The sequence below is a fragment of the Canis aureus genome, chromosome 5, assembly GCF_053574225.1.
Source record: "Canis aureus isolate CA01 chromosome 5, VMU_Caureus_v.1.0, whole genome shotgun sequence".
In the NCBI taxonomy this organism is placed as follows: domain Eukaryota; kingdom Metazoa; phylum Chordata; class Mammalia; order Carnivora; family Canidae; genus Canis; species Canis aureus.
Genome location: NC_135615.1, coordinates 31,295,378 through 31,438,429, shown reverse-complemented (window position 1 = coordinate 31,438,429; position 143,052 = coordinate 31,295,378). Strand labels below are relative to the sequence as shown.

At 46.0% G+C, this 143,052-nt stretch overlaps 3 protein-coding genes, 2 long non-coding RNA genes and 1 pseudogene across 14 annotated transcripts; 3 read left to right on the top strand and 3 right to left on the bottom strand.

Moving 5' to 3' along the window:
* Positions 1-42,520: 42,520 nt before the first annotated feature.
* LOC144313907 (malignant T-cell-amplified sequence 1-like) lies at positions 42,521-43,414 on the bottom strand. The gene has a single exon (XM_077897332.1). The coding sequence runs from the start codon at positions 43,288-43,290 to the stop codon at positions 42,745-42,747; it is 546 nt and encodes a 181-aa protein (XP_077753458.1). The 5' UTR covers positions 43,291-43,414; the 3' UTR covers positions 42,521-42,744.
* A 50-nt stretch (positions 43,415-43,464) lies between these two features.
* On the top strand, positions 43,465-47,881 carry LOC144313909 (uncharacterized). Of its 4 annotated transcripts, none has more exons than XR_013379558.1 (6): positions 43,465-43,686; positions 44,007-44,123; positions 44,451-44,799; positions 44,883-44,968; positions 45,288-45,524; positions 45,958-47,881. It is a non-coding gene; the product is annotated as an uncharacterized LOC144313909 (long non-coding RNA). The 4 variants fall into 4 exon arrangements; XR_013379555.1 differs by having other exon boundaries at positions 43,472-43,686; positions 43,985-44,138; positions 44,699-44,799; XR_013379557.1 differs by having other exon boundaries at positions 43,472-43,711; positions 44,007-44,138; positions 44,699-44,799.
* Positions 47,882-50,069: 2,188 nt separating this feature from the next.
* AKR1E2 (aldo-keto reductase family 1 member E2) lies at positions 50,070-62,578 on the top strand. The gene is made up of 10 exons (XM_077897331.1): positions 50,070-50,168; positions 53,328-53,495; positions 55,369-55,485; positions 55,641-55,718; positions 57,099-57,221; positions 58,568-58,665; positions 60,293-60,365; positions 60,818-60,902; positions 61,862-61,943; positions 62,201-62,578. Exons 1-10 carry the CDS (start codon positions 50,130-50,132, stop codon positions 62,241-62,243), a joined length of 906 nt encoding a protein of 301 aa, XP_077753457.1. The 5' UTR covers positions 50,070-50,129; the 3' UTR covers positions 62,244-62,578.
* Positions 62,579-65,590: 3,012 nt separating this feature from the next.
* LOC144313905 (estradiol 17 beta-dehydrogenase 5-like) lies at positions 65,591-95,663 on the bottom strand. 5 transcript variants are annotated; one of them, XM_077897328.1, is made up of 12 exons: positions 95,451-95,663; positions 94,867-95,023; positions 91,087-91,147; positions 82,282-82,404; positions 80,449-80,616; positions 76,578-76,694; positions 75,804-75,881; positions 74,434-74,556; positions 72,622-72,731; positions 71,537-71,702; positions 71,017-71,099; positions 65,591-67,179 (listed from the first exon to the last, which is right to left on the bottom strand). In XM_077897328.1, the coding sequence occupies exons 4-12, from the start codon at positions 82,366-82,368 to the stop codon at positions 67,137-67,139; spliced, it is 975 nt and encodes a 324-aa protein (XP_077753454.1). In that variant the 5' UTR covers positions 82,369-82,404; positions 91,087-91,147; positions 94,867-95,023; positions 95,451-95,663; the 3' UTR covers positions 65,591-67,136. The 5 variants fall into 5 exon arrangements, with proteins under 5 accessions (XP_077753454.1, XP_077753453.1, XP_077753452.1 ...); XM_077897327.1 differs by lacking the exon at positions 94,867-95,023; XM_077897326.1 differs by lacking the exons at positions 94,867-95,023; positions 95,451-95,663 and adding an exon at positions 91,666-92,255.
* A 302-nt stretch (positions 95,664-95,965) lies between these two features.
* On the top strand, positions 95,966-126,125 carry LOC144313904 (uncharacterized). 3 transcript variants are annotated; one of them, XR_013379552.1, is made up of 4 exons: positions 95,966-96,648; positions 100,670-100,803; positions 100,924-101,122; positions 101,235-101,788. It is a non-coding gene; the product is annotated as an uncharacterized LOC144313904 (long non-coding RNA). The 3 variants fall into 3 exon arrangements; XR_013379554.1 differs by lacking the exons at positions 100,924-101,122; positions 101,235-101,788 and adding an exon at positions 121,139-126,125 and having other exon boundaries at positions 95,969-96,648; XR_013379553.1 differs by lacking the exons at positions 100,924-101,122; positions 101,235-101,788 and adding an exon at positions 101,802-103,005 and having other exon boundaries at positions 95,970-96,648.
* Positions 105,333-128,738, bottom strand: LOC144313903 (aldo-keto reductase family 1 member C8-like; annotated as a pseudogene).
* Between the last annotated feature and the right edge of the window lie 14,314 nt (positions 128,739-143,052).

Genomic DNA, 143,052 nt, shown 5'->3' with positions numbered 1-143,052 from the left:
ATGGGCAACGACAAAGAAACAGGAATTGGGCTGCCATCAGACATGCCACCTGCTACCTACAGTGTAGAAGACAATGGCATAATATCCTTAAAAATCACTTTCCCATTAATTCTACGTTGGAGGAGATTAAAGACGTGTGAAACCGTGTAAGTTTTCGAACAACGTACCTGCCTCATATGCCCCTGCTCAGGTTGAGGGTGGTGTCAATCAGGTAACAGGGTAAGTGGAGAAAGAGGAAAGTCTGAAATCTCTAAGGCAGAGGAGCCCATCAAGGGGGAAGGGACTGAAGAGGACAGATGGGGATGAATCGGACACACAGGGTACAGGGGTCAGATGAGCGGACAAGACCCCCGCTGCGGGCAGGACATCCCGAGAACACACTGCAGAGCAGTGGAGGGTGGCCGTAACAGGGAGATTTTGGTGAGAAAAAGAAATCCATGCTTTTGGCCTTGAGGAGATAGTTCCCAGTAAGAGGGAGTTTTACCACTTTATCGGAGCATTTAAAGAAAATACTTAGGAGTATATGGAAAATTAAGCAAATGGTAAAAAAAATCAAAATGAAAGAACAATAAAAAATTCCAAAACAAGCAAAAATCATTTAACAAGAAAGTAGAGGCCCTTTTTTTCTTTCTTTCTTTTTTCTTTCTTTCTTTCTTTCTTTCTTTCTTTCTTTTTTTTTTTTTTTTTTTTTTTTAGCTAAGCAGTGGACGGCAGCTACATAGTCCCAGTATTACAGACACTGGCCAGTTATTTAGCTCAGAATGGTGACATAGTAGGTGGAATTCATGGAAGAGAGGAACAGAGGGCTGTGAAAAATAGCACTTTTTTTTTGTATTTTTTTGGAAAATACAGAGGAGGCTAATAAGAATAAACACTTGGAAAATTATAAGCTGTTGCCTTTCGGTGAATGTGCCCAGGGTGGTGAGATGTAGCTGAAAGGTCACCCCCGTTTGTCACAAGTCTTGTGTTAAAATCTGATCTTTAAAAAGCGTGTGCTTCACCTTGATGAGGATTTACTATAAATTTCACTCTTTGAATTCAGAACACAGAGACACAAGGAAGCCTAGTTGCTTCATGATATTTTAGGCATCAAAAATACTTTCCTTACAAAATATCAACTTTTCAATACAAAGATCAATAAACCCATGTTTGCTGTTTGACCTTGTTTTGCAGAACTGCAATATGAATACTGAGCATGGAGAATGATTTCCAAAGGATTTCTCTATGGAAAAATATAGTCTGAGACTTTGTTCCTCTTAGCAAGTCCATAGAATTGGCTCCAGATTCTTATGGACCTCTTGAAAGCTGATATGGAAAAACATCCAGGAAAATGCAAGGATATGCTGCTCCAGGTATCTGATGATAGAAAAATCATCCTTGTAGGTTTCAATCAATAATTAAACAGACGTGACTCTCTTTGAGAAGGCCAAAGCGGTGTCAATCTTCTTACTCAAGAATCTTGTGAATCCTTAGAAGAAGGACTATGTATGAAGGCAATTTTGGGGTTAATAACATTAGTGTTAGATAATAGGTGTGCGGTTAGACCTACTAGCAGTTTTTAAGCATTGAGGACAAAGTCAGTTGAAGTAGTGATGTCTTGAAGGCATCTCATTTCCCAATATGAGAGGGTTTTGGTCTGTGCTTTTTGTTGTTGCCATACAAGCTTATGACCATCGTCAACAATATATAAAATTTTATGCCAGCCTTTAACATTTTTTGCAATTAGGCCCTTTTCGCTTAAAAATCATCCCCAGGAGCTGAGTGAAGAGTGTCATGATGGAGTCCCAGAATGCCAAGCTCAAGACTGTGGGGAGCAGGGTACCTGTGAACCCGGGAAGGGGCGCTTGATACTTGCTGAGAAAAACACGGGCACTGCTCAGGGGCTTGCTCCTGTGCAGACACGACACCCGGCTACGGCCGTTACGTCCTACAAGGCAGGTGGGAAAAGCAACAGTCAAATGACAAAAACACTGGGCCGCATGTCCAATGGGCCATGGAGTGCAGGTCCTGGTAGACAAGCCCGGGGCTGGCAAATGGGGAACCTGTGAATCAGGAGAAAATATTCTGAATCTCCCCCAGTTTCCTTTTCACAGTCATTTAACAAGACCTTCTGATGTCCCGTGCTCTCTCCTATATACAGACTCAAGGTCCTCAGGCCCTCCCGGAACCTTCTCCACAGACAGTCTCAACCGTTTATACATGATTTTGACGTTCACTGTATCTGACAATTTCCCCCAAAGCGTTTGCATGGATAACCTAGGGCCATAAGGCAAGAGGCCTTGATGCCCGAGCCTGAAATACCGGCTTCCAAAAACGAGCAGAACATTGAGGCAGAGAGGAAAAGATGCAGAGAACACTGGCAGTTTGTCTGTGAAATCCTAACTGTGTGTGCTCCTGGCAGTGAGCAGCCCTAACTGAAGTTGTCGACAGAGAAATTCTAACCGTGGTAGGTGGTTCAGAGGACTGCACACAGCCTGACGTGGTGCCTTGTTAGCCAGAGGAGAATTAGGTGTGTGCGCTTAACCTTTGACATTCTAAATCAACCTGTAAAAGAAATACATCCTTTTTTAGTAATCTGTTTGACACATAACTGTAATCTGTTTATCACACAGCCCAGCTGATTGTGCCTTCACAAGGCAGCCCTTGAAATATTTGAGAACAGCTGTAATGTTTCAACGCTTCCTTCACGAGTTTTCTGCTGAACCGGATAAACATCACAAGGTCTTTTAACCATGAGTCATGTAAAATATGGTTCAGTACCTCCATTGTTCTGAAGATGTTCCCGTGGGCATTTACTGCTTGGCCATGATCCTACGTAAAGTTGTGTTCTTTTCAAGGTAAATGAGAAGTTTGGGAGGAAACTTACCCGAGAAACCGATGGCTAGCTTCCAGTCTCAGCTTCGACACATAAAGAACTTAGAAGCTACCACTCCCATTTTTACAACAAGGAAAAATCTAGACAAACTGAGAACAAATTGTTTTCTTGGGCCACTCAGAGAACCGAGGCTGCAGGGCCACCTGCCATCTTGCAATCTGGCAGGATCCAGAGGGCCACAGCCTCTGCTAATCTGGACCAGAAGCTTCCAGAGCCATAAATAGAGAGTGCCACTTAAATTATAACTTTCATGAATTGCTGAGAGGTGGGTGTGGAATAGTAAGAGGTCTCAGTGCTGGGGATGGGGGCCCACACTTTCCTGGCCATGCCTGAAGGTAACCCAGAAGATTCTCGTGGTAAAGATCCCAGAAAGATAGCCTTGTGGTTCTGGCAAGGAGAGAGGAAAAGTGGTCCGAGTGAACCCAGAACCTTCCCTTTACCAAAGGCCCACCCTTCTGGAGAAAAGACTTAGCTAGCCTCCTCAACCTCAGCTGGGGGAAGGTCTTTCTTCCACTCCAGCCCATCTAACATTTATATCTCACTCAAGGGGGTAACACAGAAACATGGTCAGGAGGTAAGGCATTGAGGAAACAGATGGGGAGCTCTACAGCCAAGAAAGGGAGAAAGGGGTCAGGGGAAGAAGAGCAATTCCACGGGAGAAACGCTCATACAGGTCACAGCACAGATATGAAGCCCAAGGGATTTTCAGGGCAGTGAAACTATTCTGGACAAGACATGTTATACTGCTGCATACATGTCATTATGCTTTCGTCAAAACCCATAAACTTTATAGCACAAAGAATAATCTATGCAATTTAAATCTATGTTTAAAATAAACCAACAGCTCGGGATGGAATGCAGAATGCGACCGAAAAGTCTAACTGAATTACACGTGCAAGAAAACATCTCATTGAATGAGGAGGAAAGAGAGGCTGATCTAAGTGACTTTTAAAGTGGGTGTTGGTCTGTAAGACTAGAGCCAACAGAAACTGAGCATAAGTCCCATAGTGTAGCCGATAAAGCTAAGCACGGGTGCCTTCCCGCTGGGAAAACCTCTATACATGCAAAGTTGAATTGAGCAGTCAAGTAAACGGATGGTAGATAGTAGGAGCCAGGTTCTCGTTTTGGGAGTGAGAGGTTAGAGAGAAGCAAGGGAAAAGTCTCGAAGTGATGCACGTGATAATTTGAGTTGCAGACAGAAGTATAAACTCATATTCGACTTGATATAGATACACATGTTTGCACAGAAAAATATTATAGATATATGCCTATACGTGGGCTAGTATACGTTCTGCCAAGTGAGAAAGCCACGAAGCAGTGACTCCCGCCAATGGCAACATATACACCTCACCCCAGATCTCAACTTCTGACCCCATTCTCCAGGAAAAAGAACGAGGCTCCTCAAAGAAATGGCCACTTCCAGGCCCGGTTCAGGAACTACACAAGATGAGCCTGAGGCATCTTTGCAGTGTCAAGAAGTAGAGAAATTAAACTAACACTAGTAATAGCAACAACCTCACAAGGAGAGGGGTATGTCGAAAGGACGCGGGAGCACCTGAGAGAGTTCCCAGTGGCCGTAGCTGGTACTGTGTGAGCAATGAAATGAACTCCCGTTGGATTATAACCCAAAATATAAAAAGAAATATCCATGAATCTCTGCTAATAGGAATCATCAAACGAATAAACTAATACATGAGGGAGAATAGGCAAATGGCCCATGCATGAGTATTTCTAATCATTTATGTAGATGCTCTGCCCTGAGAGTCAGAGCCTAACTCCCACTTCTTGGGTGTGAGCTGAATGTGGTGAGTTCCCTCCCAAAGAGGTCAGTATGCAAAGGTAGACAAAGAGAGTAACTCTGTAGCAGAGAATCCTGAAAACCTCTGTCAGCCGGGTGACCAGAGTTAACACCACCGGTGACAAGTTATTGTCAACAATGAATTGTTATAGACCTTGGTATGTGATGTGATGGAAATGGCACTTTGCCCCCAAGCTCAGACTCCCAGAAACTCATAACCCCGCTGCCATCGCAAGAGAGAAACATCAGACAAATCCCACTGGAAGCAGCTCCTACAAAATACCTAACCAGTCCTCCTGGAAACTGTCAATATTTGTCAAAAATAATTGAAGTCGAGGAAACCGTCATGGCATAAAGGAGCCTAAAGAGACATGACGACTAAACGTGAGGTAATATTCTGGAAAGAATGATGGAACAGGGAAAAAATTAGGCAGGAACTACCAAAATTTGAATTTAGGGTAAGCTGTTGTTTATAGCATGTTAATGTCATTTGTTAATTGTGACGAATATTCCACAGTAAGGTAAGATGCTACCAGTAGGGATAACTGGGTGTGGGGTATAATGGGGGTCCCTTCCATCTTCACGATGTTTCTATCAATCTAAAACTACTCCGAAAGTAAAAGTTTATTTTTTAAAAAAAACTAACGTCTGTTTTTTTTTAAATATGTACACATTTATTTGGTTTTGCATGTTAGTCATTTGACGTTTAATATATGCAAATACTTTGTGGGAGGCAGTCATGGAACATTAAAAATCACCAACTCATAGTTTTTCAGCGAGATAATATATTAACGTTTATTTGAGCCACATCTCTTGATTTTGTCAGATTAGACAAGAACTCATGATCCAGATATATATATTTCCTTTCTTTTAAAGATTTTAATTGGGGCCCCTGGGTGGCTCAGTTGGTTGAGCATCTCGCTTCAGCTTAGGTTATGATCTATCCCTCCCTCTGCCTGTTGCTTCCCCTGATTGTGCTCTTTCTCTCTGTTAATCTTAAAAAATATTTTCTTTGTTTATTTGAGAGGAAGGGTGCATGAGCAGGGGAGGCGCAGGGGGAGAAGCAGACTCCTCGCTGAGCAGGAAGCCAGATGCCGGGCTGGACCCCAGGAGCCTGAGATTATAACCTGAGCCGAAGGCAGACACTCAACCGATTGAGCCACCCAGGCATCCCAAAATATGTATTTCTAAAATTAAATCCCAATAACTCAGATGAAACTTAAGTTGGATCCCTAACAGATCTTATTCTAGCCTTTTCCAGTATGGTTTTATGTGATTTTATATGATTCATCTTTAGAATGAGTAGCTTAAGGGACTTCTCCTATTCTCTATTGTAAGATTTTTTTTCTTTTTTTTAAGCTTTTCTTGACTAAAGGCCGGCTCTTGGATGTCTCAGGATTTTGTGCCTCTATTCCCCATTCTATAAATAAGGATAACAATAGAATTGATATTTAGCAAACAGTATATTCTAAAAAAATCTATGAGAGACATTTGCTACAAAGCATTCAAATAATGAGTGAATGTATAGTTTGACTGTAAGAATATTGCTTTTAAAATAACCCATTTGAGTCTAGCAACCAGGAGAAAGGTCAGTGCACCAGTAACAACAACAACCAAAAAAAAAGTATAGAGATAATAGCTAGGAGTTTAGTTTTCTAAATGTCTTAGCATTTGAGTTTTAGCCTGGCATGAACGTTACTATTACAATTGAATGTGTACGTCTTCCACTGATCTTATTTGATGCTAAAGGTAAAAGCAAATGGCTAGGAATATACTTAACATTCCAAATCTCCACTGTAAATCTTCTTCAATAAATACAAACTGTCATATTTTCTTCCACCCAACAGAGCAAAATAAAAAAGAAGTAACCTGAGTAATTTAAAGATGTTCTTTTCCTCTTAATTTATATTTCAACATTATTTTTCTCTCTCTCTCTCTTTTTATCCATGATAATAGTTTAAAGTTAGGAATCCTTTCTGAGCTAAATAATATAAGATTAAGCCAATGTTGAGAATGGAAAGCAGACAAAGGATTTTAATTTAGCTGGCTAATTCATCATATTTTGAGAAACTATAACTACCGTTATTACCTACCTAGATGTATCACTAGTTTTTAAAATTGGAATTATACATTCAAACAAAATAAAAATACTCTGTTTACATGTGTGTATTCTATACTTTGTTTACCAAAGTGTGGTCCATGGATCAACATCATGTGGAGCCTTCTGGGAATGCACAGTCCTATTCCCTACCTGAGATCTACTGATTCAGAATTTCCATTTAACAAGATTTCCAGGTGATGTTCATGCACATTATATCCTGTACAACTATTAATATTAGGAAAATGTTTTCACCAGAATGTGCTGTGCAAAATTCAGGTTCATTTTTGAATTTGCTGCGAACTTTTTTGTTGTTTATCTGTTGTATGTCCTCCTTCCAAAATGTGAATGCAATGTAAGTGCTTAGCAGCTAAAGGCAAACGTGTCTTTCAAGATGAGAGTTCGCTTTCATCTTCCAATAAAATAGCTTCAAATGAAGCAGCGTCCCCTCCACGCCATCTTCCTCCTGGGATCTACTTTCTCTACCAGCGTTTCAAAGGTCAGCAGCTACTAACTCAGCTAACAGAAACAGTGTTGGTCTCATGTCTGGTTCTGACACACTGCAGGTTGATTCTTCTGGCTTTTATCAGTCAGAAGGGACAAAGTTATTCATATACTATGGTAACAAACAACCCCTAACCTGAAAGGCTTAAAATAGCAAGGCTTATCTCTCATTCACCTGTGTGGGTGTGGATATGGGTATGGGTGTCATCCATTTTTTTTTCTTTAATGGATAGTGCTTTTGGTGCCATATGTTGAGATTTGTGACCAAACTGAAGGTCAAGTAGATTTTGTCCAAATTTGTTATCTCAGACTCTGGGAAGTCAAAAATCCAAAATAGTTCTCCCTGAGCTAAACTCAGGTCAACAGGGCTGTGTCTCTTGCTGAAGATTTTAACAAGGATGCATACCCTTGTCTTTCCAGTTCTAGAAGCTGCCTGCCTTCCATGGCTCATGGCCCCTTCCTGTGTCTTCAAATACAGTATCAGGGCGTCTTCAAATTTGACTCCACCCTTCCCTTTTGTCTCCTTCCTCTACTTTATATTTTTAAGATTTTATTTATTTACTAGAGAGGGGGGCAGAGAGAGAGCACAAGTGGAGGATGGAAGGACAGAGGGAGAAGCAGACCCCCGCTGCAGGGAGCCTGACACAGGGCTCAATCCTAGAACCCTGGGATCATGACCTGAGCTGAAGACAGATGCTTAACCTACTGAGCCATCCAGGCGCCCCACCCTCTTCTACTTTAAAGGATCCTGGTAGTTACATTGTACAATCTAGGAGAATCGCCTTATTTTAAGGCCAACTAGCAATCTTTTTTCATCTGCAACCTTAACTTCCCCTTACCAAGTAACATAGCATATTAGCAGGTTCTGGGGATTTAGATGTGGATGTCTTTGAGGGACGAGGGAAGCATTACACTGCATCCCACATCCCCATTATGAAAAAGAACAGATTGTCCTAACAACTCAGAGTCAAGTTAAACCACATCGATATATCACAAAACACAAAGAGTTCTCAATAAAGCCAGAGACTAATTTTTCTAACATGGTTTCCACTATATGTGAAAAGTACACTTGTTTCCAACTGTCTCGGGAGATTGAAATCAACTAGCATGTAGACTTTTAGACCAATGTTTCTCCAGGTGAGCTAGTCATGAAAATATCCGAGGTACTTGTTAAAACTATAGACTCTGAGGCTCCACATTCCAGACGCTCAGGGCGAGAGATGTAGGAATCACCATTTCACAAACAAACACCATGTTTATGAGTCAACTGGAGAGAACAGAGGACTCTGTGAAAGACATGGAAGCTTTTCAAAATAAATTTCTGACAATTAGGGAAGGAAGCCTTGCACCTGCAGATCCGATTCTGCATGATGGGTGGCAGCCAAAACACTGGTTAGTCAGACACTGGTGTGTTTGTCAGGACTGCAAATACTTGCCTCTCACGTGATAGAACAACTGGCTTTAACAACAGGTATGTGTGGTCCCAGGGCAGGACAATTTTCACAACCAAAGGCAGTTTTAAGGTAAAGCTGACTACTCATTGAGCTCTTACGTGATGTGAGCCCATCTTCAAATGAGGTATGAGCATTAGCACCCCTGGTCTCCTAAGAACAAAGTGAGATGAACGCTGGTACTATCCCCATTGTACGTATGAAAAAACATAGGGATGTAGAGACTACACTCTTTCTCAAAGTCACACATCCTCTAAGGCATACAGACAAGATTCCACCCCAGGAAATGTATTCCAGAGCCCAGGACCGGAAGCCTGCTCATGTATATACAGCCTCTGAGCAAAGGCCATGTAAGGTTTCAGAGTTTCAAACTAAACCAGACTTCTATCTAAAACTTTACTTACCAGTCTATTGATTTAGGAAGACACAGAGTGAAGACAATAGAACATCAAGAAATGGCTGCCAGGGGCTCCTGAGTGGCTCAGTCTGTTAAGCGTCAGGCTCTTGGTTTTTGGCTCAGGTCATGATCTCATGATTGTGGAATCGACCCCCACATTGGGCTCTGTGCTCAGTGCAGAGTCGGCTTTAGATTCTCTCTTCCTCTTCTTCTCATTCACTCTCTCTCTCTCTGTCTCAAATAAATAAAATCTTAAAAAAAAAAAAAGAAGGGGGAACCCTGGGTGGCGCAGCGGTTTAGCGCCTGCCTTTGGCCCAGGGCGCGATCCTGGAGACCCAGGATCGAATCCCATGTCGGGCTCCCGGTGCATGCAGCCTGCTTCTCCCTCTGCCTGTGTCTCTGCCTCTCTATCTGTGTGTGTGACTATCATAAATAAATAAAAATTAAAAAAATTTTTTTTAAATAAAAAAATAAAAAAAGAAGGAAAAAAGAAAAGAAAGAAAGAAAGAAAGAAAGAAAGAAAGAAAGAAAGAAAGAAGAAAGAAAGAAAGAGGCCGCCAAACATTCCTTTTAAAAATTCCATCATCCTTAGGCCAAACTGGGAGACCTCCAATTAAAGCCAAATCATCAAGTATCAAACATGATTTGATACTTAGGGAGGTAGGGAGGTATTACAGAAATACCAGGCATTAAGCTTATGCAAACCAAACATGAGCTTGCAAATTATCCAGTATCGGTTCTTAAAAACACAGCAATTTTGAAATTATTCTACATTTCTCATATGAAATTATTCTACATTTCTCATACGTAGCCACATGAGCTTTTATTTTAAAAATCTATAAAAATACTGAAATACTGAAATGGAGAACAACTGGCCCGAGAACAGTTTGCAGTCTGCTCTTACTTGTCCTAGATACGCAGACGGTATCAGAGACTATTACAATTACCAGAACATGCCAGGCCATCTTACTCATGTGGACTCACAGTCTGGACACAGGGGCCAGGGAGCAGAGGAGCCTGGCCCGTAGAGCACGGAATGATTGCTAGCACTGAATGTCCCCTCCCAGATCCAGAAAGGACAGGATCGAGATGCGGAAGGAATGGGAGATGTTACAGTGGGAGCAAAAGTGTCTTATGCAAACTTCGGTCAAAATGCGCCTCTCTGAGCTGGGCATATGCTACATGCGTGGTCCCTCCAGCATTTTACATCTGTGACATATTCCAAGATTGTGTGATCTCGACTCGGCCTTTGTCCTGTATTTCTCACCCAATCCCCAAATTACCACACACATTATAAAGTTCAGACACCAATCATGTTTTCCTCTCACTTCCCTCCTCTGTCCCTCCTTCCCTCCTTCCTTCCATAAATGTTTTCTCCCCCTTTATTTCCTCTGCATTTTAGTTTGGGGAGTTTCACTCATATATCTTCAAGTTGAGTGAGTCTCTCTCCAACCACATCTACTCTGCTAAGGAACCCATCAAATGGTTTCCCCTCCCAGCTTGCCTCATCCATCTCCACTTGCATGTTGCCACTTTTTCCCAATGCATTAATCACAATTCCTTTAAATAATTCCAAAATCTGTGTCAAATTGAAGTGATGACATCATCAGATACTTCTGTTATCTTTCCAGATTGCACATTTTCTCACCTTTTATTGTGCCTTTTGATTTTGTTTTTTTGTTTTTGTTTTTTTTTTTTTTTTTCATTGAAAGCCAGACATGACCTACTGCTTGATAAGAACCAGAGGTAGAGACCCTTCATGTGACATCCAGGCTGTGTTTGACATTTATTGCAGCTGAACATGCCAGAGGCTTTAAAACTTTCCAGTACCATCTCCCGTGACATCGCTGGGGCTTCTCTAAGAGTTCTTCCTTAGAGCCTGAGTCCCACAGCTCTCCCCAATATAAGCTACTGTCATTACACGTGGTGGTGGGACTCAGGAGACAAGAGGTACTCTAGTACCACGTGATGAAGTCACACTGTCTCTGTGAGCCTGTGTCCCTGGGCTGCGACCTTACGGTACTGGCCTCTCCATTAGGTCAGAGCCCCGAGAAGCCACTGTTATTGAGGATAGGTGGGAGGTAGAGAATTACCCCATTAATCCATGTCTGATTTCAGTAAAGAGTTAACAAATGATTTTTATATAATTCTAAAAAACAAAACTATCCAACGACCCTAACGAGATTTCCAAAACAATTATTTTGAAGGTAAATGAATGGAACTCAGGTGTAGAGAGGATTTGAAGCCAGCAGATAAAAAGGCATGAAAGATGGTCTTCAAAGTTCACCGTTTCTGAAATACAAGGCAAAATAATTTGTATTTTGACATTGAGCTCCAGTAAGGGAGCTTATGCATGTAAATATGCGTGTGTATTTTAGAAACCCTTATTAAGATTTTAATTTGCTGTCAAGGGCAACTTGTCATATGAAGAGGAAACTATTTTATGATTCATTTGCCAAGTGTGACTGTACAGCTGAGATTAATTTAATCTGAGCCTTCGTGCATTGGTATTCTAAAGGAATCTGAAGCAGAGGAAAGTACTTGGTTTTGTTTTACTTTCATAAGGAAGGAAATGTTTTTTCTGCGCTCTGTGTTGGTGATTACAACGGCTGGTGGATTAAATGGTTTTGTAGTTAAACACAAATATGGATTAGGAGTGAAAGCCATTGCCAAGATGTATGTTGTCCCGCAGGTGTTTGCTCGAACGACACCCGGTCTCGAAAGGGGGAGGCCGGACCATTTACCCCGGAAAAGAAATGTTTACCTCAAGCAGCAATTGACATTTCTAGCTTCTTGCATGAATGTCAAGCACCATTTCAAACAACTTTTCCACCCCAGCCCGCTTCGTGGGCCTAGGGCCCCAGGCCAACATCAGATGGGTAAACCCTGGTTGGTGGCTTACCTTCACGTCCCAGAAACTCCTCCTCGTGGTGGTAAACACCATCCCCACATTCGTAAGGAGCCAGGTGTGCTCAGAGCTGCAGGGAGCCACGGGGACTGTAGGAGCAGGGAAGGGCTGCGGTGTGGACGGGCCCCTTGGTTCTGCAGTCACTGAGTGAGTTCCAAGCCATCCCACTGAAACCACGAGCTCTCTGGACCAGGCACCATCCAGAGTCTCCAGCATCAACACTGACCTCTGACCCATGAGTGCACTGCCTCACTGCCATGCACCAGCTCACTGCTGCTGCTGAGGGCCCTGACCTCTGACCCCTGAGTGCACTGTCTCACTGCCGTGCACCGCTGCTGCTGAGGATACAGCTCAAGAGACAGCGGCCACCACGCACTGCCCAGCTCTTCCCACCCACTGCACTCGCTGCCTTCTCCTTCTCCTGCCCCCACTGGCACATCACCTGCCACCAGGGCAAACCACAGGCCTCAGCCTCACCCTCTCCTCCACTCCAGTGATGGTAAGTTCCACAGCACCTCTCACCTTAACCACTACACCAATGGCTCCAGAAAGTCTCCGCCCTCATCTCCCCACCCGCCCCCTTCCCCTGTCCCCACACCGAGTCTGCGGAGTCAGACTGTGCACATGCATGCGCACACACAGCTGTTCACCAATAACTATAATTATTATTACTGACAGTCTCTCACTTGCCAGACAGTCCATGAACGCTTTACCCTAGACAGCTCCTGCTGCGCTCGGGTTATTTACATTTAGATTACATTTCAGCATCACCATTATATGGACATACATCCTGACTCCTCTCAGATGCAGGCCTCTGAAAGGTAGCAATTGTGACTTACTGTATATAATAGGCCCAGAACAAATACAATACGTATTTTTGAGCCTCTACGATAATCCAGAAGAGGACAACTGAGAAGACCCACAGGACAATACGTAGTAAATGCTGCATTTCCTGCAGTGACTGGGTGATACGGTTGCTCACAGGAGTGAATGGGTGGACTTTACAGGAGCAGCAAACCTGGTGGCAGGCAGGGTGAGCCCATCTTGGGATCTTATTCACGGGGCTAGAGACTCTGGTGTCCTGGAAACTAGTGCAGCGAGCATAACAGCCACCAACCTCAGCTCAGAGTCAGAACAGTGATATACCTGTGATTACTTATCTAGAATATACAAATAATTCTTACAACTCGATGAAACAAAGACAAGCAAGCCACTAAGACATGGGCGAAGGGCTTGAGTAGTGAATGGCCAATAAGTACATGAAAAAGATGCTCAGGGCCCTTCGTAACCAGAAACGTGCAAGTTAAAATCATAATTAGATGTCATTTTGTAGCCAATATAATGTCTGAAATAAAAAAAGTCAAACACTATCCCGTGTTGCTGAGGACGTAACGCTACTGAGTAGCTCGTACAGTGCTGCTGGGAATTTAAAATTATGGCCCAGCAATTCCACACATAGGTGTCTAAACCCAAAAGAAATAAAATGTACTTCTGGGGAAAAAACTTGTATATGGCAAGACTTGGAATAACCCCAACCTGAAAACAGCCCAGTGATCTATCTATTGGCAAATGGATGAAGAGATGGCAGCGTACTCGTGCCATCGAGCGCTAGTGAGCAAAGAAGGAGCAGGTGACACAAACTCACACCAACATGGATCAACGACAAACACATGCGGAGAAATGTAAGGGGGGGCACTGTGTGAGCTGCTCTGTTCTGCCTCCACGGCTCCCCTGACCTGAGCTGTGGGGACAGAGAGAGGAGAGTGGCTACCCCAAGTGGAGATAGAGAAAGCTCTGGTAAAGTGGGGATAATGCTCGGGGTGCTGTGCACCCACAACATGTCTGTTTCCATATATTGTGTGTACGTAGGAGACCTCGTAATGTTGGCAAACATGGAATAAAACACCACGTTGTGTTCTATTCCGCTCCAAGGGAAAACGTCAAGCTTGCTCAATTTTTCTTTTTTTTTTTTAAGATTTCATTTATTTATTCACGAGAGACACACAGAGAGAGGCAGAGACACAGGCAGAGGGAGAAGCAGGCTCCATGCAGGGGAACCCGATGTGGGACTTGATCCTGGGACCCCAGGATCACGCCCTGGGCAAAAGGGAGACGCTCAACCACTGAGCCCCGCCCCCCCCCAAGGCGTCCCTTGCTCAATTTTTCTGAGACATTTTCTGAACAATGAGCCCACCCTGCCCTACATGCTGAGCTTCAGACATGTGGCCATGAGGGATGATCAAAGGTATTTGCAGAACCCGTCCCCTGGTGTGCGCCCATCTATGATGGAACGGAATTCATAAATGCACTGAAACTCAAGCTTTCCTGCCTTGGGGCTCCTATTGACAAGGCAGCAACTCTTGAAAAGGCCACAGGAAATAAAATGTCCTGTCCAGACACCGCTAAAACTTTGAGAACATGGTAGCTTCAGAGTAGACTGACCATTTGCTCGTATGTCTAACGTTTGCCAAGTGGTCGATTAACCGCATATTATTGTAAGGAAGCCGGAGAACCTCTACGTAAGGCACACAGAGCTTTCTATGAAAACGTGTATCCAACAAGTACTTTTAATTACAAAGAGGATCACAGTGGAGCCTGGGATTGCATGTGTTTTAAGGACCCACAGAAAACTAGATGCTAGAGATACCTGCTAGTTTTCCTCCAAGCTCACCTAGAGAATCCGTGACGTAACTTGGCAAATGTATGTGTGCGGTAAGAAAAAAAATGCTGCTATTGGAGTAAATGAGACTTGGTTATATCAGAATGTTCATGGAACGTTCAAATACTCAAGTGAATAAAACTGTCTATAGACGGCAATCTATTTTTTTAGCTTTCAACAGATTATTTATTTTTATTTTTCATGGTTTTTTTTTAATTGGAGTTTGATTTGACAACATATACCATAACCCCCCAGTGCTCATCCCGTCAAGTGCCTCCCTCAGTGCCCGTCATCCAGTCGCCCTGTCCCCCCGCCCACCTCCCCTTCCACAACCTTGTTCGTTTCCCAGAGTTAGGAGTCTAACGAGGATAATCTTTTGTTTCCGCAGAGACACAGATGAATAAATGATGGTTCGCAGGGATTTTGTTCACTTACGCACTCCAGTTTTCTAAACCTAAAAATGCCTTGGGCGAAGCGAAAGAGAAGCCGCCTGTCATGGTGCTGCCACAAGCAAACACCAAGAGCCTATTACTTCGAATGCTGCTCAGCATATGGGCTGTAAAGTTTTTAAAAGGCGGTGGCCTTGAAAGGATTCTCCTACGTTGCCAAGCCGGCTCTCCAGGTTAGGCCTGGGGGTCAGCCTTTCCCTGCAAGAGAGGGTTCCCACGGGTCAGGGGGCCGGGCGCACTGGGCTCTCCAGGGCCTGGCCTCCTCTGTGCTTCCATCTCTGCTGGGCACTTGGCTCCTCTCCAGTGTCCCTCGGCCACTCTGGTGCCCCAGCCACGTGAGCCACCTGAATGTCCCTTCTGCTCTCCACCCCCGCCCCCCAGCTCCTCTCCTGCTTCCTCCTGCCCTGCAGTCCCAGGAGTGGTGGGCTCCTGACCCCAAGTCCCCTGTTTAACTCCCCCAGGCCAGGTTCTGAGGGTCTCTTTCCTAGAGCCCCCTTCTGAGCCGTGCGGATGCATGACCCCCGGGCCCTCGCAGGGACAGGGACAAAGCAAACACACAGTCTTGTCACATCAGCCAACCAGTGAAGGTGGTAGGGCAGCTCGTTGGTGTTCATTCTGCACCTCCACTTGTTCTGGAAGGTGATAGAAGCCTTTCTGGGGCCCAGGGTTTGTCCTCCTCCCGTCGGGGCTCCCTGTCCCCCATGTGCTCCCCTTTGTGCAGCGCGCTCGGCTGGCTCCGCAGGGCTCCTTGCACGGGGGATGCCACAGTTCATGCAAAACCTAATGAAAACATTGCTCCATCCTGGGTGAAGTGCCTTCGGTGCCAAAGAGAAGGGATTTTCAACTGTAACCGTGCTGTCACGCGCCTCTGTTCCCTTAGACAATTCCAATTAAGCCTCATGGCCTCAGTCCCCCGTTTGTAAAATGAGGGACTGAACACCATGATCGCAGGGGTCCCTAGGAGTGTGCATTCGCAGATGAGACAGCCAAGGCCGCCCTAGCCTATAGTTGGGAAATACATGATGCAACGCAGGGTTTGAATGTCTTGTGCCATCCAGAAATTCAATCTCATGAATCAATTATATTAGCAAATGTGACAACATAAGAAGACATAAAGCCTGCAGGTCGCAAATTGAATTGGCTAACGCTAAAAGGGAAAGTTATCGACCCACACAACTAAAAGGTGAGAGGAATTCCAAGGTTCAGGGCAGCCTCTCTGGGGCTGGCCGGTGCTCACCCCCCACTCCCCATGCCCAGTCTGACTTCTCCTCAGTAGCAGGATCTGCGGCCCCCCTCCAAGCCTGCAGCCCCAATCATCAGATAAAGTCCTAAGCATCATTCTGATGGGGACTTAATGGGACTGATTGCTCAGATCCCTAAAAACAATCCATTTGCCCCCCGCCACCCCCGCCCCAAGGCTGGAGGCAGGAGGCTGGGATGCCTAGCTGCTCCTGGGACACACTGAATTCGAGGGTTGTGGAAATCCTCGAACAGAAATCTGGGTGCTTTTATGAAAAAGAGAATTAGAGCGTAAGAAGGCCCCAAAGAGAGTGTCACTCCAGGTAAGCCCTGGAGAGCTATTTCTTTCAAAGTGGAGGGCTAGCAGGTGTGCAATGACGGCCCACAGAGCTGCGCCTCAATTCCTGACGCCTGTCTTCAGAGTCACAGGCCCACCTACGGCTGAAGGCGGATTTTCCACATCGCTGCCCCACTATTCCTTCAACTCAGCGGGTCCAAGAAAGAGCGCGCCCTGTGGCCTGTAGGCACTGGGGCGGAAGGCTCGGCTCGGTCCCTGTGGCAGGTCCTTCTCTCGGTGGCTGGGATTTTTTTTTTTAATAAATTTATTTTTTATTGGTGTTCAATTTGCCAACATACAGAATAACACCCAGTGCTCATCCCGTCAAGTGCCCCCCTCAGTGCCCATCACCCATTCACCCCCACCCGCCGCCCTCCTCCCCTTCCACCACCCCTAGTTTGTTTCCCAGAGTTAGGAGTCTTTATGTTCTGTCTCCCTTTCTGACATTTCCCACACATTTCTTCTCCCTTCCCTTCTATTCCCTTTCACTATTATTTATATTCCCCAAATGAATGAGACTATATAATGTCTGTCCTTCTCCAATTGACTTATATCACTCAGCATAATACCCTCCAGTTCCATCCAAGTTGAAGCAAATGGTGGGTATTTGTCATTTCTAATGGCTGAGGAATATTCTATTGTATACATGGACTACAGCTTCTTTATCCATTCATCTTTTGATGGACACCGAGGCTCCTTCCACAGTTTGGCTATTGTGGACATTGCTGCTAGAAACATCGGGGTGCAGGTGTCCCGGCGTTTCATTGCATCTGCATCTTTGGAGTAAATCCCCAGCAGTGCGATTGCTGGGTCGTAGGGCAGGTCTATTTTTAACTCTTTGAGGAACCTCCACACAGTTTTCCAGAGTGGCTGCACCAGTTCACATTCCCACCAACAGTGTAAGAGGGTTCCCTTTTCTCCGCATCCTCTCCAACATTTGTTGTTTCCTGCCTTGTTAATTTTCCCCATTCTCACTGGTGTGAGGTGGTATCTCATTGTGGTTTTGATTTGTATTTCCCTGATGGCAAGTGATGCAGAGCATTTTCTCATGTGCATGTTGGCCATGTCTATGTCTTCCTCTGGGAGATTTCTCTTCATGTCTTTTGCCCATTTCATGATTGGGTTGTTTGTTTCTTTGGTATTGAGTTTAATAAGTTCTTTATAGATCTTGGAAACTAGCCCTTTATCTGATACGTCATTTGCAAATATCTTCTCCCATTCTGTAGGTTGTCTTTTAGTTTTGTTGACTGTATCCTTTGCTGTGCAAAAGCTTCTTATCTTGATGAAGTCCCAATAGTTCATTTTTGCTCTTGTTTCTTTTGCCTTCGTAGATGTATCTTGCAAGAAGTTACTGTGGCTGAGTTCAAAAAGGGTGTTGCCTGTGTTCTCCTCTAGGATTTTGATGGACTCTTGTCTCACATTTAGATCTTTCATCCATTTTGAGTTTATCTTTGTGTATGGTGAAAGAGAGTGGTCTAGTTTCATTCTTCTGCATGTGGATGTCCAATTTTCCCAGCACCATTTATTGAAGAGACTGTCTTTCTTCCAATGGATAGTCTTTCCTCCTTTATCGAATATTAGTTGACCATAAAGTTCAGGGTCCACTTCTGGGTTCTCTATTCTGTTCCATTGATCTATGTGTCTGTTTTTGTGCCAGGACCACACTGTCTTGATGACCACAGCTTTGTAGTACAACCTGAAATCTGGCATTGTGATGTCCCCAGATATGGTTTTCTTTTTTAAAATTCCCCTGGCTATTCGGGGTCTTTTCTGATTCCACACAAATCTTAAAATAATTTGTTCTAACTCTCTGAAGAAAGTCCATGGTATTTTGATAGGGATTGCATTAAACGTGTAAATTGCCCTGGGTAACATTGACATTTTCACAATATTAATTCTGCCAATCCATGAGCATGGAATATTTTTCCATCTCTTTGTGTCTTCCTCAATTTCTTTCAGAAGTGTTCTATAGTTTTTAGGGTATAGATCCTTTACATCTTTGGTGAGGTTTATTCCTAGGCATCTTATGCTTTGGGGTGCAATTGTAAATGGGATTGACTCCTTAATTTCTCTTTCTTCAGTCTCATTGTTAGTGTATAGAAATGCCATTGATTTCTGAGCATTGATTTTGTATCCTGCCATGCTACCGAATTGCTGTATGAGTTCTAGCAATCTTGGGGTGGAGGCTTTTGGGTTTTCTATGTAGAGTATCATGTCATCGGCGAAGAGGGAGAGTTTGACTTCTTCTTTGCCAATTTGAATGTCTTTCATTTCTTTTTGTTGTCTGATTGCTGAGGCTAGGACTTCCAGTACTATGTTGAATAGCAGTGGTGAGAGTGGACATCCCTGTCTTGTTCCTGATCTTAGGGGAAAGGCTCCCAGTGCTTCCCCATTGAGAATGATATTTGCTGTGGGCTTTTCGTAGATGGCTTTTAAGATGTCGAGGAATGTTCCCTCTATCCCTACACTCTGAAGAGTTTTGATCAGGAATGGATGCTGTATTTTGTCAAATGCTTTCTCTGCATCTAATGAGAGGATCATATGGTTCTTGGTTTTTCTCTTGCTGATATGATGAATCACATTGATTGTTTTATGAGTGTTGAACCAGCCTTGTGTCCCGGGGATAAATCCTACTTGGTCATGTAGAACTGTGGAACAGATCAACAAAACCAGGAGTTGGTTCTTTGAAAGAATTAATAAGATACATAAACCATTAGCCAGCCTTATTAAAAAGAAGAGAGAGAAGACTCAAATTAATAAAATCATGAATGAGAAAGGAGAGATCACTACCAACACCAAGGAAATACAAACGATTTTAAAAACATATTATGAACAGCTATACGCCAATAAATTAGGCAATCTAGAAGAAATGGACGCATTCCTGGAAAGCCACAAACTACCAAAACTGGAACAGGAAGAAATAGAAAACCTGAACAGGCCAATAACCAGGGAGGAAATTGAAGCAGTCATCAAAAACCTCCCAAGACACAAAAGTCCAGGGCCAGATGGCTTCCCAGGGGAATTCTATCAAACGTTTAAAGAAGAAACCATACCTATTCTCCTAAAGCTGTTTGGAAAGATAGAAAGAGATGGAGTACTTCCAAATTCATTCTATGAGGCCAGCGTCACCTTAATTCCAAAACCAGACAAAGACCCCAGCAAAAAGGAGAATTACAGACCAATATTCCTGATGAACATGGATGCAAAAATTCTCAACAAGATACTAGCCAATAGGATCCAACAGTACATGAAGAAAATTATTCACCATGGCTGGGATTTAGAACCCTGAGATTGACTTGGATTTCCCTGTTTGTGCTCAGTCCACACTCTCGCGAGGACCAAGTTCTATGGTTCTGCCTTCCGCCTGGAAACCCGCAAACAAGTCTCAGGCAAGGTTCAGACAAGTCAAATGTCTTCATCTGTCTTTCTCTAGGAAACATCCATCATGAGGGTGGAATCTTAGAACCTACTCCAGTGATATGACGTCCTCTAGAACCTACTCTAGAACCTACTCTAGTAGGTTCTCTAGAACCTACTCCAGTGATATGACCTCCAGTGATAATACAGTTTATTTTCTTTTTTTTTTTTTTGATAATACAGTTTCAATGATGATGATGTTGGTCATGAAAGCAAACTCCTCCATTTCTGCTAGCTTTTTTCCATCCTACATCCCCAGAGTTCTTCTCCCCAGATGGCTGGCTACACATTGAGATCATCTCAATTACATCCCAAGTTCTCCAGAGGAATGTAGTAACTTTACACTTTATGGCCCATGAGAACTAAGAAGGCCAAGTTCAAGTGGCCATTCTTCACTGTTCAAGGATCTTTTATTAGTTTCTTTTTCCAGCTCATAATGTCTATGATAGTAAGCTAAGCTCTAAACTGTAAGTAACCAAAACAGAAATTCAAAATTTTCCAAACACAAGTTTCAAAAATGCAAAAACAAGATCTGAGGACAGGAAATCGGATCTTTTTTAAACAACAATTTCTTCTCCAGCTATCTGAATGAAAGTCAAGAGGAAATAGCCTGAATAAAATTGTGTTTTGAACATTATGATTAGCTACTCTATTAGCTTCCTAGGGCTGCAGTGACAAATTACCACAAACATAGCTCACAATGACAAAAACATATTCTCTAACAATTTGGGGGAGCCCAGAAGTCCAAAATCAAGGTGTCAGAAGGATGGGGTCCTTCTGGACGCTCTGAGGGAAGGTCTGGTCCATGCGTGTCCCCTAGTTTCCGGTGACTCAACAAAGCATGGCTTTCCTTGGCTTGTGGCTGCAACACTCCAATCTGTGCTTATGGACTTACCCTCTGTCTGTGTGTCTCCTCTTCCTCCTACAAGACACACGTCATTGGATTTAGGAACCTTTCTAATACATGGTGATTTCACCTTCAGATCCTTCCCATAATCACATCTGCAAAGACCGTATTGCAAGTTCACATTCTGAGGTTCCCTGTGGACTTACCTTGTAGGGGCCACCATCCTAGAAAATCGTAAACAGATTTTTCTAAGTAAAATAGCCTTGGTTTTCATAAAGAGAGAAAAAGTAACTTCAGGGAAAATCACAAATAGATTGTACTTATATAATCAGAATGAAAAGAGGAGAAATAAAAATATCTAATTGTGATAAATTCTGTTTAATGTTTTGCATATATATTATAATATATATAATAATATAATATATATATAATAACTGCTCTTTAACTTAATTTTTTTTTACTTACCCTACTGTACATGATGAAATTCTACTTAGGAGGAAATAGCCTGAATAAAATTCTCAAGACTAGTAGACTTTCTTACTTCTGTAGCTATATACATGCAAACACATGCATGTATAAATAAAAAATGCCAGTTAGCCACAAGAATCTAAGTTTGGGGTTTAAAAGTAATCCCCACCTGGGATGGCAACACTGAATCTAGAAAGAAGACCCTCTCTAGCGTTGATAACTGAAGTGACTTCATAACCCTATAGATTTGTGTTGAGAACTAGCTCAGTTAGTGATGTTCTGTGTTGGATTTCGTACTGGATTTGAGGCCTCCCAGATCCATCAGGAAGGATGTGTCATTCTACTCTCCTAGGCTGGATTTCAGCAGATACCTCACTGTGGAAGCTCATGCTGAGGAGCACCTGGTTTACCGGACGATTGAGGCACACCACCTTCACGAGATCATTCTATTACTCAAGCAACAGTTTATTTATAGAAGCTAGAGTTTCTGTAGATGTCTAATGTTTATAAGCAATGTACTTTCTCCATAAAAAGTACATGGCTGCTTGTCCTTTTGGTGGGTTTGGAAACTCACTGAGTAGTGAATTGTGGTAAATACCATAATCTCTTTGTCATTTAATTGTGAATACTGTATGCTCACGAAAGCTACTGCTGGAGTTTGGTTTATTTGGTGGTTAAGAATCAGGGTTTAAAGTTACTCACTCACCTTTTCCCATTCAAGAGCTGAAAGGGTTGAGGTGGATAAGAAGGTAAAGCACCTTTTACACTCACGATCCTCTAGAATATACCAGGTACCAGAGAGATGTTGGACTTCTCACTCACTCATGTGCTTTCTCAATTTTCCTCTTCCTACACCCACTGATGACAGACAGGTCAGAACCTTTTAGTATTTGTACCAGGGGGGAGGACGAGGGGTTCTGAAGTCAGATCTTACCTAACTAGTCAGTAACCTGAAGCTCAGAATAAGAAAGAAAGAAGACTAAATAAGTGACATAGGCAGAAAGAGTACTTACCAGAACAATAAAAGATTTTCTAGCTCAACAAATGCATTAAGAACGTATTTTGAAAAAAAAAACAAAAACAAAAACAAAAAACTAAAGTCAACCCAAAAGCATTATCTTTATACTATAGGATAAAATGATAAAACTAGGAAAAAAAGATACTCAAATATACGGTTGACTAGAACATTGAAGAAAAATGAGCAAATACACATAAAAATATTAGTTTCAAATTCTGAAACTACAAGTTTGTCACCAGAAGTATACACCGAGAGACAGCCTGGTGCATGAAATGCTCCATAAACCAGTACCTCTCAGTGTCTTGAGTTACTACATCTATCATCTCAGGGATATTACCAGTATTATTTCTGTTTTAACGGCCAATTAATAAAATGTTTGCACCATTTAAAAATACATGGAATATAAGACTCTTAACTCCAGGAAGCCAACTGAAGTTTGCTGGAAGGGAGAGAGTGGGGAGTGGGGTAAGTGGATGATGAACATTAAGGAGGGCACGTGATGAGATGAGCACTGGGTGTTACATGCAACGGACGAATTGTTGAACTGTACCTCTGAAACTAATGATGTACTATATTTGGCTAATTTAATTTAAATTAAAAAAGGAAACACTGACTACAAAAAAAATACATGGAATATATTTACATGTAATCGATGTGGTTCACACACACACACACACACACACACACACAAAGCTACAAGACTGTATGTAGCTTGGGATTACATTTACTTCTATTTACCGGTAATGAAACCAAAGTTCACATGAGAGCATATGACTTGAGCTAAGAAGTGTCAAAGCCTCAGTTCCAACAGTTGACAGTAAATTTTGTGGGTTTGTCATAGTACCAGTAAGAATGCTGTTGCCACCCAACTAAACCACATTTTCTGGCAGCCTGTGTCGTAGGAAATATTTGAATCCCCATTTGTCCAACTTGTTTGTCTGTCTCTCAATTGATTCCCAGTGCAGAGTAAGAATGAGAAAATGTTGAGTGTCACCACACAGAACAAGTGTGAGGTTGGGCATCTCAACATAGGAACTCCAAGAAATGAGCTAATACTCAGGTATTACATGAATGTCGATCTCCAAGTTACTCAGATGCCCTCTGGACTTGTTATATTATTGATTGATACAGATTTTTAAAAAAACAATTGCGTGCTAGACTTTATACTATTTTGGGAGATCTCTTTACAGCCTCTAAGTACTTGGATCATTTTATTTGACTCTTATAACAAATAAAATTTGTTGAGGTTGGCAACGCTGCTCTATTTTATCCTCAAGTTCGTGGACTCTAACATAGGTGATTTGACCAATTTTGCACAATGAGTTAATGAAGAACCAGGCTGAGATACTGTATTTTTCAAACATCCACCACATTACAGCTAACCCTCTGTTCTCTATCACCCACCCTGTTTTCTTCTGAGTTAAAATCATCAGTTTATTTCCCTTAAACAACAGAGTTCCTCTACAGTTTGCCTACCATGCAGGGAGGGGCAGTCAATACTAAGGTCTGCTTCCCTTCTGGGAATCTCCTTACCCTACTATGGAATCCATTTGTTTGAGTATTTACCCATTTAATCAATATTAATTGAGAACCCAGTATGTTATAGGTGAAAACAAGTTTTCATGGATTATACAAACATATGCACAGACAGCCTCTGTGTAAATGGAGCTGCAGAGCAGTGGTACCTGGGACGAGAGGAGTGCACAGGGGGCGTCAGCTCAGACACAAAATAGGAAAGTCTGCAGGATCCAATATGCAGTTAATGCAGAAGGAGGACTATGAGTTCTCCGTGCAGAGTCAGGGAGTCTGTTCCACGCCGAGAAAACAGAAATTAAACCCAAAGGCAGGGACGTCATGGAGCTCCGTGAAGTCACTTACACACTCAGGTCCTCCCGGCGATATTATTAAAATAGTGTTCAGGGCAAGGGTTCTTACTTTGTGTTATATAATCTTCTCCGTGACAGCGTGACAAGGCCTATTAGATTCCTCAAAAAATTATTTTAAGTGCAAATCATAAAATATAGAAGACTACAAGGGACACAATGTATGAATAGAGTTACCAAATTATGAACTACAAAAACAAGGCGTTTTGTGAAATTGTAGTAGTGTTATGGGCTGGATGTCAGTGTTCACGCCCACTCTGCCCCCACCAACAAAATTCATCCATTGAAGCTTTAACCCCCAGTCTGTCTATATTTGGGGTATAGAAGTAACTAAGGTTAAATGAGGTCATAGGGTGGACGGTGGAGCCCTGATTCCATAGGACTAGTGTCCTTACAGGGAGACACATCAGAGCGCTGGCTCATTTTCTCCTGCTCTCTCTCTCTCTCTCTCTCTCTCTCTGCATGTACTTACCAAGGAAAGTCCCCTCGAGCACAGAAGCAAGAAAGCAACCATCTGTGAGCCAGGAAGAGAGGCGTCACCAAAAGCCACATGAGCTACACCCTGTTCTGGGACCTCCAGCCTCCCGAGCTGGGGAAGAGCCCTCAAGTCTGTGCTATTTTGTTATGGTCGCTGGAGCACAGTATCCACGCAGTAGTGTCTATGTGTCCCTAGAAGATAGCCAATACACAGTCCAGGAAAGGACCCACTAGCACCATCACCTGCAGTGGCGATGAGCATGGACAAGGTGCTCGTTCTCAGATGTCACTGCTTACCATGGTAAAGCACGAAGCCATCCACGGTCACCATTGGTGACTGGGACAGAGGTGTCGTTGATGCCATTGTGGGCTTTTTCTAAATCCTACACACAGGAAGTGGTTAAGTGTCTGGGAAGTTTGTGAAAAGAAAATTATAACCGTTTTTCCACAACTGGTTCATGGAAATCTAGGGTAAGCACCTGTGCCCTGGAGACCTGTCCTAATTGGCAGTTTGGAGGCCAGGTCACAGCCATGTCCACGTCCCACGTTGGGAGGGACAAGAAAGCCCAGAGCAGTGAGCTGTGATGTTAGTCATTCCTGCCCCATCCTGGCAGCCTGCACACAGGACGGGGATGAAAGGACCCTGGGGAACGTGGTCTGTGCCTGAGGAGCCACGTACGTGCCCAGTAAAGCTTACCTGCCCGTGGAGCATGGCCAACCCGACATGAACTCTCGGGGCGCCCCTTCATCCATCACGGGGAGGAGGGATGGGAGTCTTGAAGCTTTTCTTGCAGGTTCTCCTTGCTTCTTACCCACACTGCCTGCCCTCCCCACGGGCTCCGCATACCACAGGGAAATTCAGCTTTTCCTAAGATGATGTGTAACCAGAAGACCCCAGTATTGTCTACACACAGAGCCTGGGTCTCTACTAGTCTTAATGTTCAAATAACCCAGAGAATCATTGAAATGAATTAAAGGATTAAAGATAATTGTGCTGTAATGTGACCATCTATCCATCCATCCACCTTATCTATCATCTATCAATCTCTACCTATCTCTATCTCTGGTCTACCTATCTCGGTCTATACCAATCTACCTGTCTCTATCTCTATCTACCTATCTCTACCTATCTCTGTCTATACTTATCTACCTATCTATCAATCATCTATCTATCATCTATCTATCTCTACCTATCTCTATCTACCTGTCTATACCTATCTACCTATATCTATCTATCTATCTATCTATCTATCTATCTATCTATCTATCTATCATCTATCTATCTGTCTCCCACACACAGAAAGGCGGCAGGTAGCATCTGAATCTTCTCACTACATTACTGCTCCATGAAACCACAGTAAGAGCGCTGGGCGGGGAGGGGCAGGGCAGTGGGGACATGAAAGGTCGGTTTTGTACATGTTGCACCTAATGTCCCTGGTGGGACTATCCGAGGGCCACTCCAGCTGGCAGGAGGACATACTGTGAATTTATTAAAGAGAGATCTGGGCCAAAGGGACAAATACTAGAACTATCATCCTGGAGTTCATCCCAGAAGGTCTGGGAGAGGACAGGCTTTCCAAGGAGTGTACGGAATGAGAAGGGGACAAATGTTAGGACTAGCTCTGAGGAGCATCAACACTAAAAAGAGGGAATCTGGGGAGAGCTTGCTCAGATTTGGGCAGAGAAATAGTAGGTCAAACACAATAAGGGCTGAACATTGCCAGTGTATCTAAGGAGGTCATTGTTTTGAGAACTGAAAGGCAGGTGAGAGATGGAATTTTATGTTTGGGCTTTCTATCTTTTTAATTTTATATATTTATTTGAGAGAGAAAGAGAGAGAGCACGAGCAGGGTCGGGGGAGGGACAGAAGCAGAGGGAGAAGCAGACTCTCCGCTGAGCAGGGAGCCCAAGGACCACCCCAGGACCCTGAGATCATGACTTTAGCTGAAGGCAGATGTTTAAACCAACTGAGCCACCCAGGTGCCCCTTAGTCTTTCCATTTAAAACAAGTATTTTGAACAAGCCGATCACAACAGTGCATGAAAGACAGATTGCTTCTTTTGAGGGGGGAGGAGGATGAAATTAGGAAAGGAAATGTAATAAACAGATTTAGATGATTAGTTGGAAGAAATAACAGAAAGCCTTATTTTGTTCATTTTCAAAATTCATCTGAAGTCATTGGCTTAATTGATGCATTCATTTATTCTTACATTAATTCATCTAATAACTATTAGTTAATTCCTATTATGAAATGGAAATTAAAACATGTAGGCAAGTCTTTTTTGGTTGCAACGAACAAAACCCCATTGTTCTAGTAGAAGCAAAAAATTCTGGGGTGATTTTAAAGGTTTGAGGATCTAAAGGAAGGCAGAGGCTGGGATGGGGGGCTGGTTCTCACAAGGGGCTGAGCCTGCACACCTGTCCTGACCCAAGGTGACAAGATTTTCTCTGTCTCTTCTCTGCTTCATTGTGTTCCCTCCTAGTAAACCAACTTGCTCTGATTTTGGTGTGCATGAGGAAGGTGGGGAGTGGGGCTTAGAACCCTTTAGTCTCCATCACCATCAACAGCACCATCCTTTATGAGCTTGACATAAAATCACAGTTGGGCAGCCCGAGTGGCTCAGCAGTTTGGTGCCGCCTTCAGCCCAGGGCGTAATCCTGGAGACCCAGGATCGAGTCCCACTTCGGGCTCCATGCATGGGGCCTGCTTCTCCCTCTGCCTGGGTCTCTGCCTCTCTCTCTCTCTCTCTCTCTCTCAAGAATAAGTAAATAATTGAAAAGGCAAAAAAAAAAAGAATAAGTAAATAAAATCTTAAAAAAAATAAAAATAAACAAAACCCACAGTTAATGTTACATAGCTCAAAAGATGACTTTTAAAAGTTAGTAGACTGCCCTACATTATAAAGTAGAAGAAAATAGAAGGCAATTTAGGGTAAAATGATATGAATCTTTAAATATCTTGCATAACTTTACTGAAAACACAAGTAGGTACTCAGCGGCTTACACAGTATGCATGAAATCACTGTGAGCGTGGTAGTTACAGATAGAATTCAACGCAGGTGAGTTACCTCGAATCCTCCACTTCAATGCCCACAAGGAGCAACATTCCCTGTGATGTGTTTTTTTTTTTTTTTCTGAAATGTGCAGTTTGGGGTACATTTCTCAAGCAAACGACAATCCCCTCTTGATCTGGGCAGTAATTGAATGTCTATGAAATTTAGTGTGTATTAAGACCATATGAAAATGGGTATGGGATTTATTTAAACTTGGATTGGCTCAAACAGATTTTTCACTTTTATGAGCGTCCAGTAGCACACCAGAAATCTGGGTCTGTAGGATGTAGCTGGTTCCAGGTGAGGTCAGAGACTCTCTGTGTGCTGCAGGGTACCCAGGTCCTCTGGCATAGTCTACTAAACGACAGTGACACCATGATCACTGTGACAATCCGAAACTTCTCCATGAATTCCAGGCTACAGCTCCCATTTTAGGGCTTACAAATATATTTCTTGAAAGAGCCCAAACAGGGGCGCCTGGTGGCTCAGTCGGTGAAGCATCTGCCTCCGGCTCAGGTCATGATTTCAGGGTCCTGGGATAGAGCCCTGAGTTGGGCTCCCTGCCCAGGGGGGAGGCTGCTTCTCCCTCTCCCTCTGTTCCTCCCCCCGCTAGTGATTCTCTCTCACTCTCTCTCTGGAATAAATGAATATAATCTTCAAAACAAGTAAATGGAAAGTCTCGATCTGTGTGGTGTGTTGTGTCGTGGGGAGGGGTCCTTTCCTGCCCAACTCTCTAGGCCGGAAGTATCTGACATGCAGTACTTAATAAAACTTTTATTTTCTAATGTTTAAAGTAACTAATTCTTATTTAAACATATGCCTGTAGGTGTAAAATGAAAGATTACAGGTTTTAAAAGCTATAAGAAGGGCTGAGGGCTTCCCCATTATTGGAGTGTTGCCTCGTGTATTAAAATTGAGAAACGTACCTTATAGAAGTATTTTATTCTGAATTATTTAATGCATTATTAAATTCAAGTCTTGAAATATTCTAAGGGAATAGATTATACTACATACCCGTTCTACCATCATTTCATGTTTTAGCTTCTGTGCACATTTTATGTCATATATTTTTTCATTTTTAGGTATTTAAACATATGAACATAGGTACGATTGTCGCTGAGCTAGACTTTTATGGGGGAAACCCCTGCACATCATGCTGTATTCCTCTCTCATGTTGCTTTTCCTGGCCAGATTTCTGCACCACGTTTATTTTACCTGAACTAGTGTGTGCATGCACGAGTGTGCATGTTTTAAATCATTCATGTTCCTAAGTGCTAAGAGAATCAGGCTTCTGTAGTTCACATCACCATTAAAAAAAAAAAAAAAAAAGAACAAGCCAGCAAGCCAGCAAATTGGTCCCCAGATACATGGACGGTGCTCTTTCCTGTGTTTAGAGTGGAATGTTGTTAAAAAGGCACAGCTCAGGGCAGCCTGGGTGGCTCAGTGGTTGAGCACCTGCCTTCGGCCCAGGGCGTAATCCTGGAGATCCGGGATCGAGTCCCATGTCAGGCTCCCCGCAGGGAGCCTGCTTCTCCCTCTGTCTGTGTCTCTGCCTCTCTCTGTGTGTCTCTCATGAATAAATAAATAAAATCTTAAAAAAAAAAAAAAAAAAAAGACACAGCTCAGATAGGAAGGCAACACCAAACAAGGCCTCCGGTCAGGGAGGGGAGGAAGAAGGGCCTCCAAACGGTGGTTCTTGCTGGGTGAGGCGACGTCAGATAACAGCCTACTGCTGCCCCCGAATCCATCATTATTTGGAGATTCCGTAGGAGGAAGTCCATGTAGAGCCATCCTGCGCCATTCTGATATTTGCCGCTGAAGTGTGTGCAGTCCCGGGCACCCTCGCGCACACGTACACACACACAGATACATGCACTCATGAGTGCCAACACGCTCGCACACGCACATGTGCACACCCAGATGTGCACACACTCACACATACATGCACTCATGCACACTTGCATGCAGTCACATGCACACACATACATACTCGTGCATGCACACTCAGACATGAGCTTGTGTGCATATACCCACGCACACACGTATGCACACACACATGTGCTTGCACTCATGCACGCACTCACATGCACACACACGTGCACATGCACGGCCATGTGTGGATAACTCCTAGGTATGACTTGGTCAGCCCCTTCCCTCTCCCTCCAAGGCCAGGGCCCCAGCCCTCCGTCACTCCCTCCCTCCGCTCTCTCCTTGGAGCACTGGGAGCTTGCTCTCCCTGCTGGGCGCTCTCAAGGTAAACACTGCATTGGTAGGATCAGAAGACGGGGTGATCTCTGCCTTCAGTGAACTCAGGGATTGAGACCTCAAAGTCCTCTCCCGTGTGGTTTTAATCCACCTTTTCCATTCTGACATTCCACTTCTGGTCCCATTTTTATGGCACCCGAGCTTTGTGGGTCTCCCCCATAAATCCTGCTCAACTGGTCAGAGACCAGTTACCTCTTCCTCCTCTTCACGCATAAAGTGGTTTTTCCCTCATGCACCCTCTGCACAGCATCAGCTCCTCTGGAGTCATCTTGTCTTATCATTCATACCCTTTGGTTTTGTAAAAACCATCATCACCATCATCGTCACCATCATCATCATCACCATCATCATCATCCTCCTCATCATCATCATCTTTAGGGAGTGCAAGAGTTTGTTCCTGCGACTCTGCGGTCCTGACAGTAACCAGCATTGTGGCATCACATCTAGATGACAATCAAAGCAGCCTTTATTTGATTCCTTGAGGCCAAGCTGATAAAATGAGGTATACACACATTAAGTTCTGTTACGCTTTCAGGAGATTTGATTTTTGGTGAGCGAGATAATAAAAGGGAACCTAATAGAGGAAATGTAGAACTTTCATTAAGTTTTGAAGAAGGGCAGCCCTGGTGGCACAGCAGTTTAGTGCCGCCTGCAGCCCAGGGTGTGATCCTGAAGACCCTGGATTGAGTCCCACTTCGGGCTCCCTGCATGGAGCCTGCTTCTCCCTCTGCCTGTGTTTCTGTCCCTCTCTCTCTCTCTCTGTGTCTCTCATGAATAAATAAATAAAATCTTAAAATAAATTTATATATATATATATGTATATATATATATAAAGTTTTGAAGAAAAGTAACACTGTAATTAGGCCAGGAGGGAATAGCCGACTCAGGATAAGAGAAGATCCTGCATCAAACTGACTCCAAATTCCCACACAAAGTCTGAGAGAGCGGAGAAGAGCTGGCCGGGCTGGCGTGCTGGAGCTTTTCCAGGTGAGCACATTCAGAACTAAAAATCTCTAGGACTTTTTTGTCAGTAAGCAATAAGAAACTACTGGAAGTGCTCGCATGCCTGTGGGGTGGGTTAACAAGCAAGAGGACAGCACGAATCAGTAAGGGCCATCCTGGGGTGCCCTCCCTGGACTAGCTCCTCGATTCTAGAGATGACCCTTCCCCACCGCCCTCAGGTTCTGTGCCCTTGGCTGATTACTGTGGCCTCTCTGTGCCTCAAATTTGTCGTCTCCAAAAAGGTGATGACCCGACCCCAGAGGGGTTTTCTCATAAGTTCTGGATGTTTTTTTAAGGGTGAATGGGGAGAGAGGGAAGCTGCAGAGGGAAGAAGGTGTGGGGTTTGGAGAAGCGGCGCCCGGGAAGGAAGGCCAGAGGACTGGGGGTAGCATCTCTGGAGACCCCATCACCACCTAATCCGATGGTTCCAGAAGGAGCCATGGCTGAGGGTGTCCAAGCCCGGGGCCAACTTTGTTCATCCTCCCACGATTCAGTAGTCTCTTTCTCTTCACGAAGGGAGATTATCTCCAACATCCTGCAACTTGAACAAGTTGTAGACACGTGTTCTCTTTACAAAGCTTACAAAGCTTACAAAGGCGTTAGCGCCTTTCCAACAGCATCCCCTGGACAGTCGTAGAGTCGTGCCGCTTCGGCCCGGCTGTGATACCGCAGCTCCAGGTTCTGGCTCCTTTGAGGAGCGGACAAGGAGCATCAGGACACACAGACTAGAGGACGGGAGAGACCTCAGGGATTCATGCACACACGTGCACGCATCAGAAGACACATGCGCCTCCAGTGGGCTTGGCGTGTGGGCCTCACCTCCTTCCATGAGGGGCAGGAGAAACACAATGAAGCCCGGCGACCAGCAGAAGGAGGAAGCTCGCTCCAGAGTTCATTGATAGAGTCCATTGGCCACGTCCATTTTTCATCTCACTATTCCTTTTGTCCAGCTCTACAGAGGTACAACTGACACATCAATTTATAGTGTATCAAAGGTGCACACTGTGATGATTTGATAGGATTCAAAACCATCACCACAATCAAGCCAACACACCCATCGCCCCACATGATGACCTTTTTTTTTTTTTTTTTTTTGTGCAACTGCTTAAAAGCTGCTCTTGCAGCAAATTTCAAGCACGTGGTACTGTCTTACTAATTAGAGCCACCGTGCTGGACATGAGATCCCTAGAATTTCTTCATCTTATAACCAGAAGCAATCCTTCCCTTGGACCCACAACTTCCCATTCCCTCCACCTCCCAGCCCCTGGCAATCACCAATCTCCATTCCTTCCGTTTCAAGGAGTTTGCCTATTTTAGGTTCCACAGGTAGGCGATGCCCCAGAGTGTTTGCCTTTCTCTGACCCCACACGGCATGTTGCCGCAAAACGGACAATCTCCGTGTAGCTTTTTTATTCTACTTCACATTCTTGTAGATTTTTAAGGAGACACAGAGGTAAATACAGACTTAAGAGAATCAGTTGACATTTGACCTCCAAGAAATAGAGACATCATTACTGATGGCTGGTGGGGCCGCGAGGAGCCCGGGAGGAGCCGCACATTTCATCCTTTTGAAAGACACAGTCCCCATCCGGCACACACTCCACGACACACGGGAAGCACACAGCTTGCTTTCAAAAGCCTCTATTTCGCCCTAAGAAAATCACTTAATAGAGCATTCACCACGGTTGTGTGGCTAAGCTGCTGACATTACCGTGACTTGCTTGCCCACATTTCTGAATCACTCCAACTAAAAGGAAAAAGTCTTTGGATAGAAATAACCCCAAAACATGTGATAGAAAATTTGATATTTTGCATAGTCAGAAAGACTTTGCCTGCTTAGAAAAATGTTTTCTCTGTAACACAGATGTGCTTTTCAAAGCCTTGGAATTTCCTCTTTTGAAAATATGTTGAGCCAACTGAATTTTTAAAGAAAATAATTATATCCTGATTTTAGCTCTGCTGAAAGAGCATGCAAGAATTGCAATCACACTCTTTGTAAATGTTTTAAAGTTTGCCTGGAGTTTAAGCACGTGAGGATGAAATGAAGGGACAAGGGCCCCACCGTAAATGTAGACTTTGATTTTTTTTTTTTAAATGAGAAACTGCAGAGGTGAAAGGGGGAAAATGTGCCAACGTGTACATTATCATTAATCCTCAGAATCTGAAAACCTCGACTGTAATATTCAAAATCCTTATTGGCCATTATTTGTCATGTTTACCACAAGGTTCCTAGTAAAATGCAGACTGAGAGCAGGTAAACGTGTGACAGTGGGAGGAATGTTCTTTTCTGTGTTTCTGGCTCGGGAAGGTCACAAATAAACCCACTTACGCATTTCCTTTCCAAAGTGACTATGCCATTTGCATTCCTACCAGCGGCGGGTGAATTCTTTCGGCTCTGCATTTGTGCCAACACCTCCGTGGACAGGTTTTGTCGTTGCTGTTTGTGCGAACACGTACGTGGTGGTGACTCACTGCGGCTTAATTCAACGTCTCTCGGGGTTAAAGGTGCTGAGCATCCTTTCATGTGTCTCTAGCCTATTTAGTTAGAAGCGTCTGTTCAAACTTTTTGTCCGGTTTTTTAACCCTTTGCTTTTTCACCGAGTTCGCTGTATTCTGAATCCTAATTATTTGTTAAGCATACGTTCTGCTAATATTTTCTTTTAGCATACCGCTTGTCTTTTCCTTTTCCTGTCTTTCAGGACTCAGAAATTCTTCATTTCAGTTGGGTCTACTTTGTCACGCTTTTGGTGTTATGTCTACGAAATCTTTGCTGAACTTAAGATCAAAAAGGCTTTCTCCCATGTTGACTTCTAGAAATATAATACATTTTAACAGGTAGGGCCAACCATCCATTTTGAGCTAACCCCAGTTTACATTGCAAGGGATGGTGTGAGGTCCAGTATCTCAGCATGGGGGTGTCTGGGCACCATTTGGGGCAAAGACTGTTTTCCCCCAGCTGGATTATCCTTGCAACTTTGTAAAAAACCATTTGGCGATGTTCAGCGCGTCCGTTTCTGGACTCTGCTCAGTTCCGTTAGTTCACACATCTATCCTTTGGCTAATACCCTACTGACGTGTCTACCATCACTTTATAGGAAGCCCGGGAGGCAGGTGGCGTGAGCCCTCAACTTTGTCCTCTTCAAAACGGTTTTGGCTATTCCGTGACCCAACTGCGGCTGAAATTTTAGAAATAGTTGGTCAATTCTTACGAAAAATCTTGTGTGGTTTTGACCCCAATTATATCAAGTGCATACATTTATTTGGGGAGAATTGACATCACTGATGTGGAAATGTTGGGGTTCAGAATGAATGGCCCAGAAAGAATTCTTAAGACGCCTTCGGTGCACAAAAGGGGTGTTACTAAAGGATGGGGCCAGGACCCGCGGGCAGAGAGAGCTGCACTGGGGTCAGGACAGGTGACTGTTGATACATTGTCAAGCTGGGAGGGGGACAGGGAGAGCATAAGTCTCTAAGGAATTTGGAAGCGAGGTTTCCAGGACCTTGAGGGGGTAGCTGCTATTAGGAAAATGTTTACTAGACATTTATTACCGTCTATTAAAATCTGAGTCGTGAGACTCTGCCGATGATACATCGGTGGGCCATATGCTTGGGGGGTGACTGCCAATATATGTATTGGGGGGTAGAGATAAAGGAAGCTTCCAAAGGAATTTTTACATGTTAAAGTAGACTCCCAAGAACCCGGGGGTTGGGCTAAGATTGCCTTGTGCCCTGAGCATAGTACTAACACGGAAGCAGCTGAGTCCCTAGAGGAAAGTCACCTGCCAGTCACAAGGATGTGTCACTGGGCCGTAGGCAGTAAGAAGTTTTCTTACTTTTCTGCCTTTGCCTTTATTTCTTTTTTTTTAAATAATAAATTTATTTTTTATTGGTGTTCAATTTGCCAACATACAGAATAACACCCAGTGCTCATCCCGTCAAGTGCCCCCCTCAGTGCCCGTCACCCATTCTCCCCCACCCCCCGCCTCTATTTCTTACATCATTTACCACCTTCCTGAGTTTCGTAGTTTGCGAGCAGAGTGTACCTCCGCACTCGCTACGGTCTTTTTAACACGGGCTCCTTTCCTAAGTGTTTTGTGTGGTTTTGTGTGCGTCATGCCCGCACCCTATTCTATTGATAAAGAATTATTTCAAGTTTTCCATGCCACTGAAAATAATCTATTTTCAAATTTCAATTTCCAGTCTTCGTTGCTAGCCTATTGAGATGCAATTGATTTTTAAATTGGTTTGCTGATCTCACATACCTGTCGAAGAAAACTTTTTAGCGATTCTTTTGGTTTTTCTACTTAGACAGTCATGCTGTCTGTGAATAGACAGTTTTATTGGCCAGCTGTGTGTCTTTTATTTCTTTTTCTTCCCTTATTGGGCTATGTAGAATGACTGATTCCCACGTGGTAATAGGGAACACCTCTGTCTTGCTCCGGATTTTAGGAAGAAAGCATTCAGTCTTTCACTAATAAATACAACGTGAGCTGGAGACGTTTTGTAGATCTGTTTTACTAGATTGAGGACATTTTCTTTTAATTGAATGATTATGCATTTATATCAGATTTTATTCTGCATCTAGTAAAATAAGCATATGCTCTTTCTCCTAATGAGCCTATTACTACGGTTCACATTAATTTCTGAATACGGAATCAGTGTAGAGAGCAAACTGGAGCCACTCGTGTCAAGCAGGCGCCCGTGTCAAACAATGACCGAGCAGTGAAAGATACTGCAGCTATGACACCTCGCCGGGACCAGCGTCAGCCGCCACCCCACAATTACCACCCACCAGAGCCAGAGGATGTCCACAGGGACCCGAAATTGATTGAATCCCTTTAAAAAGCAAACTGTCAGACCTTCAGACCTAACCTCTCTATGTCTGCCCACTTCAAACAGGCAGCTGCTGCTCAAGTTTCTGCCCAGTTGATCTAGGAACAGAACCGAGATCCTTCCCCGCTTGAACATAAGGGGTAAGTGTGAGAGTGAACCCGGATGGGACCGAGGTCTCCTCTCAACTGCGCTGAACTTCCTGCACTTCTGTGACCCGGTTTGTCGTGTGGCTTGTCTTCTGTCCTGCTGTGCGTCCTGTGTGAGAAGCCAAGTTTAATCACCCGGGGAAATGCCATGGAGTTTGGGGTCCCCAACCTGCTTTATAGTTGGGATTTCACTTTGCTTTATGATCGAATAAAGCTGACATTGTGGAAAGACGCAACTCGTGTGTGCACCTTCCGGGCGTACCCATGACAACCAGCCTTCTGTTTCCAGGATAAACGCTGTGGTTTGCTATTTTTACATATTTCTGACTCACTTTGCTAATATTTTGGGGGATGTTTGTGCTTATGTTCGTGAAGGATATTGGCCTGCGGTTTTATGTTCTTCTCATGCCGTTGGTTTGGATTTTTGAGTAACACTGGCTTCGTGAAGTGAATTGGGAAGTGTCCTCTAAACTTCTTTATTAAAGAAGAAATTGTAAATTTTTTTTATTTCTTGAGTGTTTAGTGGAATTCACCAGAAAGACTTTCTGGGTCTACGGGATCGAGTCCCGTGTCAGGCTCCCTGCGTGGAGCCTGCTTCTCCCTCTGTCTGTGTCTCTGCCTCTCTCTCTCTTTCTCTGTCTCTCATGAATAATAAATAAATAAAATTTATATATATATATATTTCTGGGTCTGGAGTTTTCTTTGTTTGAAGGACCCTAACCACAAAATTACTTTAATAGGTATAGAACTAAGGGTTTCAGAACGAGTTTCCCCAATATAGGTCACCTTGGCATGAGGATTATTTTGAGCTAAAGGTGATCAAAACCCAGCAGATTCAGGAAAAGCTCTTCACCTTTCTCTCAAATTTCTCTAAATTTACAAGGGAAAGGGGTCTTGCACCAGGAAGAAGCTATTACCAGAGACAACTGGTTTACCTAAGACGCTGACGTGGCTAACCTTTGTTGTCCTCACATCTCCTCTGCCTTCTTGTGAACAGCCTTCCTCTCCACTGCCTCCCGGGGGCCCCCACCCTGTCCATCGCTCAGGATGTTGTATCAGCTTCAACTGTCCAGCTGCCTTTTGAGTCTTCGTATCTTTATTAAATTTGGGTTTCTCCTGTTAACCTGTCCTATGTCGTTGTAACTGTTTGAGCAGCCACAGAAGCTAGAGGGTAGAAGTAGAACTGTTTTCTGTAAACAGTACTCTTCTAGCAAACTGTTTTTTTAAGTAGGCTCCACACCCAGCACGGAGGCCAGTGTGGGGCCCCAACCCATGACCCCGAGATGGAAACCCAAGCTGAGATCAAGAGTCGGATGCTCAAGGGACTGAGGCACCCAGGAGCCCCCAGTTACCTAGTTCTTAGGTGAGCTGGTAGTTTATTACCGTTCTTTCTTTGTGAATCTTGAGACCTTATCAGTTGAATCCAGATGCCGTCCCCACAACCGCCCTCAAAATGCTAACACAAATCAGGGATTCAACACCTGCATCAGGGGCTAATTCATTCACCTCTGTTCCTAAAGCAGCAGAGGCAGGAGAGAGGGAGGGAGGCATGAGGGCCTCAGGGAAGAGTGTAGGAAGCAAGGAACAAGAAGGACGGTTTTTGCATTAACTTTATTTCCAGACGCTTCCCATTCAGCTCAATTAACAAACTTTTTCCTTCCAAAATCTTGCATCCTCTTGTGGACATCAGTTAATTCAGCGCTGGAGACCTTTGACTCTGCCATCAAAACCGTATCACCTTGGAGTTAGAGTCGTGGGCCTGTCCTTGGTAAAGACACCATCCCTGACTTCCTTCATTCGGAAACAATGTGTGACAACCAAGGTACCATTTGGAAGGCTGGTTTCAATCCTCTCTCTCTGCTGCTCAGCCTCTAAACCTCCCTGAACAGATAGGAGAGGAGAGTGCCTCCCCCTTCTCACCTGCCAGCAGGACAAGGGCCTTCATTACAGGACCCTGAGGGGTCTTCTAGGTCCTCTGGCGGACCTGAGAGTCCTCATTTGCTCTCTTCCAGAAGCCACATCTCGGTTAGCACCCCATCCTCATCCCCAAAACTGTCAAGAACTATGCAGGGCCCCCGATTTCCCCCTCCCTACAAACCACCAAGCTGGTCTGTTTCATGAATGCGGGTAAAAGGCACAAGGCTGCGGAGCCAGAGACAGAGGACACAGGTGTCCTGACGACAGCAGCAGCCAGAGCTTCATGGTCAAGTGCATTGACTCCTCATGACCCTCAGGTCCCACAGGGGACGACTGCAAACACAGGGAGCCACGCTGCCAGAAGGGGACCTGAGCTCGCTGCACTCGCTGCTCTGATGGAGGGCAGAAGCAGGGCGGTTCCTTGTCCAGAGGCAGACGCTGCTACCTCATCCCCGGGGTTAATACCTGACAATACGACGTAGCGGCTCTGAGTGGTCAGAGCCTTGCATTCTTGCCAGGTCCTCGGCGCCATGGTGGATGGCCTGCCCGGCATAATTCTTTCTCTGAGTCTTAGTTACAGATTTTCAGGGTGGCTGGCCAGAATTAGGAGCATTAACTGGGCAGCCTGGGTGGCTCAGCGGTTTAGCACCTGCCTTCAGCCCAGGGCATGATCCTGGAGTCCCGGGATCGAGTCCCACGTCAGGCTCCCTGCATGGAGCCTGCTTCTCCCTCTGCCTGTTTCTCTGCCTCTCTCTCTCTCAGACTCGTATGAATAAATAAATAAAATCTTAAAAAAAAAAAAAAAGGAGCATTAACTGTCCAAACAGCAACCCAAGTCAAGTGGGACTGGCCTGGAGTGACTGCTGGGAAAACGCACAGCTCCCTTCTCTGCCACCAGCGGGCGCTCGACACTTGGGCAGGGACGAGCCGCCTGTCCGATGAGTCCCACTCAAAATTCCTTAGGATTTTCCAGACTGTCAAAGTCAGCAATTCTAGGTATTTACTTATTCCTCTAGAGCTGAGGGACACTTCTTTACTCTTCCCAGGAATTAGACAGTTGGTCAGGGGACTCACAGTCCTACTGACGCTCATCCTTTTAGTTCTCTAAGTGGACAGATACTCCCCCACTCACACACGGATGTTGACACGCCCGCCACTCCGTCTCCAGCCTCCTCATTTTAAAACTCACGAGCATTTACTTGTTTCATCATTTGAACCACCACCCACATACTAATGGCTCACGAATCTGTACAAAAGCCCTGGTCCTGCCTGGTCTTCACACACTCACTACCTGCATGTCTGCTGGGTGGTCCCATTTGGGGGTCCTGTAAGAAGTTTATGTTTCATGCGTGTCCCTAGAATGAAGTCCCTTCCCTCTCCTGCCACCCTCCCCCCCAACTATCCCCCCTCCTGGCTCCTGTCCCATTTATGAACCATGTCCCACCAAGTGCAGACTTCCTGTTCCCAGTAAATGTCCGAAGACTTTTTTCCTTCACGAAAATGTTTAGGATCATTCAAATCCCTCAAATCAGTGTCATCTTCTCTTGCCTGAAAGATGTGCAATGCTGCCTATTAGTTATTCCCTCTAGCCCCGGCCCCTCGAATCCATTCTCGCATTCACCTATCCAATCTGTGATACCGTTCATGCTCCACTCCTTCTCAACACTTTTGTAGACGCCCATTCCAGCCCTAAGCATGTAACCCCTTTGGCACGCTAAAAATGGGTCCGTACCATCAGCCTCTAGTTTCATCTCTTCTCATCTTTTCCTGGAAAATCATGACCTACAAAAAAGCCAAACTGCTTCTATTTTTGTGACTCTACTGCATTGCTCACACTTTTTCTTTTCCTGGATTTTTTTGGACTATTTTCATTATGAAAACATCCTTTTTTTTTTTTTTTTTAACATTTCTACTCAGATAGCCTCTAATTAAGAAATCCTCTTTGATTTTCTAGGCAGAGACAACTTTCCATCATTCACTCAGACCATATTATAACAGGTAACTCATACATTTACTATATATAGGTGTATATACATACACAAACATGTGAAATTAAATTCTACGTCTACATGTTTGCCTTCCTAATAAGACTAAGCTCCTGGAAAACAGGGTGCTGTTTTAAATTTGTGCACCCTACTTCCAGCCCAGTGCCTAGCCCCAAGGTAGGTTTGAAACACTGTTTCTTGAACTATTCTGGGTTAAACAGCACAGGAGTGAGTGGGTTCTTGAGGTAAGATATGACTATCACTCGTACTTCAGACAGTGTCCTCACCGTCGAATCAGACATTGGTCTTAGCCAAAAGTAAGTAGAGATGATCCTCTTCTACTTTAATCGTTCATAATTACCTTTTGGTTCACAGATCACCTTAAACATGTGGTGAGTGTAAAGAATGCTTTAAGACATCTATCTCTGAATACACAGACCAAAGTTTCTATGAAATTCCAGGAAGTTCCCATAACCCTTGCCCTCCACCCTTTCTGATGCATATGCAGTTTCCACCTTGAGTTGTTCAGTAGGATTGGTATCAACATAATGGTCAGTATCCCATAATGGAAGATAGCATGAAAATCCATGAATGAGTCCTGAAAGAAGGCTTAATGTAGATTCGGAGGGTCCTCTTTCAATGTTTGGTGGAGTGAGCTGGTGGGGACACGGTGAGAGAAGAACTGTAGGGTGGCTTACCTTCAGTGTCTCCATCAGTGTTCATCAGTCACTGACGCTCCAGAATACTGTCATGAGATGCTTACGGTCCTCCACAGGTGTCCACCAATGGCCAGAGTGGTGTTGATTGCAGAAGACAATTAAACGGGGCAAAACCCCTAACCCTTTGAGGAAAAAATAGTGTTCTAATGAGGAGAGTTTGAGTCGTTCAATGACAACTCTGCGGCAAAGAGACAGAATCCAAAGGTGCAGATTTATGAGGGCAGGTCAGTCCCTCCACCTCTCCTTCTAGAGTATCCCTTCCTGCTTTTCTATTCCACTGATTATATCCCCATCAAGCATTCCCGTTTAGTGAATCTTTCCCAACACGCAGACATACTAAATATCCCACTAACAACAACATCTAGACTCCAAAACAAAATACCTTGACTAGAACTTTGCTCTAGCTTGCCCCCAGTATCTTTTCATTCACAACCAAACTTGTGTGAGGAATAACATGAAGTCTAAATTTCCACATTTTACTTTTGCACTTTCCATTCACCCCTAAATCTACAGCAATTTATCTTGTATTCATATAAGTAACACCAAAACGGATCATGGCAAAGTCACCAAGCCTTCGGTTCACCTATTTTACCCTTTTTTATGTAATTTCTCAATTGGGTAGGTCTACGATGCCATTCCATTACACATTGAGAGAATTGTGGCTTTAAATTTCAGGAAACTCAAGTCCAGAAAAAGTCATTTATAAGGAAAATGTATTAGCTCACATAAATTTGCCATGCCCCTTAATAAAGTGTCCTGGTATATATGGAGTCTCCAGTCGATTAACCATCAGCTCATACAAAAAGGGCACTGTTGCTCTCCATGTTCAATTTTAGCATGCTCAGACTCTATGCCCAGCAAGGTCTTGGGTGCGTACGTGTGCATGTGTGCGGCAAGAACAAAACCACACACGCCAACATCCCCCATCGCAGGGAGACCGCTTCTCCCCATGCATCTTCCTCTGAGGCCCTAGTCATGTTTTCCAGACATCCTCAAGCAGCCCTATCTTAACACAGCTCACAAAGCCACCTGAATAAACAACTCAAAATCACGGGCAGGAAGATCCCCATTTTCCTAGGGATTCTGATAGAGGAGGATCCTTCTAGGTCCTATAAACGCCTAAGTCTTACTGGGAAACAGAGCACGGAGGTGAGCCTGGCCTCATCAGAATTTTCCGGGTCCATGTAGAACAAGGATGGGCCAAATTCTGCCTGCAAGAGGGGAGATGTGGCTTGTGGGGCAGACTATCACTCGTGCCTGCGGGACACTTTTTACTAGATTTTCTGCTTGCCCTTCCAACGCCGTGTTGGCAGAGCCGCTCAGTAGGATTGGTAGCAACATAATGGTATTAGTGCCCGCTCACTTCCCTTCTCCCTCACCCCTGCCGCGTGTCTCCCAACTGCACGCTCTGCACTTTGACATGGGTCTTCCCACCGCAGATACACCACCTGCGTGTGCAGCCACACGCACGTCGCAGAGGCGGCGGCGCCCGTCCACAGAGCTCCCCTCCTCCAACACCCGTGCACGGGAGGGGGGCACCTGAGGGCTCAGTGGTTTAGCACCACCTGCAGCCCAGGGCGTGACCCCGGGGTCCCGGGATCGAGTCCCACGTCGGGCCCCCTGCAGGGAGCCTGCTCCTCCCTCTGCCTGTGTCTCTGCCTCTCTCTCTCTCTCTGTGTCTCTATTGAACAAATAAATAAAATCTTTTAAAAAAGAAAAAACTAAAAAGGACACCCACTGACGCACACGCGTGCAATGACACGGATACAGACAGCTGCACTCCTTCCAAATCTTTTACTTCGTGTTGGTTTTTTGTTGTTGTTGTTGTTGTTGTTTTTGTTTTGCTTTGTTCAGCATCTGCCGGGCTGCTGCCCCCTGGGGCGCGGGGCGTGCGGGCCTCCTCGCGGTGGCACGAGACACACACACACACACACACACCCACGTGCGCACACACACGGGTCCAGCTCTCCGGGCGCTCCCCGGGCGCCGCTGCCCGCGCTCACTTGTACGTCTTCATGTGCCACAGCCCGTCGTTGAGGTAGTGGATGTTCTCGATGCCGATGCCCTTGTTGACCTTCTCGATGTCCTCCGCCGACATGCGCATGACCCCGACGCACAGCGCGTGCTGCTTGCCCTCCGCCATGATGGCCACGACCGTGTCGACGGCGGCGGGGTAGAGCTGCGCGCCGGGCGAGGTCAGGCCGGGGCACATGATGTTGGCCCCGCTGAGCACGAACTTGATGGCGCCCTTGTCCACCTGCTGGTGCGGCAGGATGAACGGGTACTTGTGCAGCAGCCGCAGCGTCGGGTAGAAGGGCCCCTCCCTCTGCCTGAAGAACAGGAGCTCGCCGTTCACCGTGAGGATCTCTATGTGCTCGTGGCAGCGCACGATCTTCACCGGGTCCTTCTTGGGCAGGATCTGGTTGAGCCACGGCTCGATGCCCGGGAACTGCTCTATCAGCTGGTTCTTAATGCCCTTGATGACGGACGTCTTCAGCTGGATGCAGTTGGACACGTTTTCCTTCTCGTCGAATTTCTTGAACATGATCCAAGGCGGACGGGGGGGGCGCCCACGGCGGAGAGCCCGAGCTGGGAGGACCGGGAGGCGCTCACCGGGAGGACGGCCGGCGGGGACGGTCGCGGCGGCTGTCGCTAACCGGAAGGCAGCGCGCGCTTTACGGCTCCGCGTGACGTCTACTTCCGCCGCTCGGGGAGCGGCGCGGCGCGGCGCTGCCGCCGGTTTCGCGGCCGCAGATTCGTCGCTCGCCACCCCCGCTGCGGGAGGGCGGGTGAAAGGGACGGGATTGGAGGCAGAGGAGCGGGAGGAAGCGCGTCTGTGGCGAGAGGAGAGGCGCGGAAGGGGGCTGGTATTTTTACTGTTTGTTAGCGGCAAGCCGAATCGTCGTCCCTGCGGATAGGCACGCCGGGATCCAGGGCGCAGGTGCGGGGCGCAGGTGCAGGAGCAGGTGCGGCTGCGGAGCCGCGCAGGCGCCGCGCGGAGCTCGGTCGCGGTGGTTTCCCGGGGCCGCCCGCCGTCACACTCTGCGTCTCCCCCCGCGCTCCGTGGCACCCGGGCGGGGGCTGTGTCACCGCACACATCTGCCTGCGGGGCTCTCCCCGCCTGAGCCCGGGGCGGCGGGGGCGGGGGGCGGGGCTTCCCTGCACAGCAGCAGGTGCGGTAGGGACGAATTCTGGCCTCTTCTCCTTTTCTTTTCTTTCTTTTTTTTTTTTTTTTTAAGATTGTATTAACTTATTCATTAGAGACACAGAGAGAGGCAGAGACACAGGCAGAGGGAGAAGCAGCTCCATGCAGGGAGCCCGACGCGGGACTCGATCCCAGGACCCCGGGGTCGCCCTGGGCTGAAGGCAGACGCTCAGGTGCTGAGCCCCCAGGTGCCCCCCATGCACAGGTGTCCATGCACGGGTGTTGGAGGAGGGGAGCTCTGCACGGGCGCCGCCTCCTCTGCCGATGTGCGTGTGGCTGCACACACAGGTGGTGTATCTGCCGTGGGAAGACCCATCTCAAAGTGCAGAGCGTGCAGTTGGGAGACACGCGGCAGGGGTGAGGGAGAAGGGGAGTGAGCGGGCAGGGGCCTGAGCGGCTCTGCTAACAGGACGTTGGAAGGGCAGGCTTGCGGGGAGCCCGTCGCGGGACTCGATCCCGCGACCCCGGGGTCACTCCCTGGGCTGAAGGCAGACGCTCAGCTGCTGAGCCCCCAGATGTCACCCAGGGGACCCTCGGCTGCCCTCTTCAAGACATCCCAACTGAGCGTGCGGCCCAGGGTGCGGCTTCTCCCGAGGACCACCCGGAGTGTTCCTGAGAAGGATGTGCGTGCAGCTGTGCTCGGTGCAGAGCTCGGCTCGGCGGAAGGGCGTTCTGTTCTCGCTGCTTGATCTACGAAGCGGCGCATTGAAATCTCCAGCTGCGATGGAGGCTCCGTTTCCCTTTGCAGTTCTGTCAACCTGGGATTCACACATCGTGCGACTCGACCGTTAGGTGCACACCCACTTAAGATTAGTGTGGAAGTCGCCCAGCTCATTGGATTCGACCCAGGTAGACTTCACGTGTCATCCCCAGAGAAGTGTGAAGCCCCCGGGGGCGGGAGTTGTGTTTTACCTCTGTGTTCCTACCCCTAGCACTTCTCTCCAATGAACACCTGCCTAATTTGGGAAGTCTGCCCTGCGGCAGGAATTGCAACACTGGCCGGATATACAGTGAAAAGGTGACATATATTTCCCCATCCTTGGGAGCTTACAGCACATCAGGGTGACACCTATATATACAGAGAGAGATGTGTCTTTATGTATTATCGATCCCTATTCTCAGAACAAAAATCTATATCAGTCTGGGTGCTCCAGAGAATATGAATATAACATATAACACACACATATATATACACACACACATATATATGTTCTATTATAAAATTGCATATATATATATATATATATAAACTTGTAGAATTAAGTTATACATATAGATGGAAGTAATATATAAAATACATAAATAATACATAAACAGAGCATATGTATCTATTGTAGGGAATTGGCTCTCACAATTATGGGGGGCTGAGAAGTCCCAACATCAGCAGTCAACAACAACCTGGAGATCTAGGAGAGCTAATGCTGTAATTCAGTCTGAGTCCGAGTCTCAGGCCGGAGAAGACCAAGGACCTAGCTAAGAGGCAATCCGGCAGGAGGAATCCCTTTTTACTCCGGGAAGAGTCCGCCTTTTTGTTGCTTCCAGACCTTGGATGAAGCCTGTCCATGTTAGGGAAGGTAATCTGCTTTACCAATTAAAATGTTAATCTTACCGAGAAATACCCTTACAGAAACACTCAGAACGACGTTTGGCCAAATGCACGGTCCCCCTGTAGACCCGTCAGGTTGACACGTAAAATTAACCGTCACAAGGGTAGGCCATCTTAAATGAGGTGGTAAAGCAGCATATTGATGTGTCCTGACCCTAGAACCCAGGATGAATCCTGCTGCATCATTTCCTAGAGTGAAAAACTGAAAGTTACTGAACTTGTGTGTGTCTCCGTGTACCCATTACAAAAGTGTGGTTGACAAGAATGCCCATCTCCTGGGGATAGGGGTGAGCTATTGCTTGAATTAGAACTTACAATAATTGGGTTTTAAGTATTTGACATAGCTATAATTACTAATATAAGAACAGTTACACAATTGTTTTAATACTCTCTTCACACAGGACAACTGGCCAGACTTGAGCTTTCCTGTTTATGGCCGAGTCTCTGCTATGCCTCCTTGAGATTTCACTACAACTACTTTGATCCCATGAAGAGTCACACATTTCCAGTTAATAGACCAGCAGCTGATCTTGTGTATTATATATAAGTTTGTGTGCTTAACCCAATAGGACAATTATTTTTCTTTGGGTCTTATGGTTTGTCCTGTTATTCTTATTTGTGAAGTCAGTGCTATATGAGCAACAAAAACCAGATGTAGAAATTCCAGGGAGGAAAAGTCATTGCTGGAGAACTAGTAACTTAATCAGAACTGATTTGACCTGAAATTGTCTAGCAGAGGAATGCCCAAAGGATTTTTTTTTTTTTTGAAATGAAGTTATTTTACAGAAGGGAACTCTGAAAAGCTTACTCTGAAGTCCTACAGCAATGAAAAACTTTTTTGAAGTTAATAACCATTTTTATCAGAAATCATACTCAATCTGTACACTGTTAACTCTTCCCTGGGACGCACTTGACCTTGGCCAACTAGCCACTATTTGGCATCTACCATTAAAAGGATTCTAAGTACTAGTTTCCTCCTTAAATTCCTAAAAAATTAAAGAAGTTAAAGTTAAAAAAAAAAAAACCTCTATTTTAAGACTTTGTAAAATCTACCCTTCTGTAAAAATCACGGAACCTGGTTCTTAAATGTTATAGAGGAGTCTAGGTCTTTGAGGGTGACCCACACCAGCGAATGAAAAAATACGATACTCACATGTTGCTTTGAACAAAGGAGCATGCTAAACCATTGAAACACATTACCAAGTTATTCTCATTAAATAATTCACAATCAATTCAAAATTAATCAACTATATGGATTTTGAAAAGAAGGAGGAAAGTTCTGGCACAGACTCTGAAGCCAGATTGATTTTCAGGCCCAGGCTGCACTCCTTCCGTCAGGTTCCCTCGGTACCACTTTACTGCCTTGAAATATGAAAAATACAGCGTACACCTCACAAGGTAGTTCCGAGGAATTAAAAAAAAAAAAAACTATACAAAGGACTCATAGACAAAGAATAAGTACATTTACAAGTGTTTCTTTCTTTGCAAAACACCCTTTGTGTCCTAGGGTAATCTAAGGCCTAAGATTATGGTATATATGTAAAAAAAAAAAAATGCAGAAAATATTTGTAGCTTTGGATAAAGCTGCTAAGTCAAACAGGAGATGCCAGAGCTCGGTTCCGTAGCAGGAATCTCAAGGGAGTGTGTGATTGAGACACAGTGATAACGTGGCAAAATTAAAGTGAGGAACCTGAGTGAGAAAATGTCTCCAGTTCTCCAAACCTGCACGCTTGGGAGTGCAGTTCACACACCTGGGTTGTCCTGATAGCTGGAAGCCGCTCACCTGCCTGCAGCTGTGTCTGCATTTTGCAGAAGGGCCACCGGAGGGCGGGAGAGCCAAGCTGAGTCCGCCAGCTGGGCCGGAGGCTGGTGCCCATTAGGAGAGTTCTCCACTAACCCGTAACTGGCTTTTACCACACAATTATTCTTCCTAAATTAACAAAACCATCTCTACAAAGTCCCAAAACATTTCCCAAGTTCAGGTGAAGCACACTCTGAACAGTCATCTTGATTTCTAATTTGTGAATTTATCTACAAATAATCAACGATAAAGCAATTCTTTCTAAAATGATGTCTGTTAAAAAAGAAAACATGCTAGCCCTACATTATTGGCCTTTTCAAAGAAATACAAACTTTCAGGGCGCCTGGGGGCGGGGGACTCAGTTGGTTAAGGGTCTGCCTTCGGCTCAGGTCATGATCTCAGGGTCCTGGGATTCAGCCCTGCCTTGGGGAGTCCCTGCTCAGTGGGGAGTCTGCTTCTCCCTCTCTCATATTCTCTCTCTCTTTTTCTCAAATAAATAAATTAGATCTTAAAAAGAAATACAAGCTTTTTGTTATAAAATAATCCACAGAGATGGCAAGTAGCATAGGGAACATAATCATACTGTAATAATGTTTGGTGACAAGTGGGGACCATTCTTCCCATTAGCACTGAGGACTGTACAGAATTATTGAGTCGTGTTGTACACCTGAAGCTGATGTCACACTATGCTTATTATACTTCAACTTATAAAATACCTTTCTCCATGCTGCACCACCAATTTATTATCTGTTTTTAAAAATTAAAGTTAGGAAGGGCCGCCTTGATGGCTCAGTGGATGAAGTGTCTGCCTTCAGCTCAGGTCATGATCTCGGGGTCCTGGGATGGAGCTCCCTGCTACGGGGGGTGGGGGGTCTGCTGCTCTGCGCCTCGCCCTGCTCGTGCTCTCTCTCCACACCATCTCTCACAAATAAATAAAATCTGGAAAACAAAGTTAAATATACTGTAAAAATAATCACAAGATCTGGAATGGGTTTTTTTTTTTCATTTTTTAAAAAAGATTTTATTTATTCATGAGAGACACAGAGAGAGAGAGAGAGAGGCAGAGACACAGGCAAAGGGGGAAGCAGGCTCCCTGCAGGGAGCCCCAGTGGGATTCGATCCCAGGACTCCAGGATCACGCCCTGGGCCAAAGGCAGGTGCCAAACCGCTGAGCCCCCCAGGGATCCCTGGAATGTTTTAAATTCCATCTTCCCTCTCATTGCTCCATTCCGCAGGCGACACTGCCGAGTCCCTCACAGGCTTCAGCAGATGTGCTCTCCGCCGCAGGCATGCAGGTGGATAGATGGGTGCTCACATGGGGCTGCGCATAGGCGGGGGGCCCCCGGAATCTCAGGGGCTCTCGTTTCCAAAGCAAAGCCCACAGGAGGTTTGAGTCTCAGCTCAAGTGTCCAGAACCCTTCCTGCGTAGATGGACTCTAACCACCGGATGTGCCCAGGCCAGTCCCTGCCTGTCCCAGCCTGAGGTTCCAATGGTCTCAGGAGGACTGGCCACAGAACTGCGTGACTCCCTCCCCCTCGGCGGTGTGGATGTGACCTGGGCTCCCAGCTCCTGGGTGGGTTTGGTGGGGCCACTGGGGTGCGCAGGGCCTCCTACCCACCTGCAAACCAGAGCGGACGGACCCCTGGGGCGGCCGAGGTCCGTGCCCGCGGGCAGCAGGTGCATGAGACCCACCTGGCCTTGCATGGTCAATCAGGGGCACGGTCACAGGGTCCTGGGTTGGAGCTCAGCGGGGAGTCTGCTTCTCTCTCCCTCACCCCCTGCTTGTGGTCTCTTTCTCACTCTCTCACTCTCAAATAAATACATTCTTTACAGATAATAATAATGATAAATAAACAAATAGAAGGCTCACGGTCCAAAACAAAGAACTCTTACAGGTCAACAACAAAACAATCCAATTCAAAACGAGTGAAAGACTTGAATACCGATTTTGCCACAGAAAATATAAGATATAAGGTTGTGAAAACAGGACCAGCCACATTAGAGGTTAGGGAAATGGAAACTTTTTTTTTTTAAGATTGTATTTATTTATTCATGAGAGACACAGAGAAGGGGAGAGAGAGAGAGAGAGAGAGAGAGAGGCAGAGACACAGGCAGAGGGAGAAGCAGGCTCCATGCAGGGAGCCAGACGTGGGACTGGATCCCGGGACTCCGCCCCCTTCCACCTGCGGCGCCAGCCGGGAGGCTGGTCCTCGGCCCCGGGGCGGGGTGGGGCGGGGTGGGGTGCAGCAGGCAGTGCTGTGCCCCATTCTGCACCCCGCAGGTCCTGCTGCCGGGACCCCAGGGAGTAGAAAGCATTTACTGGACCCAGCCAGGTGTGTCACCGACGGAGCCCCGAGGCCGACGGACCCCGAGGAGCCCGGGGGCCTCGGGATGCCCGCCCCAAGCACGTCAGGTTGCAGGGGAGCAAGGCCTTCCCTCTCCCTGCTGGAGGGAGTCCCTACCCGGGCTCCAGCGCCGGGACCCGGGGCCTGGCCCAGCCCTGCGGTCCCCGGAACCGGGAACACCAGCCCCTCGTCCCGCCTCCCCGCGGCCGGGCCTCTCCCCCCTCCTCCCTCCCTCCCACCCTTCCAGTCCCCGAGGCTCCAGGAGCGCGCAGGCCGGCGCGTGCGCACATCGCCGCCCGGGCTCCCAGGGGGTGGGCGTGTCCCCGGCCGCCAGCCAATCAGGGCCGCCGCTCCGGCTCCGCCCCCCGCGCCCCTCGGGAGCTGCGGCCGCGAGCCCGGCAGTTGCGCGGCGGCGGCGGCGGGAGGATGGAGCGCATCCCGGCCGTGGGCCTGGGCACCTGGAAGGTGAGGCGGCCTCCCCTGCGAGGCCCGCGGGGCCACCCGCCGCCCTGGGGTGGGGGCCGCGCCGCATCACACGCCCCTGCGCACCTGCTGGCACCTGTTGGACCCCGCGTTTTATCGTGGGAGGGGCCGGCTGCGGAGGGCTTAGCATCACCCAGGTATAATCCTGCGAGGTGCTCTCCGGCTCCTGCATACCTGGGGTGCGACTTGCACGGTTGCTGGGGCTCCGCGGCCCCGCCTCGGGCTGTGTGCGCGCGCAGCCAGCGCTCCGCAGGGCTCCGTGCCTCGACTTCCCCGCCTGCCTTTGCTGCACCGCCCTCTGCACAGCAACCAGCGCTAGGAAACCTGCAAAAAAAAAACAACAACAACAAAATTAAAAAAAAAAAAAAAAAGCCTGCTTCGGGGGCCAAACCATTCCTCTCTGGTGTTGCTGGACCCCAGGTGCACAGAGCTGGGTCGGCCCCGTTCGCCCCTTCCTGACCACCACGCAGAGTCTCGCGTTTGTGCAGTCAGGTCACAGCACTACTATGGATTCTCTGCTGGCCCCCAAGGGCGGCCTCAGTGACAATCACAGAGACGCAGTGGCCTAGGGCAGCATGTGGGTCCCGACGGCTGCATGCAGGGTGCTCAGCTGGGCAGCCCTGTCCCGTGCCTGGGTCGGACCCCCTGGGGCTAATCCTTGTGGCTGCACCGAACTCTCAGCCTCAAGCAGGCTATCCTGGGGTATCCACTGGGTGATGATGGCTGAGGCCCCGAGGGAGCCAGGGAAATGCACAGGGTGCCCTGAAGCCTAGGCTGGAAACCTCTCTGGCTGCATTCTGTTCACCCCAGTGAAGCACAAGGACACCCCAGGTTTAAGATGGCCTTGGGGGCGGGGGGGGGGGCGGGGGGAGGAAGATAAGATAGTTCATTCGGAGTCTGTGGGATCACATTAAATCCATGGATCAACCTGGAGAGAACTGACTTTTTTGTATTAAACCCGGCCTTCTACAAGCATAGTCTATTTCTCTGTTAATACATTGTCCTAGATAGATTGTGTCTGTCAGTGTCTCTTCGTCTGGTTCTACATACAGCTTTCCCTGGAGAGAGCAGACCCTTCATTTGGGGGATTTAGTCCTGGATACTGGACGCTCTGTGATACTATTAGAAATGAAACTTCTCTGAAATTATGTCTTCAGCTCATTCACTGTTGATGCATAGGAAAATAGTCTTCCCCGGGGCCGTCTGTCTGGCTCAGTTGATGGACCATAGGACTCTGACCTCAGGGTCAGAAGTTGGAACCTCATATTAGGCGTGGGGCCTAGTTTTTTTTTTTTTTTTTTTTTTTTTTTAAAGAACAGTCTTCTTTGGTATATTCATCACATTTCCAGCCACTCTGCTGAATTGTCCTGTTGTTCTCTTAATTCACCTATAGATTCATTTGGGTTTTCTACATAAATGATCCTCCCGTCTGCAAACAACGCTACTTTCATTCCCTTTTTTCTGATCCTCCAGTCTCAAATTGCTATTTCTGAGCTGCTTGTGATGGCTAGGACCTCCATTACCGAGGACTTTCTTGTTTTGTTCTGGATTTTAAAGGGAATGTTTCTGATACTTAACAGGTTTACAATGATGTCTGCCCCTAGGGTTTTTCGTTTGTTTTTGTTCTTGATTTTTTTTTTTTTTTTTTTTTTTTTTGCTGTTGTTGTGGTTGTTTTAAGTGTGGGTATTCTTTACCAGGTTAAAGAGTTTTCTTTTTTCTTAGTTTACTGAGAGCTGGAATCAGAAATGGATGTTGAATCTTATCCAATATTGATTGACAACGTGTATTTTTTTAATCTGTTCATGTGGTAAATTATTATGGATTTTCTGATATCAAGCCGTCCTTGGCCATGTCAGATAAACTCAGTGTGGCTGTGGTATGTTCTTTTTCCGTAGTATATTGTTGCATCCACTTTGCTGTTATTTTACTTAGGATTTTTGCAACGATCGATGAGCAAGATCCATGGTGACTGTCCTACTAATATTTTTGTCTGCTTTGGATGCCAGGGTTATGCTGGTCTGGTGGAATGAGTTGGGAATATTCTTTTCCTTTTCTATGAAAGATTTAGTGTCAACTTGGGATGATCTCATCCTTGAAAACGTAGAACTCTGTGTGTGTTCAACGAATTGCTTCATTTAAAAAAAGAAAGATAATTATAGGACAATTCGGCTTTTACTTCTTCTCGAGTAAGTTTCTCTAGGGATTTCTCCCAGTCTTTTCATCTCTGCAAATTGTCAGTTTGTAGTGACCGATAATATTTTCTGCGATTTTGGGTCTCAGTTTAATCTGTATGGCTGTTTTTCATTGAGGTCATTAAAAAAAAAAATTTGGTGCTGTCAGTCTCATCAGAAGTTTGTCCACCTTACTAAGGTTTTTCAGAGACCTAGCTCTGGCTTTGTTGATCTTCTCCTCCGTGTCTTTATTGGATGTTCATTCTTGTTCTCACATTTTCCCTCCCCTTCTCATTTCTTGGTGGTTCGTTCCCGACTTGGGGTGGATGCTGCTTCATTAGCTCTCAGCGCCTCTGAATGCTGCTCGTGAGTGAAGACCTGGCGCAGGGGGTTCCGTGAAGGTCAAGCGAGCAGGTGCTCTGAGAATCACGAAGCCCTTGGGGATGCCCGGTGGACGTCGTGAGCCCTCCCCGGGCTCCTTCCTCTGCTTCAGCCCCTTTGCTTGTTGAGCAGCCCCGTCCACAGGGAGCGTTTTTCTGATGAAAGCCCTACTGTGCCTGTGGGTTTGGGGAGCTCCTCCGCGGGGGGTGGGCTATCTTCAAGCGAGTGTACCCCTGTTTGCCTTTCCCCTTGGCCTTCTGGTCTTCCCGGGTAGAGGCTGAATCTGCACCTTCTTGTGTCTCCTTTACTATTGTGATGCCTCCTCCGTGTCTTTATTCCTCTGCTGGTTCAGGAGGCACAGCAGAGGATGTGGCTCCCTGATTTGCAGGCACCAAAAATACCTACAGAGTTTTCCCCAAACAAGCCGAGGAGCTGGAACTTAGAGGCTTGGGAGCCGCCCTGACTCCCACGGGCCCTGATCGCAGGGCCGGCCCACGCTGGCGCGGGTGCGGGGACCTGACCCAGGTGCGGGGGAGCAGCGGCCGTGTCCTGAGTGCGAGGGTTCCTTCTGTCACGCTCCTTTTGCAGGCGGCCCCAGGGGAGGTGGCCGAGGCCGTGAAAGTGGCCATCGACGCGGGATATCGGCACTTCGACTGCGCTTACTTGTACCACAATGAGAGCGAGGTTGGAGCCGGGATCCACAGCAAGATCACGGAGGGCGTGGTGAGGCGGGAGGACCTGTTTATCGTCAGTAAGGTAGGACGTCGGAGGGTGTAGACCCCAGTGTAGACCCCGCAGGGCTTGGGGGGCAGGAAAGCCGACCTAGCGTGTGGAGGGTTTTCTGGGCCTCGGGGAGCTGAGCAGGACGCATGTGCTGGGACTGGTGCAGGGGAAGGTGCCCGGGACTGCGTGACAAGCAGAGGGGACACGTGGGCAGAGCACGCGGTGGGGACAGGTACAGGGACCTGGAAGATGCTTGGCGTTCCTGGACCAGGAAATGAGGCTGCAGCGGGGGACAGGCTGCATCCCGGGGGCCCAGCTACCTGTGAATCAGGGGCTCGCTCTTGTTCCCCACAGAGGAGCACCGTTGCAGGTGTTTAAGTAGGGAGCTCATATGTTGGAGCAGCGAGACTTGTGTCGGATCAGGCAATTGCAGCCACCGAGAGGTGCGGGGACACCTGGGGGGCTCAGCAACTGAAAGTCTGCCTTTGGCTCAGGACGTGACCCCAGGGTCCCAGGATCGAGTCCCACATCGGGCTCCCTGCGTGGAGCCTGCTTCTCCCTCTGTGTGTCCGCCTCTCTCTCTGTGTCTCTCATGAATAAATGGATAAAATCTTTTTTTAAAAAAAAAAAAGGAAAGACAGGTGCATTTGTTCAGGAGGCCGGAGACCCTGGCCACCGTGTGGGCGGAAGAGGAGGGAGGCCCGGACTTGGGAGATGGGAGGCGCAGGGGACAGCCGTGCGGGCCGCCGAGGGGCAGACGCGGGCAGCGCGCAGTCCAGAGCGCCCTAGCTGTTGACTCTGATGCGGGGTGTCAGGACCGTGAGGCCAGAGCCCCGGCCCTCACGCCGGGTGTCCCCGAGCTCCGAGGCACTGGGCAGTCACTGGGTGGCACGGGCTCACGGCGTCCTTGTGTGTAAAGCCAGGCTCGGGATCTGGTCATCTCGAGTACTTTCCAGGCCCGATGTCCATAGCTGCAGGACGCACTGCTGCTCCTGTAGTAGCGTCACTGTCCTGCGTGACTCTGCGACTCATCAGGTCCCGGAGAGCTGGAGAGGCCTCAGTGTGTCCCTGGCGGGGTTCAAATTGCTCCCCTGCTGGTCCAGGAGGGCGCTGGCTGCAGGGTTGCCGGGCCAGCCCCCAAACCCAGGCACAGGTTTCTCCGGGGTGCAGCAGAGCCGGCAGGGCAGGTGTGCTCCTCGCCCTTGACATTTGGAAAAGTGGTGGAAATGCAAGTTTTTTACAGAAATCACTCTGTGTGCTCACCGTCTAGAGGGCACCGTTATTTATTCACAGTATATTCCTCCCTTTTTTGTGTTTTCCTGCCTTTGTCAATACCCAGTGTTTCTGGATTCTCTTCCTATCTTCCAGTCTTCTTTCTGGAACATGTTATCTGTCTTCTCTTGCTGTGTCAGAGGCCCCAGACCGGCCTCGTCGCGGTCACTACGACACGGAGCGGGAAGTAACGGGAAGCAGATCCAGGGGCGGGGCTAGAAGTATCCAGGTCAGGACAGGGCAGCTGGACACCCGCCCCACCTCACCCGTGGCCACGCGGCCTTCCCAGCTGGCGCCAACTTAACGGGAGACCCAGTGAGCGAGTTGGACGGTTCGCGCCCGCCCTTCTGCTTGCAGGCATTTGGGTTGATTTTCATCTGGTCCCAGCGGATCCCTGTAAGCAGGCGGCCCTCCCACAAATCGTTCCCCGTGCTGCCAACTTCCTTCCAGCGGGACTCAGGCAGCAGGGGCCCCGTTTTGGAGATCCGTCCCCAAGGGAGCATCCGAGGCCGACGTCACCACCTTGTGTTGATTGCCGCCTAGTCGCGGATGTTGTCCACCTTCCCGCTGCTGGAATCGTGGGGCGCAGGGGCAGCTGTGGTGCTAACACGGGCGTCCTTCCTCCCGCCGGCAGCTCTGGTGCACCAGCCACAAGAAGTCGCTGGTGAAGGCGGCATGCACCAGGAGTCTCACAGCCCTGAACCTGGACTACCTGGACCTCTACCTCATGCACTGGCCCATGGGCTTCAAGGTAACGTCCCGGAGGCGCCGGCTTCCTGCTCACGGCCGTCGGGTGGCGCAGAGAGCTTAGGCCAGCAGCAGGGCCGGGGTCCCCGGGCCGTGTGGGCCGCACGCGCACGTTTACTTGCCCGCAGTTCCCCATTGGCTCCCTCCTCTGTCTCACAGTCCGGGGAAGAAGACGTGCCCCTGGACCGCAGCGGCATGGTCATAGCCAGTGACACGGACTTCCTGGACACCTGGGAGGTGAGCCTTCGGCTGGCGGGGGATCGCGAGCTTGCTGGTTCAGGTACGCCGGCTGCGTGCCCAACGCACGGGTGTGCGGCGTGAACGGGGGTGCGCACCTGACTCAGCGGCCGCCTGCTTCCATAGCTCGGGCTGCCTCCTCTCGCCAACACATCCATCTGAGCGATAACTAGGGCAGGCCTCCGGTACTCTCAGTGTCCGCTTGTTTCTTGATTAGGAAACAGCGCGTGGTCATGACGGAAACAAAGAAGAGGATAGAAATAAAACTTAAGAATCCATTTCTCCATTACCCGGTGGGGCCCCATCAGGCTCTTCTGTAGTTGCCAACGGCTTATCGGTAACCGCTCAGAGAAGCTGGAGGGATGGGATGCAACTCTGCAGGCTGCTGCTGGAGCCCGGACGGAAAGGGGGGAGGAGGCCTCAAGTACAGCAGCGAGTGCGGGGGGGCGGGGTTCCCCGCCGGCCTCGGCTGACCCAGCGCGTGTGATATTGCACACTGATGTGGGGTAGAGGCGTGGGAAGCAGGCGAGTTCACACTGAGTTCAGGGAGAGGAGTGGGAGCCGGCCTTGGAGGACCGGGCAGGGTGAGGGGCACACAGATGGGGAAGCGCACCCCCCAGGCCACCCTCTCCCTCCATTTCTTTTAAACGGGAATCAGCGAAAGGGATTAGCAGCGGGGCCTGGGCTATCAGGGCCAGTGTCCGGGGGTCCCCAGCCCTTTCTGTCCCAGGGCACTGCCTCTCTGGAAAGTCGTGGGTTAGAGTCCGGGCGGTCTCGGCAGCACGAGTGGGGTTCTGGATGCTGCTGCAGCGTGCAGGCAGGAGCTGGTGTCTGCTCACTGGCCGCCTGCCCGTGGCCACTCGGGACTTATGCCGCCCCCGTCCCCTGCACCGGGCCATGCTCCGCCTCAAGCAGAGGGCCAGCAGGACAATGATGGCACCTCATGGTGCTCAGGAGGTCCATAACCTGGGTAGAGAGGGAGGCAAGCCAACGGTCAGCATCGCACGTGCTCACAGACACCGCATCAGCAGGTAGAGTAAGAGGAGTAACAATACCTAACGTGCCGCGCGTTCGGGAGATTTGGGCCCTGAGCTGAATGCTAGGTGCGTGTTGTTGGATGGAATCTTAAGACAATCCTGTGGCGAGGACAGGCTTGTCCCCACTTTGCAGGTGGGGACGTTGAGGCTCCATGGGTCATAAACACGTGCCCCAGGCCCCCCAGCCGGGGAGAGGTGGAAGTGGAGTAGGCGCTGGGGGCAGAAACGCCCGTGGGACGTCGGATGGGATCTGCAGAAGTCTGGGGTGGGTGGAGTGGGCTCAGCACAGTGTGTAGAGGCGTGTGGGGCGTGGAGCATCCGCGGGACCCTGTGTTCTCTCTAGGCCATGGAGGACCTGGTGGTCATGGGGCTGGTGAAAGCCATCGGGGTGTCAAACTTCAACCACAAGCAGCTCGACAGACTTTTGAACAAACCCAACTTGAGATTCAAGCCAATCACTAACCAGGTGAGGCTTGAACAGCTGGCTCTGCAGCTGCCCCGTCCGCGTGAGTAAGCTGGGAACGGGAGGAGGGGGGTTGCAAGTTGGGCCTTCCCCTCCCGGGGCTGCAGAGCGGTGCTGTTGGGAGCAGGTCAGCCGGGATCGGGCGCCGAGGCAGGAGAGCCTGCGGGACGGCAGGTGCCCTGGGGAGGCAGGGCGCGGGTGGAGCTGGGTTTGCTCTGTGTAGAGGCAGCAGAAGGTCCTGGCGAGCCGTCCTCCTTCACCCACGGTGCTGCCCAGGCCTTCCGTGCACCGGGCTGGCTCATGAGCAAAGGGCATTTTTGCAGTACTTCACTTTACCTGAACGGTTGCACAGTGTCACGGACGTCCACAAAGCGCGCACGTGACCCTGGGACTCGATGACTTCCACTGAGCCTCGGCGCACTCCGTGCCCGGCATCCAGACACAGAAACAGTGTGACCGCCGCCCGCCAAGGGCAGCCGCTGTGCCGATTACTGACGGCACCAGCCGCTTTTGAACGTAGTCGATGAAGTGACGCGTGACGTACTCTGCTGCGTCTGGCTTTCCACAGTATAGTTGTCAGATGCGTCCACGTTCACGTGTGGTCGTCCACCGTTCCGATCTCTGCGTGGCATTCCATGACGTAAATACAGCACAGGGTAGTTACCCATTCTGGCGTGGATGGGCCCTTGGGTAGTTTCTGGTTTGGGGACGTTAAGAATAGAGCATCAGGTTCCTTTTTTTACAACAAATTTCTGGGGCACCTGGGTGGCTCAGCTGTTGAGCCTTCTGCTCAGGGCGTGACCCCGGGGTCCCGGGATCAAGTCCCGCATCAGGCTCCCTGCATGGAGCTTGCTTCTCCCTCTGCTTGGGTCTCTGCCTCTCTCTCCATGTCTCTCAGGAATAAATAAATAAAATCTTAAAAAAAAAAATACCCTTCCTATCACGTGGGTACAGGAAAGGGCATCGCTCGGCGAGTCTCCGCAGGTGAGCCTGCTCAAGCGGTCAGCACCCAGAGCAGGAAGCAAAACAGCCTCTGCCTTCTGGAAGCTCCCTGGCTGCCACCCACAGAGCAGCCACTGTCCCCACGTGAGGCAGGAGAGCGCCACGGGCTGGAGCGGAAATACAGGCCCAGAGGGGGCACCTCACCGGGCAGGGGCCGTCGGAGTGCCCGGGGAGCGTGGGGGCCCTCCTGCCCGTTCCCAGGGGCCTGTCACCCCACGGCAGCGGAGGCCTGCGCCTGGGAACGGGCCCGCGGCTCCTCGGGGGCAGAGCCGACCGTGAGCGCGTGCCCTGTTTCCTGGTGGCCTGTCAGTCCCAATCCCCCTGGTAAGCTGTGACTCTCTCTGTAGATCGAGTGCCACCCGTATCTCACCCAAAAGGAGCTCATCAGGTTTTGCCAGTCCAGACAGGTGTCCGTGACCGCGTACCGGCCCCTCGGCGGTTCCAGGTAGGGGTGCGTCACGGGTGGTGGCGCGTGGGGCTCTAGCAGGGAAGAATTCAGGTGGTTGGCAGGGGCTCTCTGAAGGAAGGGGAGGCTCGCCCGGCCTCCTCCCCCCAACCCCAGCCGTGTGCCGTGCTCCCTCCACCTGCTAAGCTAACGAGCCCCCTTGGCCGCTCGCACCACCCGGACCAGACACCTGAACGTCCTCCAGGCCATTCTGCCGCAGGGCCGGGGTCTGTCTCTCAATCTGTGTTCCCGCCACCCCTGCCGTAGTTAAGCGGGCGCTCTCCCCGCTAATTCTCGCTAGTTCCCGCAGCCTCCTGGCTCGGGCCGGGCTTGCCCGCTTCCCACCCACTGTCCCCGCGGTACCAGACGGGGCGGCTTAGTAGGATCAGGTCACCTTCCTGCTGGAAAACCCTTCCGTTCTTGGCTTGGCCTCGAAGTCCCACTGGTCTGGCCTCTGCGTGCTTCTGGCCTCGGTTCTTCCCCCAACAAGCGTGTTCCCCCAGCACTTGACACCACACGGGGCTCCCGGGAAGGAGCGCCGTCTTTCCGGGCTCTGTGCCTCTCACGTACTGTTCTCTTTACCTTGAGATCTTGCTCGGACCCTTTTTTTTCTTTTTAAATCTGGTTAACTCTGATTTCTGATATACGGTTTAATTCTGTGTCACCTCCTCCAGGAAGCCCCCCACACTCACTCCCTGTATCCCGGTTTTGTCCATAGCCCTCGTCTCACTGTCTTGTCATTAATTCCTGTCCCCACTTGTCAGAGCTGCTCGAGTGCAGGGACAGCGTGTGATTTGTGACTCTCCTCCACCCCTGGCTCAGTGCCTGGGACAGACCAGGGGCCCTGGAGGGCTGGAAGCATTTGACTCTAAATACCTGTGTGTGTGTGTGTGTGTGTGTGTGTGTGTGTGTCTGCCGTGGGAGGTAGGCACAGGTGTCTGAACACGGTAGTTGCTGGAAGGCCAGGTCGTGTCATGCAGATGAGCGTGGGGTCCCAGGGCCGCCCAGGGCAGGGAACCAGCTGAGTGCTGGGCCCGCGGCAGGTGAGATCAGCTGGTCAGTTCCTTCAGGAGGCTCTGAGCACTGTCTGTAGAGCCGCTTAAGGAGTGCTGGCCGAGGAAACGCCTCTCCGGAGTGGTTAGGGCCTCTCCCTGCGGGACGCGGGCCCAGGGGTGGCGCTAGGCCGTAGCCCAGGGTCTCCGCACTAGACCTTCCGCGTGTTCCCGGGCTCAGGCTCGTGTGGGCACCCGAGTTGAGCTTTCTGAGATTGCCAGCAGCAGCAGCAGCAGTTTAGGCGCCGCTCCAGGCCCTATGGTGAGCGAGGTCAGACAGCCCGTAGACGTCACACCAGGCCATGGGCCCTCCGATGGTGCCACCTCGTCCTCGAGGAAACACCACGTATCCACCAAGAGCAGCAGCGTGTCCAGCTGTCTCCTGGGAAGTGTCAGCCGGTGGGGTCAGGGTGGGGAGCGCTTCTGTCCCATTTACCGTCCCCGCAGCGAGCAGGTGTAGCGATCAGACGAAAATAAATCTAGGTTTTGCCCTCTGGAGGAAGTAGTGGGGTTTTCAAAGCCAGGAGCATGCACGCTGGACCCCCTAACCTCCTGCCTGGCCCTGCTCTCTCTAGTGAGGGCGTAGACCTGCTGGATGACCCTGTGATCCAGAGGGTGGCGCAGAAGCACAACAAGTCCCCGGCACAGGTAGGAGGGGCTGGGCGGGCCTGCTTCCTCTGGGGGCCGGGACCGGGCAAGGACGGAGGACAGGAGCCCCTGGCCAGACCCCCACGCTTCACCAGCATGTGCTGGGCCCCACCCCGCGCACCAGCGAGTGGAACAGGAAAGGCCTTCCCACCGGCTTCCTTGCTCTGACGTCCAGGGTCGAGGTGTTGGGTGCATCCGTGGGATCATTAAGTCACAGGAGTCTCCGCGGGCCGGTGGCGGTCATTGCACACACATTGGAAAAAGCTTCCAGAAAATACTGGTGTGGGTTCCTAAAAGACTTTGGAACAGAAAAGCTTTGTGATTAAAAGCTGCCCCTGACTTTTGGACTTTTTCACTGTACGATACGCTGTAAACTGCGTGAGAAACCACCAACTCCGTGGAATCTCCTCCCTGTGTCTGATATTAGACTTTTTTTTTTTTCATTCCTGCAGATTTTGCTCCGATTTCAGATCCAGAGGAATGTGATCGTGATTCCCAAATCAGTCACCCCCAAGCGGATTATTGAGAATATCCAGGAAAGTGCTTCTCTTCTTTTAGGTGGAGGGCTTGGGAACACATGCAGCTAGCGGGGGTCCGGCCACCTCACGCACGGGCCCTGCTGGCTGTGACGTGGCGGGCGCGCAGGGTGAAGCTGTGGCCACAGCCCGAGGAACCCGAGGGTGTGACAGTGCCCAGCCTGGGAGCTGAGACAGGGAGCAGGGAGGCGAGAACAGCCGGGCACCTGCCCGCCGACCCCACCAGAACTGAGCCCAGCCACCCTGCCCCCCGGGCCCCCGCCCCCCCTCCAGCCAGAGCTGCTGGGGACTCCGAATCCCTGGCTTCCCCTGGGCTGTGGTGGGGCCTCTCCTGTGGGCAGAGGCTGGGCCCGAGGCCACTCCACCTTCTCTCCCAGCCCCTTGGCTGCAACCAGGGTCAGCCCTCCTGGGAGAAAAGCTCCTATTTCTGGAGCGGGTCATAGTGCTCAAGTATGTTAAGAGCCAAAGGGTGGGCGGGGCAGGGATGGTGCAGCTTAGAGCTCTGCTTCAGAGGGAACAGATGCGAAGAGGACCCTGCATTCTGAACACTGTCGGAGTGGCTGGTCCCGGGGACGAGCGTCCTCCTAGCTGGTAGGGTGGGAGGCACAAATGGTTTTGGGTTTTTTCTTTTTTCTTTTTTTTTTTTGAGCAGTGGGAAAGCTTTGCTGCACCCCTTCACCATCCCAGGGTGTCCCGTACTCCCAGGGGGTGAGTGCAGTACCCCCCCCCGACTTTCCAGGGGCTCCCAGCCAGCCCCGAGGCAGCCAGTGGCAGGCCAAGGCCAAGGCCCACATGCGTGTGGGAAGGCCAAGGCTCTGGGGAAGACCCGGGGGCCACAGGCACCGTTCGCCCTCCCCTTGGTGTCCCCGACAGGCCTGGCACGACACTTGGCAGGTAGCACATGCTCCACGAAGTGCTCCCTGACCTGACTTTGCCATGAACGTCTGTATTGGCTGCAGGTGTTCGACTTTAAATTATCAGAACAGGATATGAATGACATCCTCGGCCTGAACAGGAACTTGCGGCTGTGCACGTTACCCATGTAAATACGTCTCCTTTACTTCCTTTCAAAATAGGGGGATTGGTTCCTGAATCGGTGTTGATTATATACGTTTTAGGTTAATTAAGGCTTCTCATAACTCCTAAGTCTTTTCTGTTTGAGGCTGTGCCCCTGAGCTAATCCAAAGACTAATTTGGCACATTGGGGACCTTGAAAGTACACAACTGTGTCTCTTAGAATGTTTCTCTTAAAGAGAATAAGCATTTCTAATTTTTTATTTGTTTTCCTGTTTTTTTCAGAGCTGCAAACCACAAGGACTATCCTTTCAACATATACTTCTGAGCCTGGCTTCCTGCTTCCTCCTCCTGCCTGGGCAGACAGATCCACGAGGCCCGAACCACCAGCCTCTGCCCCGGGCTGCCAGGGAGGGGAGGGGACGGACGAGGCTTGATTCCGGTGGATTTCCGCCTGGAACAGCAGCTGAGCTCCCTGAGAAATTCATACGGTTCAGATGGCCTCCGTGATGGAAAGGGAGAGGGTGATCCTCTCCACAGAGAACCCTCAGTCTTTTGAGCACAGTGTGATGGGATTTTACAAGACAATGTGGCCTACACTCTCAAAAAAAAAGATTGTATTATGGAAATATTTAGATAAATACAAGAGTTGAGACCATGGCATGATGAGTCTCTGTATCTGTCACTCGGCCCCACTGCAGCCCTGGGCCCGCCTCGCGTCCCCTGTGCTCCCCTGTTCTGGCCAGCACCCCCCCCCCCATTGATTTTAAAGCAAAATCCTTACCTTGACACATCCAAAGAACACGGGGCTGAAAGTTGGAGATGTCTCAGGTCAATAGAGAGGCGTTTTTCCTTCTCCACAATGTGGAAACCCCAGCTCAGAGAGGACGCTCGGTGCCCAGGCCGTCCACACTCTGCACAAGGAAGGGCATTAGGGAGCGTATCCACGCAGGCCCGTTCAGGGCAATGTGTTGTGTTGCTCATCTCACGAGGGGTCACCTCAGTACTATTGGGGCCACTCGTGTTAAAGCTGCTATAAATTATGAGAGACTTAAAAGGCTCATTTTCATGAGTTAATTGGCAGGCATCTCCCTGTTTGCAAGTGTAAGAAAAATTCAACACAATTGGCTAATAGTACTTTTTATTAACATTTACAGAATTTTCCTGGGTTACAAAGTAATTCAACCAAATTCACAATGCAAAGAACTGAGAGAAGCTCAACTAGAGAAAGTAAAAAAGGCCTAAAAGAGCAATATCTAGGAAAACTCCTCTTTCTAGTGGATCCTTGTGGTCTTTGCCCACGTCTATGACGTGCAGATAGGGGCGCCCGGGTGGCTCAGTCGGTTGAGCGTGGGACTCTTGGTTTGGACTCAGGTCATGATCTGAGGGTGGTGAGGTTGTGGGGCTCTGCGCCTAGTGAGCGAGGAACCTGCTTCTCTCTCTCTCTCTCTGCCCCTCCCCACTGCATGCTCACTTTTCTATCAATCTTTAAAAAACATATCTAATAAATGGGCATAAACACTTCACAAAACCTGCCACATAGCATACATAATTTGTAACTCGCTTTTTAAAAAAGTGTAGGGGCGCCTGGGGGGCTCAGGTGGTTAAGCAGCTGCCTTCCGCTCAGGTGGTGATCCCCGGGTCCTGGGTCACATCAGGCTCCCAGCTCAGCGAGGAGCCACCCCCTCCTCCCCACTTATGCTCTCTCTCCGTAAATAAATAAAATCTTCAAAAAATTAAACATGCACGAACGCATATACCGGATGTACATTGGTGCAACCGTTCACTTAATATTTTGACCAGTTTCAGCTGGTCATTGATCTCCGGCCTAATGTAAATGACTTCCACATGTTACACTGAATCCTTATCACCACGACTCCGACCTTGCAAAGGCACTGCGGGCTGCAGGGGGCTTTCTTCTCATCCCCACACCTCAAACTCCAACTCTGACCAATGTCCATTCACAGGTGAGCCTGGAGGGACCAAAAGGTAAGCTCCATCACTTTATATTCTATAGAAAACACTATTACAGATTGGTGGTTGGTTTTTGTTGTTGTTGTTGTTGTTGTTGTTGTTGTTGTTGTTGTTTTTGCTAGAAACACTTGGAATAGCAACACCACGGCAACCAGCGAGGATGAGAAACACTGGGCCCCACGCGGCCCGGGGGAGGACGCGCGCCCGCGGGGAGCACTGCGCCTCTGCAGCTGGGCCAGAGGCTCCCGGGTTCGCTCTGTGCATATCCAGGAGCGCCCCGGGGAGCTCGGGGGCGACGCGGACTGAGGGCCTAGGCCAACGCCCCAGGCCTGCCCCGCAGGGACCCCGGGCCTCCCCTCCCCTGGAGGAGCCCAGGAGCCTCTCCAGGTCGCCCCGCGACGGGCGCCCGCGCATCCGCGGCTCTGGCGGCAGAGGGCGCCCCTGCCCCGCCGGTGGATCGGAGGCTCCCGCGTGGGTAGTGGGGTGAGGGGGCGGGAGCGAGCAGGGCTGCAGGGGGAAGCCGACGGCCTGGTCCATCTTTGGCTCCCGGGGGGGCTCTTCTTGGATCCGCAAGAGCAGGAGCGAAGGGGCCAGCTGCGGGGGGCGGTGGGGCGCAGGGGGGCGGGGGGGCGGGGGTGCAGGGGGGCGGGGGGCCGGGGGAGAGGGGTAGTTCCCGAGCCTGGGCCACACGGGGGCGGCTGGGAGCAAAGGGGCCCGACGGGGACAGGCGGCCGGGCCCTGTTTGTTTACCCGGCTTCTGAGACTGGGCCTCCTCCCCCGCGGCCCAGGGGCGCCCGCCAGGTGCGCCCCGCCCACCACCTGGTCCCGACCGCGGCTGCCGGTGGGTGCGGCACCTGCCCCTGCCCCGGCCCGGTGGGTGCGACACTTGCCGCCGCGCCCCGCGGATGTGGCCTCTCCGTGCTCCCCCGGGGCCGGCACCTCTGCATGCTCCCTGCAGGTGCAGCACCTGTCCGTGATCCCCCGGGGGCGGCACCTCTCCGTGCCCCCCGCAGGTGCAGCACCTCTCCATGCTCCCCGCAGGTGCAGCACCTCTCCGTGCTCCCCCGGGGGCGGCACCTCTCCGTGCCCCCCGCAGGTGCAGCACCTCTCCAGGCTCCCCACGGGGGCGGCACCTCTCCGTGCCCCCCGCAGGTGCAGCACCTCTCCGTGCTCCCCGCAGGTGCAGCACCTCTCCGTGCTCCCCCGGGGGCGGCACCTCTTCATGCTCCCCGCGGGGACGGCACCTCTGCATGCTCCCCGCAGGTGCAGCACCTCTCCAGGCTCCCCGCGGGGCGGCACCTCTGCCTGCTCCCCCGGGCGCGGCACCTGCCCCAGCCCCCAGAGGGTATGACACCTGCCCCGGCTCACTGCGGGTGCGGCACCTGTCGGGTGGGACTGACGCTCCCACCGGGTCCACAGGGAGAGAGGAACAGGGGTTTGCTCGGCCTCCCCGGGCTTGCGCAGCCTTCCTGACAAAGGACGGTGTTGGTTTCTTGTCTGGTGCACACACGGCAACGTGACCTCTGAACAGTGGACTCCCTCTTTTTTGGTAGAACCCCTACTATTACTAACAGTTTTTGAACTTGCACCCAAACAATGTATATTTATTTATTATATGAATACACTTCTTTATTAATCCAGTGTGTACATTATAAAATACCCCCAAAAAATAGAAAAAAAAACTTTACACTGAGCCAGAGATGAAATAAAAAATGGAAAAATAAGAACTTTAATCATGGTCCAAACTCTTTGTTCCCACTAATTTATTGTGGTTACATTCTTTTCAAAGCAATGATTCAACTATGCTTTACATATATATATATATATTTTTTGTCAATATTGATTCAATACTTTGTGATACAGAAATTTGAAATTTTGATCATAAACTCAGTTTGATTTGAAACACAGTCTTCATCGCAAGCAGCTGCAGCTGAAAATCCCTCACAGAGATGCATTGATGCAAATGGAGAAAGCAAATCTTTGGAAGTTCTTAATAAATCCTGGCACTCATTTTTCAGTCCCTTTTACTAATTATATCACTTTTGAAATTTGGACTCTCCAATATCTGTGAAGTTTTTTGAAAATTTATACTTCCAGTAGCTTAGTGATTTAATAAACATACACTTTAGGAGATGATTCCCACGATCAGGTTAATTAATACACCCATCACCCTAGATGGCTTTTTTTTTTTTTTTTTTTTTTTTTTTGGTGAGAGCACGTAAGATCAATTCTTTAAGCACATGTCAGTGTTACAGCACGGTATTATTAACTATGATTACATGCTGAACATTAGATCCTCAGAACTTATAACAGAAGTTGTGCCTTTGACCAACATCTCTGCATCCCCCCTACTCTGATCACATGAATGTTAGAGCTTTTGTTATTGTTCAAGGTCCACAGGCTCTGTTCCTGTTTTTTATCCCCAGCTCATTTTCTCTCTCTTGTTCCCATTGGGTGATTTATGTCATTTTACCCTCCTAGGTGCCACTTTGATTATTGTGTTTTCCAGTTCTAACATTTCCATTTTGTGATTCTTTATATCTTCTATTTCTTTGCTGAAACTGTGGCTTTCCATTTGTTCCACATGTGTTGTCATTGCTTGTTGAAACATGTTCACCATGACTGCTTTAAAATCCTTGGTCGGATAATTTTCCTATCTTGGTCGTCTTGGTGCAGTGCATCTGGTGCTCATCCTTTTTCATCCAGTTTGATAATCTCCTTGTTCTTGGCATTATGAGTACTTTTTAATTGAAACATGGCCCTTTTTTTTTTTGTATTGAGTTTTAATTAAGCTTCAGATCTCTTTTAAAGGCCTGATAAAATTGTATAGTGTGGTAAATTCACAGAACAAAAGAGAAAAATTCTTGGAGACAAGTAAAAAGCTAGACTTTGGCAATTTGAAAGTATACTCAATGGTTACCTTCTTTTTTGTTTGTTTGTTTGTTTGTTTGTTTGTTTGTTTTTAGAGATTTATATCCCTGTGATCACTTCACAGGGACAGCATTTCAACCTCAGTGACAGGAAAAAGCAAAACAGACTAAAAAGCCAAGGCATTGATAGGTTAGGTTGTTTGAAATGTATTGTCATTGACTTTGAGGGGGAAAGACTGGGTTTAGAGACATTTACTTCCAGATTCGGGGGACTCAGGCTACATTTCAACGTGTCAGGCTAAGTAACATGGGCTAAGTCAGATCCTTTCTCATCCTTGAGCTGTTCGCTGATCATCAACCAGAGTCAAAGAAATCAATTAATCCTCGTCATTAAATGGATAATCCGGATGAGTAGCAAATCTAAAAGGTGAAGAGAGAGACTTAGTCAAGTAACTGTTTCTGGGCTGGGTAAAGAGAGGTTTCTTTTAAACTGGCTTAAGTATGAAAATTAATGGAACTTTCTTTTATGGACAAGGACAAAAGCATCCAGTTTTACAATAACCCGGTACTACTACCTACTACCACTTGACACTATAATGAACATATTGTAAAAAATGGTACACAGTGCTCATGAACACATATACAAAATTAAAACAATACGTTGCATTTTTGAAGGTATTGTATTATTCTACTACTTAGGAGATAAGGTCCTGGAGTTGCTACTTTAAACTCCCAAGAGGGCAGAAATGAACTCTGCCTCTTTTAAAACCATGCCCTTAGGGTTTCATACATAACGGGAACAAATACTTCAAGGCGATGATGGGGAGGGCAATAAGAACGTCACTGTTGTTCAGTTTCTCTCAAGCACTCAGAAGTAATTCATCTATGCCTTTACTCGGTGAAAAATTATTAGATATAGGGATGGATACGGTGATTATGATATAAATCACTTCATCGGGGGTTTCATTTTAGCAAGGGAGGTAAACTAACACTCTCTCTCTCTGTCTCTCTGTCTCTATCTCTGTCTCTCTCTCTCTATATATATATATAGGATATATATTGAGATATATCATATATATAGAGATCCAATATATATATATCCAATATATATATTGAGATATATCATATATATATATATATACTATTATATATACTAGTCTCTCTATACTTTGTGTATATATATATATAGAGAGAGAGAGAGACTGGTATATATAACAGTATATATGCTATATATAGTATAGTATTATAGTATTATATAATATATAATATAGTATATAATATATTAGTATATAGTATATAATAGTATATAATATATATAATAGTATATATACTAATCTTTCTCTCTATATATATATATACACACACACAAAGTAATAATTTTGAGATAGTGCTAAATCACTAAATAATTAATTCTTGATTAAAACGACTGATGCTAATTGCTAAGGATTACTGCCTGCTTCTCCACTCTCCTTTTCCTTTCCCTCTTTATCATTTGATCATATTATTCATTGACCCAGCACTGATTAATCACTCAAGGAAACAGTAGATTTTTAAAAATCCTGCCCTAGGAATCTAACGTTTCCAATGAGGCAAACTGGAAATAAACAACATAAACCCGTGAAGTGTATGGTGCGCTAATCAGGAATATGCGCTAAAAGGAAAACAAAGTAGAATAGAGAGAAAGGCATTGCTGAGCAGGGTTGCATTCTTAGGTGAGGTGACAGAGAAGGTATATGACGGAGGTGACCTGAGGGAGGACACGAAGGAGGTGAAGGGGTGTGCAGCCAGCTGTCGGGAGGAAGAGCATCCTGGCGGAGAGAACAATCAGTGCAAAGGCCCTGGGACAGGCCCGGCGGCCGCAAGGAACAGCGGGGAGGCCACGGGCCGCAGTGGAGTCAGCGGGCGGAGATTGGACACAGCGGCAGACAGCGAGGGAGGGAGCGCCCTGCGGCCCCTGCAGGTGTGAAGGAAGCCGGCCTTCTGTCCGAGTGAGATAGGCTACCATGTCAGGAAGAGGGCTGCCCGTCGCCCTGGCCTCCAGGCATGAAGGGGGGAAGACTTGGGTGTGAGCTGGGGCCTCTGCAGATGCCATCGTGAGTCAGTGGTAGGCCTGATGGGTTTGAGGTGGCGTATTGCACACCCAAGTGCAGCTGAGCAAGTGGACTTACAAATCTTGGTCCAGGGCCGAGGTCTGGGCTGGATAGAATCCTGGGGAGTGGGTATTTAGATGGTGTTTAAAGCTTGAGACTGGGTGAAAGCAGCCGGGAGGTGGGCACAGACAGAAAAGAAAAGAGGTCCAAGGACCAAGTCGCTCCAAAGTTAGGAGGCCAGGTGGATGGGGAGGGCTTGCAAAGAACAGGAGAAGGAGGCTCGGGCGACAACGGGGAAGCAGGTAAGCGGGTGGGCCGCGTGGAAGGAAAGCCACGCACACGTTTCCAGGAGGAGAGCGAGGTCTGCCAGCTAAAACGAGACGAATGAGGAGAGGAGGTCATGGCTGACCTTGACAAGGAGAGTTTTGGCAAAGTGGGGAGCAGGTGCATCAGAAGATGGGAAGAGAGAGGCTCGAGGCGGCAAGCATAGGCTCCTTCGAGAAGTTTCCCTATGGAAGGAGAAATGCAGTGTGGCTGCATAGCGATGTCAGCTCAAGAGAAGATTTTGGTTTGGGTTTTGGTTTTAAAGACGGGAGCACTATGGGGACTTCATCAGGGTAAAGAACTTCTGCACAGCCAAAGAAACAGTCCACAAAACTACAAGACAACTGACAGAATGGGAAAAGATTTTGGCAAATGACATATCAGATAAAGGGCTAGTATCCAAGATCTATACAGAACTTCTTAAACTCAACAGCAAAGAAACAAACAACCCAACCATGAAATGGGCAGAAGACATGAACAGACATTTCACAGAGGAAGACATACACATGACCACCAAGCACATGAGACAATGCTCCACATCACTGGCCGTCAGGGAAATACAAATCAAAACCACAATGAGATACCACCTCACACCAGTGAGAATGGGGACAATTAACAAGGCAGGAAACCACAAATGTTGGAGAGGATGTAAAGAAAGGGGAACCCTCTTGCACTGTTGGTGGGAATGTGAACTGGTGCAGCCACTCGGGAAAACTGTGTGGAGGTTCCTCGAAGAGTTAAAAATAGATCTGCCCTACGACCCAGCAATTGCACTGCTGGGGATTGACCCCAAAGATACAGATGCAGTGAAACACCGGGTCACCTGCACCCCGATGTTTCTAGCAGCAATGTCCACAATAGCCAAACTGTGGAAGGAGCCTCGGTGTCCATCGAAAGATGATGGATAAAGAAGATGTGGTTTATGTATACAGTGGAATATTCCTCAGCCATCAGAAAGGATGAATACCCACCATTTGCTTCGACATGGATGGAACTGGAGGGTATGATGTTGAGTGACATAAGTCAATCAGAGAAGGACAATCATCCTATGGTCTCACTGATACAGGGAATATAAGACGTAGTGAAAGGGAATAAAGGGGAAAGGAGGGGAACAGAGCGGGAAATATCAGAGAGGGTGACAGACCATGAGAGACTCCTAACGCTGGGAAACGAACTAGGGATGGTAGAAGGGGAGGTGGGCGGGGGGACGGGGGGACTGGGTGACAGGCACTGAGGGGGGCACTTGACGGGATGAGCACTGGGTGTTATACTATGTGTTGGCAAATCGAACTCCAATAAAAAATATATATATTACAAAGTCCTCTCCAACTTTTCAACCTGATGTGACAAAATATTTGATTTCGTTCTAGATTTCCTGTAGCTGTGAATTGTTCAAACATGTCTGATTCATGATAAAACATAAACACGTGCTATTAACGATTTCACATGTTTGTACTTGTGGATTGTACTGTTTTGCTTTCAAATAAAAACTTTTTTAAAAGAAAAAAATATATATATATTAAAAAAAAAGACGGGAGCACGGTTGAGTGCCTGTGGGGGGAGGGAGAGCCTGATGGGGCGGTGGAGAGGGATTTCCCCAGGTTTCGGGGAGGCAGTGAGTAAGGCGGAGAGAAGGGTGACTCCAGCACCCACTGGCCCCCATCACAGGTGCAGTGAGGACAGAGGACAGGAGAGCATCAGGGAAAAGAGGTTCCAGAGGCCTTGAAGGAAAGATGTTCCCCAGCCACTTTCCTAAAAGAAGAGGAACCCCTCTGTGGATTGGGGTCACACAGTCCCACCACCGTCCAGCTTCCCAGCGTCAAGGGAGCAACGAGCTACTTACAAAGTATCTGAAAAGTAGCGAATGTTTTTGTTGAGGCTGCTCAGAGTCTCCATGTCCTCTGGTGTCAACTGGAAATCAAACACCTGCCAGAAACATGAGGTGATGACTCAGTTTCCCCGCGGCACTGACTGCCCCATCCCCCTACCCCTCCCACACACGTTTGTGCAAGGGGTGTGGAGGTTTTGAGAGATGACTCATGAAGCTGGGGTTCACTCCAGGCGGGAGTTGGGCCCCCCAGGGGCGCTGGGCAGGTGCATGTGGCCACAGCGAAGGAAGCCTCGACAGGCCCCAGCGCCAATCACATGTCATCTAACTCCTTCTCTGTGCAGCTGCAGATCAGGCCCTAGCTTGGGGTTCAAAGGAAACCCAGCATGGGGACCCCAAGCTGACCCTCCCGGGGCCTCTCCCGACACCGCAGAAGCTACCTGGGCACTGAGGACGGACAGCCCGCGGGTGCCTCACGGATGACCCAGTGCAGAGGGCAATGGGGCCCCGTCCAGCCCTGGGCCCGCAGCCCCACCTGGAAGTTCTCCCGGATTCTCTTCTCGTTGAAGCTCTTGGCCAAGGCCACCACCCCCCGCTGCAGCTGGAAGCGCAGGGCCACCTGGGCCGGAGTTCGCCCGTGCCTGGCGGCCACAGCATTGAGAACTGGGTCCTTCAGGAGAACTGGGGCGTCCTGGTTCACCCTGGGGGGAGGCAGGGTGCTGTGTGTCGGAGCCCATGTAGCCCCTCACGCCGGGGGCCTTCGCCCTCTAAGCTCTGCCTCCTGAACCTGCTGCTGTGCCACAGTCCCTGGGCTCACTTCTTTTGGTGGATCCAAAGAAGGCCCAGAGAAAGGAAGGCAGAAGAGGACCCTCAGGGAGTATTTCATATGTTTTTGTTTGTTTGTTTGTTTGTTTGTTTGTTTAAAAAAGCATTTCTGAGAAATGTGGTAAAAGACTGGATAAGAAGAGAAACTCTCCAAATTAAGATCCAATAATCTGCATTGTAACAACCCAATTATTTTATAAGAATCTACTATTTCAAAAATGCTTTTATTTTATTTTATTTTATTTCGTTTTATTTATTTACTTGACTGAGAAAGGGAGAGAGAGAGCACACACAGTGGGAGCAGCAGAGGGAGAGGGAGCCCAACTTGGGGCTCGATCCCAGGACCCTGAGATCATGATCTGAGCCAAAGGCAGACGCTCAACCAACAGGGCAGGTGCCCCTCAAAAATGCTTTCAATTAATGATCTGCTTTGTCAAGTGCTAAAAGGTGCATTTTTATATTCCTCTTCAAGAGATAAAGATACTAAGACTTAACAGAAGTTGTCACTTGTCTCCTATCACTCGGCTATCAAGTGTCAGAATCATGGCGAGGGCTCACTTTGTCACTCTTTACAGCCAAAGCTTTTCAACTGTGTGAACATTCTAATCAGGGTTTGTGTTATTTAATAATGTGTCCTTGAGTCCCCACAATGTAGGCGAGTTAAGCGTCTATGGAGATGGACCACGGCTGCTGTCTACCATCCCTCCCCCCGCCCACCCCCTCCCCCCGACAGTTGAGTGATGACTCCAGAAGGTACAGCGTCTGCAGTTAGGATACAGGCATAGAGATCATTACCATTCCTTCCCGAAGTCGGACCCCAAGGCACCGTATGCAGTCAGGATGATGTCCTTGGACTTGCAGAACTCCAGGAGTTTGCTCTGGTTGAAGTAAAGGTGACACTCCACCTGCAGAGTGCGAAGCAGAAGGGCTGGATCACAGGACCACGGCCACCAACCTGACGGGGAAGCTGCAGGGCTGTGTCGCCCGGTAGCAAACGCATGTAGGTGTCCCAGCCACAGGAGCCAACACAGGATCATCACCCACAGCTGTGCCAGGGGACCTGCCAGAGGCTTACCTCTGCATTACGGCCCAGAGATGACACGGCTCTACTGAGAAAGGGGCTCATGAGAGACAAGGCCAGATCCCAAACCAAAAGTGTGGCTGAGCTCCTGCTGCACCCCTTTTTCACTGCCTTTCCCCTGACTGTGGTGGTTGGATAAGCATGAGCACAGATCCGAGGAGAAGCCAGAAGCCTGACTTGGGCCTCCCGTGAACCGTATTCATCAACACAGCTTGCAGGAAAGGGGCTGGCTCAGGCATTAGGTGCAAAGGGACTTTCTGTGTCACAGCTGCACGTGTGTTTGCGGTCTCCGTCAGGGACACGGACAGGGAGGAAGGGGGATGTATTGTATTCAGGGCCCCAAACCAAGCCTGGACCTAGGTTCACCTGACCTGAACCACCGTCTGCTATCACCTGATTGCCTCACAGATCACAACGAACTGAACTCTGTTCCAGCTCTTTGAGCCCATGTAGACTTCCCATTAACCAATGACCTCAACCTCACAGGTCACAACGAACTAGACTCTGTTCCAGCTCTTTGGGCTCATGTAGACTTGCCAGTAACCAACGACCTCAACTTGGCTGCATTCCATTTGCCCGGTAGAGCTCAGGGCCACGTTCAGCTTCTTCCTTAATTCGTCATCACTACCCCAATCAAAACCAGTTTCTTTATTTTCTATAAACTGGTGATGCTCAAAGTGAAGGTAAATCTCCCAAGGGACCCACAATACCACCTTTAGAACAACTATTTGTACTTTTCATCTAAAAATAAGAAAAAAAATAAGACTCACTGATATCTAATACACGGATTGCCAATCCCTCTCTAACAAGCCTGCAGGTACGAAGTTTAAAGGAGATAAGCCCAAGGCGAGTGTGAGCTCTCCGGAGTGCAGAAGGGTGGCCACTCACTTCTGTACTCATGATTTCTTACATTATTCTAAGATAAGCAAGTTTTATGTGTGGCTCATTAAAGCAGGTTTATTATAACAAGTGGACTTCTGATTTTTTTTTAACCTTTAAATGTTTTTATTGTGGTAAAATACACATAACATAAATTTACCATTTTTTATTTTTTTATTTTTATTTTTTTTTTAAATTTACCATTTTTTAAAAAGTAGATCTACCATTTTAGCCATTTCTAAGCATACAGTTCAATGGCACTAACCTACTCACATTGTGGGTGGCTGATTTTATACCATTGAGTCTCAGCAGATATCTCCTAACACAGAACTCGAAAGAATTACCCGTTTTCTTTTATATAGAAGTGTTCCAACTTTATTGACCAGAGATGAGAAAGCTCAGTAATTAGCTAGCTTTAAATTTCTAAGACCAACCACCATAACACCTAGTAGATTATACTCCAACCTGACACTTAGATGTTTTGTTATAAAGTGACGTGGCCTTGGGGACTGTTTTCAACAACTTGCAGTACACTCTGCTCTCTACAGGATGGGGAGATGCCACCCGTGACCTAGTTGAAATGAGGGAAGAGTAAGCCAAGGAGGGAGAGGAGATGGGGGTGCGGTGGGTTGATTGATGTGGCTCACCTGGTTGCAGACAGGCTTGTACTTAAGCCTTGGCTTGCTCAGGATCCTCTCCAGCTGCCTGCGGTTAAAGTTGGACACACCAATAGACTTGGCAAGCCCTGAATCTTTACACTTCTCCATGGCCTACGGAGGGAAGGGGTGGTCAGTAATCTGTGGAGCCAGCTAGGGAAGCATGATAAATGGTAGCGTGCTAAGAGTAGGGGTGGAGGATGGGAGAGAAGATGAGACAGAGCATGAGAGAGAGAGCCTTTATTTTTTTTATTTTTATTTATTTATTTATTTATTTATTTATTTATTTATTTATTTATTGAGAGAGAGAGCCTTTAAAGGCACTCATGTCAATAAAGGAGATAGGAATTAACCAAGTAGGAGAATGGAAAATAAAATAATTCTTAAAAATGAGTAAGAAGATAGAATGCACAGGGTTTAGAACAGAGCTAAAGGGCTCAGTGCGATTTTTAGCTGCACACCTAGAAAAACTTGAGTGATGGCAAAACAAGCCCCAGGAGACCAGGAGTGGAGGTCTGCAGCTTGGGAACCAAGAAGGAGGCCATTCTGGTCCCCAGCCCATTGGCTCCCTCTTTTCTCTGTGACCTCATGTCCTATTAGGGTCATCAGATTAACTATTCCAGTCACACACGCACCCTTGCTGTTCTTGAACATAATAGGCTCTCTCCCACCTTAGGAACTGGGCCTTGAGGGCATCTGGGTGGCTTAGTGGGTTAAGTGTCTGCCTTCGGATCAGGGCATGATCCCAGAGTCCTGGGATCAAGTCCCATGTTGGGCTCACTGCTCAGCGGGGGATCTGCTTCTCCCTCTCCCTCTCTGCTCCTCCCCACTCTCAGTCTTTCTCAAGTAAATGAATAAAATCTTAACAACAACAACTGGGCCTTGGCTTCCTTTATGCCTGTATCACTCTCCTTCTAGATACCCACGTGTTCAGTTCCGCACTTACAAATATTTGCCCAATTTGTTACCTTCTCAGGAAAGCCTACCCTGCCCATCTGCATCCCATACCTACCCTGGCATTCTCAGTTTCCTTGGTGAGTTTTACTTTCCCATTCCACACACCCCCAACCCATGCCACAGCACTTCCATTCCATGCGCCCAGAGACCTTGGTTTGTTCATTGACGTAGCCTGAGAACTTAAAAATACTTAGTATCCAATACATCATAGGCACTCAACAAGTACTTGGTAAATTATTAAATGGGAGAGGTGTGAAACCATGGCAGAAGGACACTCAGGGAAGGACTCGCCCAAGTCTACATGGGAGCAGAACTGGACGAGATGCACACATCTTGAATTCCTTGTCCATCCTCTCTCACCCAACATGCAGAGACATGGATCGCATCTTTGGAGCTCTACTCACCTCCCATGTGGCACAGAGATCCACTCTGTCAAAAATGATTTTTCCATCTTTGTCCTTTGGGAACAATTCCTCCCCAGGCTGGGACACAGAAAAGAATGAGAGGTTGTACAAAGTTGTGTTTGGCCTCAGCCAAGCCATCAAGAGCCTACAGACCTTCAGGCTAATGCGACAATGTATTCTCATTTTGAAAGGAATGGAAACCTTAGGCTAAAGGGAGAGAAAGTACATGGAGGAAATGCATTTCCTAGAAAGTATGTTTTTAACTGATAAAGGTTCAATAAATATTGTTTGTGTCAAGGGCAGCTTGAAACACCCAATACCCATCCTAGAGAGAGGCTAGGGTGGTGCCAGGGCTCCATAGGCCCCTTGGCCCCAGATACTTGTGGGATAAGCTGCTTCAATTCCTGCTTCCACCTAGAGATGGGCATTCAAGAACATGACTCGTCAGCATCTCAAAGCCTGTGTTCCATCCTCATTAAATCTCCTGTGCCTCAACTGTTCTCTACCTCAGAACATTCTCCAAAAACGAGGGGTCAAAGGCTGAGATTCAGGAGCAGAGGTCTTGAAAATACAGACAGTGTATTCACAAAATCAAAGACATGGATGACAGTGAACTCTTGTCACTCTGGGGCTGAGAAAGGAATATTACAGCAGAAAAAAGGGAATCTTAAAATACTATGTATGTTTCTCCTCATTTTTTATAAACTATATCCTCTGTTGTATTCAGCTACTAATTGGTATGTTGGTCATCAAAGTAAAATAACTTTTGCTAACCTTCAAAGGTACTGGGAAATGAATGAGATAAAGATCCACATAGCTAAACCCAAGCTTCTTCAGTGACATTTCTAGATTGGTTTGAACCAATTCTGGACGGAGGAAGGTTACCCACACCTGCAGTGGTTGAAAGAGAAGTAGTATTAGATTATTTTTTTAAAGAATATTTAGGAGAAATTAATAAAGTATAAAACTGTCACTATTCACAATGCAGATGTGGTACTATATAAAGACTCCACCAAAAAACTATTAGAACTAATAAATTTAGAATTCACTAACATGGCAGGAGGAAGTAACAGGGAAAAAAATTAAGAAACCAATCCCAGGGGCACCTGGGTGGTGCAGGCAGTTAATCGTCTGCCTTTGGCTCAGGTTATGATCTCAGAGTCCTGTAATGGAGCCGCTTGCCAGGCTCCCAGCTCAGCGGGGAGCTTGCTTCTCCCTTTCCCTCTGCCTGCCACTCTGCCTGCTTGTGATTTCTCTCTCTCTCTTTCTCTATGCATCAAATAAATAAAGTCTTTAAAAAGAAAAAGAAAGAAAGAAAGAAAGAAAGAAAGAAAGAAAGAAAGAAAGAAAGAAAGAAATCCCATTTAAAATTGCACCAAAAGGAATAAAACACCTGGGAATAAATTTAACCAAGGAGATAAAAGACCCGGATTCAGAAAATTATAAGACATTGATGAGAGAAATTAAAAATCACACAATGGGAAAGATATACCATGTTAATGGATTGGGAGAATTAATATTGTTAAAATGTCCATACTACCCAAAGCAATCTACAGATTCAATGCAATCCTTATTAAAATACCAATAGCATTTTTTAGAGAACTAAAACAAACAATCCTAAAATGTCTATGGAACCACAAAAGACCCTGAACAGGCAAAGGAATCTTGAGAAAGGAAAACAAAACCAGAACTATCATAATCCTAGACTTCAAGATATAAAATAAACCTACTGTAATCAAAACAATAAGGTACTGGCACAAATGGAGACACAGATCAATGGAATAGAATAGAAAGCTCAGAAATGAACCCACAGCTATATGGTCAATTAATCTTCAACAAAGCAGGAAAGAATATCCAATGGGAAAAAGATAGTGTCTTCAACAAATGATGTTGGGAAAACTATATAGCCACATTCAGAAGGATGAAACTGGACCACTTTCTTACACCATACACACACAAAAATCTCAAAACAGTTCAAGTCCTAAATGTGAGACAGGAAACAATAAAAATCCTAAAAGAAGACACAGGCAGCAATCTCTTGGATGTTGGCCTTAGCAACATACTTAAGGATATGTCTCCTGAGGCAATGGAAACAAAAGCAAAAATAAACTACTGGGACTACGCCAAACTAAAAAGCTTCTGTAGTGCAAAGGAAACAATCAACAAAACAAAAAAGCAACCTACTGAAAAATAAACTACTGGGACTACGCCAAACTAAAAAGCTTCTGTAGTGCAAAGGAAACAATCAACAAAACAAAAAAGCAACCTACTGAATGGGAGAAAATATTTCAAATGATATATCTGATAAGTGGTTAATATAAAAAAATATAAGGAACTTACACAACTCAACACCAGAAGAACAAATAATCTGACTAAGGAGACTAATCAGGTCTGGGAGAAGACCTGAATGTACACTTTTCCAAGGAGCACATACAGATGGCCAACAGACACATGAAAAGATGCTAAATATCATCACTCATCATGGAAATGCAAATAAAAACCATAATGAGATACCACCTCATACCTGTCAGAATGGATAACACCAACAACACAAGAAACAACAGGTGTTGGTGAGAATTTAGAGAAAGAGGGACCTTGTGCACTGTTAGTAGGAATGCAAACTGGTGCAGCCACTCCGGAGAAGAGTATGGAGGGAGCTTCTTCAAAAAATTAAAACTAAAAAAACCATATGATCCACTACTATAATTCTACTTTAGGGTATTTACCAAAAGAAAATGAAACACTAATTAAAAAAAATACATGCATGCTTATGTTTATTGCAGCATTATTTACAATAACTAAGATATGGAAGCAATCCAAATGTCCACTGATAAGTGAATGGATGAAGAAGATGTAATACATATGTAAAACGGAATATTACTTAGCCATTAAAAAGAATGAAATCTTGCCATTTGTGTCAACATAGATGGACCTAGAGGATATCATGTTAAGTGAAATAACTCATACAGAGAAGGAAAAATGGCATATGCTCTCACTTATATATGAAATCTGAAAAACAAAACAAATGGTTGAATAAACAAACAGAAAACAGAAACAGACTCATAAAGGCAGAGGAGAAACTGGTAGTTGCCAAAAGGGAGGGGAGGGAGGGAATGGGTGAAACAGGTGTAGGGGTTCAAGAAGTATGAACTTCCAATTATACAGTAAGTAAGTCATGAAGAAAGGAGAATAAATATAGTCAAAAGTGGTGCAACAAAATTGTATGGTGACAGATGGCGGCTCGCTTATCGTGGCGAGCTTTCCGAAATATATAGACCTGTCAAACCACTCTCTTGTACACCTGGAACTAATAGAACATTATATGTCCACTCTGATTCCATAACAGAAGTGCTATCTTTTAATTCTTCTTCAATTTTTTTAAAAAATTGCTGTATTTTAATACGGCCTAGTTGAGTCCTTAGGGACTTGCTGCCTAGCTCTAGCCTAAGCAGAACCAAATAAAACTATCTGATTCAGCTTAAAAAAAATCTTTAGGAGAAATGAATAAAATGGCAAATAAATAATAAAAACCACAAACCCACTTGCTGTCATTGGGAAGTGACAAATTACTCTGCCAAGCTCCTAAGTTGTGTTCCTCATAGCTTCTGTTTCATTCTGAATTAAGACCACAAGGAAGAAAAAAAATAGTATGGCCTTGCACGGAGGGTTTCAAATGTTAGAATGTAAAGGAATTATTTGGTTTGCCTGTAAAGAACACACTCCTGGGTTCTACCTCAAATATAATAAATCACAGTATCTGGAGATTGAACCAGAAAATTGCATTTTAAGCAAGAACTTCAAGTAGTTGTGAATCAGGAAATTGCATCTTGACTGTATTAAATGGTTCAGGGTTCCAAAGAAAATTAGGCCCCATAGGAATTTGAGGGGGGGGGTACTTTAGCTTATTTTAGGAAGTAACAATTTAGGGAAAATCAATCAAAATTGCTAAAAATAAGGAAACCAGAGGACCCTCTGGAAAGGATATAAACAGATGAGAATAAGATGATGATACTGTGTGTAACAGAGTCATAGAGCCTCATCCTCTGGATTGAGAAGGAAGAGATATCTGTTCACAGACTTGCCTAGGATTCACTTGAGTGGACTTCAAGTGTTTCTTCTTGGGTACTTTACCTCATATTTAAATATCCAGTTCTAGCAGTACTTAGCTCAATGCACACTACTGGAAAAATGCCTCTTGGATTCCCTTTCCAGTCTGACTTTAATACATACATTCTTTTATTTGTTTCAGATATGATATCTACGGATATGAATAATAGTAGGAGAAAATGGCTCAAGAGTTAAAATATATATATATATAGGGGCACCTGGGTGGCTCACTTGGCTAAGCGTCTAACTCTTGATTTTGACTCAGGGTCCAGAGATAGAGCCTTGTGTAGCCTCCATGTTCAGAGGGGAGTCTCCTTGAGATTTGCCCTCTCCCTCTGCCCCCCGCCACTGGCACGCACGCCTGAGTGCGCACACACACCCTTTAAAAGATCTTTTTTAAAAATTTAAAAAAATATATGTATTTTTACAAACATTGCTTTCATCCTCACAGCAGTTCTGTGGTATTTTTTTCCTACGTCATAGGAAAGAGACCTAACATGTCAATTAGTCACAGTAGAGAGGGGACTGTACACAGAACCTTCGAAGTGTAGAATATGTCCTCTCTCTTCACAGTGCCATCAGCAATCTTCCTCTGGATGGCCCTCCCAATCTCTTCTTCATTGAGATACATATAGGCTGAGTCAAAATGGCGGTAGCCTACATCGATTGCTCTCTTGACGGCCTCTTCCACTTCAGTCTTAGGAACCTAGAAGACCATAAGAAGATAAGGACCTACTTGACAGGAATGGCCAGTTCCACATGTAGAGCGATTCAGCAGAACCTCATTTACCCAAGGGCTGAGAGCTAGAGATGTCAGAGCTAAATGTCAACTCATAACCTTAGTGGTAAATGTTTGACAACCGACTCTCTGAAGAAGAAAAGAAGCCTTGATTTACCTGTTTCTATGGTTAAATACTCCCACCCCTGCTAACTTCGAGCTAGGAATATTATGAAAAGGTGCTCACCATTGGATCTCGTGAGCTCATGAGCTGACCCACCTGGCCACTGGCTTTAACCCTCTGCTTCTGGATTTACATGATCTGTGGATTTACACAATCTATTGATTTACAGTCCCAAGTGAATTCACTCTGTAAGAGATGATTAAACTGGTTGCAATCCAGAAGCCGAAGGCTCAAAATTACCTCAGTGCAATGATGGTGTAACTTTATACAGAATAAATTAATGATTCACTTTTCTAAACTTGGAGAAATACTTCAAACATTTGAGGAGGGACAAAGACAAAAAAAGAAAATAAACTCCTCTTTTACAGAAAAATAGCTATAAGCAATAAACAACTTGGTTATTTCTCTTAGCTGCCTGCCATTCTGCTGGCCTACCAGGCTGGACTTTTAAAATTATCCATGAATTTCCCTCTCCATGACCTCTCCCTCCCTCACTTAAAATGTCCCCTGGGTTACTTTTAAATTTATAACTCCTGATGAGTTAACTAGCACCAAGGAGATTAACTGATCATCCACAGATTTAAGAGCCAAGTCCAAGTGAAAGCCATACTCTGCACCAGCATCCTTGCTGCAGTCCTCAGCATTATACCCCATGTGGCTCCTGTGCTGAGGAACTAATCCTACAACTTTCTTTAAACAGTTATAAGCTCCTCCGCCAAGAACCACTGAAGGTGTGCTCTTGTAGTTTGCAATGTTCAAACGAGAAACATGCATGGAGTTCAGCGTTCCAGAGAGAGAATTTCCAAGTGCCACTTGGCTCTCCCCATGACACAGTACTACCAACCTGGCTTCTAAGAGGATATTTTCACTCCAGACCACCAACGTTCCCTCTAATATTAATCTTGTCCTCTCCAGACCCTTCAGTGGCCAAGATTTCTCTAGATATTCTATGAGTACTGGTGGACAGAGATCTCTTGGACACTGGACCTGACAGAAAAGGACATCACAAGCAAACTCGCCACGAAGTCTCCGTCGTGTGGTAATCAAGACTCCTGGATTTCATTGATTCTAGTGGACTGTGCGTGGCTACAACTGGAGAGCAGGTGAGAACTGCTGACAGATGATACACGTCCATGTCCCTTGATAAGAGTGCCATTCCGAGGGTGACCCGTCGACAAACAGCATCAGAGTCACAAAGGCAGCTCATGAGAAATGCAGATTTTTTTAGCTCTATCGCAGATCTACTCATTGAGAACCTTTGTGGGTATAGCCCCCAAATCTGGACTTTTAACAGGTGTTTTTATTCCTCTGAAAATTTGAAGAGCACCAACTCACTAACTGCACAAAATAACCTAACCTGGAGAGAAGCTTACAAATGAAGAAAATGAGGCCCACCTGCATTTGCCTAACTCTGGTTCATATAAGGACCTGTGTCTGCCACCCTCCATCCCCAGCGTCATTATGACTACCTTGCTAGGAGCAGAGGTGCCAAATCCCAGTGGAGGCATGCTGAGTCCATCGTTCAGCTTTACAGATCTAAGTTTCATTAGATTCATCTCTTTGCACTCTTCTGGCTTCTAATTATAATACATCTGCAGAGGGGAGAAAATAGTATAGTAAGTCACATGCCATAAAATCACCCCCTTCAAATTACCCAAGTCAACAGTTTTTAGTATATTCACGGCGTTGTTACAAGTATACAATTTTAGAGTACTTTCTTACCCCTCCCCAATACCCCATACTCATAGAAACAACTCCCCATTCCTTTCTCCCATCGGCCTCTGGCGACCACTTTTTGTCTCCACAGATTTGCCTATTCTGGAAATTTTATTTGAATGCATTCACACACTATGTGGCATTTTGTGACCCCCTTCCTTTCCCTTAGCATGTTTTCAAGGTGAATCCACATTGTAGTGTGTAATAGTACTTCAGTCCTTTTTATGGCCAACTAACATCCCTCTGTACAGATGTACCACGTGTTTATGCAATCGTCAGTTGACAAACACTTGGCTTTTTCTACTTTTTGCTTACAAGGAACAATGCTTCTGTAAACACTTCTGCACGTGGTTTTGTGTGGACGTGCATTTTCAATTCTCTTGGATCTATACGTAAGCCTGGAATTACTGAGTCATAGACCAAACCCATGGTTAACGTTCTGAGAAACTGCCAAGGGTTTTCCAAAATGGCTGTACCATTGACATTCCAATTCGTGAGAATTCCGATTTCTCCACTTCTTCTCCAACACTTGTTACCCATCATCTTTTGTAAATAGCCATCCTAGTAGGTAGGAAGTGATACTGTGGATTTGATCTGCATGTCCCTGAGGACGAGTGATGTTGATCATCGTTTCACGTACCTCTTGGCCATTTGTATGTCTTCCTAGGAGACATGTCTACTCAAGTCTTTTGGTTATTGGTTTCTTTATTAACAAGTTGTAGGAATTCCTCATCATATTTTGGAATGAACCTCTTATCAAATACATGATTTGCAAATGTTTTCTCCCATTCCAGAGAATGCCTTTTCTCTCTGTTGACGGTTTCCTTTACTGCACACAAGCTTTTTGATTTGATGTAGTCCCACTTGTTTATTTCTGTTTTGTTGCTGCACTTCTGATGTCTTATTCAAGAAATCATGATCAACATCACTAAGATTTTCTCCTGTGTTTTCCTCCAGTGTCTTAAAGTTCTAGGTCTTACATTTAAATCTTCAATCCATTTTGAGTTAAATTTGACAACCCTGATACATTTGTATTATTCTAACACAGTCTAAGAATGATTAATCTTTGATTAATTTTGTTCTTAAACTATTTAATGAAGCTCTAACCCTGAGCTTACTTATATTTCTGAGTTTGAATTGATAAAAGAGCAATTGAAATCCAGACATTATCTGCTTCATGATGGGTAGCAATACAAAGTACACAGACCACCTAAGCAGTAGTTTTGAAAAAATGAGATTATAAATGATGTTTGTTCGATTTTATGATGCTATGGAAAATTACTAAATATATATATTTTGAAGCTCTTATCTGATTTTTCCAAGCCAATTTCTCAAAAGGCTGTGTCCCATCAGTGTTTACACTCTGGTCAACAGAGCATGCCAATCTCTAGCTCATTGACCATGTGATGGTATTGTGATACCTCATTGAAAAATTTCTAAACAGACTATTGGGCTGTCACATTCCTTTTCTAGAATATATTATCTATAATAATTAGAGCAGATCTCATTAAAAGAGGCTAGCTAAAGCTGTTAGATTAATTTCTGGATTCCAACTCTGTTACAGAGTCTTTCCCTTTCCTCTCATGCCTAATTCAGATGCACTGAAACATCTCCTTTCCCTCTCCTCTCAAAAAGGCACTAAACCTCTAGTAAGTCTATTCCATCTCACGTACACATAGGATATGTGCAGGAAATACACGCTACCTAGACGTACCGTGGCCATCATTCCACAATCTACACAAACATCAAAATGTCACACTGCACATCTATGACACGTAACAGTATACATTATACCTCAATAAAAATTATGCTTCTGTGGGGAAAATATGCATTAAAATGAAATGCCATTTTCATTTAGTCTGTTTAAATTGTATTACATTAAAATATCCACTACAAAGATGGTGAATAAAGTAAGATATCGCTACATCTTACAAGCCTTACATGGGGTATGAAACTCCAGAATGTTGACAACTACTGTGATATGTATTATTTTATTGCAATTTTTGGTCTCTGTTCTGGAGTAGCCAATTTTTAAGATTCCTGAAAGAAAATGTATGATTTTTGAAGAAACAGGTTAAAATGCCCTGGGTTTGTAGTTTTTATTGCATAATTGGTCACAATGAACTGCCCAGCAGGTGCTCAGCCTGCACAAATTTAGAGTCCCCAAAATGCCTTCTCAACCAGCTCCCCCGGCCTCCTCTGTTCAGACCTCTCCTGTCGTTTCCCTTAGACTTCTTGTCTTGCCCCCACCATCTAGAACTTCTCCGTCTCTGCCATGCTGAGTTTAGAAATTCTTCTAAGACAAAGCCAACTCAGCTACTGGCGCCTTTCCCTTGGTTGCATAGGTCATCCAATGAATAGTTTAATTATGAAACACTGGGTGGTATTTTCTGGACTTTGATACAGACTACCATCATTATTCAACATCTGCAATTGCCAGCATTGATTCTCAACGGTCTTTAAACCTGTTTCTATTTGCCTGCTGATTTCTCCATTTTACTGTAATTTCCTTTAATCAACTTTTTAAATAAAGAAACACAATATAGGAGAAGATATGAGTGGGTGACAATGCCTCACACTGTAAGAAACATGATATATTAAATTGGAAAAATTGTATGAGTTCACACATCTAAAATCATGCTTAAAATACTGTCTCCAGCTCTGTCCTGCCTAAGGGAAGCAAATAGGATTCAAGTAGCATCTCCACCTACCACCAATTTTCATATGCGATACCATTGACCAGAGTTTACTCTCTAGCCCTTTCCTCCAAAAAGAAATCTACCTTCTTAGAAAGTAGCTATTTGTATTGTGCATCAGGGAAATTCAGGATAGAGTTAAATACTGTGTTGTTGCCAGAAATCGAAGCTTACAATGCCAACAACAATGCTGATAAAACAAGGCGTCCACAGAAGGAATCTCACCAGACCACTTGTGACATTTTGAAAATAATGTTAACATCATTATTTGGAAGATGTCGATTCTGTGAAAATTAATTATGAGTTCATAGTTACAGTGAAAAGCAAAAAAATAATATAAAGGTTAGGAAAGGGCAGTTGAAATACAAAAGCAAGATGAGCAAAAATAAAACATGTTGAATTTGTCACCAATTTTAATAAGTGAGGGAAGGTGAATGTACATGATTATTTTTTCTTCCTTTATATCAATGGTAGGTTATAAAGTGGAGCTCTGACATTTCTCTATTTTGGCAAGCAGGACATTGATATAAGCCCAGGAGCCTTGAAAGAGTGCTGAATGGGAAGGATGGTGGCAGGTGCATGAGCAGGAAATGTGCCAAGGATGGGAACAGGGAATCCACCAGTGGCCACACAAGTGACAGGTCAGTGCTCCAGTGCTCACTCATTACTCAAACATGGGAAGTGCTTAAGAGCATGGAAGAGAGATGATTAAATCCTATGGGTCCCATAACACTGATGAATGGAGCCTCTGAAGACATGTCAATTCACGAGATACCAGATTGCAAAAATACCGAATCCTATAAAGAAGGCAAAAGCCACTGGCACATTTTTTTAAAGTGTGTAGAAAGTAAAGTTTTACCATAAAAAAAAAAAGAGGTCATTTTGGTGATCAGTGGTTTAGATTTGTACCACCTGGGGAGAGACAATTATACTAGGGCCCCAAAGGATAAGTAAATCATCCAAATCCTGCAATTTGGGCAAATCTTTTGTTCCAAAATATTTTATTTCTGAATAGTGAAAGTTGGAATTCACATAATTTTCAAGTGTCCTGAATTATTATTCACTTTTTGGATTTTTCAGCCATTAAAAAAACTGTCTATGCCATTTGTAGCTTGTGACCATACGTGAACAGGCAGTGAGCTGTTTCACGTTGTGGATCTCTGCTCCGTATAATTACTAGACATTATTATAATATCTGCAATGATCTTTCTATAGATTATGTTTTAATGGTGGTAAAATCTGCCTAACGATGTTTATCATGTGGACCATGTGTCAGTACACAGTCCAGTGGCATTAAACAGATTCACAATCTTGTACAACCATCACCACTAACTATAGGCAAAACATTTTTGTCGTCCCCAACAAAAACACTGTACCTGTCAAGACATTTCCTTTTGGAGAGTTCACTACCGATGTACAGAAACACAACTAATCTTGGTGTGTTCGTCTTGCACCTTGCGACTTGGCTGAGTTTGTTTATCAGCTCTACGAGTTTCCTTATGAACTCTTGGGGCTTGGCTATACTGTAAGGTCACATCATCTGTGATCAAGAATAGTTTTACCTCATCCTTCCCAATCTGGATGTCCTTTGTCTCTGTTGCTTATCTCACAGATCTGGGTAGAGTGTCCAAGAAAATGTCAAGTAGCAGTGGTGGGAAAGGGCATCCTGTCTTGCTCCTGGTCTTAGGAGGAATGCGTTCAGCCTTCCAGCATCGAACGTGATGTCAGCTGTGGGTTTTCAATGTATGGCTTTGCTGGGTGTTGAGCTGGACTGCTCCATGATATCATTGCCTCGGCCTCCATTCCGTGTGGCTAAGTGCACAGTGAACTGAATGACGCTAGCTCCTCCCACAAACTCAGACCCTAGACAGCAGTGTTTTCGAATACCTCCCAAAGCAGAGATGGCTCCCTTAAATCTGCTGGAATCCGCTTTAGCCCGTGGGGCATAAAACAATGGCAACAGCCTTTGTATTTGCAGGCAGCAAGCAGAAGCAATAACCCACCTTCAAAACACAGAACACTGATACGCAGAGGACAGGTTCCTTACTGCCCACCGTGGATCCAGCAAACTGTGTCAGAACCTCTGGTTTCTATCCTCACGGCAGCCTGCTGCAGACTGGGGGTGGAGGGCAGGGGATGCATTGAAACTACTGCCCTGAGGGCTCTAACCATTCAATATTAGCTCAATATACCAGCCAAGCTTTTCCCTGGATGTGGCAAGCTTTCAAATAGACTCCGGAGTTCCAAACTTTTTCGAAGGAAATTTCAGTGTTCGTCTAGTAATATACTTTACAATCATTGCTTTTGTATGTTTTTCTGAAGTTTCTTTCATCGGTGATGTTAAAATTGTAATTTCAATACAAACTGCTTAGGAGGGACACCTGCATGGCTCAGGAGTTGAGCATCTGCCTTCAGCTCAGGCTGTGATCCTGGAGTCCAGGATCGAGCCCCACATTGGGCTCCCTGCGAGGAACCTGCTTCTCCCTCTGCCTGTGTCTCTGCCTCTCTCACTGTGTCTCTCATGAATAAATAAATAAAATCTTGGGGGGAAAAAACTGCTTAGGAGATGATTTTTCCAAAATTTAACCAATTTTTAGTTGTTCAGTAAAAATCGGTTTCCATGTTTTGATTGATAGAGTAAGCTTAATCTTCCTAGCAGGAAACTAAGGACAATTAATTGGAGATACCATTCCCCTCCAGTCATAGAGGTGCTTTAGACCTACTCTAACCAACTGGCAGACGTGATTCTCCAGCAAGGAAAAACCTAACCTAACACTTGGCATCTTTGTGACATTTGTCAAAACCGTCTGTAATATCACTGTACCTTTCCTTCATGCATTCTGGTTCCCTATCTTTGAGCAACTGGTGCTCCCAATCTTGCAGTTTTTCTATAAGAAATGTGCTCAGAGAGCAAGATAATTCCTAGTACGTATGGATTCTGTAAGAGAAACGTGACCTGTCCTGCCATAGGAGCTCCAGTTATGCCAACCAACTTACAGAGCCTGCATCTTTAGACACAATTAGTGGTTATGAGTTGAGCAACTAACTCAAGATAAACCAATTATATATGTTCCCCATGGTTAAAACAATTGGCTCTAGGTTAAGGGTTTCAAGAACACTAGGATTGGGATTTTCCCAATGGGTCCCTTTCATAATCTATGCAAAATCCAAGATTACAATTATCTTAACTTACACTCACATTCTTAACCCAGATTCTTAAGGCAAAACATCACACCAGGGTTAGTTGGTTCAACCTCAATCACCTACAGCGTCAGAACCAGGCTCCCTCATGAATCCTTCCCCATGCCACTAGTACAAACTTTCTTATCCTCATGGTAATTTATATCAAGTACTGTGTAGCCTTTTTCCACCACTTTTCTTTCTTTTTCTTATTATTACTTATATTCACTATAACATGCCTGCTAATTTCAAACGTTGAAGAGCTCTGGTGGCCAAGGACTATAGGAAGCTGGTTTCATCTGAACTTCAAAGCAGTAGTTCTCAGAGTGTAGTCACAGGACCCATGGAGGACCCTAAAATCCCTTTTTGGGGCATATGAAAAAGACCATCATCATGATACCAGGGTACCATTTTCCTTTTTGGTCCTCATGATCTCACATGTATGCAGTGGAGGTTTTCCAGAGGTTTGTAGGGTGTGGGGTATTGTACCAGACTGGACGCAGAAGCAGATTTGATATTCTAGCTGCCTTCTGTTAGGCTACTCATTCTGTTTTCAAAAATACCAAATGATTTCACTCTTATCCCTAATGGATTTTTTTTTTTTTGGAAAATATTTTTACTTTTCATAAAATGTACTTTTGGCATTATTATTTTCTAATGATACATAAATGTTTAAAATGTCCTCGGTTTCATTTCCAATAGAATGTGTAGAATCTTAAAAATCTACACAATCTACAATAAAAATGCTGAACTTACAGAAACAGAGAGTAGAATGGTGGTTGCCTGGCCAGGGCTATGTAGGGGGGAATGGGTAAAGGTGGTCAAAGGTACAAAGTTTCTCTTGTAGAATGAAAAAGTTCTGGGGATCTAAACAGCATGGTGACTCAAGCTAATCGCACTGTAGTATACACCTGAAAATTGCCAAGATAGTAAATCTTAAATGCTCTCACCACTTCTCCCCCAAAAGTAAATGTGTGAGGTAGTAGATGTGTTAACTAACTTTACTGTAACAATCGTTTTCCAACATATACGTGTACTGAATCATCACATTGTCCACCTTAAACTTCCACAAGGTCACATATCAATTATATCAACAAACTAGAAATGTTTGTACAAATTAAATCATGTTAAAAGAAATAGTATGAATTTACCAAAAACAACAGCGATTTTCTGGACTACAAAATACTAAAATCATTTAACTAAAATCTGATAATAAAAAAAAGGTGTTATACTGTGGAAATAGACATACTTTAGAATTCACTAACCATAGTATAATTGTGTTACAGGGTACAAATATAATACAAAAGAAAAGAATATACTAGAATATTCTAGAGATTTCTGTCATTGGGTACAAGGCAAATACACAAAACTTGCACCAAAGCACCACAAAATGGAAATGAGCAAAGTATTCCCTGCATTTCAATCATAACAACTTCAAAATATTTAGGAATAAATTTAACAAGAGTGATGGAGCTTCTACAGGGGAACAAAACTATAAAATATCATTGAAGGCATAAATAATATCTGAACAAGTGAAAATGTACAAAATTTTTGGACAGTTTATTAAAATTTAAATTCCCATAAAATAATATATATACCCACATGATTTTAATTCAAATTCCCCTAAAAGTCCAATTTTTAAGATTGTATACAATTTTTTCTGGTATATATGAAAAAAATTAATGCCAGAGAGAAAATTCATGGAAAGAAAATTCATGGAAAGTATCAGTGACAGACACTTTCTTGACTGTACCTCAGAACTTATTACAAAGCCAAGATTATCTAAATAATTGTATTGGTACTCAGCCATCAAAAAAGGATGAAGGGCAGCCCCGGTGACACAGCGGTTTGGTGCTGCCTGCAGCCTGGGGTGTGATCCTGGAGACCTGGGATCAAGTCCCACATCAGGCTTCCTGCATGGGGCCTGCTTCTCCCTCTGCCTGTGTCTCTGCCTCTCTCTCGCTCTCTCTGAATGAATAAATAAATAAATCTTAAAAAAAAAAAAAAGAAAAAAACAAAAAAAAAGGATGAAATCTTGCCATTTGCAATGACATAGATGGAACTAGAGGGTATAATGCTAAGTGAAGTAAGCCAGAGAAAGACAAATACCATATGATTTCACTCATATGTGGAATTTAAGAAACAAAACAGATAAATGTAGAGGAAGGGAAAGAAAAATAAAATAAGATGGCATCAGAGAGGGAGACAAACCGTAAGAGATTCTTAATTATAGGGAACAAACTGAGGGTCGCTGGAGTGGAGGCAGGTGGGGAGATGGGGTAACTGGATGATGGGCATGAAGGAGGGCATATGATGGAATGAATACCAGGTGTTATATGTATCTATGAATCACTGAATTTCACCTCTGAAACTAATAATACAGTATAGATTAATTGATTTTAAATAAGCAAAAATAAAGTAAAATCATATTGGTATAAAGTTACACAAAATTCTCATGGAACAGAACAGAAAATTCCAAATTAGCTTTTATTTATGTGAGAATTTAAGGTATGAATTAACTGGGTGGGTATAAATCCAGAGAAGAGTAATGAATTATTTAACATATGGTACTAGAATAAATGCCTGTCCACTTCAAAGACAGTAGGGTTGGATTTCCCCTCTTTCACCATATATGTAAGTAATTCTAGATAAAGTATAAAAGGAGAGAAGAAAAATACTTACAAGAAACTCTAAGGCACAATCTTGTGGGTGAGAAGATCTTGTTAGACCGGGAAATCAGATGCTATGAAAGAAGGAATAAACGTATTTGAACACACAAACAGGAAAACTCGGCATGACAAAATTCACTTTTGTCAGAATTAACAAGCAAATGAATAAGCTGGAAGACATTTATCAACTAGATGAAAGGGAGCTGGTATTTATAACCTAAGAGAGCTCTGAGATATTGACCAGAAAAAGACAAATAGTTTCCAAACATTGGTATTAGAGGAGGAGGCCTTCACTGCACAGAAGACTAAGCCTAATGTCCACACATACAGGACGTTGGGATTCACTAGCATTCAAAGCTAATCCGAGTCCTGAGAGAGGTCAGCCTAAAGCCACCTGAGTGGCCGAAAATGTCAATGCCTCATGCCGTCCATCGTGGGTAGGTGCAAGGAGGGGACGACGATCTCATCTGTCACGGCCAGGTGTTGGAAACTGCATTTGCAAAGCAGCCTGGCCACAGGGACCGAAACCTGAAATCAAAGACGCAGTCAGGGGACAGAGAGCCGGGAGGTTTAAAGGTCACTTGGTACTCACAGTTGCCGAGGATGCAACGTGCCCCTCGGGTCACTCCGGAGAGCCACTGGGGCTGGTGCTGAGGACACCATAATAAGAGCAGAGCTGTGGGCCAGAGGAGCAGAGCATCTACTGCGGGATCTGGGAAGCATCGGGTCAGGCAGGGCGAGCAGGCTTCGGATTGGCTGGGCTCGGCTCAACAGGCTCCCACGTGCCACTAGCAGAGCATGTGGCCTGGAGCTATTAAAGTTTCAACATGCTTCTGGATGGGCCAAGGTAATCTGAGGAGCCTTGTTCCCCTTTTGTGGGTGTTAAAGTATCCGTTTACAAAAATTTAAACTATGTTTGGGGGCCTGGCCAGCTTGTTTGGTGGAGCATGTGGCTCTTGATCTTGGGGTCATGAGCTCTAGCCCCACGCTGGGTGTAGAGATTACTTTACAATAATAATCATCAAATAAAAAAGTATGATCCCTGGGTGGCTCAGCAGTTTAGCACCTGCCTTTGGCCCAGGGCATGATCCTGGAGTCCCAGGATCGAGTCCCACGTCGGGCTCCCTGCTTGGAGCCTGCTTCTCCCTGCCTGTGTCTCTGCCTCTCTCTCTCTCTCTCTCTCTCTCTCTCTGTGTGTGTGTGTGTGTGTGTGTGTGTCTCTCATGAATAAATAAAATCTTAAAAAAAAAAAAGTATGTTTCATGCAGTTGGCCCCATCACGCTTTCCATGACCAGGGGAAATCTAACCAGTGTTATCTAACACTCAGGGTGGGGTTCACTGGGGAGATTCGGGTAGTGGGGACCTCTGTAATGGAAGGCACTGGTAGGTATAGGGTGAGACCTGGTCCCCATGCATCCATAGCATTTAAGAAAACCACAGCATGGGTCTACTCCTCAGTTGGTCATGACGACCCCTTGATGCACGGCGCATCGCCAGGTGGCCCATTGCCAGATGGCCCATTTGGTGAGCATGAACATAAATCCATGACACACTGGGAAGCATTTGGGGCTTGGAGTAATGTGGCATGAAGGGAAATGATGCGAAACTTGCTTTAGTAATAGCAAGGCACTTGCGGGGCGGCTTGGCTCACGTCATGCGCGGACACCTCATGGAAGGTTCTTAGGATTTTGCAAACACTTCCGCTGTCAGCCGGTGTGAAGCCAACCACGAAACAGTTGCCTGACACCATCTTAGCTAGTGAGCCCCGTCCTTGACTTAGGAGGCCAATGGCTCGTGGTGTCTATGTCATTTGAGAGATGAAAGCCCGAGACATTTGCCACTTGGCCTCTGCAAGTTTGGCCTGCCATGCCAGTCGTCTTTGGGACGGGCGACGTCCCTTCCCGAGGAACATATCTGGGCTGGGTGAGGCTTGCAAGTGGTGTTGGCAGAGGATGCAGACACGGTGGCGGTGTCCATACTGAGCATAGGGAATCCCAGAGTAATGAGGAGGAAGCCAGTGAGTGACAGCTGGTCCATGAGCGAGGGGGTCACAGCATGGGTGGGGATGGAGGGGTGAAGGCTGGGCATCCCAATGGGCCGGTCCCCGCGGTGATTTGTAAGAGAGGGTGGCATTAGGTGAAGGGTGGGATATAGTCAGGAGCTGAGGGAGGAGGACAGGAGACGGGGAGGGAGCACAGGAGGGGAGCGTGTCTAACTGGGGTCGTCCTCTGGGGGCATCTGCAGTGCACCCTTGGGGAGGACGGGTGTGAGCAATTAGTGGCACCCCGGGTGGGAGAGAGGACTGCAGGGTGGGAGCGCAGGTGGGCCTTGACGGCGGGTGTGGATACTCATGTAAGTGCCATCCCGGTTCTAGATGTCGCTGAGGGGGCGAGGGAATGCAGGGCTGGTTTGGTAAAAAGAGTGACCATGTAAGTGCAGCGCTTGCACGTGTCTGAGGCCGTGGCCGTGATCTGAGCGGCAAGCAGGTGCGTGTAGGTGGGTGCTGCTGGTGGGGCAGCGGGGAGGGCCACGGTGGGGGGAGAGCCACAGCGCGGGGGATGGGGACACGGGGAGGGGGGCAGCAGTACCCAGCCACGGAAGAGCAGGGACCAGCCTCATCCGCGGTGGCAGCGAGGATGTCCGTGGAGGGTGGCGCTGGCAGGAACAGATGCTGGTGTGAGGGAGAGAGGAGGTCAGGGCAGAAGTCTGGGGGCGGGGAGTCGGGTGCAGAGACGGGAAGCCCCAGTGGAGAGGCTGGAGGCCGGGGAGCCTAGTGTTGTGATGCACCTGGGGGTGCAGCGGGGACGCTGCGTGGTCCTGGAGGCCTCGTGCTGGGTCCTCTGCTCCGGCAGGTGACAGAGAGTGGGGTGTGTCGGGGCCTGGCTCTGGGGTGAGTGTTCTAGGCCTAGGCCGGAGTGCGTGGGTTAGGGAAGGCCCCGCGGGGTGCTAAGGGGGCTGGTGAGCCTATGGGACAGGCCTCCTGCAGCCCTGGAGGGAAGGGGTTGGGGCCCTCCCTGAGGTTGAGGGGCAGGGAGCACATTAGGGGGGCCCCTTGGTGGAAAGCTGTCCTCCAGCGAGAGGGGCGGGTGTTCATGGGCGGCCTGTGCTGCTCAGCTTCGGGGCTAAGGGAAGTGCCCCAGTTTCCCAGAGTGTGCAGAGGGGGGGCACGGCCCCTGGGGAGCCAGGGAGGCCGGGCAGGGATGCTGGGGGCTCCTCTGTTTCCAGAGCGTTTTGTAATCCTTGACTCCAGCTGAAAGAGAGTAAACCTGCGTGTGGGCGGGTCGCAGCCCAGCAGGTGTCCTGGACTCCTCACCAAGCAGCCCCCAGGGCCAAGAAACGGAGTCCAGGCCACAAGGGCCGCGCTCTGTGGGAGGCTGGTGGCCCCGCAGGAGACCCAGGGGAGGGTGTCCAAGGACCTGAGATGCTGTATCCCCGGGGGTGAGTCCTGGGCTGGGCAACAGCATCTCCGGGGACAGCCTTCCCGAGCAGCCACCCGCCCAGGTGAGGGCACTTCCTCACCTGGGGCTCCAGAAGGGTAAAACCTGTCGGGCAGCTGGGCTCGGGACCTGGGCTCGGAGCCCCGGGGAACACCTCTGGGTGTCCGGCCCTAGTCTGGCTGCGCAGGTGCTTCCTGGAAGGGCACCGGGGCCTGGGTCACCTGGTTCCTCAGGCAGGTAGGAGCGCCCGGGCCCCGGGGATTGGCCCCATCCAGCCTCGGCTGCGGCCCCCCTGCACCCGGGGCTGGAAAAACTGAGGAGGCCCTCGAAGCATCTCGGGCTTCGGGACGCCCACCTGTCCTGGTGCGGCCTTCGGGCCGGAGCTGCGACCACTCCCCGGGCCCGGGGCCGTGAGCCGGTGCCCAGACCCCAGCCGGACTCGGGCCGCCGCTGACAGGTGCACCTGACGCCACGCTCCTGTGGGCCGTGCGCAGGATGGGCCTCCAGGTGGCCTGCGGGTGGCCAGGGGGCTCATTTCCAGGGCTGATCACCCCCTGTCTTAGTGGGCCCCGGGTCCGCCGGGTCTGCCGTTGGCCCTGGGGAAGTGGCTTCTATTTCCCAAGAGGGGCTTCAGCAGAGGTTGTGGAGCAGGGACAGCAGGGAGCGGGTCCTGTGTCCCTCTGCCCGGGCTCTCTGTCCCCGGGCACCTCAGCTGGGGGCCACGGGTCGGCGGTGCCAGGACGTTAAGGCCGCCTGCGAGCAGCCCCCAAAACGCAGGTAGACGGTGCTGCATCTTTGGCCCGGCCGCCCACCTTCTGCAAGGGCTCGGGGGCTAGAGGCCCTAAAGGATTCCCAGAGCTCCCAGTGGGGCCGCATTCTCAGGGGGCCCTCCCCTCCCTCCCTCCCCTCCTCACCCCTCGTCTGGGGTTTTCCTCTCACCTCTGGAAGATACCACTTTCGCTTGACACCTTTCATCCTAGTCTTGGGGGTTGGAGGGGGGGAGCCAAACGGAGGCGGGCACTTTTGGGGCAGCTGGAGACGTGGGAATGCGGGCCGGCCGCCTGGTGACGGAGATGTCCCTGCTCTGGGGACATCATGCTCAACTGCGCTGCTCCCGACTTAGTTTCATGAGTTTTCACAGGAAGAGAAAATAGAGAGAGAAAGAAAATGTAGCAAAATATTAACAGGTGAATCACGGGGAAGAGCATGTGCGTGCTCATTATACTGTGCTTTCAAATTTTTTTTTAAAGATTGGATTTATTTATTCATAAGAGACACAGAGAGAGAGAGAGAGAGAGGCAGAGACACAGGCAGAGGGAGAAGCAGGCTCCATGCAGGGAGCCCGATACGGGACTCAAACCTGGGACCCCTGAGGGTCACACCCTGGGCAGAAGGTAGATGTTCAACCGCTGAGCCACCCAGGCGTCCCCTGTGCTTTCAATTTTTTGGTGAGTTTGAAATCTTTCAAAATAAAAACTTGGGAGAGGACGTAAATGTCTCCATGGGTTCTGAGGAAACATGAAGGTGACCCCGGAGGAACACGAGATGCTCCATGAGGAGCAGCCTGGGGGCTCCCTCCTCCCTGTGGGACTGAGAGCCTCCAGAGGAAGCCTCAGTGACACGATCTGGACTGGCCTGGGCAGCCCGGGTGGCCCAGTGGTTGAGCGTCCCCCTTCGGCCCAGGGCCTGATGCTGGGGTCCCGGGATCAAGTCCCACGTCGGGCTCCCTGCAAGGAGCCTGCTTCTCCCTCTGCCTGTGTCTCTGCCTCTCTCTCTCTGTGTCTCCCATGAGTAAATAAAATCTTTAAAAAAATAAAAATTAAAAAAAAGAAATCTTTTTTAACTGGCCTGGTTTCAGCAGAAGCAGCCCCCCCATCTTGCCCCATGCTTTGGAGGCCCAATGCTTTACAATGTGGCTTAATCATTAAATGCAAAGGTCCCAGGTCCTGGGATTGAGTCCCAAGTCAGGGCCCCTGCTCAGCAGGGAGCCTGCTTCTCCTTCTCCTCCCTTCTTGCTCTCGCTCTCTCTGACAAACAAAATCTTTAAAAATGCCAATATTCTTCAGCCATTAGAAACGACAAATACCCACCATTTGCTTCAACGTGGATGGAACTGGAGGGGATTATGCTGAGTGAAGTAAGTCAATCGGAGAAGGACAAACATTGTATGGTCTCATTCATTTGGGGAATATAAATAATTGTGAAAGGGAATAAAGGGGGAAGGAGGAAAAATGAGTGGGAGACAGAACATGAGAAGAGACTCCTTACTCTGGGAAACGAACTAGGGGTGGTGGAAAGGAAGGTGGGCGGGGGGTGGGGGTGACTGGGCGACGGGCACTGAGGGGGGCACTTGATGGGATGAGCACTGGGTGTTATTCTATATGTTGGCAAATTGAACACCAATAAAAAATAATTAATTAATTAATTAATTAATTAATTAAAAATGCCAATACGGGTTCCCTCTCCGGAAAGCAGAGGCTTCCCCCAAAGCCTTTCCTGAGGGCCCCAAGTGAAGGAACGATTCACATTAACTTATGCTAATTACCTTTACAAGTGGGGAGCATCCCAGATGCAAAAAGCCACCCCTGCCACTGCTTGCTAAGGGAGGTGCGGAGGCCCCAGCCGGACCCAGCTCCCAGACGCACCCAGGGGTGGTGCTGGGTGGTGTTGGGTGGCGCCTGTGGCACGGCCCCTGCCAGCTGCCTGCAGAGCCCGGCTCCGTGCTCTTTGTGCTTTTCCCCTTTTCTAAGATAAAGAAAATATAAAATAAATAAATAAAAGTAAAGTAAAGTAAAATAAAAATAAAATGAAATAAAATCTTCAAATGCTCAAGAAGTGGCTTAATTAATGGGCATAAACTGTGGGAAGGACTAAGATTTGGACCACGCATTTTTTAAAGATTAATAGACAATATTTTTTAGAGTAGTTTTGGATTTGCAGGAAAAATGCTCATAAAATACAGAGCGTTCCAATCTCCATCCCCCGAGTGTACCCTATTATTAGCATCTTGCGTTACTGTGGGATATTTGTTACAATTGATGAGCCAATACTGATATATTATTAGTAACTAAGGTCCAAAGTTCGTGTTAGGGTTCGCTCTGTGGTTGTGGAGCTCTGTGAATATTGAAAACTGCATACAGACATGTCTACACCATGACTGCATACATCACACAGACTAATTTCACTGCCAGAAAACTCTCGGTGCTCCACCCATCATCCTCTCCTTTCTCTCTTCCTCCAAATTCCTGGCAACCATTGGTCCTTTTACTGTCTTAATAGTTTTATCCTTTCCAGAGTGTCATACACTCAGAATTATAAAGCATGTTGCCTTATAAGACTGGCTTTTTTTTGGCCTAGGAATATGCATTTAGGCTTCTTTTCATGTCCTGATACTTGCTCTCTTCTTATTGCTGAATAAGACTCTACTGTATGAATATAATTATGCATCCAGATCCTCCCTACATATTTTGGCAATTAGGAAAAGCTGCTACAAATATCCGTGTGAAGTTTTCTGTGTGGACCTGAGTTTTCAATTTATTTGGGTAAATGTCGAGGAGTAAATTGCTGGATTATATGCTAAGAGTATATTTAGTTTTCTAAGAAACTGCCAAAGTGTCTTCCAAAGCAGCCACACCGTTCTGCGTTCCCACCAGCAGGGAATGAGCCTTCCTGCCGCTCCACGTCCTCGCCAGCATTTGCTGTTGTCAGTGTTCCAGATTTTGGCCATTCTAATAGGCAGGTAGTGGTATCTCGTTTTTTAAAAAAATTCGCAATTTTATAACGACAAATGCGGTTGAGCGATTTTTTATGAACTTATCTGCATATCTTCTTTTGTTAAGTGTCTGTTCAGGTCTTTTGCCCATTTTAAAATTGGGTTGTTTGTTTACAATTGAGTTTAAGAGTGCTTTGCATACTTGGGTACTGATCCTTTATTAGATATGTTTTGCAAATATTTTCTCTGTCTGTGGCATCTCATTCTCCTTACTATGCCTTTCACAGAGCAGATTTTTTAAAAATTTTATTTTAATGAAGGCTAACATTAACTTTTTTTCTTACATGGATTGTGCACTTGGCATTGTGTCTACAAAGTGATTGCTGTGCCCACAGTCATCTAGATTTTCACCTATCTTCTAGGGTTATATAGTTTTACTTTTTACGTTTAGGTCTACAATCCATCTGGAGTTAAATTTTGTGAAACGTGTAAGGTCTGAGTCTAGATTCATTCTTTTACATGTGGATTTGTTGAAAAGATGATGATTCTTTCTCCATTGGATTGTCTTTGCTCTTTCGCTCTTTCGTCAAAGACCAGTTGACTGTATTTGTGTGGGTCTGCTCTGTCCCACTGATGGATTTGTCCATGCTCTCACCACTACCATACTGTCTTGATTGCTTCTAGTAAGCTTCAGCATTCAGTAATGTCAGTCCACTGACTGTGGTATGCCTCTGGCATATTCTCCTGCCTCTGGTATGTCATGATTCTCTACGCCTGTCTGTCTCTCCAGTTTTGTGGTCTTCCATTTGCCCCATAACATCAATTTCTGACAGATCTAAGAGCTATTGAATTTTAGTTTATCTTTTTGCTTGTTATGAGGACGGGAGGGATGACTTGCAAGTTTGTAACCTGTGAGACCAGAGACCAGAAGTCCGGGTTTTTCTATCTTTTTAAAATTTGGCCCTCCCCTGTGAACAGCTCTGACCTTGTTAGACAATGTACTTTTTTTTTTTACTCCTTGCGTCTTCTCCTTATCTTTTTACTGCCTGAAGCAGGCCTAGGGAGTTCACCTGGCTGCCTTCATGTACAGTGATCTTCCCAAGGGAGCAACTTTTTAAGATGGATTTCAATAAACTGACTAAAAAAAAATGTCCAATGAGACATTATAAAAAATAAGAGAGATACAATCTCAGTCCACGTAGAGAATTCGATCCCAATATTTATGTTCGGTGTCTTAAAAACATAAGGTTATGCCATAGCCCAACATCTGAGAACCTATAGGGAACCTATATAGCCTCCTCTAATTTAAAAGGGTAAGTCATTTTAGGAAAGACTGTGGGTTGCAACAGCTTGTTGGTTAGGTCTCAGGTGAAGAGCGCAGCTTTGGAAAACCCAGCGGTTATGACAGGTCAATGTGGTCATGAGATGAAGCAGCAGGTTAGGTATCGGTATTGAAAAGTACACCCGGGTCCTGAACAGCTATAAGTCTCAAAATTCCTTCATTGTCCCTGTTGGGTCCTTGACTGTCTCAAATTTTAACAAAGTGGTCCGCCATAAAAAATCTGGTTCCTTCGGATGGCATGATGAAGTTGGTATTCCTAAAACTTATAGATAGCAAATGTATATTTTTTGTAAAAGATGTTCCTAGAAGTTAACATAGGTGTAAGCGGTGTGCTCTTTTGTGTGCATATATTTTCCAATGGTGTTTTGAAATTCAGGAGAATTGGAGTTTACAAATGGATTAGCCATGTTAATGTTGGCTTTATAGAAAATATTTAATGGCTCATGAATAGTTTGTGTTTTGTATTTGTGAGTGTGCCTTATTTCATGTTTGAGGTGTTTCAAGGGGTCAAGTATATCAAATTAATATTTTTTGGACTTAAGAAAATTAGAGAAATGTGGAATTAATGTGAGGGTATTAAAACCACAGGGCATCACAGGGATTACCTAGTCACTAAACCAAGACTTACTACCTAACCCAATTGCAGCTTCGACCTCTCAGGAATGTAATCTTTAGCTGGTCAGCACGAGAATTTCCTGGTCACTCACTAGGAGACCTACTGATAGACCCTTCCATTCCCCTTAGAAGGGTGACCTTGCCTTAAACAATGGATTCTTTGCTAATAATTTCCTTTTTTCTGCTCCCTCCCTATATTTAAAAACTCTTGCTTTCCTGCAGCTGGATGGAGCTCCTTTCTATTTGCTAAATGGGGTGCTTCCTGATTCATGAGTTGTTTAATAAAGTCTGTTAGATATTTAGAATGCACTGAGTTAAATGTTTGCTCCTTCGCAAGGGCAACTTGGCCGGTGAGTGGTTTTCTTGACTTGCTGCCCAGCGACCCCCAGCAAGGTCCTGCTATGACCTGGACACACATAATAGTCTATCCCTGACTCTCAGCTCTGGTTCTTTGGTAAAAGACTGTGGAAATTTCCCCTTTTCCTGCAGGACAGAAGTATCAAAAGAGGCATTTGCCACCATTTCCCAAGCAGATGTGTGCTCCGCTGCCTCCTCAGCCAGCAGAGTCCTAAGCATCCTTTGGGGCTGGTTCCCCTCCTGCATCCGAGGCCACTGGGGCCATGGTAAGTACCTCCTTCCCTCTGCTCTGCAGACTGCTGGAAGGAGCCCATGGGCTGCTGGCCATCCTCTCAGAGTGCTTCCCTGTCCAGACTGAACACCATACATCTCCCTGTTCCTGGAAGGGCCCCAGAGACACTGATGAATCCCTGGGAACTGCTATTTCCTGGAGGCTGAAAACTACCCACCCCATGCCCAGGCCATCAGTGAAGCTGTGCCATCTTATCCCTTCTTCCCCACCCCAAACCCAAACTCTGAGCAAACCAGTTCGGCGCTCTATTGAGTTAGAAGGAAACCAAACGCACAAGACAGCGGTTGGAAGAGGTAAGAGGCTTTAGGGAAAACAATTATTTAATATTTCCTGAAAGCGACAAAGGTTTAGTACCGTCCCCTCCTGACCTCTGGATTTTGCTCTGACTGAGCTTGCACTCCGCAGCCTGGACTGACCCCACGCTGCTGTGTCTAGTCACCAACATCTGAGACGTTGCCACACTGCTTGCCACCCTCCAGAAGCCAAAGGCCTCCGTGTTAATATTCGTCAGCTGTTGAGGTTATGGTGGCCAGCAGCACCCAAAAGGGAAAGGACGATGTGTAATATTGGTTCAATGACTCTTTCTTTCTCTCTCTCAAATAAACAAATAAAATCTCAAGAAAAGAAGTTAAAAATTGTATCACCTGGCTGGTTGTGAAGTCTGCCTTTCTTTCTTCCACAAACATGACTTTATAATAAATGTGGTTTTTATCTATTTTTAAAGATTTTCTTTGTTCACTTGACAGAGTGAAAGAGAGAGGAAGAGAGAGAGAAGGAGCAAAGGGGAAGGGGGGAGAGGGACAAGCAGACTCCCTGCCGAGCAGGGAGCCCAATGCGGGGCTCGATCCCAGGACCCCAGAGTCATGGTCTGAGCGGGAGGCAGACGCTTAACTAACTGAGCCCCCCAGGTGCCCCTAAATGTGGTTTTTAAAAGATAATAATTGAACTCTTCCAATCATATTCCCTGCCCAGATCTGAATACACAGGTCACGCAGGGTCAGCTATTTCAGTGCACTCCTCGCCCTCGCTACACCTGTCAGGAAAGCAATGCAGAGTCCATCCCTGGTGATTTCAAATACTCAGTGGAAGAAACGGCTGATTCTGGCTTGTTTTGAACTGGTCACCTCCAGCCACCTGCTCAGCACGAGCACATACTTCAGAGTGATACGGGCTCCCAGCAGCAAGTTCATTTCCCATTTATAAAATTCATGAATTATTTGCCAACTGCCCACCATATGCAACATAGCAGAGATGGGAAGAATGTCGCATAAAAATCAGGTCCCATCTCCCAGGTGCTTACTCTAAAGTGAGGAGACCTCTATACAGAGTAGCAACCCAGAATAAAATGGGATCGAAAAATGATTATTATTGAAATATCTACTTTTTTGTAAGAATTACTGACTGATCACCTCTCTCTCTCTCTCTCTCTCTGCATTATTTTCTTACCTTTGTCTATATGCATGAGTATTATGACATTAATAAAATATTATCAAGAGTATTTGCAGACATCTGAGTGTCACGATGTGCCATTAGGCGAGCTTCTTTCCAGATGTTATCATATTTATCACTAAATGGGAGGCTATTTTAGGGTTGCCTTGTAAATAATGAGTATCAATGAACTACTGGCAAGACTTGGAATAGTATTAGGTGGAATTTTTTCTAATAGAATAGGAGAGGTAAGACTTGTGGTTACAGCTTTATTGAAGATAAAGAAGTAAGTTCAGTGTCCTGGACTACAAGGCCCTGAAAGAGAACACATGAGACTTGGGAGGGGGCTGTATCACAGAGGGCCCAGGCTGGACATTCCCCGGTTAGTCCAGGGGCTGCCAGCCGGAGCCCTCCAGCCTCCCAGGCTCCCTAGAGAAACTGGCCAGTCCATAGGGATGATTGTTTGACCAGCCTGGGTTAAAGGAATCCATGGGGATTCCAACTCTCCCCAGTTGTATACAATCAGGCTGAACGAGAGAACTGTCAAGATTCTCGAGGTTCTCCTCGTTCCGTAGGAGGGGGCTAAGAGAAAAGCGTGAGGAAGGGAGAAGAGAGGAAGTGGGAACACAGAAATGAAAGAAGGAGATGCCAAGGGCCTCCGGGAGTCATAAACAAGTGCCACAGGTGTGCCACAGGTAAATAATTGCTTTTGGTTTCTCCTCACTCACTCCCTAGAATTGTCAGTGTACAGAGAACAGCAAATACTTGCCCAGCAAAGAGTATATTGACATGGTTCAAAAAATAAATAAAGTCATGTTGCCAGTAGTATTTGTCCCAAGAAGCGACCTGTTTTCCTTAATGAATTCTCTAAAGTGGGACTGGGTGCTGTTGCATTCTGGGTGAACAAAAGCTGTGTCCCTGAACTTGGCAGAGAGGCATGGGTGGGAAGAAGCAACTCAAAGGTCAGAAAGATACTGCTCTGGGAAATGGGAAGCTGCTGACCGCCCCCCGCCACATTGTCTTGCTCTGAGAAGATATCCACTCCTTCCTCCCAATTCCTAAACCAAAAATGTCTGGAATCAACTCTGACTCTTTCCTTTCCCTTCACCATACATCCAATATGGTAGGTAGCCTTGTTGACTCAACCCATCAAATATATCCATATTCTAACAACTTCTGACCACATTTACTGCTCACGTTATGGTCTAAGCCAACATTATCTCTTATCTTCATGTCTACATGGAACCCTGAAAGAGGTTCCTCTTCCTCCTCTACATGAACACCCAGGTAATCCTGTTAAAACATGTCACCCAAGTAGCTTCTCTGCTCAGAACTCAGTATCTTTTTCCATTTCTCTCAGAACCAAAGTCCTTTGAAAGCCTGGATGACATACCCGCTCTCTGTTGGCTGTCCGGACCTCATCTTCTACACCTATCTCCTTTGCTCACCCAACTACACACAGTAGCCCACTTGTTGTCGCCTAAATATTGTAGGAACGCTCTTTCTTCTTGCCCTTGGCCTTTTCTGGTCCATGTCCAGGAATACTCTCCCACATACTCACCAAGCTCACTGTCTTGCCTTAATTTTTGCTCAAAAGTCGCCTTCTCAGTGGAATCTTTCCTAACCATGTTTTAAGAGCACTAAATGCTCCCCCTCTTCACCACTACCAATTCTCCTTCTTTGCCTCAGTTTTCTTCAAATCACCATCAAGAATCATCAAGGATGGATTTGCAAGCTAACAAATTAGCTTGTCCTGGTTTCATGGATGCCAATAGAAGGACAGCTTATTACTCACAGTAAAAGCTATAGCTAAAGTAGCAGCGTCTTTTCTAGCTTTGTTGATATATAAGTTGACATACAACATTGTGTAAGCATGAGGCTTATGATATGATGATTTGACATATGTATATATTGCAAAAAAAAGTGTACGACCATAAGGTTTGCTGTGCTAGTTTCCTTGAACCCCCATCTCCATCGGGTGGAATGAAGGGGACCAGGTGAGACCTAAACACACAGTGGGTTGAGTTATGAGAGAAAAATCTTGAGTCTAGGGAACCCGGATCAGTAGGCAGTAAGCACCCCTGCCTTTTCTCTGGAGGGAGATATTTTCTTTGTATTACGAAGCAGTAAACAGCCTTCCATGTCTCTGGCGGGGGCCACAATCTATATTCCAAGGCTATTTGCTGTATGAACTTCTTGAAAAAACAATAGTGTGGAATGAAGGGTCGCCACTGCCTCTGCTTCTGAGGAGTCCAGAGAGGTGAAAGACTGCAGAATTATCCCCCATTTATCCATTTCTAACAACTAAATATGCGTTATTTCCTTCATGGAATTCTTCTTCCGCTGGACTACAAACTCGAGACATTTCTCATTTTAATTTCATTCTCATCTGTTTTATTTATTGATAAAACAATGTCTGGCACATAAAGGATGTCCATAAAGGTGTGCTGCATGGATAAATGGATGAATGGTAAAATACACAAGAACTAATCACACTGCCAAAATACACGCAGATGATTGAGAAACTAAATAAATCCCTGAGATGCATTGCTTTACCACAAGCCAAATATAACACCAGAACTTTTTAATCTTATTTTAATGACTTGGAAAAGGACTGAGGCTAACCAACGACATTTATACAAGACTGTATGATGAAGATTATTTCAATTTTGTAAACAAACACATACACATATGTATAGGAAAATCAAGAAGGAAAACGCACCAAAAGTTAAGTATTTTTATTTTTTTACGTTTTTTTTTAAATGAGCTAATTATGGGTTAACTGTGTTCTCTATCCTTTGTCTTTATTTCCCAATGTTTCTGTAATTTTTATGTATTATTTTGATTATCAGGAAAAACCAACATGTTTATTTTGAAGTCTTTATTATTTCTTTCTTTTTTCTTTTTTCTTTTTTTTTTTTTTAAGAAAGAAAGGCAAAGCAGCCTGAAACCACAGGTTTCTTTCTTTCTTTCTTTCTTTCTTTCTTTCTTTCTTTCTTTCTTTCTTTCTTCCTTCCTTCCTTCCTTCCTTCCTTCCTTCCTTTCTTTCTTTCTTTCTTTCTTTCTTTCTTTTTTTCTTTTTTCTTTCTTTTTTCACAGACTGCTTTTAATCCCCTCCACCACTCACAGAAGTCCTCTCCGAGCCCTGGAAACGAGAAACTCTGGTAGAGCGAATGGTGATAGCTCATGGTCAGTATTCTCCAGAAAATGGGTAATGAGAATGATCGGCAGCACTACAAGAGAAGGAGGGACATGAGCTTGCCGCTTTTGCCCCCCACTGTCCCAGAAGGTTTCTTTGGGGCTGCTGGCAGGCTAGGCTAACACCTCCAAATCCACAGCCGCATCCCCCTGGTTCTGCCCCAGGCACATGAGCACTGAGGCTCCCAAGCCACATGCAAACCCCCACGCACGTGTAACACAAACACCAGAGTGACACAGGGCCTGACCTAGGTGGCAGTTTACAAGAGGGGGTGAGTACTGGGGCGCGAATACTGTAGTCACTTCATCCCCAGGGGGAACCGGCCCGTATATGGTGAGAACAGTCACAGGATTTTGCTGCTTTTTTTTTCGTACATGCATTCAGCAAATATATAAAGAGCTCCCTCAACAACATATGGTCCCTCTATTAAGGAACTGCCAGTCTGTTGAGGAGGTAAGATGTACCCCTAAATAACCATACCTGCAAAAAGTGATCAGACTTCTTAATTTATAATTTAAGAGAATACTTGCTGTTCAGTAATGAGTATTACTGATGATCTTTCTTTGAAAACTAAATTCTTATTCTATAACTAAAATAACTAAAATCTTATTCCCTTTGTCTCTAACCTTGCGAACCCTCCCAATTTGACTAGTCTTCCTTCTCCTGGATCCTGAGACCCTCCTGCAGTAATTGAACAACTGGAATGTGAATAAGTCGTAGTCAAAGGAGGCAGGGGCTCCCCAGGGGACACCTCCTGATGGACAAAGGCCACCCGAGAGTATGTCTTGACTCAGAGACCGGAGAAATCCAAAGGATCTTATCTGTATATGACTGGGGACACATCTGTCACCAACTTGAAGGTCAATTAATTTCATGACCCATTTATAATCAGTTCAGTGGCATTACATAGCTAAGAAAAGGTCAATGAAAAGATGTATTTGAAACAAATGGATCTGAAAGAAATAGGGGAAGGATTACCCACTAAGGAAAAAAACACATTTGCCTTCCTAGGTCATGCTCCTCCATAAAAATATTAACATTACATTTACAATTATATTAGGATAAAAATAAATAGAATCCAGGCTGCACTGATTATTATATAATCATTATTAATGAGATTATTTTTCTCCTGATTTTTATTAAAGATTTTATTTATTTGAGAGAGAGAGAGAGAGAGAGAGAGAGGGAGAACGTGAGCAGAGAGGAGGGGTAGGAGAGAGAGAAACAGACTCAATGCTGAGCAGAGAGCCCTAAAAGGGACTTGATCCCATGATCCTAGGATCATGACCTGAGCCAAAGACAGACACTTAACCAACTGAGACAACCAAGCACCCAATTCTTTCTCCTGATTTTAAAAAGAATTAAAGATGAAGCATTTTCATAGGCCCCCCCAAAGTACAGTGCGTTGAGGGCGCTGTGCCTCTGTGTCTAACAGATAAGTCAACCCCGAGTGGAAGTACACCAGGCCCAAGGACTAGGGCACGAAAATAGCGAATTCCCAATGATGCAGGCATTAGCAGTTCTGTTCTGGGGCCCCACTCACACTGCCATCGGGTCAGAGGCTGAGGTCTGGAGTCAACCTCCAGGTTGAGGTCTACAGGAAGCTCCCATTTTACTGCTGCGCAGAAATCAGGCCTTTAGTCCTGATTTAGGGCAGCTGAGTCCCTCTACTGACCTCCACACTACAGAAAACAACTAACAATCCATAAAACACAACGTACAAGTCACTTACAATAGTAGTTTGAAATATCGAAAATTTCTGTTGAGGCCTTCAATTGCTTTCATGTCTTCTGGAGTCAATTCAAAGTCAAAAACCTGGAAGGAGGGATAGAACCAGATTGAACTCTCCCCCAATATAGCTGGCTTCTACCTGGGAGCTTGAGTTCTTCCCAGCTGGGTGGGAGTAAGGGACAGGAATGAAGATGGAAGGGGCACATTCTGAAGGGGCCTGAGTTCACCTCCCATACTTCTTCCCCACCCCCTCTCCTCTGATCCACTCCCACAAAAGAAAGGCTTATAACTCACAATCTCAAATCTTTTTAATTGAACTGCTTGTAACAGAAAAGAAAACAATTATTTTTGTCCAACCAAAGGCACAGCTGGACAAAAATATCTGTGGAATCAACCAAAGTGTAATCAGGTTTTTCCTTCCCCTACAATATGATGCAACCTTGAGCTTAATCAAGCATTGGAAGGAAGATCAGCTCCCCTGTGAAGGTCTCTTCAAGAATCTGTTGATGAGAAAAAGGCATCTCCTGATCAACTGTTCAGTCACACCACCTGCTCATCCCAACGCCAAGTACCATTCTCTTCCTAGTCATGTTTACTCTTCCCTATGAAAGAAAAATCTTTCTGATTGATCTCTGAGACACTTACATTCAGAGAGTTCTCCCTACAGTCTCTCTTACTTATGTCCAGATTTGTTTTTATTTGAAGATATATAGCACCTAATTGAGAGGGCATTCAGAGCGAAGGAGACAGATCTTTGGTAAGAAATATTAAAGCAGAAGTCATTATTTCATCCAGGGGACAATTTTTTGGAAAACTTGGTGCATCTATCTATCTATCTACCTATCTATTATCTGGACATCCATCTATCAATCATCTTACAAATATACTGCAGAAGTGATATGTTGTCATGGGATATATATTAATACATTGAGTTGAACTGAAAAATAAAACAGGATCTTTTCCTGATTTAACAATGAGATTAGATTTGCCTATTGGATATTTCCATAAATTGAATGAACTAAATCTATGGCTTCGAGGTTTTTTTTTTAAGATTTCATTTATTTATTCATTAGAATACACAGAGAGGAGAGAGAGAAAGAGGTAGATACACAGGCAGAGGGAGAAGCAGGCTCCATGCAGGGAGCCTGACGTGGGACTCAACCCCGGGTCTCCAGGATCGCCCTGGGCTGAAGATGGTGCTAAACCGCTGAGCCACCGGGGCTGCCCGGCTTCAAGGTTTTGAAGCAAATACCTTATAAATAACATGCTCCACAATATCATCTTTTGCAAATATAGAACTCATGACGAAATTTTCCTTGTCATTAGCACAGGCTAGGGATCCCATGGTTTTTCACAATTCTCAGAAATTCACTATAAAGTAAATTAAAGACAACAGGCTGATCAAAAGCATAGGAAGATATATGAGAGAGGGTGTATGGCAACACTACTCATTCACTAGTTAATTTGTTTGGTCCATAAACTTATACCAGGCTTCCTACCTAGAGCCAGGAGCTCTATTGGGGGGAAAAGTGTTACGAGATGACCCAGAGAGCATCACTACACTTAGGGTTCTCACAGCCTGGAGAGCACACTGACATATAAACCATCAATTTGAGTTTAATAAGGAAAACCCCACAAAGCCATGCCAAGTGCTATGGTGGCCAAACTGTGCTGATGGTCATACAGAGCAGCTCCTCCTATTGGGTTTGATATTGAAACACAAATTGGAGTTCATCAGATAGAGAAGGTAACAAAGAGGAACCAGGGTTTTAAAAGTTCTTTACTGCATGGAGGGCCTCCTATAAGGAGAACAGAAATAAAATGTATTCAGGATCACACAACTAGGAAGAGGCAAAGCCAGAGCTAGAAACCATAAAGCCTAGGGCTCTGGGTCATGCTCTCTCTCCTACCTGCCAAGCTGTCCCATCACACATGGGGAGAGATACCTAGGAATGAAGGAACATGGGCACATTCTGAAAAGCAAGAGAGCTAGTCCCCAACACAGCACCCATTCCTTACTTTGGAAAAAATACTGCTGGGCCTATCCTCAAAGTTCTCTTTGATTCTCTTCTCATTGAAGCTCTTGACCAGGACCACCACCTCTTGCTACAGTTGGAAGCACAAGGCCACTTGGCCTGGGTTTCTTTTTTTTTTTTTTTTTTTTTTTGGCCTGGGTTTCTATTGTGTTTCTTAGCAATGGCATTCAAAATTGGTTCCTCCAAGAGAGATGGGCTACCCCCTTCCACCCTGAGAACAAAAAACAAAACCCACAGATTTGAAGGGTGTAGAACTGAATATATAGAGTGTTCTGTCACTTTTCCCCAGATTCCCCAGGCAACTGAAAGAAGTAGGTACAATACAATATGATTAAAAGAGAGTTTTGTGTAAATTCTTAGTGATTCATTCATCATTACAACAAACTGGAAACAATTAATGTTTCCATCAACGAGTGAATGGAGACACAACTTGTGGTACATGTGTCCATACGATGAACTATTACACAGCAGCAAATAGGAATGAGCTAGACACTTGAAGCAACATGGATACATTTCAACAGATACTATGCTAAGCCAAAAAAGCTGGACCCAAAGAGTATGTAGTCTATGACTTCTTTTATGTCCAAAGGGTATGTACTCTATGACTTCTTTTATTTATGAAGTCCTGAAACATACCAAACTAATCAAAGTTGAAAGGGGAAATTAGGAAGATGATACAGAAGAAAACAGTATGGAGGTTCCTCAAAAAAGTTAAAAATAAAACTAGCTTACAGTCCAGCAGTCACACTTCTGGGTATTTACCCAAAGAATACAAGAACTTATCCAAAAGGGTACGTGCACCCCTGTATTTATAGCAACATTATCTACAACAGCCAAGATGCAGAAGCAGCCCAAGTGTCCAACAACTGCTGAATGGGTAAAGATGTGGTGTATATACACCGTGGAATATTACTCACCCATCAAAAAGAATGAAATCTTGCCATTTGCAATGACATGGATGGAGCTGGAGGTATTATGCTAAGTGAAATAAACCAGTCAGAGAAAGACAAATACCTTATGATTTTATTCATGTCGAATTTAAGAAACAAAACAAGCAAAGAGAAAAAAATAAGAGGGGGAGAGAGAGAGAGTGAGAGAGAAATCAAGAAACAGACTCTTAACTACAGAGAAGATACTGATGGTCACCAGAGAAGAGGAGGGTGGGGGGATGGGGAAAATAGGTGAAGGGGACTAAGGAGTGCACTTGCTGTGATGAGCACGGAGTAATGTATAGAATTGTTGAATCACTGTATTGTACACTCGAAATTAATGTAACACTGTATGTTAAGTAACTGGAATTAAAATAAAAACTTTAAAATAAAAGAAAGATGGTGAGGAAGAATTGATCGGGAAGAAACACAAAAGAACTCTCTTAGGAGACAGCAAGGTTCTGTATCATGGTATGGGTGTGGGTTATACTGTAGATCCACACGTCAGAATTATATGGCTAAGAGTGATGCACAACAAGCTGTGCAGATTTTACCATAAAATCACTTAATAAATGATATTCGGAGTGGAGGTGGGAGTAGACGAATGCATGGATGAAACAAGATTGAAAGATTGTGGGTGATTTTTGAAGCTTGGTGATGGTACATGGGAATTCACTACAGGATCGTGTTTACTTTCTTATGTTTGAATCTTTCCACATTAAAATGTTAATGAAAGTGTTTCATCATCATAGAGTTGCTAGCATAGGTTCACTCTGACATTCTCATTACCAGGTTGGGCCCTTTTGGGATCCAAGGGCGCTGTAGGCAACTAGAACGGTATCCTTGGACTTGCAGAAAACTTCAGGAGCTTGCTCTGGTTGAGGTAAGGGCGACACTCCACATGCAAATTGCCAAGATCAAAATACATATGCCAATAACATGTAAATTTACAAAGTCCTTTGAAGAGATATCCAATAGTCTATGAACATATAGTCTGTGTTTTCAGATTAGTAATATTTTTCCTGTCCTTCTGAAATACCTTCAGATGCTATCAATTTTCAAAAAGGATAAAACAATCTTCTTCTTCTTCTTCTTCTTCTTCTTCTTCTTCTTCTTCTTCTTCTTCTTCTTCTTCTTCTTCTTCTTCTTCTTCTTCTTCTTCTTCTTCTTCTTCTTCTTCTTCTTCCTCTTCCTCTCCTTCTCCTTCTCCGTCTCCTTCCTCTTCTCCTTCTCCTTCTTCCTTTTCTTCTTCTTCTTAGTAGGGTCCACACCCAGCACAGAGCCCAATGCAGGGCTTGAACTCATGAGATCATGAGCCTGAGATCGAGGCTGAGCTGAGATCAAGAGTGGGATGCTTAGGTGACTGAGCCACCCAGGCACCTCTCTTCTTATTTTTTTATTAGTGTTTAAAATGATTAGAGGCTGTTATGCTCAAGTTGGGGCCTCTAAATGCCATTTCCTACTAAAAGAAACCAAGAATCCTTAGAAAGCTGGCTGACTCTAGGTCTGAACAAAAAAGCTACAGATTGATCCTAGAACATCTTACAGTCCTGAGAGTAAAGACGCTGGGGAAGACAAAGAGGCAGGCCAAAGGAACAGGGGCTCCCATGAGTAGGCTCCTGCTGATCAAAATGGTGACCATTTGACCATGGATAAGAACAGCAACTGCACCGGGTGGGAAAGCATCCTATTCTATCTGTTCACACTCATGAATTCACAATGACCTGTATATGTGATCACATCTCTTTAGATATAACCTCCAGTTTATTTTTTTAAGATTTTATTTATTTATTCATTCATAAGAGACACGGAGAGGCAGAGACACAGAAGGATAAGCAGGCTCCCTTGGGGAGTCCGGTGCAGAACTTGATCCCAGGACCCCAGGATCACACCCTGAGCCAAAGGTAGACGCTTAACCCCTGAGCCACCCCGGCATCCCTAACCTCCAGTTTAGAGGAAGCACAAAAGACCAAATAACACATCAAACTGTATCACAGGCATCAGTCAGTAAAACCAACTGTGCAGAAAAATTTAAAGAAAAAAAGGGCTTAGTTTCTTTCACAAATAGAAGGAGAAAAGGAGGAAGACAAAGGGAAGGAAGGAAGGACAGAGGGACATATTTTAACACATTTTAAATTATTTTCTGCAAATAGATTCCCAGAAGTAAAATAGCTAAGATGAAAAGTATAATATTTGAATGGTTTCTTGCTTCATTTTCAAGCTCTTTTACAAAAGGGCAATCCAACTTCACAATGTCATAATGTTTGAAAGTTTGTACCATATGATGCTATTTTTAAAAATTATTTAATGATGACTTATTCCTTTCCTCACTCTCCACCCCACTCATCCTCCCAGGCGTCTCCCTCACCACTGCTCCTGTGGGCTTTCCCATGCAGCCTGTATCATGAAGTCCAATGGCTTTTTCCACCTCTATTTGGACTGGCTGCTCCTCGCCAAGACACACACACACACACACACACACACCCATGTCCCACTCAAACTTTTTCAACCCTCTTCTTTGGCTTCTACCATGTTCCCTGTCCCTATTTTGCAGCTCATATTCAATCTCCTAACCAGTGTTTCTTTGCCTGATCCTTAATTGTTTGTTGACTTTCTTGCCCTCTTCCTGTTTGTCCTATTCCAGAATAAACTGGATATTTACCTCAGGAATGCTAACTCATTTCTGTGAGTTTAATTACCACCCATAAAGCAATGACTCCAAAATCTGCACCTCCAGCCCTGACCGGCTTCCCGAGCTCCAGACCAGCACAGCTGTCTTCCAACATCAGCTTCCACTTAACATCTTTGAGAAGGGACATCAGGCATCTGAGAAGTGGAAATAATACCCTTCCTACTCCCCTCAACTTGTTCCTCATTTGGCCTTTTCCTCTTTTCATAAAAGGAACAATCTCCTATGCAGTAGCCTCGAGCCAGTAACTTGGGTCCTGCACATTTAGGAAGAAGGTGTGAAGGGCAGGAAGCAAGGTGGTCTCTGGTGGGCTGTGGGCTCACCTGGTTGCAGACAGGCTTGGACTTGAGCCCTGGCTTCTTCATGATCATTTCCAGCTGCTTGTGGTTGAAATTGGATACCCCAATGGACCTGGTTAAACCTGCATCTTTACACTTCTCCAGGGCTTGAGGGGGAGGGAAACATGTGGCAAACTTTTAGTGTACTTGGGCCCTTGCATTTGACACTGAACTTAAAAAATCAGGAAATCTCTTCTAATATATATAATGATTTGACTGAACTAGTTTTATCACTTACATATGCTATGTCCTAAGATATGTTATTGCTCTGCACATGTTTTATTTCGTTGAGCCCATTACATGCACAAATGGGACAACAAACAGATGTTAAAAAGCTTTTAAGTTTCCCCTCATCACCCCACTCTCTTTCATGGCACTGTTTTTGCTATTAGGCCTGTAATTGTTCTTTAACAAATGGTGTCAGAGTCAAAGGTAAAGAGAAACTCAGGTTTTCCTCCAAGGAAAGGTCTTTCTGCTTCCTCTTTCCTTCAGTGTTGAAAAAAGCATATGGAATGGGATACACATTGCAGGCTTGGCTCCTACAGCGCCCCCCCCTTCTGCTAAGTCAGACAGCTGCCCATCCCTCCCTCTGTGGGGATACAGCTCTACCCCCTTTTGAACTTACTGCTGACAATCCCCCTTATGAGGTTCGCAGGCCTAACCTGACCCATGGAGCAAAGAAACCCCCACTTAGAACCACGGAAGTTAGGTTAAAAATAGACCTTGAGTCCATCCTGCTCAACTCCCTTGCTTTACAACTGAGAACAGTGAGGTATATCAAGGTTTAACGACTTGAGGGCAGACAACTAGAGGATTCGAACCCGTGTCTCTTGACTCCCTACCCAGTGGCTTCTACCTCCCCGCACCCCTCTTGGGTCCAGTAGCCGTACTTCCTGCCCAGGTGTCATGCAGGTCTACTGTCTCTAAAATAACCTCCCCGTTGGCACTGTTGGGCATAATCTCCTCTTCAGGCTGGAATACAGAGGGAAAACAGGAGGAAAAAGAAGTTGTTTGTTTCTTCGTTTTTAAGAATGACCTTTCTGAAAAAAAAAAAAAAAAAAAGAATGACCTTTCTGGTGCCTAAGGAGCTTGGTCACATGACCTTTAAGCGGCTGTGATTACTAATCAGAGTGTGTGTGTGAATGTGTGTACGCAAGTGTGTGTGTATGCTGTGGAGAAGAAATGTAGGAAAAGGAGAACAACCGTCATCTGAGAGACTGTAGCAAAGAATCTCTCCGCCTTTCTATCCACACACATCCCTGAACTCTCCTAAGAATCCACTTTCCTACTGTTAGAATTGATTTCACAGAATTTGGATGATAGGAACCCCTTACACTATTAGGCAATGTGTTTCAGCTCCAGTTTACAATAACCCAAGTCAGAGATGGTGAGGTTACCAGACATGGTCAGTAACTGCCCACTCTGATGAGAGGTTGGATCAGTGAAGCCCAAAGAAGCCCAGTGGTGCAGTATGGACCATCCCAAAGTACCTCATCATGATTGGGCTGAGAGGTGCAAATGGGAGAGACTTTCCCCCTAAAGATGGGGGTTTCCCACCACCTCTCTGCAGTCAGTTATAACTTAACATTCTAGATAGTCCAAGACGGTAGAGGAGTAGGAGACCTTAGTTTCGTCTGGTCCCAGGAATTCAGCTATATAGCCATCAAATCATTCTGAACACCTGTGAACTCAACTGGACATCTAAGAAAAGAAAGACTGTGAATCTACAAATAGAAAAGCAACCACTTTCTGCAAGAATGACAAGATGGAAAAACGTATCTCAAAAAAGAGAACAAGAGGCAGTACTGATTGCCAGGGACCTAATTGGTATAGATATAAGTAAGATGTCAGAACTAGAGTTCAGAATAACAATTATAAACATACTAGCTGGGGAGCACCTGGGTGGCTCAGTTGGTTAAGCATCTGCCTTCAGTTCAGGTCATGACCCCAGGGTCATGGGATCAAGCCCCACATCCAGCTCTCTGCTCAGTGGAGACCCTGCTTCTCCTTCTCTCTCTGCCTAACACTCACCCTGCTGTGCTCTCACTCTCTCTTTCAATCTTTCAAGTAAATAAATAAAATCTTTTTTAAAAAAGATACCAGCAGGACTTGAAAAAAGCATAGAAGACCCTAGAGAATCCCTTTCTGGAGAAACAAAAGACTAAAATCTAATCAAGTCAAAATCCAAAAGGCTATTTCTCAGATGCAACAAAAAAAAATTGAGCCTCTAACTATTAGGATAAATGAGGCAGAAGAGAGAATTAGTGATATAGAAGACAAAATGGTGGAAAACCAAGAGACTGAGAAAAAGAGAGATAAACAACTACTGGATCATGAGGGAAGAATCTGAGAGATAAACGATACTATAAAGTGAATCAATATTAGAATAATTGGGATCTCAGAAGAAGAGGAAAGAGACAGAGGGACAGAAGGTATATTGGAGCAAATTCTAGTAGAGAACATCCCTAATCTGGGGAAAGAAGCAGTCATTCAAGTCCAGGAGGCACAGGGAACCTCCACCCTCCCAAATCAATAAAAATAGGTCAACATCTTGACATATAATACTGAAACTTGTAACTTTTTTCACAGAACTGGAATAAATAATCCTAAAATTCAAAAAGTTGAAAACAGAGCTACTCTATGACCCAGCAATTGCACTACTAAGGATTTACCCCAAAGATACAAATGTAGTTGTCCAGAGGGGCACCTGCACCCTAATGTTTATAGAGGAAATGTCCACAATAGCCAAACTATGGAAAGAGCCCAGATGTATATCTATTGACAGATGAATGGATAAAGAAAATGTGGTTTATGTATATACATATAATGGAATACTACTCAGCCATCAAAAAGAATGAAATCTTGCCATTTGCAACAATGTGGATAGAACTAGAAAGTATTATACTAAGCAAAATAACTCAATCAGAGAAAGACAAATGCTATATGATTTCAGTCATATGTGGACTTTAAAAAAGAAAACAAGATCATAGGGGAAGAAAGGAAAATATAAAACAAGACAAAATCAGAGAGGGAGGCAAAGCATAAGAGACCCTTAATCATAGGAAACAAACTGAGGGTTGTTGGAGGGGAGGCAGATGGAGGGAATGGGGTAACTGGGTGATGGACATTAAGGAGGCCAATGATGTAATGCACACTGGGTGTTATATAAGACTGGTGAGTCACTGACCTCTACCTCTGAAACTAATAATAAATTATATGTTAATTAATTGAATTTAAATAAAGATCTTTATAACTATTAAAAAATTATTCAACATTCTTGAGGATACTGATCGCTAAGGGACCACAGACAGGAACACATCATTTAGACATATAGGGCACTATCCTCAACTCTTTGAGGTGGAGGAAAAAAGATCATTGAATTTCAGTCATTACACAGGCTACGAGATGAGGATAAAAAAAAAAATCTCAGTGGTGAAAGGACAGAAGTGTCAAGGTGAATCATAAGTCATGGAGCCAAACCCAAGCCTGCCTCTCAGTCAGAACCCAGAAAATGGGAAGGAGGTAACATGATGCAGCAGCAGTGATGACCATAACAAGGCATAACAATAAAAGCAGAAGCTGACCTTCATAGCTATCGGCAAATGGATAATGAAGAGATCCACATAGTTCATCTGAAGTGCTTTCAGTGATCTTTCCAGGGCTGGTCGAACCAATTCAGGTCAAAGGAAAGTAGCCCAAAGCTGCAGTGACCAAAAGAAGTGATTTCACACATTTGGGGACCAAAATTAAGCACCTTCGTTACAAGATTGAGAAGTGAGTAACAAGCCACTGGGGTTATCTAAAAATAAGGGACACTGGGGCTAAATGTATCACTTGATGTGACCAGGGTCCTTCACGGGCACTGAGTTATATTTGAGTGATGGTAGGAAAACTGAATGGACATCAGTGGACCAAGGAGAGCAGCCCCAGCATCTCAGGGATCAGAAAAGTCATCTCTCAAAGGAGAGTCAGGAAGTGTCAGGCGAGGAGAATGGAATCTGCCATCCTGCCTGGAAACAGTTCTTCCTCTTTCTAGATATAGGATGTCCCTGATGGAGACACTCATAGGGTCATTCTGTAGAGACCCTCACTCTCTGGACATTGGAAGCACCATTTTCCACCTGAGAACATTTTACAAATTTTGGTAAGTTCAATGCTGACTTGAAGAATGTGTTTCTGAGTCAGGCTTCCTTTGCGGAGTACTAGGTCGACCACACTTGGATATGTCCTGTGACAACCTGCTGAAGAGCAAAAGGAGTGGAATCCAGTCTAGTGACTCAGCTGATCCGTACAACAGATAAAAATATATGCTTATCACTAGTAATGTTTCATGTGTGAATGGGGTTGCCCTCCTACCTCTCTCACAGGCTTCGATCAAAAGCAAGCCTTTTCTGTTCTTTACTTTTCTATCATGGGCCCCTACAATATGAGAAGGAACAGAAGTTACTCAAACCAAGACCAAAGGTCATTTTTTTTTATTTTTTGCAAAATAACGTGTCTAGCAGTGACTTCTCATGACTCACCCACAGCACCTTGATGGTATAGAATATGTCCTCTCTCGTCACGGTCCCATCAGCAATCTTCTCTGATGGCCTTACCAACTTCCTCCTCATTTTGATAGACATATGCGGCATCAAACAGAAGGAAACTTACATCAATAGCCACTTTGGTGGCCTCACCAGCCTTATTCTTAGGAACCTACAAAATATGAATTAGAAGTGCTGGTAATCCACCTGACTCAGAGAGAAGAAATGCACTTCCTTCATGTCATGTTGGCCAGCCGTTTCTACACATATCCTGCTACCTCGTGGGTGATGCAAGCCTCGGTAACAAGCCTGTACTCTGGAGGCACAGACAGGACCTCCAATCTCAGAAGAGTTAGTGAAACAGGCTTCACCATGGAACATGGAAAATCAAGTCTCATTCAATAAGGAATTAATCATATGGAAGTAACCAAAAGGAAGGCTTCTGACACTAGAAAAAACTTCTAAGGAACTAGATGTATGTAGATATAGTTACAGTTATAGAAGACAGAGACAGGATAAGGGGGTGACATGTATTTTGGGCTCAGAATTGAAAATGAGGCCATTATAGCCATTCTCCATGTGAGAATGGAGATATATATGTTTATATTTATTTATTTATTTATTTATTTATTTATTTATTTATTTATTTATATTTGTATCTCACATTTTCTTTATATATATATATATTTCTCTTTTATAAGATTTGTTTATTTGAGAGAGAAGTAAGAGACAGAAAGAGAGAGGGAGAGGAAGTGGGAGGGGCGGAGGGAGAGGAACAGAGAATCTCAAGCAGACTTCCCACTGAGTGTGGAACCCAACATGGGGCTCGATCTCAGGACCTGGAGATCATGACCTGAGCAGAAATCAAGAGCTGGCTGCTTACCTGACTGGGCTACCCAGGTGCCCCTATATATTTCTTTACACGCACACACACTCACACACATACACACAATGGAATATTATTCAGTTTTGAAGAAAGAAATCCTATCACTTGCAACAACATGGGTGAGACTGGAGGGCATTTATGCTCAGTGAGATAAGTCAGACAGAGAAAGACAAATACTGCATGATGTCACTTATATGTGGGATCTGAAAAAAAAATTTCCTAGAAACAGAAAGTAGAAAAGTGATTGCCACGGGCTAGGAGCTGGGGAAATGGTGAGATGTTAGTACCAAGTTTCCACTATAAGACAAAGTCTGGGGAACTCATGTATAACATGGTAACTGTCCCTGATAACACTACTGTATAACTGAAATTTGTTAAGAGGATAGAAGATAAATGTAGAAAAGAAAGGGAGGGCATAAATATTTGACGTGAATATTCTCATAATGTAAACATATACCAAATAATCGTGTCATGCAGTTTAAATATCTTACAACTTTGTGAATTTTATCTCAATAAAGCTGATTTAAAAAAAGCCAATCAAGTGTACCAATTGGATTTAAAGGAAAAATAATGGCTCATTTTCAGGGAGATTGAGAGGGAAATAAAGGAGAAATATACTACAGGATGTCCATTATTGTGACACAATTGTCACTCTATCTGCTTGGCACTCAACATATCCATGTACACTCACCCAAAGACGTCTAGCCAGAAGCACCTATAACTCTGCCTGGGGATTTCTATGGCCACCAGTGTCTTTGGGAGAAGCTCTTAGTAATTAGGTAGAGAAGATGTGTTGACCACTGGGTGCAATTTAGCCTCTCTACCTGGCTCTATAGTCCTCATCCTATGGGCCCATGAATGGAACAGCCCTGCTGGGAGGGACTAAGACTACATGTGGGCTAACTGCATGGGCTACTTCTCACTAGAGCTCTTTACGATCATGCTGTTCATAAATGTGTGACCTGTCAGCAGCCTCAAAGACTGACAGCCAGTGTTCATAGGGTACCATTCCTCAAGGAGACAAGCCAGCCCTGGGATTGTATTAAACACCCCATCACAGTGAGGAGGGAAGCAAGCAATGCATCTTTACTGGACTACAACATTCTATGGATGAGTTTCTATGGATGTCCCTTTGCACAGTCCCTTGGCCAGCATTACTATACAGGGGCTCTCAGAGAGTTTGGTTTGTCCGTACAGCATCCCGTGTACTGCTGCCTTGACCAAGGGACCCACTTTATAGTGAAGGATATGCTACAATCAGCACCTGACCACGGAGTCCATTGGTTTTCCAAAGATATTGCATCTTCCAGAAGCAACTGGCAGTACGTTGGACGGCTTCTTGATGGTACAACTACAAGTGCCAGGTTGGGAGGAATGACACTGTCGGTTAAGGACACTGCCATTTAAGGAGCGATATGGTATTTTGAACAAGTAACAATTATGTGATACCCTAATCCTAACACCCGATTCAGTAACCAAGGGCTGGAAATACAAGTGTCCCCCTGAATCAGTGTGAGTTCCTCCAGATGGGGAAACTGAGGCAAGGATCCCAAACCAAGTAACTTACTGGAGAGGCAAAGGGTGTGCTGGGAGCAGTGTGAGCAAGTGGGAGAAGAAAGAGAGCCAGTAGATGCTGCTCCATCACAGTTTCCACTATGAACCCCAGGTTCACGTAAAATCTATGGCTCCCAAGAAGAGACAGACTGAGGATATTCATAGATAATTCCAGCCAGTGAATTGTTGTGGGCTGCTTCTGGACACTTTGCATAAGTCTCCGGCTGTCAGGTGAGGGGATGCAGATGTTGGCAGCTGGGAACTAGGCTAAGTGCCAGGTGTTCAGAGGGAACGTATGAGTGGGACACCAACTGCACCTGCCACACACTGTCATCCCCACTCCCAGTCACCCACTTGGGGAATTTATGTTGCCCATTTGCTCAGCTTTAGGATCTGCCAGATTCATGATGCTGGTTCTGAGTAGGGAAACCCTCTTCCAGGTGACATAGGTAGGGTTCCACCTAACTAATGCCATGGCTGCCACCTTGTCCATCTCGTTTTATCAGAAGTAGACAGAGTGGTCCATAGACAAATACTGCATGATGTCACTTATATGTGGATTTCCACATTTCCACAATGGATGCAGAGAGGAGTATGTCTGGAATTCAGAGAAGTTGCGAGGGCAGCTCTTGATGCTTCTGTGCCTGGTAAAGACTGTGAACGGACAATTTCAGCAATTACCACTGACCAAGGTCATGGTAACCAGATGCTTAGACTCCCCCGTGATTACCCAGTTAGGCAGGCAGCCTAGAGCAGGAAGTGATGAGTGAGCACGACTGAAATCTAGAATGGCTGTCAGAAGGGACAAGGAATACACAGTGGCCCGCAGACCCAGCTGGAGCAGTGGGGAGTGTCCCCTGGTATAAGGCTTGGTTTTGTCACTGCTATAAAGACATATAGACAGATTTTTTTAATGACAATTCATGAATAATTTTGAAATATCTTTCCAATTTTTAAAAAAGAATGTTTAAATTAATTCCCCTTTTCCCACAGGAAAACAGAAGCCCTCTGCCTGAAGTCCACACTCACTGTCATAGACAAGGGGACATGGGGCTGCCCCTCGGCCAGCGGGAAAGACTTCCGTGAAAGGATATGAGGCAGAAGCAAGTGTCTTCTACTCAAATGGAGTCATCACACTGCCCATTAGAATGCTTGAGTCTGACTTCAAGTCTCATGTAAGCTCAGCTCACCTCCCCCTGGAAGCCCTCCCAGCATGTCCCAGCTCACATCAGCCTCTTTTTGGAACCTCTCAATTCTTCCTGGCACTTAGCAATCTAACGTAGAGCCTTGTTAGCCTGTGCATCAAGTGTCTTTCTCAGCCAGAGAAAGCCCCACATAAGTGGAACTACCTTCTGTGCAAACTCCCACCACCACTAGGATAGACCACCAAGTAGAAGCTTAATCATGACTGTTGAATTAGCTAATTGATTTATTAATTAATAGCAGCATATTCTATCTGTACTTTCTTGATAGCCTCACTCACAAGATCAGAAGGCTTATTATTACTTTCTTCCCACCATGTCAAACACTGGGTTATTTATTCTAATATTTATCTGATAAAATCAACACACTGACTTCACATACAGTGGGCTAAGTGAGGCTGCCCCTTGGTCAGCATCAGAACTTCTACGAAAGGGTTGAGGACAGGACACAGGGCCAGATCCAGGAAAAATGACAGAAAGCAGGTAAATGCAGAGCAGAAGCCCCGAGACCTGACCCACTGCTCATCTGAGGAGCTGCTTTCACCTGAGACAACGTCCTCCCCTCGACAAACAGGCAATGGCTCTGGGAAGCCAGCACAACATCTCTGATAACTGCATCAAATTTCAAATGGGGAATGGCTTAGTGACTAAATCTGAGATACTCAGTTTGCATGTTTCCTGGAAAAGATGTTTGCCTCAACAAAAGAAGTCACCTGCGCAAGATGCTGGAACATGTCAACCTTCCTGTGCCAACAAACTTACCACAGAGCAGTCATTTTGTCATCCTGTCCTCCTGCACCCACTGGCTATCAGGGGTTTCTAACAAAGAGCAGAATGGCTCTGACCAAGGCATCGGGTGAGTGCAGGAGGAGCAGCCCAAGCTCAGATTTTTAAACAGGCGAGAAATTAGAAGAATAATGGCACTTACCCAGGCTAGTTGTTGAGGAATTAAAAAAATAATAATCATAATGCATGGAAAGCACTTAAAATACGCAGTAAGCATTCAGTATGCATTACAGTAACCAAAATAATAATAATAATAATAATAATTAATAATAATAATCCACCCTCAAAATTATTACCTCTGAAACCCCAGAATCAATAGCTCATCATCCCACTTAGTATAAGCTTAGAGATCATGAAATGAAGGCCCAAATGAGTCCCAGGGTGCATGAGGGGTGTATGTCTGCTGACCACCCACCCAAGGCTGTTCATGGCCAACCCTCTGGTCCCCTGGGTTCTACCTATATCATCAGAAGCAGGAGTGCCAAACCCAAGCATCGGCATGACGTGCCCATCATTCAGTTGCACAGAACGACTCTGGTTGAGGTCCATCACCATCCACAGTCCCGGCTAATCTGATTCCATCTTTCCTTCCTTTTCCTGACAAAGACCCAAGAGAAGACAAGGCTCCAGTTAGTGCTCTTTATTGCTACCAACAACAAAAGGATAGGTAAGGCTGGGCTCACAGATTCCAGCGATTGCCAGATGAAGCTGGAATCAATCCAATGACTTTCATGTCATCCTTTCAGGTCTCTGCAGGCATCTCTTACAGGAACAGCAGCCAGAAATGTCATTTCTTTCCAATTATCTTGTATCAAAAGAGAGAACCCATGTGGCTCAGAGTGGTCACAGACAAGCTAGGTTTGTGTTTTTGGCAGTTCTAACATGCCATCGAAAGCCTCTGGTCACTGTGAGTCAGCAGTATTTTTTTAAAGAGGGGATGGGTGGTATTTCAAATAACAGCAAAGCAGGAATTTCCAATACCAAATACACAGGCAGGTCAAAGTTTCACTCCTCTTGGTTTTCCTACAGAATGCAATGCCAGGTACTAATCACATACACCATGCATTGCCCTTAGCCTTTTATAGGAGGGAGGGGATTCTCAACTCTCCAGGTGGTTCTGGGAGCCAAGGCTGGCATTGCTCACTCAGTTAGATGATGGCAGGAAGAAGAGCAAAAGGGGTTCCCCGTGTCCAGATCACTGAACATTACTGGGTCATCCCCAATGTAGACTCTGGAAGGGGAAGTTAGCTCTGTGTCCTTTATTATGCCATTGAAGGTAGAAATGATGAGCCCATGGCTACACCCAATGGCAATCTTCCTTTATCTTCTTAGGACACTGATGGTCAAGCTTCTCGTCAATCATGTTTAGGGAAAAATTAAAAGTAAAATCTCCTGCCAACATAGAAAACTCCTCTCCATGCATGCAGAAAAGGAAGCAAATGGTTTTATTATGGAATGTTCATTAAACCAGATTGCAATGAACATTACAGGTAATCTGCTAATGAAATTACAAAGACAAAAAGAAATTTCATCCCTTTATATGAATAAGGAGATATATCTTCAAGACGAACAATAGCTTGTCCTTAGGTAAGAGGGTTTAACACCACCATTGGCAATGCATTATTGTTTATAGTTCAATTCCAAATTCATGTGGCAATTGGGGCAACTATCTGTGCTAGTTAATTGACTTTTTCTGAAGGAAAATAAAACTTCTATGACAACAGGCAATTATAGCCTGGAGCAAGGGGCCCAGTGGGAAAGAAACCCATCTTCTCTGATGTTTACATTTCAAAGAGAGGGGTCTCAGTCCTTTAAGAAAAATGTTAACAAAATTGACAAAATTTTAAGTAAAACTAATCCAATAAAAAAGAGAGCCTACATAAATATAAATGAAAGAGAGATTGCTATAAACAACTCTACATCAACACATTGGACAACATAGAAGAAATGGGTAAATTCCTGGAAAGGTACAACCTACAGAGGCCGAATCATAATGAAACAGAATATGATCAGATAAATAATGAGTACAAAGATCAAATCAGTAGTCAAAAAAGCTCAAGAACAGTTGACTTCATGAGCATATTCCATCAAAGATGTAAAGAAGAATTAACACCAGTTCTTCCCAAACTCTTCCAAAAATTAAAAAGGATAGAATACTCTCAAACTCATTTTATAAGGCCAGCATGACCCTGGTACCAAAGCCACATAAGGACACAAAAGGAAAAGAAAACTACAGGTAATGATGAACGTTGACACAAAAAATTCACAAGGAAATATTAGCAAACCAAATTCACAACACCTTAAAGGGATATGCCATGATCAAGTGGGATTCATCCCTGGGATGCAAGAATCTTCGATATGCATAAGCTAATAAATGTGATACACCATCTTAGTAGATGAAAGATAAAAACACATGATCATCTTAATAGATGCAGAAAAAAGCATGTGTCAAAATTCAGCATCCACTCATGACAAAAATTCTCAACAAATTAAGTATAGAGGGAACATACTTCAACCTAATAGGGCTTTATATAACAAACCCACAGCTCACATGATAATCAATGGGGAGAGGTTGAAAGCTTTCCCTCTGATTTCAGGAAGAAGACAAGAGTGCTACCTTCACCACTCCAATTCAATATAGTACCGAAAGTCCTAGCCAGAGCTATTAGGCAAGAAAAAAGAAATAAAGGGATCAAAATCAGAAAAAAAAGAAGTAAAATTGTGTTTGCAATGACATGATCTTATGTACAAAAAATCATAAAGACTCAAAAAACTATTAGCAGTAATCAACAAATTCAGTACAAACACCAGTGTGCAAAATCAGTAGTATTTCTATACATTAACAATGAATTATCCAAAAAGAAATAGATAAAGCAATCTCATTTACAACAACATCAAAAACAATGAAATATTTATGAATAAATTTACTTAAGTAAGTGACAGATCTGTATCTTGAAAACTATAAGACATTGACTGAAAAAATGCACACAGGGAAAATAAAATGCAAAAGGAAAAAATGCAAAAGGAAAAATAAAATAAGATGAAAAGAGAGAGGGAGACAAACCATGAGAGACTCAACTGTAGGAAACAAACTGAGGGTCACTGGAGGGGTAGGGGTGGGGAATGGAGTAACTGGGTGATGCGCATTAAGGCGGGCACATGATGTGATGAGCACTGGGTATTGTATGCAACTGATGAATCACGGATTTCTATCTCTGTAACTAGTAATACAGTATATGTCAACTAAATTGAATTTAAATTAAAATTTATTTTTTTAAATTTTTTAAATTTAAACTAAAATTTTAAAAATGAAGAAAATACAAATAAATGGAACAGAGCCTGTGTTCATGGTTTGGAGGAATTAATTTTGTTAAAATGTCCATACCACCAAAGTAATCTATAGATTCTATGCAATCTCTATCAAGATTCCAATGGTATTTTTTACAGAAATAGAAAAAACAATTCTAAAGTTCAGATGGATTCAAAAAACAAAAGCAAAACAAACAAGCCCAGAGCAATCTTCAGGAGACAGAACAAAGCTAGAGACATTGCACTTCCTGATTTCAAACTATATTGCAAAGTTATAATGATCAAAACAGCACAGTACTGGCATAAAAACAAACACAGAGACCAATAGAAAAGAATCGAGAGCCTAGAAATAAACCCACAAATATATAGACAACTAATATCCGACAAGGGAGCCAAGAATTCTCAATGGAGAGAAGATAGTCTCTTCAGTAATGGTGCTGGGAAAACTGGATATTACAAGCCAAAAACACGTAATGGGACCGTTATCTCACACCACTCACAAAAATTCATTCAAAATGGATTAAAGACTTAAATGTAGAGCTTGCAACCGTAAAACTCCTAGAAGAAAGCAGAGGGGAAAAGCTTTCTTGACATTGGTCTCGGTAGTTGCTTTGTGGATATGACACCCAGAGTACAAGCAACAAAATAAAAAATAAATGAGTGCAACCACATTAAACTAAAAAGCTTCTGCGTGGTAGAGGAAATCACCAGTGAATTTGATACAGGATTACCATCCAAAATACAAAAATAACTCATTTGCCCTCACGTGGCATCCTCATGTGACACAAGAAAGAGAGCTCTGTGTCTCTCCTCATGAGCACACCTGCCTCCTTGGATCAGGGCCCCACCCTCATGACCTGAGTCACCTCCTCCCTAGGAGCCCCATCTCCACATACAGCCACATGGTGGGTTAGGATTTCAACCTAGAACTTCCAGTGTAGGGGGTGGGGGCGCAACTCTGTCCCTAGTGAACATCCCCACCAGTCTCCTCAGTTTCTCACCCGGAATCAATTTTTTATTTTTTTTTTCGGAATCAATTTTTTAAAAGATTTTATTTCTTTTAGAGAGAGGGCGGGGCAGGGGCAAGGGGAAGCAGACTCTCTGCAGAGTGCAGAGCCTGACTTGGGGCTCAATCTCAGGACCCTGATCGAGCTGAAGTCAGATGCTTAACCCACGGAGCCCCCTAGGTGCCCCTCTCACCTGGAATCTATTTATAGCTCCTATCTGCTTACTACCTCCTCAGGCCCTCTGACAGGATCTCACCTCGTGATCCACATAGACTCCGTTTGCCCTTATCCGGACCCTCCCTCTTCCACATGGGGACTCCCTGTGGTACAAGCCCCGAGTGTTCAGTGTCTCCTCTAATCCCATTCTATCCGAAAGAAAATGGGCAGCACTTCATGGGGTCTGGATGGTTGGTTGGCTTGTTTGTTGTCTTGCTTTGTTTTCTGGAGGACAAGTTAGATTAGGCAACAGGAGCTGGGAGGTGATGTTCCACAGGGATCTCACAGGTCAGGAGTAGTAATCCAGACCCTAAGTATGAAGACGGTTGATTGTGGTATTTCGTGCTTGTATCACAGCCTCCTCACCTCCCTCTTCCCCTGAGAACCTGCCCTGCCCACATTTTACTTTCCTGGATGTCGGTGCACGTTACCCCCAGCACCCCGCTCCCAAGGAAGCCAGGACTGAACAGTTACCGCTGACCACAGGCACCTGCTCCCCCCAGACTGAGACTGGTTCTCCTCTCCCAACAAATCCCAGCTGTCATCGCCTTCTGGCTCCACCGAGGGAGATCCCTGTGGGTTTTCTGGGTTTTCTCTATCAGGGCCCAGCAGAGAGGATGCCGGAATGAAGGATTTCTCCTTTCCCATAAAAGTCAGGTACCTCGAAGGAAAAACAAGTAAGGTCTACAGTATCAAGAGCCATCTAAGAAAAGACAGGCTTGTTGGAAAACACTTTGCTGGAAGGAAGGACACTAATTATTTATACACAACTGAACAGAGGGGGAGATTTATACGCGACATTTGAGCAAAGGGAGGGTGAAATTCAATTAGGTCTCTGAGATCCTGAAGGAAAGGGTTATGAGAAAAGCATTCACTGAGCATGGGAATAGAGCACATACATCATCCTCCCCGAATAGGTGGGAATCCACTGTGGAGCAACAGAGGGAAACCTTGCCTCCTGGGGGGGGACAACCCGACGCACCCCTACTTCACCACCCATACAGCAGAGCAGACCAAAGATGGCCTCGGAGGGCTCCTGCCACGGCCCCTGAAGAACCTGGCTGAGCCACGCCTGCTTCTCACTGGGCCACGTGAGCAGGGTCACCCCCAACAACCTGCCCATGTTCTGGGAGCAGCCCCTGCCTCCTGGGCCAGTCCCCGTGCCAGCTGGGACCCTCCTAGGTCAGCCTCACAAGCACAGGCTCCAGCTCCAAGGGGGGGGGGGTCTCCTTAGACATACGCCCCGGTGCTACAGCCATGTGACTGTGCTCTTGCCAAGGTCTCAGCTAGAAGAGCAACTGAAGGGAACCAAGACTTGTCACCAGGCCCAAGTTCCCCCAGAGCTTCGAGGGCCTGCCCCCTTCTCGCCACTTGGGGGTGCGCTCCAGAGCCACCCTCTTGGAGAGGTCTTCTCTGCTCCGCCACTCTAGCCCAAGCAGCTTCCCGTTCTCCACGGCCCCTCCCCATCTCACACCCTGCTTCAGGTCCTGCAGAACTGCTACTCTCCAAAAGGAGCTTATCTCTTTCTTTATTTGCTGGTGTGTCTTCAAATGCGTTGAATTTTTCAACACTGTAACCCCCGCGCCTAGAAAAGGCTCCCTAGCTCATGGCTGATGCTCAATAAATCTGTGTAGAGTGAATGAAATTGAGGTCTGGGGACAGCAGATGTTGAAATATTCTTTGTTCCGTGCTTAGATTCTGGGAGCCCCAGACTGTCTAGATCTTCATTAACTCCTTAAAACTCTGCTTGGCTCCAGGAAATGGACGGATCCATCTCACATGGGGAACAGAGTGGCAAAGCATGTTTTTTTTTCCTCCCTTCAAGGCTGGTGACAGTTTTCAGCAGGATCAGCTGTGCTTTCCCGGGCGCAGCAGATCCAGGGAGTTCCCTAGATGGCTGGGGACATCTTGAAGGGCAGCTCCAGCCAGGAAGCAGCCCCCAGGAAGAGGTCACGCTGGTTACTTACACGGGGAGCTGGTATTCAAATAGTGGGAGCATCTGGAAGCCAGTCTGGGGACAATGGAGCTCCCCAGTGATTAGCAAAACCAGGAAGCCACAGCTTGCTGCTCCTCTGGGTAAAGAAAATAAAGGGGATGAGCACTGGGTGTTATTCTGTATGTTGGCAAATTGAACACCAATAAAAAATAAATTTATTATAAAAAGAAAAGAAAATAAAGGGGTGCACAATTATGAAACACAGAGTTGGGGGCCCCTGGTGAGTCCAGGGGATGGGAGCTAGAAAGGCCCGTAAGTGGAAGCTGAGGCTGTGTCCCCCAGAAAAGGAGAGGGAACATCCCCACACCTCCCCTGCTTCCAGGCTCTCCCAGCGCCTCCCGATACCCACCCCACCTGGAAACCCGCAGACAGGAAGGTCAGGGCCAGCCACACTGGGCAACCCTCATCGGCTACCACGGCCACAAAGAAAGGGTGAGGGGTCCCAGGGCTGGCGGGGTAACGTCCCTCAGGCAGCCAGGCTGCGTCTGGCCAAGCACCCTAAACTGGATATTGGTAAAATACAGCCTTCTTCTGTACTGCATGCAGATGGGGCCGGCGCATTGGGCTCCGTGGGTGGGAGAGAGGGAATGGAGTCGGGTGAATAGAACCTGCTAGAACGTGCTCCTGCAGAAACGCTAAGGTTCTTTAGCATCCATAAGATTCAGCTCACCTTTGCCAAAGTTGGGATTAGCACAGGTGGGGCTACATAACGTGTCCAACCCAGGCTCAGGTCAACAAATATTTACCATCTGTCTTATAGGGCACTCTCAGGATGCTGTCCCTAATCTCTTTTTTTTTTTTTTTTTGAAGTGATATATATAAGAACAATTCAAGAGTTTTGAAGTTTGCTTTTGTAGGGTTCTATCTTCAAATCTTTCCCTGGCATTAAAATGACAACAACCTTCTTGGAAATATGGGTGTAGGAGTAATTATTGCTGGAATTTTTTTTTAAATTTTTTTTATTTATTTATGATAGTCACACAGAGAGAGCGAGAGAGGCAGAGACACAGGCAGAGGGAGAAGCAGGCTCCATGCACCGGGAGCCCGATGTGGGATTCGATCCTGGGTCTCCAGGATCGCGCCCTGGGCCAAAGGCAGGCGCTAAACCGCTGTGCCACCCAGGGATCCCCTATTGCTGGAATTTTAAAAAATATTTTATTTATTTATTCATGAAAGAGAGAGAGGCAGAGACACAGGCAGGGGGAGAAGGAAGCTCCATGCGGGGAGCCTGATGCGGGACTTGATCCCAGGACCCTGGGCTCACACCCTGAGCTGAAGGCAGACGCTCAACCACTGAGGCACCAGGTGCCCCTATTGCTGGATCTAACAGCCCCATAGTCAAGGGGTAAGCTCCATGGCTTAGGAGCCCAAGGATGGCACCATAATCACACCACCAAAAAACATTGACGGCTGCAGTGCGCATGACTCTGCTATCTGCAGCTTATAACACAGGTGGCCGGAGGGCCCTACGGACTGAGTATATCTGCCTGAACTCAAGGGCAGAATTGGACAGATCAAGGATCCCACCTTCTTCAGTGCAGTTTTCCTAAGAATCCATATCATGGCATTGGTGCTGGTTTGTGGAGGATAAGCCAGAAAATGAAGGCGCTCAGACTTCTGACGATGGAGCTACCCTTTTGATACCAAAGAGCAAGCTGATTTCAGCAGCCTGAGTTTTCTTCTCTTCCAGGACTTGCTACAATGCATGAGCTGTGGAAAGAGAGGAGGCCCCCAGAGTCTGAGAAAGAGTAATCAAGAGACACACTCTCGAGGTCCCTTGCCCCAAATGCAAGAGGGCCTATCCCGACCAAGAGCAGAGTCTACATGGTAGGTGCTTGTGCCTAGGACCATCATCATTCCTGGTATCCCTGCCACAGGAAGGTTAGACCGATCCCAGAACTATAGGAATAATAATAAAGATAGCTATATTTGATATTTTTCAGCAGTTTTATTGAAGTATAATTTACGCATCCTGAAATCCATCCATTCTACACGCATTTCCAATGAGTTTTAGTAACTATATAGAGTTTTACATTCATCACCACCACCCTGTTTCTGAACCTTTCCATCACCCCCAAAAAGTCCCCCTGTGCCTGGTGGAAGGCAATTCTTTCTCCCATACCCCAGCCCCACACAACCTCTAACCTCCTGCCTGCTTACAGAGGTTGGCTTCTCCCACAGATTTCATATACATGGGATCATACAATACGTAGCCTATCGTGTTAGGCTGCTTTCACTTGCCAGAATATTTTTGATATTCATCTATGTCATGCATGTTCCTTTTCACTGTTGAGAAAGGTCCCATTACAGGGATGAGGGCCACCCTGTGTCTCTCCGTCTACCCGTTAATGTGTTTCGATAGTTTCTACTTTGGGGCTGTTATAAATAATGGTTTTGCTATGCACATGGGTGACAAGCCTGTACATTTTCATTTGTCTTGGGTAGTTGCCTCCAGCACATAGGGCTGGAATTCCTGGACAATGCATGTATGCTTGACTAGACCACAAACTGTCAAACTGCTTTCCAGCAACATACCGTGCTTCCCTTCCTGGTCCCCAAGCCAGAGAAAGTAACCTCTTTCTGTGCTCTGTGTCTTTATCTCATCTGTGCCCAAGGATGCTTCCTGAGGACTAGGTCCCAAGACAGTCGGCTTCCTTTTCTCTCACTGGTTCAGAGTCTTCCAGTGCTTTTTGGTGTCATATGCTGGGTGGAATATCAAAGTGTAACACGTTACCTTACCTGGAAGCAGAGGCTAGTGTAGTCTTGAAGAGCATGACCCACTCTGGAGTCACACTGCCTGGGTTCATATCTTGGTTCTGTGGATGTGAGAAACTAGGGGCCAGCAGGCACCTTCCCTGGTGGGAAGGTGGGATCCTAGATCTGTCCAATTCTGCCCTTGAGTTCAGAAGGACAGAACAGAAATTATTTAAAGTCCTTACTCTCTACAGCCCACTGACACATCCTTGAGACAGGCAGGGTGACCTTCCCCTAGGGACTCAGTTGCCTCAATGCTAATACTCGGCTGAGGGCAAAAGGCAATCTTAGCCCGACACCCAGGATCCTGTGAGTCTACTTTAACATGTAAAAATTCCTTTAGAAATTTCCTTTATCTCTAAGACCCCCAAGATACATATTGGGGATCATCCCCCAAGCATATGACCCACCGATGTACATCTGAAGGGTCTCGTGATTCAGGTTTTATTAGACGGTAATAAATGACCCTAGTCCCAACAACAGCTACTCCCTCAAGGTCCTGGGAACCTTGCTTCCAAAGTTCCTCAGAGACTTACACTCTCCCTGTCCCCCTCCCGACTTGAAAGTATATAAGGAGCCCCTCCTCATGACTCAGGGCAGCTGTTTCTGCCACCAGATCCTGTCCCTGTGCTTTAATAAAATCACCTTTTTGCACCAAAGACATCTCAAGAATTCTATGTTGGCCATTGGCTTTGAATCCTAATGTGTTTTCCTACATCATCCATCACCTCCTAGCTGTGTGACCTGGTCTCAGCTCCCTGATTCATAAAAGGAGGGATATGCCAGGACGACATCAGTGCCTATAAGATCCCCAGTTTCGAGCACATAGTAAACATCTAGGCTGTCTATGTATTACCATCTGAATTTAAAAGCAATGTTCTTGTCCACAACACTCTCCTTACGGAATGTGTCAGGGAGGAAAATTGTTTTAACATTTTCCCTTTACTCCCATAAATCCTCTGTCTGGGATCCTGCAAATTAGATGAACAGAAGACAGGTAAACAGGAGGAAACCAGGTGGAGTCTGTCGTCACAGGCCTCCTGAGCTTCGCCCACTGGGGGACCTCAGGGATGGGTAATCGGAAGGGTAGTTAGAACCCTAGCTCGTAGAGCATCTTAGCAGAAGAGCAGTAGATTTTGTAAAGAAGGGACAAGACAGAGGAAAGTGGGGAGGTAAATATAGAGGAATCTTGAGGGGTAGACGCTAGTCAGAGGGGTTGTTGTGTAGACTCCCATGGTCCCTGGGCTGATGAGAGTCTAGAAGTGAATCCCCTGGTGATTAAGAGCCTGCTGGCCTTCTTCGTGGGGCTGGGGCTGGCAGACAGATCTGCAGCTCAAGACAATCCTGATGCCAAAGTGGTGTATTTTGGGGTGGTGTAGTCTGAGCCCCCCCGCCAGACGTGTAAAATGTGCCACAACAACGTTATTGAGTGGAAGCTAGAATTACCATCATCCCCAAGCATGTCGTGCTCACACCAGCTTCAAGGACAACTTTAAGCCCCCCTGGGCCTCAGGGTGCTGGGCTTTCTCAGTGTTAAGGCTTGCTCAGAGTTGGGGAATGAAAAAATATGAAAAAAAATGCATCGTGTTGTTAAACACACACACACACACACAAACCACAGGTCCAAAACCGGGTCGTATAGATGAGTTCCCAAATTGGGGCTTAATACATAACCTCTTAGCAGACTCACCTCCCCCAGGAATGGGGTCTCTCAGGGATTTTTCTGTCTGCACTGTGGGTTCTCTCTACTCCACAAAGAAAAATGAGTCATCTGCATGATACTATGCTTTTTCTCCTAGAAAGGGCCCCACCTGGAACTAATCCTTTTCTTTTGCTAATAACTCTTGCCTCCACCCTCCTTCTATAAAAACCTTCCATTCTGAACCAGTCTCTGCTTGCTAGATGGGGTGCTGCCCGATTTATGGATCATGTAATAAAGTCGATTAGATGTTTAAACTAATTTGGTTGAGGGACACCTGGGTGGCTCAGGGGTTGAGTATCTGCCTTCTGCTCAGGGTGTGATCCCGGGGCCCTAGGATCTAGCCCCACATCGGGCTTCCTGCATGGAGCCTGCTTCTCCCTCTGCCTGTGTCTCTGCCTCTCTCTCTCTGTGTCTCTCATGAAGAAATAAATACAATTTTTTAAAAAATTAACTGGGTTGAATTGTGTAATTTAACAGTATAATTGAGGATATTGGAAGATGCAGGATCGTTGAGCATGGTGGTCAAGAAAGAATTCTTGAGATGTTTTTGGTGCAAAAAGGAGCCTTTATTAGAGTACAGGACAGAACCTGTGGGCAGGAAGAGCTGTACTGGGTGTGTGGGGTGACTGATTGTTCAGGCTTTTCTGTCCTTTGGAAGTGAAGGTGACGTTAAGGCTCCAGGAAATTGAGTCTATAGGTTCCTGGAGGTCTGACTATTAGTAAGATTGTGTTTTTCTTGTAAATCATTAAGATTGTTACAAACTATAGTGGAGTTTTGAGCCCAACACAACTGGGATCTTTATCAGCTGGTCATTTGTTTTTCCCTGGCCTTTGTTCTTAGGCAGTCAGGAGTGCCTGCGGGATGTAATGCATATCCCACCCAAAGGGGGTGGTTTTTGGGTGTCAGTTTGTGTTTTGTCCTCAGCTTGCCTTTTTCTCTCTCGCCATTATATACAACTCTATCCATCTGGGCGAACCCTGGCTGTCCAAGCAGAGTTCTGATAAAGACTGATTTTGAGGGCACCTGGGTGGTTCAGTCGGTTAAGTGTCATGCTCAGGTCATGATCCTGGGGTCTCGGATCGAGTCCCACGTGGGGTTCCCTGCTCAGTGGGGAGTCTGCTTCTCCCTCTCCTCCTGCCTGCAGCTCCCCTTGCTTGTTCTCTCTCTCTTTCTCTCAAATAAAGAAACAAAACCTTAAGAAAAAAAAAAAGACTGCATTTGAGGCGTTTGTTCCCAGGAACCTGAGGGAGTGGGAAGAGTCACTCACTCCTAGCCTTAAACTTCTATCTGTTTTACTCGCACACATACAAGTGGGGATGTCTCATTGCAGTGAAGGGAAAGGCCAGTCTGAATCGCATCTACCAGCACCAAAGGAAGAACATAAGGCCCACAGCACAAAGGACACCATTCACCCGAGATGCCCAGCTCCTGCCCTGCTGGCTTTGGACAGTCAGCTGTTGGCCAGACTCGGGGTTTCCCTCAGGAGGTTTGGAGGAGTCCCTGGGGCTCTTGCCACTTGATAGCCAGGGATCGCAAAAATGGGTGAGTGGGCCCGTAAGTCGAGGGCCCGTCTCCATGTATGAAGCTGAGTGCCCTGGCATCGCCTGATCAGATTAGCTGAGTGTTAGGGGAAAAAGAGAAACTTTATAAAACAGAACCCATACAGGCCAAATACCCTAGCAAAACAAAATCACAGGCGAAAAAAAGAAAAAGAAAGAAAGGAAAGAAAGAAAGAAAGAAAGAAAGAAAGAAAGAAAGAAAGAAAGAAAGAAAGAAAGAAAGAAAGAAGCTAAATTCCTAGCAAGCAAACACAAAAAGAAAAATAACAAAAGGAGAGACATAAAAAACAAATGTATAGACAGGAGAAGAAATAACAAAGTATTAACAGAGATCAAAGCACCGCAATGAAAGGAGAAACAAAAAGGAGTGCAGATCTGTCCCAGTAACTTAAACTGACACCTGTGAGATACGTCCCACTTAGAAAGTCTAAGGATAATGGAAGGAGGATATCCATAAACGACATTTAGGATAAAAAGTGGAAGCTCAATACATTACAAAGATCTCTCCAACCTTTGTGGGAAGGGCTAAGTTGTCACAGTGCTTTTAAGGGCAATGTGACATCAATTTGAGTTTATAATGCTCTTTTTGGGATCTCTGGGTGGCTCAGTGGTTTAGCATCTGCCTTCAGCCCAGGGAGTGATCCTGGAGACCCGGGATCGAGTCCCACATTGGGCTCCCTGCATGGAGCCTGCTTCTCCCTCTACCTGTGTCTCTGCCTCTCTCTCTCCCCTCTCTGTGTTTCTCATGAATAAATAAATAAAATCTTTAAAAAATAAAAATAAAAAAAATAAAACACTTCTTTCCTTTGAACAATCTCACTTCTAAAAGCCACATCTGGCAGAAAGATCTACATGTGTCCAAAGATAAGCAAAGATATTCTTCACTGCATTGTTTGTAAAAACAGTTACAAAAAAAATGAGTACAAATATATCCATGAAGTTCAATTTAAATAAATCATGATTCGCAACATACCGTGGAGCCATGGAAGGAACGTAGTAGGCTAAGGTGGGAAGGGCATGTTCTGAGTAATGTGTCTACACAGCCTCGCTCTGTACCGACATGTGGGCTTTGTGTGTACGTGTAGGGTATTCACGTGCTCACAGGGTGCTCTGTGTTATGTGGATGCAGGGGGAAGATGCGAAGGCTACCCTCCAAGTCACCCAGGGGGTAACTCTGGGAAGTAAGCAGTGGTATGAGCTGGTATGAAGTAGGCAGGCTTTCCTAACCCTAGATATTTAGGTCTTACTTTTGTTCATTTTAAAGCCTGGAAAGGAGAACTGATTTGTCTCAATGTTTTCTGGGCCAGAGGCAAGAGAGTCCAGGGACAGACACCACAGCACACCCACACTCGAGTGTGTCCATGTCTCCACAGCCTCAGAACCCTGCCTCGCCCATGAGCTCAAAGTCCACATAGCAAAGCTCTACTCCAGAAAAGAAACCATTCCATGCATTTTGAGCAGAAATGACCAAAAGAATGGAGTGCTCAGAAACACACCGGCAGGGCCAGAAAGTGGGACCTCAACATGATCCCCAGGAACGGGCCCCAGGCACTGATGCTCCCCAGGGGTGACCCCACTTAGAAGCCAGGCCTTCAGGAGGCGACCATGGCAACTCTGTGATTCAAGGACACACCTCCAAAGCTGTGCTAACCCGGGGTCAGGAAGCCACTGCCACCGGCCACAGTTCCCTGGACACCAAAACAGTCACACCCACCAGTGAATCTGTCTTCACAGAGCCGTCCCACACGTGCAGCCTCCGTATCATGACTGGTCACCTCAGAAGCCAAGGCTGCAGTCCGCCCCCTCTTACTTTAACTCCTAGCAGAGGCAACCAGAAGCCACAGGACCAGAGCCTCCGCCTTCCAAATCACCGTGAGTGCTTCTGATTAGCAGAACTCCATTAGCACATGGAAACCCTATTTGTAAGAGTCTACTTTTTTAAAAGATTTTATTTATTTATTTATTTATTTATTTATTTATTTATTTATTTGAGACACACAGAGAGAGGCAGAGACACAGGCAGAGGGAGAAGCAGGCTCCCTGCGGGGGGCCCGATGTGGGACTCGATCCCAGGACCCTGGGGTCACGCCCTGGGCCAAAGACAGACACTCAACCACTGAGCCACCGGTGCTCCTGTAATAGTCAACTTCTATGCCAACAGGTTAGTCTTCCTGGCCACTGTCTGCCCAGGACATAGAAAATGAGCTGTGTGTCAACTAACAAGCAGATGGTGAGCAGAGTGCTTAAAATGCACCATCTCAAATGCCTTCCCAGAGGCTGCCACCCTCCCTCTCCTGCAATCCCTCCCCCAAGGAGGATTGCCGTTGTTGAATGATCCAAGACTGACCTCAGCCAGGAGGATAAAAGGTCTTTTCTCTGTGAAAGGGACCAGGCAGGGAGAAAAGTCTCACTGTTACTACTCTTGAGGTTCCCCAATTTATACTGGGATAGAGCTCCAGCCTCCACCCCTATAGGGTGGATTACTAGTCCTTTGAGGAAATCCTGTAGCTTGAAAGACAGGTGGGGGGGAATAATTTAGGGGGAATAAAAGCATAGAGACTATAAGACAATGGAATTTCTTTGGCTCAGATTGTGATCCCAGGGTCCTAGGATCTAGTCCTACATTGGACTCCCTGCAGGGAGCCTGCTTCTTCTCTCTCTGCCTATGTCTCTGCCTCTCTCTCTCTCTCTCTCTCATGAATGAATGAATGAATAAATAAATAAATAAATAAATAAATCTTTAAAATAAAAAAAAAAAGTCTATATAGGAGTCCCCTTGACTGTATAACCAAAAACTGAGATGTTAAACTCCACAGTCACTCAAATATAGGTGGGAGCAATGAGTTGAACAATTCCAAGATGACACAGAGCTAGAGCATGTTTAAGTTCTACCAGCAGAGTAGAGAATCTTTGTTGAACACCCATGGAATTTAGTACAGACCCATAGAAGAGTAATATTTTAAATTCTAGAGGAACTACCAAAAAAGTTTTAAAAAATGTAAGCTAATTAGACCATAGTGAAGTTAAATACAACCAACCGAGTGTTAATACTAAAGAAAGCAGAACAAGCAAAAGAAGGAACAAAGAACGGATGAGACAATTAGAAAACAAATAGCAAGATGGTGGATTAAAGTCTAAACATATTGATCACTATGTTAGATATACATGGTTTAAACACTCTACTTAAAAGGTGTAGGTATTCAGACTGGATTAAAAAAAACAAAGTCTTTTTATATATTATCTTCAAGAAACAGATAACATTGTCTCTATGCACAGATGTCATGGTTATCAATATTAGATATTCCAAAAACAATTTGTAAACTAGAACTAATCTGTGAGTTTAGAAGGACACGGAATACAAAGTCAGTATTTAAAAGAGTGATGATTTTTTTCTATACTAAGAAGTAAAACAGGAATTGATATATTTTTAAATGGTATCATCTACTATTGTATTAGGAAACAAGATATTTAGGGAAAAAATTAGAAATAAGTGCAAGATTTGGATGCTAAAGTTTATAGAATATTGACAAAAGAAATTAAAAACACCTAAAAAAGTGAAGAGAAATACTGTGCGCATGGACTGGAAGATTTAATATTGCTATGATGTCAATTATTCCCAAAATGTTCTCTCTAGAGTCAATGCAATCCTGCTAAATATTACCAGCACTTTTTTTTTCTAGAAATCAATAAACCGATTCTAAAATTTATATGGACAAATAAAGAAGTCAGAATAGCAAACATAATTTTGAAAAAGAACCAGTTTGGAGGACTTAAGTGACCTTATTTCAAGACTTCCTATAAAGGAGCAGTGATTGGGATGCCTGAGGGGCTCAGGGGTTGAGCATCTGCCTTCGGCTCAGGTCATGATCCTGGGGTCCTGGGATCGAGTCCCACATCGGGATCCCTGCAGGGAGCCTGCTTCTCCCTCTGCTTGTGTTTCTGCCTCTCTGCCTCTCTCTGTGTGTCCCTCATGAATAAACAAAATCTTTAAAAAGGGGGGAAGCAGTAGGTAAGTCAGTGTGCTGTACTGAAAAGATAGACATCCAGGCCAAGGGAGCAGAATGGAATCCAGGAAGAGATGGACACATGTATGGTCAATTGGTTTTCTACAAAGGAGCCCAAGTAACTCCAGGTGAAGGATAGTCTTTTCAACAAAAGGTGCTGAAACACGTGGACACCTTCTCATTCAAGGGCAGAAGCTTTCCAGCTGGTGTCCCAGCCTCCAGTGCTTACCGTCATCCAGTTTAAACCCACAGAGCAGCTGAGCTGTCCTTCTCAAATGAGGCATTCCCCTGTTCACCCCTCATGGCTTCCCTCAAGACTGCCCTCAAGAGGAACCACCTACTCCTTAGGAAGCAGCCTCTTTATGATGCACCTCATGAGCCCCATATCTTCCCTTCCTTCCCTGGTGCTCTATACTCTAACCATACTGAACTACTTAGAGTCCTCCATATATACTCTGAGCTCATCTTTAGAAAGTTCCCTTGGCCTGGCCTGGCCTGCCAATCTTCACCTGTCCTCCATATGCTTTTTTTATATATATAAATTTATTTTTTATTGGTGTTCAATTTGCCAACATATAAAATAACCCCCAGTGCTCATCCCGTCAAGTGCCCCCCTCAGCGCTCGTCACCCAGTCACCCCCACACCCCGCCCTCCTCCCCTTCTACCACCCCTAGTTTGTTTCCCAGAGTTAGGAGTCTCTCATGTTCTGTCTCCCTTTCTGATATTTCCTACCCATTTCTTCTCCCTTCCCCTCTATTCCCTTTCACTATTTTTTATATTCCCCAAATGAATGAGACCATATAATGTTTGTCCTTCTCCGATTGACTAACTTCACTCAGCATAATGCCCTCCAGTTCCATACACGTTGAAGCAAATGGTGGGTATTTGTCGTTTCTAATGGCTGAGGAATATTCCATTGTATACAGAGACCACAACTTCTTGATCCATTCATCTGTCCACGGACACCGAGGCTCCTTCCATAGTTCTCCATGTGCTTTAGTATTACCTCCTCCCGGAAGCTCCCCTAGACAGCCCACATCTAGGTAGGGACCCCTCTCCTGTGTCCTTTAGCTATGTATGCTCACCCTCAGCCTTAGGACTTGTCATATGACCCCAGAATTGCCTGTTTACAGACAGTGAGATCTAGGAGGGCGGGTGCTACATCCTCCCAATGGTGGTGTCCCCAGCCTGTTCGCAGAAAGCCTGGCACAGAGCAGGTCTCGACAACTGTGGGCTGGATCATCCAGTTATCACCTGCCCTTCGTATTCCACAAGTAAAGAGGTATTTCCCGAACAGTGAGCAACTCTGACCGATAGGAGCAGCTTTGAGAGTAGCTTGGTAAAAGTTCATTTAGCCTTGCCTATCTTTGATTCATTGTCAGAACAGGCCCTGCCTATTAGCAAGTTCTAGTTCCCCAGCCCCAGACAGGATTCACAGAGATTCCTGTGAGGGGAAAAAAAAAAAAAAAAGAAAAGAAAAAAAAAAGGAGTTTGAGCGAATTGAAATATTTCAGCCTGAAGTAAATAACGATGAAATATCGTCAAGTAATCATTTGAAATAGTTGAGGTTTTCTTATAGAGTCTCCTCATCTGTTATTCATCCCCACTCAGGACAGGTTAAGCCAGAAGGATTTCAGTTGGATACAGGGAAGTGGTCCCGGCCCAAGGATGATAGTAGAGAAGTTTGGTGTCCTCCCTGGTGGGGTTGATGGGTCGGTGGACTCCCAGCCACTCACCTGCCCATCTCCAGAGAGCCATCGTTGTCTAGACTAGTGATGACACGAAACAACCCCACTGCTCCAAACTGATAAGCTGCGTCCACTCTACCATGATCTTCATCATCAATAGTTGCTGAAACTCAGCAAACTAAACTTGCAAGACAAGGTCTGGCATTCGAAGGCTTCTCAGCACATTTTAGCCAATGCTTCCCTCTAGTGTGTGGCTTTCACGTTGCACTCACCCAGGGTTGTGACTAGAGATCTAGAGTTTGAGGAAACCTAGAGACTTTTCCCAAAATCCCTTCAGCTAGCGTATTTCACACATAAGGAAACTGAAATGCCATGCATGTTGCCCCAGGTCACACAGCTGGGGGTTGGCAGGGGCAACAAGCCTGCAGGACCCCAGTCTTGCACCTTTTGCCACCACCAGTTAAGAGGCAACGCAGATGACGATGCAAAAAAGGCAGGGACTAGGGAGCGTGTCTCCTGCTAGGCTTTCGAAATCCAACCAACCATAAAGCATGGTCCTTGCCCCAGAAGTGGGCAATCTAAAACACAAAAGAAGATTATGACATAGCTCAAATAAGAAACAATCCAAATTCCTGCACGCCAGGGGCTTTCTGAGAGATAATTGGGGTTTATTTATGGGAATGTTGGAATTTCAGAGTGGAGAAACAGAACCGGTGAAGACCAATGGGATGACGGAAGAGAAAGGCTACAGAACAATTCAATCCACACAAAAGGCTGAGTGTTTCTTCCCGCTTTAATTCTGAGGAAACCCTCAAAACAATGGTTGGCATGACTGAATGCCTGGTGAGCATCTGTGAGATGAATAAACCCAGGCAGTAAATCCAGGGTGGGGAATATTCCATGCGCATCATCAAGATGGCTTTGTTTTCTTCTATCCAGGCTGGCTGTGTGAGGAGATTGCTCCATTAGCTTCCAGCTGTGCTAATTTTTTAAAAGATACATTTACTTATTTGAGATTGAGAGAGAAAGAGAGAGAGAGAGAGCACAAGCAGGGGGAGCAGTAGATGGAGAGGGACAAGCAGACTCCCCACTGAGCAGGAAGCCCGATGCCGGGCTTGACCCCAGGGCCCTGAGACCATGACCTGAGCTGAACGCAGATGCTTAACTGCCTGAGCCACCCAGGTGCCCCCCCCACCCCACCCCACCCCCGCAGCTGTGCTAATTTCCACCTCAGATCAATTTCTGAACAGACCCACTCTCCTTTGGAAAGATCCTAGGAATAAAGTAAATGAAATAATCATTTCTCTATTACTAACCAGGGGAAATACGACTCACCTGGGGAAAATGAGGGACAGGCCATTAACATTTAAAAATACCCGAACACACAAAAGTCGGTATAGGGATTCAGAGTCAGAGCGTTCCTAAGCATGGGCTCTCTCCACTCCACAAGTGAAGGCTGTGTGCTTTCCCTCTTCTTTTCTAAAAAGCTGTTGAGATGCAGTCAATCAAGAGAGTCCACCCAACTGTAGATACCACTACACGGAGCAGCGACACTTGTTACTCCTTTTCCTCCTCTTCCTCTGCCCAGAAGAGTTGGAGCAGAGCGGGCAAGGACACTCATTAACATGCAACGTCTGTGCAAGGTCACGAGGAGAACCTTAAGAGCAAACCAGTGGGAGAGCCCTCAGCACCCCACAGAGAATCACAGTAAGGAGGATGGACATGTCGTGGAGAAGTCCCACAGAGACACCTGCCCCAGGAGGCTCTGGGTGTTAACAGGGGAAGAGAGCAGGAATGTGTGGGAGACCATCTAGTGGGGTCTCCAGCCTCCGAAGGCAGAAGAGAGCCTCCAGGGCCATCGGAGTGCCTTTCTCCCCAAGAAGGACGTTTTGTTTTCACCCCCATGACTTTCCCCAATACGGACACAAGTCGATGTTCTGGTTGGAGCCGGTGCCCCAGGATGGTGCACACTCAGATGACATTGTCAACGTGTACTCATCAGGCTTCCTCATGGCCGCCACAATGTGACAACGACAGAAACCCAACCTCGATCTTTGGCTCTGGATGATGCTCACAGGACGGGGATGGGGGAGACCCTGGAGCCCAGCAAAGCCAGGGCACTCAGGCAGAGAGCGCAGCCTTCTCCCCAGGACTGGAGGCCCATGGCAGGGCTGGCTCTGGCTTATCACCACTTGTGGGGATGGCCTTCTTCGCCAATCCTCCCTCTCCCTTCTGTCTCCTGACCTCACGCCTCAATATGATAATAACCACCGGTGCGACTCATTGAAAACCCGCCATGTGCCAGGAGGAACAGGGTATTTTGACGAGGGCCATGGGAGGCAGCCAAGTTCACGTGCGATCTACAAACATCTCTGTTCCCTCTGTGTTGGTGAGCCTCGCCTGCCACTGCCGCTCCCCTCTCCAGCACCTGTTCCATCTCTGGGACACACCCTAGAGTCGTGTCTTCATCTGGGGCCCGTGGGCCACATCCAGACAGAGTCCCTAAACCTAAAAGGGAACAAGCCACATCCTTGTGTTCCCTAAGCTTTAACTGCAGCTAACCTGTCTCGCAATTATGACTGTGGAACACACACCACGGTGATCTTCACAGGCCCGATGCTCACGAACAGAGTCAACACCTTCCTACCCTCTCCCAGTTGTTACAAACATCCTCAGTGTCAT

What these genes read in the sequence shown, in the direction of transcription:
- LOC144313907 (XM_077897332.1), bottom strand. Translation starts at nt 43,290, where the DNA reads ATGTTCAAGAAATTCGACGAGAAGGAAAACGTGTCCAACTGCATCCAG.
- AKR1E2 (XM_077897331.1), top strand. Translation starts at nt 50,130, where the DNA reads ATGGAGCGCATCCCGGCCGTGGGCCTGGGCACCTGGAAG. An exon ending in TGGGCCTGGGCACCTGGAAG is followed by an intron (nt 50,169 to 53,327) that starts GTGAGGCGGCCT and finishes CTCCTTTTGCAG; the next exon opens with GCGGCCCCAGGGGAGGTGGC. An exon ending in CGGCCCCTCGGCGGTTCCAG is followed by an intron (nt 58,666 to 60,292) that starts GTAGGGGTGCGT and finishes TGCTCTCTCTAG; the next exon opens with TGAGGGCGTAGACCTGCTGG.
- LOC144313905 (XM_077897328.1), bottom strand. Translation starts at nt 82,368, where the DNA reads ATGAATCTAATGAAACTTAGATCTGTAAAGCTGAACGATGGACTCAGC. An exon ending in GCACCTCTGCTCCTAGCAAG is followed by an intron (nt 80,617 to 82,281) that starts GTAGTCATAATG and finishes ATGGTCTTCTAG; the next exon opens with GTTCCTAAGACTGAAGTGGA. An exon ending in ATCTCTGTGCCACATGGGAG is followed by an intron (nt 74,557 to 75,803) that starts GTGAGTAGAGCT and finishes TTCCCTCCGTAG; the next exon opens with GCCATGGAGAAGTGTAAAGA.